This window comes from Pelodiscus sinensis, chromosome 1 (genome assembly GCF_052426305.1).
Source record: "Pelodiscus sinensis isolate ZL-2025 chromosome 1, ASM5242630v1, whole genome shotgun sequence".
Taxonomy (NCBI): Eukaryota; Metazoa; Chordata; order Testudines; family Trionychidae; genus Pelodiscus; species Pelodiscus sinensis.
Genome location: NC_143052.1, coordinates 98,372,911 through 98,494,531, shown reverse-complemented (window position 1 = coordinate 98,494,531; position 121,621 = coordinate 98,372,911). Strand labels below are relative to the sequence as shown.

Here is a 121,621-nt window from a genome sequence, read left to right as displayed (position 1 = left end):
TTTAATCTCTCACTGCTTCTTTTACATGGTTGTTAAGCCACAGTGTCTCTTTATTAGGTCTCTTACTATGTTTTTTAATTTGGGGTACACATTTAAATTGGGCCTCCATTATGGCTCTTTGAAAAGTTTCCATGCAGCTTGCAGGGATTTTACTCCAATTTTAATTTCTGTTTAACTAACCTCCTCATTTTTGCATAATTCCCTTTTTTGAAATTAAATGCTAGAGTGTTGGACTGCTGAGGTGTTCTTTCCACCACAGGAATGTTAAATGTTATTATATTATAGTCACAATTCCCAAGAGGTCCTGTAATAGTTACCTCCTGGACCAGGTCCTGCACTCCACTCAGTACTAAATCCTATTGTCATGTCAGTCATTTTTTCTCCTAAAGGCTGCTCAAGTGTGGCTCTGCCTCAGTTTCCCCTTCTCTCCAGGCTCTTAAAAATCCCCTGCTGGAGTTTTAGTTTAATATGACCAAATCAAATTGAAATAGTGTGTCACACCCAGAGGCAAAATAAAGTCTCTCCTGCCAATAGTATTTCCACTCAAGTTCAGATGGTTGCATAGCAATCCTTCTTGGGACTGTGCTCCTGGGCTCTCAGCAACTCCTCCAGCATCTTCCCTGAAGCTGCTTTCTTCAGGAATCTTTTCAGCAGCTCTCTATTATGGAGTTCCCTGGGGGAGTTATCTACCTGGGCTGAGCTCTATGGGTTGGACAGCAGCAAAGAGAGTCACCTGCTGACTTCAAAACTGAAGGCCCAACACTGAGGGCCAGAGAAGCCTGAAAGAGTGGAAGCAGTGGAGAAGCATACCTCTGTGACATCTCTGTGCTGGAGAGTTGGAGTGAGAGGGCTGAAGGGAGATGAGGATCAAATGAACAGTGCAGGGGTCTACCTCATGGCCTCTCGGAGGTAAGAGTGGTTAATAGAATAGGAGAAGTAATGGATGCTCTCCTGATTATGATGAATTTCCAGCAGAGAAGCTAGGGCAGTTTCTATTGGAAAGAGGTTGCACACCAGCTGGAAGGGACAGGATGGCTAATGAGGCAGAAAGACAGGAGAAGACTGACAAAGAGTCCAGGTATGGTGAGAGATGCTGGGGTGTGGTATATGGGGTGTTGAGGGACTAAATGTTGTGTTATTTTAAGGACTACATGCACTGGGGGAGATAAATGAACTGTTTGGGACTTTTGTTATGGAACATTTACATTATTTTTGTAATAAACTGCCCCCAAGAGGGAGAATTATTGAAGCAAGAGACCCTGATGTAGAGTTTCTGGAGATTCTGAAGGAGGGAAATTGAGGCCCATGTAACTGTTTGGTTGCAGTCTGCCAGGAGAGGGTGCTTTAAGTGACGTCACAATATCACCAAGGTGTATTTTGAAACATACAAAATGGCAATAAACTATTTTCCCCCACAAAATATGGTTTTTTGAGCTATTTCCCACCAGTCTTCCCTGGGGAGATAAATTAGGAAATGAATAGTCTTCTGAAATAGTATTGTTGAAATCCATATGTGCCAAACTTACTGATATGGATTAGCATGGGAGTGCTGAAGAAAATCTCCAAGACTTGTAATATATAGAAACTAGTCTGCTTAATACAGGATTGAGTACATTCCTCTAGTACACAGCTCATGGCTCTGATTCCATGTTCCTGATCCTAAAACCTTTCATGAAGCTCACCATAGTTATATATGAGAGTACTTTTCCCTTTGCACCAATGCAATGACCCATCTGTGGAGGGGCATGCCCTCACATGAACAGCGAAGAGACTAATGAGTTCCTCTGGGTCTGTTCAAAATCAACAAGGTGCACCTGTAAGTCTTGTGCTGCCTGGAGGGAAGAAGGCCTAAAAAGGAAGACCTACCACAGGCAAAGGTAGTACACAGGAAGAAGGCTGCACTGCCAAAGACAGGTTTGCAGAGAGGGAGGCTGTAACAAGCCTGATCACCCAGGGAGCTGTAAGTGTTATGTCGTGGGGAGTTTCAGAGTATAGGAAGAAATCAGTGGAAAGGCAGAGAGCTGGAGTAGGTGCAAGTGTCCATTTTATTGCATAGCACAGAACTCACCAGAACAAGCCCAGACTAGCTGGGCTGACCCCAGTGACCTACTCAGTTACCATAACAACAAGATCTATATCTACAACCCAATATACAACAGTAAGATTCAGCCTCAGAGCAATATGAGGAAGTGAACCCCATTTAGGTCCAATCAAAAGGCTGACCCTGGGTTCCACATGACCCCTACCTTTCTCTGTTTTGCCATAGGTTCTTCTCTTCCAGAAGAGAAGAAAGAAGGGAAAGGACTTTTGTTTCCTCCAAGAACTTTTTGGGGTGTCTGTCAAGGGGTAGAAAGAAAGACAGATAGAATATAAGGATCTCAAGAGGGTCTGGAGGGAACTACTGCATTTTAAAACAGCTACCCTCCTCTGAAAAAATGAAACTGCCAGCCAGACGCAGAAAGCTCAGAAGATCAGGAGAGGAATTTTCTCTATTTAGACCATTTATATAAGAGAGACGATCATCTGTAGCAAAGGCCTTGTCTCTTACTCAAAGTTTATACCAACCTGTGCAATGAAGCCCTGATCCTGACTGAAAAGCCCTGAGTGGTACTGTAATACAATTTTTTAAAAAAATCACAGAACTTACTGCTTAAAGAACTAATTCAAAATTTATTTCTTTGACCATAAGAACGGCCATACTGGGCCAGACCAAAGGTCCAGCTAGGCCAGTATCCTGTCTGCCAACAGTGGTCAATGCCAGATGCCCCAATGGAAGTGAACAGAACAGGGAATCTTCAAGCAATCCCTCTCCTGTCACCCATTCTCAGCCTCTGACAGAGGCTAGGGACACCATTCCTACCCATCCAGGCTAATAGCCATTGATAGACCTAATCTCCGTGAATTTATCTACTTCTTTCTTGAACTTAGTTAAAGTCCTGGTCTTCACAACCTCCTCTGGCAAGAAGTTCTGCAGGCTGTGTGCTGTGTGAAGAAAACCTTCCTTTTGCTTGTTTTAAACCTGCTACCTATTGATTTCATTTGGTGAATCCTACTTCTTATATTATGGGGAAATTTTTCCTTATTCACTTTTTCACATCAGTCATGATTTCATAGACCTTTATTATATCCTTCCTTAGTCTTTTCTTTTCTAAGCTGAAAAGTCCCAGTCTTTTAAATCTGTCTTCATATGGGACCTGCTCCAAACCTCTAATGATCTTTGTTGCCCTTTTCTGAACCTTTTCCAATGCCAAATGATCTTTTTAGAAATGAGGTGACCACATCTGCATGCAGTATTCAAGATGTGGGTGTACCATGGATTTATTTAGAGGCAATAAGATGTTCTCTTCCTTATTCTCTATCCCTTTTTTAATGATTCCTAACATTCTGTTTGCTTTTTTGACTGCTTCTGCACATTGAGTGGATGTTTTCAGAGAACTATTCACAAAGTCTCCAGGATCTCTCTCTTGAGTAGTTATAGCTAAATTAGTCCCCATCATTTTGTATATATATAGTTAGAGTTATTTTTTCCAATGTGCATTACTTTACATTTATCAACATTAAAGTTCATTTGCCATTTTGTTGTCCAATCACTTAGTTTTGTAAGATCTTTTTGAAGCTCTTTGCAATCTGCTTTGGTCTTAACTATCTTGAGCAGTTTAATATCATCCTCAAATTTTGCCAGATCACTGTTTACCCCTTTCTCCAGATCATTTATAAATAGGTTGAATAGGATTGGTCCCAGTATGGACCTTTGGAGGACACCACTAGTTACCTCTCTCTGTTCTGAAAACTTAACAGTTTATGCCTACCCTTTGTTTCCTGTCTTTTAACCAGTTATCGGTCCATGAGAGGACCCTTCCTCTTATCCCATGACAATTTACTTTACTTAAGAGCCTTTGGTGAGTGACCTTGTCAACGGCTTTCTGGAAATCTGAGTACGCTATACTTACTGGATCCCCCTTGTTGACATGTTTGTTGACCCACTCAAAGAACTCTAGTAGATTAGTAAGGTATGATTTCTCTTTACAGAAACCTTGTAGACTTTTCCCCAACAAATTCTATTAATCTATGTGTCTGGCAATTTTATTCTTTACTATAGTTTCAACTAATTTGCCTGATACTGATGTTAGACTTACCGGTCTGAAATTGCCTGGGTCACCTCCAGAGCCCTTTTTAAATATTTGCATCACATTAGCTATCTTCTAGTCATTAGGTACAGAAGCTGATTTAAAGGCTAGGTTACAAACCACAGTTTATAGTTCCAGTTTGACATCTGGGTTTTTTTCAGAACACTTGGGTGAATGCCATCTGGTCCCAGTGACTTCTTACTGCCAAGTTTATCAATTTGTTCCAAAACCTCCTCTAGTGACACCTCAATCTAGGACAATTCCTCAGATTTGTCACCTAAAAATAATGGCTCAGGTTTGGGAATCTCCCTAGCATCTGCAACTGTGAATACTGAAAAAAAGAATTCATTTAGTTTCTCCACAATGACTTTATCATCTTTGGCTTCAGCTACATATCATCTTTGGCTTCGGCTACACTGCAGCGTTTTTGTGCAAGAAGCTTTTTGTGGAAGAGATCTTCCGCAAAAACTTCTTACACAAAAGCACATCCACACATCAAAGCGCATCGCAAAAGCAATATGCTTTTGCGCAAGAGAGCATCCACGCTGCATGGACATTCTTGCACAAGAAAGCTCTGGTTGCCATTCACAGAATGGCCATCAGAGTACCCGTGCTTTTTCTGACAGGGGTTTCTTATGCAAAAACCCCTCCAGAGCATCTACACCTACCGCAAAAGCTGTAGCACAAAAAGGAGTTATTCGATGTGGGGAGAGGAATAACTCTAACAGCAAAAGCCCTCTGTCGATTTTCTTGCACAAAAACGTGCTTTAGGTGTGGACGCTCTGCTAGTTTTTGCACAAAAAGTGCAAATACCTTGTAGTGCAGCCGTAGCCTTTGAGTGCTCCTTTGGCATCTGAATCATCTGGGGGTCCCACTGGTTGTTTAGCAGGCTTCCTGCTTCTGATGTACTTAAAAAACATTTTGCTATTTTGTTTTGATTTTTTTGGCTAGCTGTTCTTCAAACTCCTTTTTGGCTTTTCTTATAATATTTTACACTTAATTTGACAGAGTTTATGTTCCTTTCTATTGTCCTCAATAGGATTTAACTTTCACTTTTTAAACAATACTTTTTATAGACTTAACTTTCCTTCATTTATTTCTTCATACACAAAATCAAATGACCTCTAAGCTAGTGCTATAACTCCTACATGCTTTCAAGGGGAAAAGAAAAGGAGTGTTGCTATTTTTAAATAATTAGCAAGGTGCTCAAATACTAATACAGTGATGGAAGGTCATGTAATTAGCACACAGATTAGAGAAATCTTTATTGAAGCTTTCATAGAGGAAGAAGTGTATGTTAAGGAGGCATTCAAAGGCTGGGAAGGAAGTAAATTAATGCATGAGAAAAGGGAGCTTGTTACAATAAGTGAAAATAAAATTCTATGTGTATGTTCACCCAAACTGAAACTTTTTGATGTGCAAAAAAAATTTGGCTCCCTTTTTAATTCCCCTCTCCTTTTAAAGTACTGCATACAAAGGTTAAAAGGGATAGTCAATTTATAAAAGCAGTGGCAGTTACTACACCTGTTTCTGAGGCCTTCCTGCCAACGTTTGTGGTTTTTAAAGCAGTTTTTTCTGTATGCAATGTGAAAAATAGAACTGATGAGTTTTTATACTGAAACTAAATGTTTAAAAAAACTGAAAAGGATATTTTCTGACCTTAAATTTATAGACTCCTTAAACGGTTATGTGTAACAATAGTAGGTAAAACATCTGCAGACAGCCCTTATTTTAAAGCCTATAGACAATAAAAGGTTTCAGTTACAACACACCTCTCATGGTGGCAGACTGATCATCTGAAGACACAACTCTCTCAGAACTTCAGGCTTCTCCATCAAAGAGAGGCTGAACAGTGTATCTAAAGAAGCGGTTATATTTGAATTTGAAAGTGGAAGGCAGCTTGAGTGAAAGTGATCATGAAATGATAGAGTTAGTGATTTTAAGGCATGGAAGGAGGGAAAACAGCAAAATAAAAGACAGTGGATTTCAAGAAGGCAGACTTTAGCAAACTCAGGATGTTGGTAGGTAAGGTCCCAAGGAAAGCAAGTCTCAGAGGAAAACCAGTTCAGGAGAGTTGGCAGTATTTTCAAAGAGACAGTACATAAAAGGTTGTTACAAGGAAGAGGGAGAAAACTTTCTTCTTAACCTCTGAGGATAGGAAAAGGAGCAATGAGCTTAAATTGCATCAAGGGAGATTTAGATTGGGCACTAGGAAAAACTTCCTGTCAGGGTGGTTAAGTACGGGAATCAATTGCCTAGGGAGGTTATAGAATCTCCATCATTGGAGATTTTTAAGAGCAGGTTAGACAAATACCTGTCAGGGATGGTCTAGACTCTAGATAATACTTAGTCTTGCCATGAGTGCAGGGGACTGGATTAGATGACCTCCTGAGGTCCCTTCCAGTCCTTTGATTCACCTCAATCTAAAGGCTCAGAATGAACAGAAAAAAATATTTATCTCAAATGAAGGGATTCACCAGTAAAGGATGCAACAGAGCAGTTGAAAGGATGAAAGGCAGATTCCTGAAAAACTAGAGTAGCAGTGGGTACAGCTCAGCAGTTTTTGGGGAGAGCTCCTTTGCTGATTGTGGTCAGAGAGGGACTTGATGAGGAAGGCTCTATGTTGAGAGAGCTCTTGTGCAGGTGGAGTGAGACAAGGGGCTTTTTCACAATTGCCATTATATGCTAACAGCCAAGAGAACTCCTGGTGTGTTTTGCTTTATGGAGAATGAAACTTCAGAATAGGAATCATGTGCATTTGGTATCTTTAAATAATAATACTGGTTGGACCTTCCTGGTTTCAGCACCGAGGACCTGAGCAGTCCCAGATGAGGGAATCTGCCAAACCAGGGAAGGTCCCCTCAGCTTGCAGCCCCTCCCTGCCACAAGCTCTTACAAACTTGCTGCTGGCTGGGTGACATGGCTGCCCCAATCCCACTGCTGGCATAGCAACCAAGTAGCCCCAGCCCCGCTGCTGTGGCTGCAGCTGCGCTGCTGGGCAGCAGGTGGGCCTGGCTGAGCTGCCCTGGTCCCACCTAAGTTGCCATGGCAGCACCAGCCCTGCTGCCAAACCAGCACACAGCCCCAATTGGGTTGCTGGCCTGCCTTGGCCCCAGCTGATGTTGCCAGATGAGAGATGTCACCGGACAAGACAGTCCTGGTTTAGGGGGAGACAACCTATAATTTGCATCTCTGATACCCTCTAAATCAGGGATGGGGAATCTTATGTGGGTCAAAGGATGCTGACCCACAGAAAAATAAGTCAGGTGGTAGGCAGCGAGGGCTGGAGTGCCAGGGCGGGCTTCCCAATGTTGGGGTGGAGGAGCCTGGAGCCCTAGAAGTCAGATCCAACCAAGCCAGGGACTGCATCTGGACCCTGGGCCTTAGGTTTCCCCTCCCTGCTCTAAATCCTAGAGGATTTTATAGTAATACAAACTAGGGGCCTTATTCTACCCTAACAGGGACTTTCCCATGCAAGGGCCAGGAAATGCTATGAGTTTCTGTCTCAAAACCAGCTAGAGGGACAGAGTTTATCTCCAAACAGGTAGTGGGCATGGATTTTAGCTCTTTAAGCCAGCAGTCCTCTTGACACCCTTGCCAAACCCATGCTTATGCACGGCTATCCTACTGACTCCCTCTGCAGCTAGACAATAGCAGCCATGGAGGGAAATCTTTGATTCTAGAAGTAGATTTTAGCAGCTGTCTAGTCTGACTGGATTTCATATAAAAAAAAATCTGAGGGACATGGAAAGGACCAACTTAACCCGCATCTGCACTATGCACCCCTTCGAATCTGGAGGTAAGCGAATGGGGCTGCAGTAGAGAAGCAACTGGAAGGCAGCCGTAAGCCAGGGGTGGGGAAATTTAAGGCCTGGATCCAACCATGGAGGCCCCACATTGGGGAGCCTGCCCCAGAAGCTCCTGCCGCAAAAAAGGTTCCCCACCCTTTGTTAAGCAGTAACTTCTGCACTCTTCCATCTGCTTTTTCTAGGAGCTACTGGTTTTGACTCACCTTTCTTTTCAGAAACAGAGGGAAGAAAATTGCCCTGCATACATAAAGCATAAATGAAATGCAACTCCTTTAGAGGGTAGGGTGACTGCCCGCACCATAGTGGGACTCCCCTTCTCCCGTAAACAATCAGAGCCCCGGGACTCAGCTCTTCACCTTTCGCCAGCATTCAGGACAGGAATTTCCTGCTGAAGGACGGGGCGGGGGAAGGTCTGGGTCAGTTGAACCCCATAGCAAGAGGCCTGACCTTTCCCCGAGCTGTAATCCAGCCGGGGTCACTTTGTAGGGTAGAGCAGCACTGAGGGCTCTGCCACGGGGATTGTGCTTCCTACACCAGGAACTACGGCCCATCATTTAGCGGACTGGGACATGTGAGGAGGGGCCCCGGCCCGTCACCCCAAGGAACAAGGGCAGGACCAGGCGAGCCCTGGAGGCAAGCGGAGAGACCGGCGCCTGCGCGCCCCACTGGGAAGGTGGGGGCCGGGCTGGGGCGGGGTCTGCGGGGCGGACGGGGCGGGCAGCGTAGGGCGCCACGTCGGCAGCAGAGCCGCGGCGCAGGAGAGTAAAGTCTGCGCCGGGCAGGGAGCGGGTTGCAGGCTGCGGGCGCGTCCCCCTTCCCCGCGGCGGGTGAGTAGCGCACCCCGCTGCCCACGGCTGGCGGGGCGGACTCCCGGGCTGGGAGGCGGGTCGCTAGAGGAGCTGCCTTCCCATTACCCCACCGGGCTCTGTCGCGACAGTGGGGAAGGGGTGTCCTTAGCGTCCCCTTCCCCCATCTGCTGGAGGCTCCCCGGGCCCCTGTGGAGGGAGGGGCAGAGCCGCGCGTTTGGAGCCCCCCCCCCCCCGAGCAAACATCCTGGTGGGGGTGGGTGGCTGAGAGCACAAAGGAAAGTCCTGCCCAGAGGCCCCTCCCTGTGTAACCTGCCCCTCGGCTCCTCTTGCCCTGCCTCTGCCTTCCTTGGGCCCCATTGTGCCTTGGGGGGGGAGCGCTGCTGCCCTCCGCGATGCAGAAGGGAAGGGGGTGCGCGTGCGGCTGGCTGTAGCACTCGCTCATCCCTCGCCAAGCCCCGGAGGGAAGTTAGTACCAGCGGCGTTGGCTGCATGTGACCCCGAAGCAGGGGCTCGCTCCCGTGTAAGAGAGCAGAGCCCGGCCTTCCGGGCGCCTGGCAGGGGAGCTGTACACAGTCACACTTTGTGTCAGGAGCTGGAGGTTATGTACAACGTGGAAGAGCAGAAGGGGGTGGGGGCAAAGAAGGAGCCCAGGCGCCCGGCTCCAGGTTAAATCACTGCCTCTCCTGCCACGTCACTCCTGCTGCCCAAGAAAGTTCTCTCTGTGGCTTCAGGGTCCCCACTGAAAGGAGCTGTGGTTAGGAAGGCAATGGTTAGAATGTCACTCAAGTTTGTTTTCAGGCCCCACCTGGCTGCATTGGGCCAGTCTGCCAGAAGTGCCCAGAGTTTACCCGAAATAGAGAGGAAACAATAACACTATCTCCTCTCAGAGTATGTGGAAGACTGCTTATATGTTCTTTGGCCTAACATCTGAGTTGGGAGATTTCCAAATATAAAATGGAAGGGGGGGGAAAAAACACTAGGGGATGGAGCAGGGTTTTGCTTCAGAACAATATGCTTTGGTTCAGTCCAGAGTCAGTTACATGTTAATGTGTATCTGAATGTCACAATGGACTGGAAAGCTGATGATATACTGCTACCTGTGTTTGCAAGGGCAAAGATATTGGACTGCATCACATCTTTGGATTCCTCCTCTAGTCCTCAGTGAATTTCAGGATGTCATTCAGAAGCGCTTGGGTTCTTAACTTCTCCATGGACTTCAGGCTAGCTGAAGGATGGTTTTTGTTTGTTTGTTTTTCCTCTTCCCTTTCAACTAGTCTGGTGCTGACCCTTTCACCACTCTTCCACTGAATCTTATTGCAACAGTTGGTGTGAAAGTCTTCTCTGTTGCGATTACTCTTTTCCTTCATCTTTCTGCTTCAGAGGGGTAGCCATGGTGGTCTGTAACTTTAAAAACAAATCATACTGTGACACCTTAAAAGTATCTAGAATCAAGAGCTTTCATGAGTGAAACCCACTTCATCAAGCTCCTACTATCTGAAGAAGTGGGTTTTTCCCACAAAAGCTCATGATTAGCTAAGGTGCAAAAGGACTACTCTCTGCGTCAATAATTCTGTTTCATGACTTTATCTGAAAATCTTTCCTCCATTGATCATTACTCTTAAATTCTTTCTCTCTCTCTCTGTCTGTCATTTATCAATTCATAACTGTTTTAGGATACAGTAGTAATATTAAAGTATTGAACGCTTGTCAGTTTTTTCCAGTGCTCCCCATAGTAAGTTGAATTGTCCCATAAATAGGCTGTTATGGCAAAACATGCAAATAATGTTCCACAAATTGCATGCAAATAATTCCTTATTTACACTCCATCATTGTTGACTTAATGACTACATGGTGTGGCCTGAAAACAAACTCATTATTTTATGAAACACGCAATTAGCTGTGATGGTTGCACTAGGCTAATAAACAAAATATGTGTGTGTTACTTGGCCAGTCTCTGCACTTGTGTGTTAAGCTCTCACTTGCAGCCCTATGAATCAAGATATAGCAGAATTCATATAGAAAACAACTGCAGAATGTGTATAGTAATGTAGAGTTACTACATGTTTTTTTTTATTTACCTTTAGCATTAAACTGAAATGCTTGCTATTGAAACAGTTCACTGAATCGAAATTGGTCTGAAAGAAGCAATATGTTTTCATAAATCTCCCCTTTTTGAAAGGTATGGAAGTACAGCAGAATTTTTAAGTGGACAGGCAATTTAAATATACATATTTGACATTAGCTTATATATAAGTGAATTTCTAATGCTACTGAGTAAATGCTTGTTTACTTGTCTGTCACAAGAACAAATTCATACTTAAAAAGCCAAAACCCTTTACTGCCATTAAATCAAGTTTGCAGGCACTCGACTCTATATTGGTATTGTGGTAGGGCCTAGGAACCTGAGTAATCAACATAGACTCCATATAGTCCTGCAGCACCTCAAAGACTAACAAAATAGATAGTTCCATGGGCAGGCTAACATGGCTACCTCTCTGAGACTTGTAGACTCTGTGTATTAGACCAGGATAGTGAGTGGGCCACGTGACTGTCCCTCCTTCACTTCAGGGGCTGCAAGATTGTTATAATCAAGATGGACTCCCAGGATAGAGTAACTTTGCTAAATGCACTTGCATATCTAGAACTCCCAGGGTGTGCCAGTTGAAGTGTAGCAGTGTTTGAATTGGATGCAGTGGGAGCGCATGGCTCTCACAGTCAATGTTATGTGCAATCACCATGCACCTGATTTCACATACCTTTGATTTACATTTGTGCCACTTGAATATTACTGGTAGAAAAAAACCTACATGGATGGAAACCAGAGGAATTTGGCAACCCCGCCGCATGAGCAAGGGTAAACAAAGTGTCTTGTGGGCCACAAATAGAACCCCACTGGGCAGGCCGCAGGTTGCCTACCACTGTACTAGACGCAGTACGGATTCTTAACCAAAAGACGACCTCTGTCCCCCAAAAGCCTGCAATCTGTGTAGAAAATAAGCAGAGTCAAGTTGTTGTTAGTTTTTAGACATCTTAGTAAAGACGAGTTAATGAGGAATTTGAAAGAGGACAAGGAGCTCCTACAAGGTATGTTTAATGTAAATTTATCAGCGAATTGAGTAGTTGATGGAATTTCCATCGACTACTCGATTAGTCGATAACGGGGTGCTCGCTATCCTGCTGCTCCTCTGCCTTTGAAATGTAGAAGAGCCGCCTGCGGCCCTTGTACATTTCAAAGGAAGAGGCGCAGTGGAGAACTCGCATGAGTGGGGACCGAAGCAGTCTCCACTTTGCAGGGTCTTGACTACTGAGTTTCTCCCTTTTGACATGTACAAGAGCCTCAGGTGTCTCTTCTCCCTTTGAATTGTACAGGTGCATCAGTCAGGTCCCCACACGTGTGGGTTCCCCGCTGAGCCTCTCCTTTCCCCCTCACCTCCACGAAGCCGATGTTGTGGGGAACCAGCTTTAGAGCCAGCTCCTACAGCACCAGCTCCTGCTCCTCGTTCTCCCCTCAACCCTCCCTGCCCCCATCCCCCACCTGGTGCCTCTGATACAGAGGTAGCAAGGGCGGAGGAAAACAACTAGTTAAGTAGTGACTTGACTAGTTGCTTATATCCCTAGCTTCTACCATGTATAAGAGACAGCACTGGAAAAAGCACGAAGGTGCTCATTTGGAAAACTTTAAAAAAGTAGGCAATGAAGGATGACTTCACTGGCAGAGGGGAGGTGAGAGGAAGAGTGGCCCTAGACTAGCTGCCAGCAACTGGCACCCTAGGTGAACCATGCAATCAGCGCCCCCACCTCCAAACCCCTCAACGATATTGCGCCACCATTTGGCGCCCCATTTTCACCGCATTTAACTTGGCGCCCTAGGCGGCCGCCTAGATCGCCTATATGGATGGGTCGCCCCTGGGTGAGGGTCAAACTCTTGATATTTTGAAAGATGTTATGTAGTGGGGGACAAGCTGCTTCCCTTGTCATGCGTTTAATTTGCAAAACACACATTGAAAAACAAAAAAATTTAAAGTGAGGGTCTCCTTGCAGATCACAGCTCTGTCCAATTTAATTCAGTACCTTGCACCTCCCTAAACATTTTTTTGCAGTGTGGTCTCTGACTACCAGCAGCAAGTATTCTCCAGAGTAGTGATGCTGCCCAGAGTAGGGATGTTAAATTTAGATTAATTGGCTAATCAAATAGTCAATGCAATTTTCATTGATTATTCAGTTAGTCGATAAGGGCTTCTCCGCCTTTAAGTGTAGCAACCAGCCCCAATTAACGGGTAGTCGACTAGTCATTCGTATCCCTAGCTCAGAGTGCATTGAGGGTCCATTAGAATACATAAGGAGTTTTGATTTCCAGTTGTTGTGTGTATAGAAAATGTTAGGTTCTATTAGGTTTACCTATTGCAATATTCACAATTGTTCTTGGCATTACTACAGGGTAGAGTTAAGGTTGCTGTTGTGTGGCAGAAATGTTACCTTGAACACTATACTTCAGACTTTTAACGTTTTATTTTTTTAATGTGATAGTGTTTGCTAACTGGCTTCTTCCTGCACACTTCCTCAGTGAGCCTGCTTTTAGTGGTACTATACTTTCTTCCATAGAAGTTTGATTTGCAGCTAGCACTTCTGTGCTTGAGCATTGATCCAGGAATGGCTCATCTCTAGACCCAAAAAAACATTCAGTATCTTTCTTCTTATACTCCTGGAGCCTGAGCCTGGGCACTAGATCAATAGAGCCCTGTGCCGATACCAATTTTTGTATCCACTTCCACATCTCTAGCTGCAAAAATGGATTCCCATGGGTATAAAGTGGATATCCATGGATATACAGGGCTCTGTAGATCACAAAAGAGGCAGAGAAGGGATCTAAGTGTTTTGCTGGTTACGCCTTCCTTTCTGCACCAAACATTTACTAAAGCTGGTTATATGGAGTCGGATCTGTATCTCAGGTATGCTTTGATAACTGACCTCAGATTTGCTCCGCAAACTGCACCTTGGCCTCAGAAATAGGATGTCAATTCTCAGGCTGATCTTGCCATCTGTATTAATTTTTAGAGAGGCTCAAAAACTGGGTTTTTTTTGTTTGTTTTACTTAAAATATTATGCAGGGAAAAGAATAGCTACACTGGGCACACTATTGTATCCTTACTGCACTTCTAGCTAAGTGTATGATGCTGCTGATGCATTTGCCAAGTTTCTGAAACAACCAACAACTCCAAACTAGTCGCCTAAAGTAACTGAAATAGATTTCTTCAGAGAAGCTGAAAACACAAGACATGCTTTTCTTCTGTAAAGTAACATGACCCACAGTGGGTCAGGGTAGATGTTGAACTAATACTACTTAGCTCCAGACCAGCCATAACATATAGCATTAATCCAGGGTTTAAAGAGGAATATAAGTAGTAGGGATGCGATGGTGTAAACAGTTAACCAATGAACCTGGGTTCATCGGTTAACCTTCAGTTACTGCAAGCCCTCGCTCCCTCGTGCTGTTATCTCTGTATCAGAGTCAGCAGAGTGAGAGGGAGGGCAGGCTGGAGACAGTGTTTGCAGGGAGCCAGCTTTTAAACAGAGTCCCTGTGAGCACCGGCTCCTAAGGAGCTGCTTTTGCTGCTGCTGCCTCTGATACAGAGGCAGCAGCATGGGAGGCAGGTGCGAGCTGGTACGCACTCTCCATATGTACTGGCTCCTGTAGAGCTGGCCCTCCCTCCCTCCCCCATGTGTAATCACTGAAAATTTCAATGGTTGCACATTTACGATAATAAATGTATTTTAAAATCTCTAATTAGTAGTCAGAGGTAATCAATGTGTCCTAGGAATAATACTCTGATAAGAACCTCAGTGGGAGGGCTTTCCTTTTAGTCTCCCTTTCTTATTCCACACTTATTTTATAGTAAAAAGTGTTAAGATTCTTTCCAAGGTGCTATTCTTTACATCTTATATTGGGGGCTGTATCTTTTGTATCAGCTGATGGCTAGTAGGTGTGGGATACATTTTGAAGTATTCTGTGTTTGCTGGAAGGTAAGAGGAATTCTTTTCCTCATGACCTCTGTCTCCAAGGCTTTGTCTACACTGCAGGGTTTTTGCGCAAGAAGCTTTTTGTGGAAGAGATTTTGCGCAAGAAGCTTTTTGCGGATAAGTGCATCCACACCTCAAAAATGCATCGCAAAGGCGCTTTTTCTGATACACTCTTTTTGCGCAAGAAACCCCTGCGGCGCATCCACACGTGCCTTTTTGCATAAGAGCTGTAGCGCAAAAAGGAGTTATTCCTCACGGGGATAGGAATAACTGTACCGGCAAAAGCCCTCTGTCCTGTCGATTTACTGTTTTGGAGGGGGAGGGGGTTTGTGCAAAAAGATGCTTGACATGTGGATGCTCCTCCAGTTATTGTGCAAAAACCTTGTAGTGTAGACATAGCCCAAGCGTCCTGACTGGGAACATCCAGTGGAAGGGTAGTTCTCCACCCCTTCCCATACCTGTCATGGTAATTGGTTGGTTTGGAGCACTTTCCCCGGGTAAATAGTTCTAGTGCTTGCTGCAGCTGCTTCTCATAGTCTTTGCAAGTAGCAGTAGCAAAGTAAAATCGACCTGATTTTTGTCAGTTTCACTCCTTTCCCTAGGGTTCTGAATAACAGCATTGAAACAAACCAGTCATGTAGATGTAGAATCAGCTGATTCCCAGCTCATGCCTGGTTCTCTTCTCCCCCCCCCCCCCCCCCCCCCCGCCAATACCTCTGCCTCCCCTGTCCCACTGGAGATGGTGCTGGGAGGGGGGCGGGGAACTGGCTTTGACAGATCTACCAGTCAGTAAATCCTAGCTTTAAAAATAGATGCTATCTTTCAGTACTCACAGGGTATAATTGCTTTTAAAGACTGATTTGCTAAATAGTGTTGTAACAAATTGCAATCACTTCATTCTTTAGTTTGTTTAGAAATCTTGGTTATATAATATCTGGACCAATTGACTTCTCTTTTGGATTCTGTGTGTTGCACCTTCTCTGTGGATGTTTTGAGTCTTCATATTACCTTTATGTTACCTAACAATACTAGATATAGGTCTTCCACAAAGTCTCTACAGGTTGTACCTCCCTGTATCAGGTCTTCCTGGTCCGGCAAAATCCATGGTCCACGGATGTTCCTGGACCACAGAGCCCAGGAAAAAGGAGGTCTGGTGGCGGAGCAGGAGCATGTTAGGGGGCACTAGCAACCCAGTGTGTGGGGGGGGGGATGGGTGGGTGAGATGGGAGGCACAGTGGGGAGCTCCGGCCCTGCCTGTGGAGCCAGGTGGCTGCGGAGCTCTTGCTGTGGCGCTCTGCCCTGGCAGCAGCAGGGCTGACAGCATTTAGAGGGGGGTGGGGCAGCAGTGGGGGCAGGCTGGAGCCCTAATCCCGTGGCAACACAGGCCAGGATGGGAGGGACCTTCCCTAGTCCATCAAATTCCCAGGGCCAGGTGAGGTGTTCCCAGGCTGCACGTGGCATTTTGAAGTGGCAGTGCCACAGGGAGCCAGGGGTCATGCTGCTTTGAAATGCCATAGGGAGCCCGGAGCCAGGTTCCATGCGGTGTTTCAAAGCGGCAGCATGCACGGAGCCTGGGGTCAGCAGGAGAGTCCCTAGCTGATTCTGGACTCCATGGGGTGCTGCCATTTTGAAATGTTGCGAGGACCTTGATGCCGGGCTCCCCGCAGCGTTTCAAAGTGGCAGCGCTGCATGGAGCCTGGGGTCAGTGGGGAGCTGCCCTGCTGGCCCTGTGCTCTTACAGTGTGTTCATCTTTGAAGGCGGAGGCGCCCTATTGACTAATCGAATAGTCAATGCAAATTGAATCGACTATTCAGTTAGTCAATCACTTGAAATTTAACATCCCATGTCAGGTCCCAAGGGTGCCAGACCAGCAAGGTCCAACTGTAGTGAAGATTCATGCAAAGAAATAACTTAGCTTTTCTCTGGTGTCCTTATGCTCCCCAGTTGCTTCCTACTGGCATAGCATCTCGCAGACTACATTCCTCTGAAAGTTATATTTCACTAAATTCCTTTTAGCCTTCCTATTTGCAGTCTTACATTTTATCTGCCATAGCTCATGCTCATTTCTATTGTTTTCCAGGTTTGGATTTCCACTTTTTGAAAGATACCTTTTTGGCTCAAAGAACGTCGTGATCCTTGTCATTTAGCCAGCCATACTGGTGGCTTTTTTTTTTCTTTCCTTCCTAATTCCTTTTCGTTTTAAAGGTATGTATGGATTGAGATTTATGCTTTCATTTGAGACTATCTAACTTAATTTATATTATGGTAGCTATAAGGGACTCAGTTGTGGTTGGTACTTGAACATAATCCTTGCTGAGGACTGAGAGGAGAGGTCTCTCCTCTTGTGTGCTCTAGAACTAGGTGTCCCAAGAAGCAATTGTAGCAAAGCAACTTGATGGGCCTCTATCAGCATGCTTAAAATACTCCATTATGGTATCACTGTTGCTGCCTCTCCCTAATTGGGAAACCAGTAATAGGACCTTACTGGGTGAATTATTATGACTTGAAACTTTTACCAATTCAAATTCTGCAGTATTTTCCCTATTGCTTAAATTGTCTCTCTAGATTCTGAAGACTCTCTTGGATACAGTACTGCTCTCCTGCACTACTGTCATTTAATCTGTTTTTCATTGATTTATTGCAGTATCCCATTGGCTTTTTCACAACCCCCTTTTAGTCTTCGAGAGCGAGATATTCCTGTGGGTGCACCACAGCAGTTGTTAGTGCTGTAGATGGGACTCTTCAAAGAGGTGCCTGGAGGGCCACACGTGTGGCAGCAGGGTGTGCGAGCGCCACACTGTGCAACCATGCATGCACAGCTACCCTTCCCTCAGTTCCTTCTTACTGTCCCTGATTTAAGAGGGAGTTCAGGAGTGCTCTTCGCTCAGCGTTGTTCTCTGTAGATAAGTAGTTCGTTTTCACTCATTCTCATTGTTCTTTCCTTCGTTGCTCATCCAAGTTTATCTTCCTATCAAAAAACCAGTTTTCCAAGTTGTTTTTACCCTGGTTGGATGGAAATGCCTGAATCACCAGGATTTAAAAGCTGCTCCACCTGTAATGATGTGATGCCTTTCTCCGATGGACCCGCCAAGTGCGTTAAATGTTTATGCAAGAGCCATGTGCAACAGGACTGCCACCATTGTGCCAACCTTAAGGTGCGTACACACAGGGCTAGAGAACTCCACCTTAAGATGCTAGTGCTTGGAAAAGCACAGCACCCTGCCTCTGGCCTGGGCATCCAATGGCCCAAAAGATAGAAATCTGATAAAGGGAAAAAATCCTCAGAGAAGCGTGCCACCTCTCTATCTCTTAAATCAGTCACCTAAGCAGTGTGTGACTGAGAAGTCGGCACCAAGAGTTGAGGCTGTGCCGGGCCTCACCACATATGACATGCTAGACACCTCCGGCACCCAGTGCAGTATATCCAGAGTGCGCAGAAACCATGCAGAGAGGCTACAGGCCACAATGTGGCTGCCTTGAGAAGCTCAGGGCCCATAGCGGCACCAGACAAACAAAAGGCAGAAACATCAGTACCGAAAATACATCACTCAACACCATACCCTACAGTGGCACCAGACTCCAGTACTGTGAGTGCAGCCACCGGTGCCACAACCAAAACTGCACCGCAACTGTCATCGGTACCGAAAGATTCACAGCCATTGGTTCCAAGGTACCATCATCATAAGAACCTTGCCTTTTCTTCCACCTGTAACTCCCCATTTCTCAGCACCAGTACATTGCCAGCCACCGCAGCACAGAGGCACGTTTCTCCTCCTGCACTACTATCTAGCGATGAGAATGATGGAGGGGAACTATCTCACCTCAACTCTCACCTGGCAGCAAGGTCTCAGTACTGTCTTCACATCCTAATTTCAAACACTCATTGGGGGCCACACCCCTGGATGCCATTGCCCATGCCATTATGGCAAACAGTGGCAGTACTGGAGCCGATTGTGATATGGTTACAAGAGAAAACACACTAAGAAGACAAACAAGCAACCCGTGCACTCCCTTTCATCCCAATCTCCATCGCCTCAGAGAGTCAGGAGATGCACCAGACCAGCAAAACTGTGAATCATGACCAGATACGTCTTCTGACACCAACTCATCATCCTCGCCAGACAAAGCAGCAATGTCATCACCTTTGATGGTGGTGAACGACTTCATGTTGTTTCAGGATCTTTTTAAAAGGGTAGCTGCGGATCTCAACATTGCCATGGAGGAAATCTCTTGAGATCCAACGTGAGTTTACCAACATACTGCAGGCCACCCCTACCGCCAAGATCACCTCCCCCATAAACCTTGCTATTATGGACCCCATGGAAATGATTTGGCAGACCCCTGCAACCATTTCGCCCACCTGCAAAAGGGCTAATAGAACATATTTGGGTCTTCTCCAAAATGCTAGCCATAGTTATCGCCTACCTAAGAAAATACAATTATGTCAATTTTCCTTATCTTGATGACTGCCTAATCAAATCCAGATCAGAGATGCAATCACCAGGCCTCTCTTTATTCCACTCACAATAAAAAATGAACTACTGTGGTGGACAAAGACACAGGATTTATGCACAGGAATCCCGTTTCAACCACCAGAATCCTCTGCCATCATTACAACAGACACCTCCCTCATGGGGGGCATACATGGGAGATTTAATAACACAGGGCCTTTGGAAACCAAAAGAAAGGGCTCTCCACATAAATGTACTGGAGATGAGAGCCGTAAGACTAGGCTGTCAACACTTTCTTCCAGCAGTAGCACACAAGCATGTCAAGAAATATACTGTCACTGTTGCCAGCATGTTTTACATAAACAGACAGTTCCGACGTCCTCTGTATAGAGACTGTTACCTTATGGAATTGGTGCCTTTCCCATGGCATCATTCTTAGTGCTTGTTATCTACTAGATGCACTGAACGCCACACCTGATGCATTAAGCCAATTACTACCTCAACAGCATAAGTGGCAGATAGACCAGGAGACACTAGACATGCTCTTCATGCATTGGGGTCATCCTCTAATACACCTTTACGCAACAAGCCCCAACAAAAAATGCCCCCTATACTGCTCCGGGTCGGGAATAGACAAAGGCTCCCTCAGAGATGCTCTCACCATGAAATGGAATAGTTGGCTCCTCTGTACCTTCCCTCATATTCCCCTCCTTCTCCACACAATACTCAAAATAAGGAGGGACAAGGCCAGAGTTATTCTAATAGCTTCATGTAATAGCTCCATGCTGGCCCAGACAGCCCTGGTTCCCTTTTCTCAGCAAAATGGCACTGTTTCTGCCAATTCCCTTGCCACAAAACCTCAGGCTGATATACCAACCCAGCATACAGACCCAACACCTGTGGTTCCTCGACTCCATCTAAAGGCTTAGTTCCTGGATGTCTCTGTTGTAGTGTTACAATGCTCTTACCAAGCACGCAACATACTTTTGCACAGTCATGCTGCCTTGACGTGGAAAACATACTCTGACAAATGGACACATTTTGCATACTGGGCCATCCCTCGTAACGTCTTTCCTGAGACTGCCCCATTCCCTGTCATCCTTGACTACCTCCTGCACTTAAAACAGTCCAACTTTTCTGTCAGCTCTATTAGGGTGTACTTAGCTGCAGTAATCATTCAAAAATAGACAATAGCACAGTCATTGCACATCTGACAAAGCACTTTGAGGGGCGTCCAGTCTTTATATACTGACGTAACTCCACCAAGGGAGCCATTGGTCCTTCATTTGGTTCTCAGTGCACTCACCAACCCTCCATTTGAGCCAATGGTCACTTGCACACTTCTTTATTTTTCTATGAAAACTGCATTTTTGGTTGCAGTTACATCCGCCAGGTGGGTGGAAGAAATAGCAGCCCTGATGGTGGATCCTCTCTACTCCACCCTTTTTAAGGATACAGTTACCCTACACACCCACCCCAAGTTCCTTCCCACGGTATGTTCTTTGTTCTACATAAACCAAACTATTCACTGGCCTGTATTTTTCCCTAAACCTCATGCCAATACTTTCGAAGCAAGTATGCATACACTAGATGTCTTCAGGACGACTCTCTCATTTTACATTCACAGAACGAGGCCTTTTAGGGCTTTGCCCAAACTTTTCATATCAATTGTGGAACGCAAAAAAGAACAACAGAGATCCTCCCAAGACTGTCTCACTGGATTTCCGACGGTGTAGCCTTACGCTATCAGCACAACCAGCTTATTCCACCAGGGCAATGGCCATGTTTATAGCTTACCTCCAAAAGATCCCTCTCAAGGACATATGCGCTGCAGCTAGATGGGCCCCTGATGAAATGTTTGCAAAGCACTATGGACCTCTTTCTTCAACAAGGGTTGCCAAGGCAGTGTTGTCTACAGCTTACCTGCTAGATCCGAAGTCCCTACCTTCCTTGGACATATTGCTTTGCCATCGCCTGCTGTGGAGCACCCACAGGGATGCTCCTCTTGAAGAACATCAGTTACTGCTAAAGGTGAGTAACATCTTCCAAAGAAAAAGAAGTTACTCACCTTTAGCAGTAACTGATGTTCTTTGAGAGGAGCTCTTTGGGTGCTCCACTACCTTCCTTTTCTCCCCTCTACTTTGGAGACCTCTTCCCCCTCTTCCCCCCCCCTCCCCCCCCCGCTCCTCTCCACAGGCCAGGTTTCTGGATGGAGAAGGAACTGAGGGGAGGGTGGCTGCACATGTCTGGTTGAACCACGCGGTGCTCACACGTGCCCTGCTGCTATGCATGTGCAACCCCTCTAGGCACTGCTTTGAAGAGTCCAGTCTACGGTGCTGGGATGTGACGACACCTGCTGTGGAGCACCCACAGGGATGCTCATCTCGAAGAACGTCAGTAACCTCCTCTTCTCCATCAACTCTTAAAAAGGCAATCCCTCCAAGGCAGGGTTAAGACATGCCAGTTAGGCAAGGAGGCTTGTAGTCTGTTGTGTGTTAAAGACTCCATTTTCCGAAACTGGGAAGATTAAATCTGAGTCCACAAACAGCCAGTGATTAAAAATGATAATGATTGTGCTGTTTTATCGCATACAGAAAAGAACATCCTTCTGAGGGAACTGTCACATACATGTATTTAAATTTGAAGCAAAAAAGTTTCATATTTTGCCAGAAATGATATATACTATAAATGTGAATTTCTTTTTTTAGGCAATAATGAATCAAACAGACAAAAATCAAGAGGAAATTCCTTCATACCTTAATGATGAACCACCAGAAGGTAATTACTAAGTTTCTGTAATCTTCTATTTGATAGTAAGAAAATGAGCTCAAGTGCAGTTACCCATTCTTTTCAGAAGTGATGTGAAAATAATTAATTCTTGCTACAAGGATCAAGCTAAGAACTCTGATTTTTTTTTTAATGTCATCCTTTTATTGTTGCTAGCCCTGAAAAGCTGACACATTTAAGATTGAATGAGATGGATCTGTTCTATCTGTGCAACAACAGAATTGTTTATTACATTACAATGTATTGCCAGTACAAACCCATTGAAGACAGTGAGGTTTCACAAGTATTAAAAGGCACAGTTTGAAGACTTGAGTTCGCCTTACTGTAACTGAGAGCACAGTTTGCCAGTTGAACCTTGATTACTTGGGTTAATATGTGAGATGGAAAGAGCCGGGTTTGACTTTCAGATCTCAGGCTGCATTTGAAGGGCTGGCGGTCTGAACAAAAAGATGTTACTAAAATGCATCTGATTCAGGAGTTGTTGAGACAAACATTGGATCTAATGACTGGTTTTGGAATCTGTCTTCAGACTGGAACCACGCTTACTTGAACTTGCTGGATTATATAACAGCATCTTAGCTAACAGAAACTGAATTTAAACCAACGGCAAATCTGTTCACTTTTCTGTTGAGCTTATGCTTCTGTTTAGTGCTGCAGAGGAAATATGGCTTTATGTGATTGAGCTAGATTCTTTTCCAGGTTATACATCAGTAGAATTAACTGAGTACAATTTATAGAATTGTGACTGGTATGTCATCTAATGAAACAAACACTCTGAGAAAATTGAGTAATGTTGTGGCCTTGTGCAAGAGGTCTTGGTGCCACTTAAATTTGGCTTACCTGTACCTCTGTCCTGATGTAGAGGCAGACAAGGAGGCAAATGAGATTGGTCCTGCTTTCTGGATTGGTTTTGTGCTGAATGCCATTGCTGGAACTAGCTTCACATTTTGCCTAGGTGCAGTTCTGCATCTGCCAGGTGGTGCAAGCTGGGCCTACCAACCAGCAGTGGTTCTTGTACAGGGGTGGGCAAGAGGTGGTTAGTGGGTTGGATCTGGCCTGAGGCTGCTTCGCCACCATCCTTACTACAGAGCAGCTGCAGCCACTTGAAACTAGGCGAAACTTTAAATTGGGGTATGTCTACACAGCAAAGTTACTTCGAAATAACAGCCATTATTTTGAAATAACTTTACTAGCATCTGCACAGCCAAACTGCTATTTCAAAATTAATTCAAAATAGCGGAGCGCTTATTTTGAATTTTGTAAACCTTATTCCATGAGGAATAACGTCAAATTCAAAATAGCTATTTTGAAATAAGTGCTGTGTAGACACTTATTTCGAAATAGGGGGCCTCCAGCCTTCCCAGGGTACCCTGGTGGCCACTCCAGCCTCAACCAAGAACACTTCTCTCCCTCCTTCCTCCCCAGAGTCCTTAAAGGGGTTGACTCTGACCACAGTGCCTGTACCAGCTCCAAGCCTGCCAGCCCAGAGCCAGCAGTCACTGCCCCGACCCAGTGGCCCCAAAACATGAGCCAGCAAGGCACTGGCAGCCAGCCCGCCACTGTTCCCCAGGAGCAGACTGCCAGCTCCCAGGAGCACTGCCAAGGCCTAGAGAAGGTGGGCGCCTTTCTGGTCCAGGGTGGATGAACCTTATTTTTTTGGGGGGATGCCCTCAACGTCCATGATCTCTGCACTAGATGGAGGAACGCAGCCGTCTATGGCAGGATAGCTGCCAGCCTGGCCACCAAAGGCCACATGCGAACCCAGGAGCAGGTTTGCATGAAAACCAGATTGGTCTGGTCTGGTGAGACGCCCAACCCTGAGCTTCCCTTTCTTCCCCTTGCTTCCCCCTTCCAGCTCCCTCCTTCCAGGCTTCCCCCTCCTCTCTCTTCCCCTCTCCTGCCTCCTTTCCCCAGTCTCACCAGAGTTTCATCCACCTCCCAGTTTTGTTAAATAAGAGAGTTTGTGTTCATGAAAATACATGTCTTTTGACATCAGAAAGGGGGGTTAGGGAGGGGTAAGTGGAAGGACGTGAGGGAGGAATGAGGCACAAGCCCCCAGTGGGGCAGACCAGGGAGGCTCTTAGGGCTCCTCAGGGTGGAAGCTCTCCCGCAGGGCCTCCTGGATACTGACAGTCCCCCAATGGACCTCCCGGATGGCAGCCTGCAGAAAGTGCAGCCAGGCTCACAGCAATGCATCCATGAGAAGCACCAGAGTGCCATGGGGCATCTCTGTCTCCATGTTGCAGAGTGCTGTGGTGTCCTGAGTGAAGGCAACCAGAGCGCACACACAAAATGCTTTGCTGTCCCTCATTGAGGTAGGCAAGCAAGCAGGGAAACCTGAGAAGTGGCTGTCCGGGGGAGAGGGAGGTCCCTTTAAGCACAGGCCTCAGGCAGCAGCCACACAAAGTAACTCCTGACCTGATGCCTTGCTGGACCTGGTTCCAGCCAGCCTTAAATGTGATTCAGTATCCACTCAGTGTGGAAGCACTATTTCGAAATAACAAAAAGCTATTTTGAAATGCATTTTGTGTGTAGACGCGTTATTTCAAAATAAGATATTGTACATATAGTAGCCCAGTGTCTGTGAGCCTGTAACACTGAAATACTGGCTGTTCCTTCTGGGCGGCCTGTGCTGCATGGGTAGTGCGGGGCTCAAACGGCCGCTTGCGCCGCTTTGTCCCCCGTGGCGGCCCGGCTGAGCAGAAGTCAACCGAGTGCCACGGCGCGAGGCAAAGGAGGGGCGGGGCAGTGACATGCGGTGTGACAGCGGCTCCAGGCCCCGCCCCCTGGCTGTGAACGTCACCACCCCGCCTCCCGCCGTGGCGCTCGGCTGACTTCTGCGCTGCTCAGCCAGGCCGCCACGTGGGAGCAAGTGGCGCAAGCGACCGTTTGGGCTCCGTACCCCCCCTATGTAGCATGGGAGGCAGGAAGGGGTGGAGAAGAGAAATAGAGAGACAGAGAGAGAGAGAGGCAGGAGGCGGAGGAGAGCTGGTGGGGCGGGGAGGCAGGAAGAGGAAGAGGAGAGGGAGAGACAGAGCGAGAGACTGGAGGCTCAGGAGAGAAGACCGACGTGGAGGAGAGACCTGAAAATCCCGTCTTATGACGGGCTAATTGGCTAGTTTAGAAATAACGCTGTAGCGTAGACATACCCTTAGATAGAAAGGAGAAAGCTTTTTCCTTATGGGGCACTGTCCCTGCCCCATAGCAAAATCCCCAAGCTAGTTTCTGGCCAATATGCGCCAAAAATTTTTGCTGAAGGCAAGGGCAGCAAATTAAGTCTCCTCCCTCTCCCCCAGTGCTGGAGCAGAGCCACATAGAGCAGTACTACCTCCCCTCCCCACCCCCCACCTCTCTCTTCCCCCCCCCCCCCACACACACACAGAAGCACGGAGTCTGTCTCAGGTGCTTGCAAAGGTGCTGGCTGGGATCCACTTAGGTAAGTGCTTCCCAGCCCACCTCCTCTCTTCCCCCAACTACCTGTCCCAAGCCACCACCCAAATCCTCTGTATCCCCTCTCCCCACCTCCTCCAGGTCACAACTGTCTCCCAGACCCTGCACCCCCTCCTACACTCTTCCCCCTCCCCCCTCAGCCCAGGCCAGAATCCTCTCCTGCACCCATACTCCCTCCCTGACCCTGCACCTCATTCCCTGCCCCACATCACCACACAAACCCTCTGCACCCACTTTCCCCCTTCTTCCAGATCACCGCTCCCTCTCAGACACTGCACCTCATCCTACACCCCTGCCCTAGGCCAGAATTCTCATCTGCACCCACAACTTTTTCTGGACCCTGCACTCCAAGCCCCTACCCCAGATCATAACACTCCTTCATCCAAACTCCCTCGCAGACCCCACACTCCCTCTTGCACCCCAGTTCTCTATCCCACGCTCCTTTCTACACCCCACCTGCCATCCGAAACCCTACAGTCCCTCCACAGAAGTGCAGCCCTTGACCACTTACCAAAATAATTAAAAATTATTGCCCACCCCTGTTCTTGTATCACCTGAAGGACTTGCCTTTCATGGCTGTCCAGCCTCACCAAGGGAGGAGCTTGGGGAGTCTCCAGTAAGTGGGGCCACGTAACAGCTAGGGATGTCAACACGAGTACACAATTGACTGATAAGCCTGGGTTTACCGGTTAATCCTGTCCACTACACACATTCCCTCCCCCACCTGCCTTGCTGCCTCTGTATCAGAGACAGCATGGGGATGAGAGGACTGGGAGCTGATACTGGTGCTGTGAGGAGCCAGCTTTTAAACTGACTCCCCAGAAGCACTGAATCCATGGAGCTGCCTGGCGCTCCCCTCCTCCCCCCATGCTGCTGCCTCTGATAGAGAGGCAGCAGTGAGGCGGGGGAAGGGAGGAGGGCAGGGCAGGTGGGAACTGGTACACATGGGAAGCTGGCCTTCAAGTCAACTCCCTGCATGTATCAGTGCATGTGAGCTGTTCACCCACCCACTGCACACTGCTGCCTCTCGATCAAAGGCCCAGTGTGGACAGAAACTGCTGCCACGCCGTATCAGAGGCAGTAACGTGGGGCAGCAGGCGAGAGCTGGTATGCACAAGGAACCAGTTTTTCCCTTGCAGACCGACTTCTGCCTGCAACCCTGAGCAGCTGCCTGTGATACAGAGGCAGCAATGTGGAGTGGCGGGGGCTCCCCGAGAATTGGGCTGGGAGCGCAGTGGCTACCCGCCCTGCCCTTGGGGACTATCAGATAGTCATGTAACCAATAATATTTTGTGAAGTGATAAGACAACTCATCGCTATCTAACATCCTTAGTAAGAGTTGGGGCTTGTGCCTCCACAGGGCTGGAGTGGGGTGTGCCAGTTTCCCCCTCCCCCACAGGGCTTCCAGGGCTCCGTGTGAGGCTGGCTCTGGGGTACAAGCATTTGGGGGCCCTCTACCTTAACCTGGGTGTTTTGGAGGAATGGGGGCCAGAGTATCAAGCCCCTTTTTCAGATGGTAAAGGACCTTGCTGCCAACTCAGCACCTAGGCAGTTAGGGTATGTCTACACTACAAAGTTAATTCGAACTAACGGATGTTAGTTCAAATTAACTTTGATAGGCACTACACAAGCGCTCCGCTAGTTCGAACTTCATTCGAACTAGCGGAGCACTTAGTTCGAACTAGGTAAACCTCATTTTACGAGGACTAAGCCTAGTTCAAACTTACTAGTTCGAATTAAGGGGTGTGTAGCCCCTTAATTCGAACTAGTGGGAGGCTAGCCCTCCCCAGGTTTCCCTGGTGGCCACTCTGGGCAACACCAGGGAAACTCTATTGCCCCCCCTCCCGGCCCCGGAGCCCTTAAAGGGGCACGGGCTGGCTACGGTGCCCGTGCCAGGTGCAAGCCTGCCAGCACCCAGCCAGCCAGCAGACCCTGCACCTGGCACGGCTCGAGCCAGCCACCCGATGCCCCCCAGCCCTCCCCCTCTTCCCGGGACCAGGCTGGCGGCTCCCGGGAGCTTGCCCGGGACCGCAAGAGGCGGGCGCCTGGTCTAGTGCGGACATCATGGACCTTGTCCACGACCTCCACATTAGGCACAGAAAAGTGGCTGTCTAGGGCAGGAGAGCTGCCAGCCTGGCCACCCAGGAGCAGGTGTGCATGAAAATCAAGGTGGTCCACTGAGACCCCCGACCCTGAGCCCTGAGCTTAGAATGGCCGTCCTGGGTCAGACCAAAGGTCCATCTAGCCCAGTAGCCTGTCTGCCGACAGCGGCCAACCCTAGGTGCCCTGGAGGGGATGGACCGAAGACGGTGACCAAGCCATTTGTCTCGTGCCATCCCTCTCCAGCCTTCCACAAACTTTGGGCAGGGACACCACTCCTACCCCCTGGCTAATACCACTCCATGGACCCAACCTCCATGACTTGATCTCACTTCTCTTTAAACTCTGTTCTAGTTCTAGCCTTCACAGCCTCCTGCAGCAAGGAGTTCCACAGGTTGACTCTTTGCTTTGTGAAGAACAACTTTCTGTTACTAGTTTGAAGCCTGCCACCCATTCCTTTCCTTTGGTGTCCTCTAGTCCTTCTTTATGGGAACTAATGAACTTTTCTTGATGCACCCTCTCCACCCCACTCATGCTTTTATAGACCTCTATCCTATCCCCCCTCAGTCTCCTCTTTTCTAAACTAAGAAGTCCCAGTCTCTTTAGCCTCTCTTCATATGGGACCTGTTCCAAACCCCTGATCATTGTAGTTGCTCTCCCCTCTCCCAGCCTCTCTCTTCCCCTCTCCCACCTCCTTTTTCCGGTCTCCCCCAGTTTTGCTCAATAAAGAGAGATTCTATTTTTGAACACAATTGTCCTTTATTTTGTACATCAGGAAGGGGGGCTAGGGAAGGGTAAGTGGAAGGAGGTGAGGGAGGAATGGGGTACGAGCCCCCGATGGGGAGGACTGGGCTGGCTCTGCGGGCTTCTGGGGGTGGAAGCTCTCCTGCAGCCCCCCAATTACCCTCTCTCCCCAGATGGCAGCCTGCGGCAAGTGCAGCCGGTCTGATGGCCGAGTGCTGTGATGTGCCCAGTGTGGGCACTCAGGGCACTCCAAGCCAGGACTGCTTTGCAAGCGGGGCACCCCTGAGAACTGTCTGTCCGGGGAGGGGGTCGGGTCCCTTTAAGCACAGCCCTCGGCTAGCCTGAGACAGCATCTCCACGCTCTAAATCCTACTCTGATGCCCTGCCAGCACTGCTTCCAGCCATCCTTAACCCCAGTTCAGGGTCCACTCAATGTGGACATGCTAGTTCGAATTAGCAAAACGCTAATTCGAACTAGTTTTTTAGTCTGGATGCGTTAGTTCGAATTAGCTTAGTTCGAATTAGTGCTGTAGTGTAGACATACCCTTAGAGATCAATAGTTCAGGTCTTGCACATACCTTAAATACGCAGCTTTAGCAAACTAGCTACAACTTTTGGACCAAAAAAAAATCTCACCACTTTCTTACAGCCTTATACATTTAAAATAAGTTGTTTACTATTTAGTAGTGCCTCCTTATGTGACTTAATGTAGCAATATCCTATTAGAGCACTTCAGCTGAGTAAAGAGGTGGAGGGGAACAGAGAAGAGGAGACTAAAGGACTGTCAAAGCTGGATAAGAGTAACGGGGAAAGAAAAGATGATGAACTGACACAACAGAGAGAAGGAAGGGGATTAAAAAAACTATATAGGGGCTACTGTTCATTTTGTTAACAAAAAGCTGGCTAAGGAGGATTGCACAGAGGAATGTTAACTTTTTTTCCCCAAATGGAGTATGCAAGGGTAAGATACTCAAACTGAATGTTAGAAACTCCCTCCCCCTGCACACAGGTGTTTATTCTCTATGTAACATTTATATTTGGGTTGACAGAACTGATAGCGGAGCAAATGTTATGCAACAGTAAATACAAATCTTGCAGCTATTTTAGGGAATTTTTTCATCAAATGTCTGACTTGAAAATAGTCAGTTTCAGCTAGGTATAAACACCCAATTAGTTGAGTAAAATATTTATCTCACATTGTTTAACTGTCAAATAAATCCTGTCTTAATAATGAAGGCATGATTATTACTTAATCTCTCCTCTATTACAGTAAAACTCCATTGGTCCAGCATCCAATGCTCCGGCACTCCTGATGGTCCGGCACCATCAGGAACCTGGAAGTGCTCTGGCTACCGGACAATTGGAGCTGCTGTGCGCCCGGCTTCCCCAATTCAGCCGCTGCTGAAACTGACCAGCAGCTGAATCGGAGAAGCTAGAGGCAGAGCAGCTGGGGTGCTGCCGGGTTGGTCCCGTAGCGCCGCTCCTCAACGCTGCGGTGCCAACCCGGCAGCACCCCAGCTGCTGTGCCCCAGGCGTCCCCCAAGAGCAGCTGGGATGCTGCCGGGTTGGTCCCGCAGCGCTGAAGGGCGGCACTACTGGACCTACCTGGCAGCACCCCAGCTGCTCTGCCCCAGGCGTCCCAGATTCAGCCACTGCTGAAACTGACCAGCAGCGGCTGAATCGGGGACACCTGGGGCAGAGCCGGACTATTGGAAGGGAGGCTATGAGCGGTCTGGGGTGGCACCCCCCTCACCTCACCCCAGACTCTTCATAGCTCCCCCTTCCGATAGTCCGGCATATTTGATAATCAGGAACCTCCTGGGTCATAAAGGTGTCGGATTATCAGAAGTTTACTGTATTATGAAAGTGAAATCCATTGGATTCAGTAGGCTTTTGTTTTTTCATATTCTGATTTGTTTCTTAATTTCAATGATCTATGTTCTGATACTCTTATTAGTTTGGGAAGCATCTTGTTCTGTGTTACTATTGACTTCAGTGGGGCTATCTGGGTACATCTACACAGCAGTGTTATTTCAGAATAACTGATGTTATTCTGAAACAGCAAAGTCTGCGTCTATGCTATAAGCAGTTATTTTGAGATAATGTCAAAATAATGTTGAGCTGGAAGACTTCTTACTCTGACTTCTGTAACTCTCATTTTATGAGAAGTAAGGGAAGTCAGAGGAAGAGTGTTGTTCCTTAGATTTCCTGTTATGTAGACAGTGCCAAAAGTTGAAATAAGCTATTTTGACTCAAGCTACGCAATTGACGTAGCTCAAATTGTGTAGCTTATTTCAGCTTTAGCCCTGCTGTGTAGACATGCCCCTTGTGAGGAAAGGAATTTCTTAATCTGTGTATGAGCATCAGAACTGGTCCCTAAATTAGTTGTCACGCAGTGACATAAATTGGACTAGGGGAGGAAATGAAATAAAACTCCTTAAGGAGAGCAAAAGTTCTGAGGATGACCCTTGTTTCCAGTACAGTCTTCCTATTTTATATTAAATTGTCCTGAAGAACTTTTCTTGCCTTCGATGTCATATGGAACCTTCATATCTTATGCAATTCTAAACATTCATCACTTGAAAGAAATGACCAAACATGGATGCCTGCCCGTTTCAGTCTTAGCATGAAATTCTCTTAAGAATTTCTTGGCAGGCTTCTCTTTTGAGGAAAGGCTTAGTTCTAAGGTCACTTGACCAGTCTTTTGTGAAGTCATGGCATAAATAACTTCTAAATTCTACAGCTGACACACCTGGCAAGTCCCAGGATATTTAACAAAGAAGGCTGGTTATGATATTTCTGGATGAAAAGTACTATAGATTTGTATTACATAAGTATTCTTTTTTTATGTAGAGCAGTATTGGTTCTAATGTGTTTAGCGCTCTCTGCAAGCTGGAAAATATAAATAACCTTGGCAGACTGCAGTCATTTTCACACCACATTCACTGTAAGTCTTTGTTCTCCAAAAAAGCCTTAGTTTTGTAACTGATTGTTCTGCATGATTGGTAGAGCCAGCATCATGAACAGGTGCTATGTATTTACACATTTTCTGCTTAAATAAGCAGAATATTCCTAAATTCATTATAGTGATCAGAAACTGGGGGCCAGTTAGCGAACAGCAAGCTTCATGGAACAGATCTAGAAAATGCCAGTAGCTGGGAAGAATATTCTTAGTCCTGGGTGCATATTTGAAATACTGTTTCCACTATGTGGCTGTACTAATACACATACTCAAGTCAAATTGTCAATAGGCTTTTGACTAATGATTTGCCACCTAACGCATCTGGAGGAAAGTGGGATACCAACTTCTTTGCTGTTCAAATCTATTTAATAGCATCTTTCTGGCTTGTTGTAACCCGAGTGTGGTCCTTCCTTCCGATGTTAATCTGTAATGGGTATGAGTTAATATTAAATTTCAGTAACTAACTTCAGTATGGCAGGCTTCTTTTTCCTACTCAACATGTTGAGAATGAGAATCAGTCAAGCTACCTTTTTGACTGAGCTTGTAACAAGATCTAGAACTCCTTCTGTCATAAGAATTGTTTCTATTATAGTAGCGTACCAACAGACTTGCAATCAAAATGTTTAGCAAATTCTGTGAAAAATCGACTATTCTTTCAATCAAGGAAACGTAAAGGATCTTATTAATTTGTTTTCAATATGTATTACCCTTGTATTAAGTAATTATGACTCTTGGATATTTCTTGAACAGATTGACCAGGTTTTGTGATCTTGAGTCTGTCAAAATGTGATAAGGACTAGTGGGTTTTTTAAAGTTTGATTTTTGTCCCTCTTTACTACTTGTAAACTTCTTACAACTATGAGCAAATCCCCCAACCCTGCAAGAAAGGCTAATGCAAGCTGGCAGCATTTTACTTCCCAAACTAAGGCTACCATGCCCTCTGCTCTTTTTTCTTTTACTCCCATTGTTTCCAATACTGAGATGGTACTGCTTGTCTGAAGCGTTCTTGGGGCATTTGTAATGGACACAGAGCTTTTATACCGGCACAGTGGTATTGATACAACTGTGCCGCTGTAAGATCTGTCATGTAACCACTTTAATTATGTTGGTGGTAGCAGCTTTCCTCTTGACAGAACGCTGTGGTCATTACCACTTATGCCAGGGTGTTTTTTCATAAGTTTTGCTGACATTAGTGTAGATGTGGCCTAATACACTGGTTTTGTCTCTGGCCCAAGTCAGTACTGATCTAAAAGCATTATCACTGACTATTCTGTGCCTATACATAACACAAGTTGTAGATCTTGGTTCATTCCCTAGAACATGAATGTCCACATCATATAATTTGAAAACTGAACTGTATTATAACAACTATTCCATGTTGGATTGAGTTATTTTGGTGGAACAGTAGGAGAGTGACTGCATGCCTAGGGATATATTTTTTGAGATGCTCAATGTTCTTGCTGCCCTTCTCCTCATTCACTTGTTTTCCTGTTGTCTCCTTGATTGTTCCCATTCCTTTCTACTCCACTTACAATTTATCCCCTCTTTGCATCTCTCTCTCTCTCTCTGTTAGTTCCACTCACCATCATTCACTTGCTCTTTTCTTGGCTCTGTGTGTTGCTTCTTTCCCAACAAACAGGTTAACCTGCTGTTTCTTCACATACCTATTATTATAAGAGCTATGTAGCTCCTGAACTACTTCATTGCTACAGCCCTTTGTTGGTACCTGCTGTCCCCTGAAACATCTTTCAGAGAAAGAAGAGCAAAAGACTTGGTGAAAACTATTCACCTCCTGCAGTGCTCAAACATTGGCACCGTAGAATGCTGCTTTGGAACACAATGGCTACATCTAGACTGCAGGCTTTTTGCGCAAGAAGTTTTTGTCGGAAGAGATCTTCCACAAAAACTTCTTGCACAAGAGCACGTCCACACTGAAAAAGCGCATTGGAAAAAGCAATGGGCTTTTGCGAAAGAGTGTCCAGACTGCATGGACCTCTCTCAAAAGTAAGCACTGATTGATATGCACAAAATGGCCACCAGGGCACTTGTGCGTTTTCTTCTTTTCTCTTTTTGCGCAAAACCCTATCCTTCTCTGTCCACACGTGCCTTTTTGCAAAAGAACTCTTTCACAAAAAGGCTTCTTCCTCGTAGAAAGAGGAATGCCAATTGTGCAAAATCTCCTCTGTTCTTTCGATTTACTGTTGAAAGAACGCGCTTACAGCATGGATGCTCTGAGTTTTTGCGGAAAAACAGCCATCTTTCTGCAAAACCTCTGTAGTGTAGACATAGCCTATGACAGTAATGGAATAAATTCCAGAAATTGAAATACAATACAAACAAATGTTTCAGTGCTTCTCTGTATGGTGAGACTTGGATAGTTTGTCAGCTGTATGCGTGGAAGCTTTTCTAATCTAGCATCTAATAGCATTAAAATTAAAAACTGTTTAAAAATACTCTGTTTATAAAAGAGAAATATTTCTATAGTAAGGTTGTGTTAGCATTTCCACTGCAAGTTTATTCAGTGCATTTTTTCTCTCTCCATCTTGAAGCTTACATTTAGAAACTCGGAATATTAAAGTGTGGGAGGATAATGGGATGGATTTCCAATGTTAAAAGCTTATAGAAAAACAGTCAATGTAGCATGTTTTCCTTTTAGTTTAAGAATATTTAATTGTACCATAGATATAGAAAATGGACTTATTATACAACATCTAAAACATGTAAGGAGCTCTGTAAAACACATAGTTCATTTATTCTTTGTGCAGAACCTAGTACCAGTGGTGCTGAAATTAGAGGTGCTGGGGTATGGCCATAACTCCTGGTTTGAAGTAGCAATAACAGACACTAAACACATGGTTTCCATCATCCACATCCTCACAATAAAAATTGTTCAAGCTCCCCTGACTAGTGCAATGGTATCCTGATCCATAACTGCAACTTCTAGGGGCCATGATAATACTAACAAATAATGCTACCCCTTTGGGCACTTTAGGGAAGTGTTGCGTTTTCTTAAAATGTCTTTAAATATGTTGTGAATTCCCACAAAAATAAAATAAGGGCCCAGTGTAGGTCCTTTGTGCGTATGGTGGCAGGGAGGAGGTGGATGAAACACAGAACTGGCCTGAGCTTCTATTTTTCTCATCCTCCTTTCTTCCTAATGGGTGTTCTTTCCTCCACCCATGCAAAATACATTTTTTTTGAGAGAGGAAAAAGAAACCAATTTTTTTTTTCTTTTTCTTTTTTCCTCTCTCTCTCTCTCTCTCTCTCTCTCTCTCTCTCTCTCTCTCTCTCTCTCTCTCTCTTTATTTATTTATTTATTTATTTATTTATTTATTTTATTTTTTAAATAAGCTGGGATACCTTTCCTGCAACCACTTCCCAACATAACTTTAGTTCAGCTTTTTCTGTAGATCTTTCCTTAGGCCTAGTAGGTACAGTAAAACTCCAGTTGTCTGGCATCCAGTGGTCCGGCACTCCCAATAGTCCGGCACCAACTGGAACCCAGAAGTGCTCCGGCCAGCTGGACAATTGGAGCTGCTCTGCACCGCTTCCCCAAGTCCGCTGCTGCCGCTGCTGAAACTGACCAGTGGTGGACTTGGGGAAGAAGCACAGAGCAGAGCAGCTGGGATGCTACCGGGTTGGTCCCACAGCGCCGCCCCTCACCCCCCTGCTCGGTGCCCGGCAGCACCCCAGCTGCTCTGCTCCGTGCCACTGCCACTGCTGAAACTGATGAGTGGGGGACTTGGGGAAGCTGCGGAGCAGAGCAGCTGGGGTGCTGCTGGGCGCCGAGCAAGGGGGGTGAGAGGTGGCGCTGCGGGACCAACCCAGCAGCACCCCAGCTGCTCTGCCCGCGGCTTCCCCAAGTCCGCTGCTCATCAGTTTCAGCAGCGACAGACTTGGGGAAGCGGCGGGGCAGAGCAGCTGGGGTGCTGCCAGGTTGGTCCCACAGCACCGCTCAGGTGAGGGGCAACGCTGTGGAACCAACCCGGCAGCACCCCAGCTGCTCTGCCCTGCCGCTTCCCCAAGTCGCCGCCGGCAACTGCGCAGGGCTTTCCCTGCATAATGGCAGAGGGTTTGCCCCACGCCATGCCGTTTCCCCCCCGTATCCCCCAGACCCGTCACAGCCTTCCTTCCGGAGTACCTCCTGATATTCAGGCATATCAGATAATCCAGCACCCCCTGAGTCCCAAATGTGCCGGATTATCAGAAGTTTACTGTACCATGCTCTGGTACTAAATTGAAGTTCTGTCACTTGGGGAGACAGCTCCACAACAAAAAATTCAGCGGTTTTCCGCTCCCCTACCCCCCCCCCCCCCCCCCCCGATAGCCAAAGCCCAGTGGAAAGGTACATGGAGGTAGTCAGGTCTTCAGGGGCGAAAATGGAACTGATCTATGAGGCAGGGGATTAGGAAGGGAAAGAGATGGAGATTTGCTATAGGGTGGTGTAAGGCATTTGGGTATTATTCAAAGCTGATCTAAACTTTGAAGAGTTACTGTCCATTAATCAGTATTGTGGAAAAAATGGCATCAAGGCACTCTTAGGCTTAGCTCTCACTTCTCAGTGAGAACCAACCCCCGGGAAACCTAGTGTTTTCCAGGAAGGTAGCCAAGACTCTGTGTAAGAGATGCACCTTACATTGTGTCATGTCATTAAAAGGAGCAATACTTATGAATAAACTGTATACTTTTAGAACTCTTAATTAGTGTCACTGACTTGAATGTTTACACTTTTTCTTTCAGGTTCATTGAAAGAGCATCCACAGCAGCAGCCTGGCATGCTTTCTCGTGTGACTGGTGGCATTTTCAGTGTAACAAAGGGAGCAGTTGGTGCCACGATCGGTGGTGTAGCCTGGATTGGAGGAAAAAGTTTGGAAATGACCAAAACAGCTGTTACAGCAGTGCCTTCCATGGGAGTGGGTCTAGTTAAAGGAAGTGTTTCTGCTGTGGCGGGGGGTATTACAGCTGTAGGATCTGCTGTCACAAGTAAAGTGCCTTTAACGGGGAAGAAAAAGGATAAGTCTGACTAAAAGAGGACGGAGTCCTAGTTGAGTTCCATAATACTACATCAGTGGCATTGGAATCTGCTAAGATTTGGACTACAACAAAGCCACATGTCTTAGACACTTATCTTCTAAAGAGCTGTGGGAAAAGTTTTGCTTTCCTCTGAAGGGACAGCACTGTGTATGAAGATTCATTTAAAACCTAGATTCAAGCTTTATATCTGGTGAAATGTTACACTTGATAAATTTAGAACCAAGCACATGTATGAGAGGGGATAGTACATGGCTGAATATTCGTTTACTGTAAATCTTATGCAGTATGGGACTAAAATGTGAAAGTAAAAAAAGATTGTTGGCCATTTTTGCAGTACTAGCTGTATATGATGTGCCGGCTGCCATTCTTAGTGGTTTCTGCATCCTCTTGATAAGGAATTCTTGAACTGTGTAAAAGGCATCTTCTGATATGCTTAATAGTTTCATATATTTTGTTTTTTGCTTTTTGAAACTATTTTTATACAGATTATAAATTCTCAATGAGTGTATTCTACTAGTGATGGCTGGCAAGAGACAGAACTGGAGATGTTTAGAAGTGTGGGTGGGGGAAAAGTATGCTTAAAATGGCTGAGAGAGAGAAGGCAGCTTAAAGGTTTATTTTTGAAGTATACTGCTTTTAATGATTCATGCCTAATGGTTGGAAAAACTCATTTTCACTTAATGAAGCTGTGTAAAGAGTTTTCTAATGTCTATCATTTCAACACTGTTCATAGAATAAGCTTTGGACACTTTTTAAAAAAATACGTGCTGATATCTGAAACTTTGTCATCTTTTACTAAAGACGATACTGCTATATCTCAGATGTGTTTTAAAGGTATCCCTCTATCACCTGCAAATGAAACCTTACTGCTTGTGACTTTTTTTAGCTCAAAAACAATAGAAGAAAATGGCTTGATTTCAATTGAGCCAAGGTTCATGATCCATTGTAGTTATCTTGAGAGAAATACCTTTGCTGTGATGTTAGAAACCACCAAAGAGTGATCTAATTAAAGCCGTTGTCTGACTGCATGATTTACTAGTTTAGTTTGTTGCTTTTAACCATTCACATCTCCTATAGCCAAGATATAAAGACTTTCACTACATTTGTATTTTAAGTTCACTTTTACTTAAAACACAGCACTGTACTCTTTAAACTAATGAACAAGACTGACTATGTTAAAAGTGAAAATGAGAAATGTAATCTCAGTGAATTGAATGGGGACAGATATCCTTACTTTGGCACATTTTGAATTGGGTACATCTCCCACATCTTCAAGGATGTTCATGGGCAGGATCTAAATGCATGACACAAGCTCAGTTATTCAAGATCTGCTGACTCTGCAGATAACCTTTTGGCAGCCTGTAAAAGATGGTGGAAGTTTCATGTGAATGTTTGGTAATGCAGTATTTTGTAAAATTGTATATCTCTGCAGAGAATTTCTAAATGTGAGCTTTTAAGTGGCTATGGCTGTACAAGGAAGATATAAATCTTTTTATAGAAATTAAAGGTCAAAGGGTATCACTTGTCTTAACATTTTTATTCCTGTTTAGCTGATGTTGGTAAATGGTAAACTATTTGATATAGTCAGCTAGTGAGACTGAACCATTGGGACTTCAGCTGTGATCTGAAGCAGCTTTCCTTATTAGACAGCATTACCATTAAATATGTTTATCTGACAGTTTTCTAGGTATGCTGTAGCAGTGGAAATGAAATGTTAAAATATATAGGCTTGTTTTAGAAGATTCCAACAAAAGGAATTATTTACTCATCTTATTTGAGTAAAACATTTTGCATTGCTATGGTAATCTGTCATACACCATTTTTGGGGATTGAAGAGGACCATGTCATCAATGTAAGTTTATCAGCTAACAGTTAAGAGGCTTTAACACAGAGTGGTATGACAGTCAACTACACATTTGTTGACAAACTTTACTGCATTAACTGTTCAACTAAATCCTTTTACTAATCTTTATGGAAATTGGGAATTTTAAAGGGTTAAATTTTAAATCACAAACTCCTTACCCTTTCTGATAAGCCATTTTTTAAAGTAACAGACACTATGAAAATTGCAGCAAATTAAGTGTAGTCTTGAAGTTTCTTGCTATAAGCTATACAATTGTTCTACCATCTTGCAGCGTGTCTTAGGAGCAAAATGTATTATTCAGTGATTCTAAATTCTTGTAACTAAATGCTTTAAAGTAGTATAGGGTTGCAGTTTAGAGCTTGGTCCTGTGCTGTCTGCATTTTTATTTTCCACTTTATGTATGACTGTGACCCTTTTTTAAAAACTTGTTCTAATTCTGTCCTGCTTGGAACCTGTGAAATATTAAATTGTTGCAGTTTGACTACTTCTGACAGCTTCCTTTCTAGATGTGGGGAAGGTAAAACTACAGAGGAGATTAATATTCCTATGAGTTGAAGAATGTGGTGAGGTGTATTGCGGAGTATCTCCCTAAACATTATTGCACTCAAAAGTGTCATTTAAAATACTATTTTAATCAAAGATCCCAGCCAAGACTACATGTCCATTGAGCTTTCTGCTTTATTTACAGATGAGATGAGCAAGGACTTTCTTTCTATTTTTCTTGTATAAAACAGTGGAAGAAAGAACTTATTTCTATTTGAACAGATGGGAGAACTGAAGCAGAGAGAAAATGAATTTCCCCAAAGTCCAATGAATAATAATGGCACAGGAAACTGAACACTGATCTCTAGAGTCAAATCCAATGTGTTAATCAAAAGTCTGTCCCAAATGGGTTGCACCAGGGAGTAAGCTTGTCTCTTGTGACTCACCATGTGTGGGAAATTCTTGAGCTGTGAAACACTCTCAGTTCTAAGAGGGAGATGTCCATGGCAGCTAGAATATGGACAGCTTTATTCCTTTGGTGAGCAGAGTTCTATGCTGCTTACTCTGGGTTTTTTTTTTCCTGAAAAGATCTTACAGATGAAAAACTTGATATTAAGTTATGTGGGTTACAACAATTGAGAACCTCTTAATCATATTCAGATGGAAGGTGAAAGCATAATCCCAGCATAAATTAACATGGATGAGTCTGAGATTATTCCCTAAGTATTTTTATGTGATCCTTTATAAAATGACTAACATTTTAATGAAGATCTGAACTCTTTTTTTTAGCATTTTGGGGGGGCGGGTTGAGGGGAGGAGTATCCTTTCTCCTGAATCCTGCATATTAGTGGTAAAAGGAAACAACCTGGTTGTTGCAGATGCCTCTGTATAAGGCAGTGAATAGTTCAATTTGCTAGAATATCTCATGCTCTCATTGAAGGATTTTTTTTTAAGAAACTAGATTTGTATTAAACTCTAGTTTCTTCATGCTAAGGCCTGTAGATCTGTTATACAGGCCACTTCAATCTGCTTGCAGCTGGGAGGAGTTTGAGAGATGCCAGCTAGGGAATATCCTACCTCCTGAAGTTCTTTCAGTCTTTTTCTGTCTCCACAGTGGCAGGCAGCTTTATCTACCTCTACTGCAAAGATTTGTTTCGGAGAGATTCCAAACTCTGATCTGCTAGTAGCCCATGGGTTATCCTGGGGCAAGTAATTTCATTTTGCCTTGTTTTCCATTCTGCAAAACTATGTATAATGATAATAGCTTTGTAAAGTGCTTTTAAGAGCTAAAGTTTCAAATATTGAGACTAATAATTTGGGCCTTTGAACCTTGGCATCAGATGCTCAGGTAAATCAGTTCCCAACTATCCTGGTGCTATAATCAAACTATGAAAAGCTGAGGGGATTCAGCCATCAGAAAAATCTACTTACAATCCTGGTTCCTGCCAGATAAAATGGCAGGGAAAATTGGATATTTGGCAAGTTGAAACAGTCCCTGAAATATAATAGGAGAAGATTCAGTTCTGCAACTAGCTGCTAGGAAAAAATGCAGAGTTAGTAACTACTCTATCTGTTGTCTTAAACCCTCAGTTGGTGTCAGCTCTCTCTCAACTGAGGAGCAAATGAAGTCACAGCATGCTGAGACATACTGCAAGTATTAGAGGAACAACTTTGCCCCATTCTCAGCCTCCGTGGAAAGGCCATGTTATGAATAAAATTTGCCATCTACTTCAAATCAGAGCATTGCAATTCACTCTCCATACTACTTCCAGCCTCAAAGAATCAGGGACAAATACAGCAGGGCCCAGCCTAAAACATGAAATTCCTAAAGGAGGCTTGTCTTCCACATATGCCTACCTTGCCATCCTGAGATTAACATTTTACAGAAGAATGGCAACTTTTTCCTCTTTTCCCAGTTTGATCTTAATATATTCTCGGAGTCTTATCTCCAGCATCATGGTGGCAATAATGTTGGCATCAGGGAAGAAGAAGAAGAAAATTCTTCTCTCTCTTCATGAACAATCTTTCGGAGCAGAGTTCTATACAGAGAGAAAACTGAAGCGCACACACAATAATACAACTTCAGGAGTGTCTTAAATTCTAGACAAAAAATGAGGTCAGGGAAGTCACTCAGTGGCATGAACTGAAGACATATACTATCAAGTAGAATGTCTTATTTCAGATGAAATGTTAACAAGATGGTAATAATGGAAAACAAGTGCTTTCACAGAAACAAAGTTCAGAATTCTCAGTATACTCCAAGAGTAATTGATCTCCCATCCTGGCATGCTTCAGTGATCCAGAGTTCATATATCACAATGGTACTCAGTAATATTAGGTATCCACTCCTCAGCCTATCCTATCTCCTCCATTTCCAGAGAACTATTTCCAACTGTATTCTCTGCTTTCACAACTGGTGAAGGCAGAGAAACAGATTTACTTGTAAAAGGGATCTTCCTGAGTCAGTTCAGGGAAGGGGTACCAAAAAAAGAGTACGGATCCACCAGTTGGAACAGTGTCTCCTGGAGATCTCAGTGCACTGCTCCTTTCATGGATAACAAGCTGATTCTTAAGCATCTAACAGAAGTTGGTCCAACAAAAGATATTACCTCACTCATCTTGTCTAATATCCTGAGACTGACAACTACACTGCATACTGTTCTGGTTGTGATCATCATATTTCAGATGGGGTCACCAGTCGGAAGACTATCATCAGTCGTGCTCTAGAGAAATTTTTCTGTCCTGGGAAGAGTAGTTTCCTATCTCTATATATACACTGCCTACCAACAGGGAGTAGAACACTAATGCTACGTCTAAACTACAGGGTTTTTGTGCAAAAACGGCTATTTTTGTGCAAAAACCTGCAGAATGTCCACACCTCAAGTGTGTTTTTGCATGAGTAAATTTACAGTAAATCAAAAGAACAGAGGGATTTTTGTGATGTAGGTATTCCTCTTTCTACGAGAAATAACTCCTTTTTGCACAAGAGCTCTTGTGCAAGAAGCCTGCAGTGTAGATGTAGCCTTAGATTTACATAGTGGAAGTCTGATTAGCAAATTGGCTCCTATATGCAGAAATATGTAGTATAAGTCAATGTGATGGGCTGCTGATCAACATTTTGCATCCAAAAACAATACACCTATATACCATATGGTACATGAGGTGGTAAATGACCACTAGCAAAGTCCTAACTATATGTCTTCCCACCAACAATACAGAAGATAGCAATAAGAGAACAATAGTGAATCAATTTCTTTCTTTCTGGCAGAAGTGGCTTTGGATTTCAAATCTGATTAATTTAGCACGAGGGATCAGACATTTAAAGGAAACATTTGGCAGAAGTGACTATTGTTCTCATGGACCCCAAAAGCGAAGTCATCAAATAGAATGTATGCTACTGGCTGGTGCAAAGTCTACAGTTTTAACTATCATGTTAAACCAGTGAAATATAGCCGTAAGCTCCAACAGAAGGACTTCATTATGAGTGGCTAGGAGCATCCAAGCTAAAAGATCAAGCAATCTGATGATGTTCCGAGCATGTTCAAGAAAAAGATGTATTGTACCATGTCTTAAAATTCAATGTTTCCTGAGGGCTACAACCCTTATTCCAAGCCTGCAGGATCACAAAGCATGACCTTGAAACTGCATTCTGCTCCTTACAGCACTATGCAGATATCTCCAATCAGATGAGTTCCTGGAAGGTGGGTGCTTTCTATAGTGAGAACTGCTGTTGTATTTTGCATTCAGACAGAGTCCTTACAAATGTCATAGCACTAATTCCCTAAGTAAATTCAATAAATATTCCTCCTTTGGGTAAGCATCAACATCCAGACCTCCAAAGCTATGACAATGTCAGAGCAGAGTAGTCATAACTCCTGTGTTCACATCTGCTAAATACCCCTTTAGCTGTCAACACAAGTTAGTAAAACTCTGGATATTAGTCATCCAGTCTTAGCCAATGGCATTCTCTTTCTTTGGGCACATGTCCTCTCTCTTTCTGAGATGGAAAACATACAGATTATAATTGACCTAATTTTGAATGTTCCATTTAAAGGAAGATCCTACTTCTCATCCTGGAGGCTTTGAAAATCCCACTGTGATGACCTGTGGATCTTACCATAAAGAAAAATTATTCGTGCTTACCTGAAAACTAAATTCCTTTGAACAATAAGGTGCACCAATCCAGCCCCCTTTGGAGACAAATGGATCATTCAGAAGATGGCCATTTACATCCAATTTGGTTTGTTTTTGTTAGGTTGAATTTACTACGTGCTGTAGTAGGAAATGTTGTGCTTTTTCCCCCCTCAAAGTACAGAACACAAGTTATAATTTAGGAAAGTAGAAACAATGCGAAGTCCTATGGCTCATTAAAGACTAACAGATTTATTTGGGCATAAGCTTTTGTGGATAATAGGGATGGTAAACTGTGTGTAATTAAGTAACCGTGTAACCGCTTACTTCAGTGGTTACACGAGGGGCAGCAGTTTAAGCCCGCTCCTCACATGTACCAGCTCCTGCCTACTGCCCCACACATAGTTGGAGCCTGTGGCTATGCCTAGACTGCAGGCTTCTTTCCAAAGAAACTTTTCCAGAAGAGTTCTTCTGAAAGAGAGTGTCCACACAGCAAAAGCGCATTGAAAAAACTATCTGCTTTTTCGAAAGATAGCATCCATTCAGTGTGGACGCTATCTCGCAATTAAGCTGTGATTACTATGGACAGAGTGGCCACCAGGACACCTGCACTTTTTCCTCTTTCCGCTTCTTTCAAAAGAACTCCCTCTTCCCCTTCCTCACACACCTTTTTCCAAAAGAGAGCTCTTTCGGAAAAAGGCTTCTTCTTTGTAGAAAGAGATTTACCAATGTCGGAAAAAACCCTCTGTTCTTTCAATTCCCCCCCCCCCCCCGAAAGAATGCAATTGCAGTGTGGACATAAGTGAAGGTTTTTTTGAAAAATTGCCATTTTTCAAAAAAAAACCTCTGCAGCATAGAGTTTAACTCTGCATGTTACGCTTTTCTCATCTCTAGTGGATACCATTTCGTCAGATGCATTCAGTCCCCATGCATATGACAACATAGTTTTTACCCATGAATGCTTATGCCGAAGTAAATCTGTTAGGGTACGTCTACACAGCAACATTATTTTGAAATAACTAGTGTTATTTCAAAATAACTCCGTCCATGTCTACACAGCAGGCAGTTATTTCGAAATAATGTCAAAATACTGTCAAGCTGAAGGTCTTCTTATTCCGACTCGGTAACCCTCATTGTGCGAGGAGTAAGGGAAGTCGGAGGAAGAGTGCTCTGTTTTTAAATAAGTGCTGTGTAGACGCTTCCAATTTCGAAATAAGCTATTTCTAAATAAGCTACGCAATTGACGTAGCTCAATTTGTGTAGCTTATTTTGAGTTAAGCCCTGCTGTGTAGACAGACTGGCTGTGTCTAGACTGGCCAGTTTTTCCAGAAAATCAGCCGCTTTTCCGGAAAAACTTGCCAGCTGTCTACACTGGCAGCTTGAATTTCCGCAAAAGTACTGACTTCCTACTGTAAGAAATCAGTGCTTCTTGCAGAAATCTATTCTGCTCCCGTTTGGGCAAAAGTCCCTTTTGCGCAAAGCTTTTGCGCAAAAGGGCTAGTGTAGACAGCTCAGATTTGTTTTCCTCAAAAAAGCCCCGATCGTGAAAACGGCGATCAGGGCTTTTTTGCGGAAAAGCGCGTCTAGATTGGCACGGACGCTCTTCTGCAAAAAGTGCTTTTGCAGAAAAGCGTCCGTGCCAATCTAGACGCTCTGTTCCAAAAATGTTTTTAATGGAAAACTTTTCCGTTAAAAGCATTTGCGGAAAATCATGCCAGTCTAGACGTAGCCACTTAGTCTTTAACATGCCACAGGACTCCTCATTGATTTTACAGACACCCCTCTGAGACTAAGAAAAGTGGATTTGATTTATCTTGTCTTTGAAAGCTCTCAACTGAAGGGGACTTCAAGAGGTGGAGCAGTTCCTTGCTTCCAGTGGCTGGCAGATCTGGTTCTGTCCGAAACTGTGAGCAAGCTGAAATACCCATTGTACTATATCCGAAAGAAAGGAAATTTTCAGGTAAGCACAGATACATTTTCCTAGTACTGGACTGTGCAGAGTTTTGTAAATAAAACTACCCTCTGTTCCCTCACACGCCCACACTTTTAAACAGGAAAGAATAAGAATAGAATCTCTCTCTTCACACCCCCCGGATACAGAATACATCAATTTAATATGAGAATGTTTTTAAAGAAACCCAAATTGAATAGTTAAGTCCTCTTGCAAGGAAATGCCAAAATAGATGCTAAATCAACACTGTTTTGCATATGCATCACAATACTCAATTACATGAACAATGACAGAATTCCTACCTGTTGAAGTTGTTCTCCTGTTGGTGTTTAACCCACCTTCTCTAATCTTGTCACTTTAAGAAACCTAAGATAAGAAATTAATGCTCTTCATTTGATATATACAGTTTGGATAAAATATATTATTACAGTCTCATAGTTGAGTTGTGACATGCTAAATGATAGAGAACTATTATGAATATACTTGTTGCCATGCAAAAACATTCTCTCACAGCAGGCTATAACCAGAAGCAGCTATCAAGGGACATAAGAAATGGAGCTTGCTCCCACTTTTCTTGGTCTTCAGTGCCATGATTTTTAATTAAAAATGGACTCCATAGATGACTGTAACCACTTGAGGAAAATAAATAAATTATGCCGCTAGGTAAGATTTATTATGGACAGTAAAAGCTGTATTATCCAGCCAGGTACCAGTTGCAGAGTTATATAATCTGGCATTTCTGATCTTCACTGAAAGTCCAGTTTATAGTCTGGCTGGTGTGGGAAATCCCTACCTAGCTCTGTGTGACTTCCCTGAGGCAGCAACATGTCTCTACTGCTCCTAGGAGGAGGAATGGCCACAAGGACTCTGTGCACTCCCCCTGCACTGCCCCACTCGGAACACTGCTCCGTTGCTCCCATTGGCCAGAAACCATCTAGGTGCGCCTCTGCCTAGGAGCAGCAAGGATGTGTTGTTTCCAGGGAAGAGCCCGAGATGAGCAATTGCCCAGATCTGGTACTCTGAAACCTCTCCTGTGCCCCAATTCCCTGCCCCAAGCCCCCTCCTTCATCCAAATTCTCTCTCCACACCCAAACCCCATACCCATTCCAGTTCAAAGCCTTGAGATCCCTCCCACACCCAAACTCTCTCCCCAAGCTCAAACCCCTTCCCACACACTGAACTCTTAGTTAACCAGAATATTTGACTAACTGGCACCCCCTAGTCCCTCAATATGCTGGGATACAAAGGTTTTACTGTACTAAAATACAGTAGTAAAACTTGATTAATACTCTTTTTATCAGACCAGACATAGCAGTTCACTACTTCAGCTTTTGGGGAAGGAGGTTTGTTGTGTCTAGATTGATCTAATTAATAGAAAAGTACTATGTTGATTCATCCAACTATGAGAAAGGAACTGTTTCTCTCCTTATTTTTCCTATTATCACTGAGATCCCATCAAAAGTATCTATTTTTAAAAACCAAACAAGGTCTGCATAGTGGTGGCTGTCCTAACCTTGCTAAAAAGTAGGCTTCAGCCCAACTTTAAAGAATAAGTTTATTGTAAAAGTGTTGACAATGTACAATGGGAAAGTTTGACTGGCAGTAGTCATAACAAACCAATTTCATGCTGATTGAAGAGTGTATATGGCATTAAATTAAGCAATCTGAAAGACAAACTCAAGTAAGTTACTAACTTACCCAAATTTCTTAAGGAAAATACATTCCCCAGAGGCACCATCAAATGCTTTTCCATCAGTAAGAGATGCCAGTCATATTCAGTTACCTCAAAGTCATCTCAAATTAGTTGCAGTATGTTTCTGAAGAACTGAATGAGCCCAGTGTGGCAGGCTGAGCATAATGGGCTCAAGGCAACTGGCAAAAACTCTTACATCAGTATATGAATAAGAATCAAATACATCTTGATTTAACTTCCAGTAGGAAATTCCCTTCCTCCTCTGAGCCACTATTTTCATCAAAAGGCATAACAGGCCAGCTGTCTATTTAGTGCTACAGTGGTTCAACGTTACTAATTATATTGCCAATTATAGTCACCGTTTTGTATATCTGAAGTGTCTCCTTGTATCTGGGGGAAAAGGCATTACTGAGACACAAAATCACAGATAACGTTGCATATAGGATGCATCTTCCTGTCTCTTGAGTTCTGAAAGATAGGACTAAAACATAACACTGACTAATTCTCAGCATTCTCAAGCCTCATTGATGGATCAGCAAATGAAGGGTATATGCTGAGGGTGTTATTTGCAAGGAGAAAAAAATATCTTAAACAATTAAAGCAAAAGTTTCCTCTGTAGTTGTAAACATTGAGAAAGTAAAGAAAAATATAGATGTATTGCCAATCTGTCCTTAACTGTGTATATGTATCTGAAATGTATACTCATGACAAGCAGAATAACAGTTCACTTTACAGTTGAGGTACTCTAAGGCTACGTCTAGACTGGCATGATTTTCCGGAAATGCTTTTAATGGAAAAGTTTTCCATTAAAAGCATTTTCGGAAAAGAGCATCTAGATTGGCACAGACGCTTTTCCGCAAAAACACTTTTGCCAATCTAGACGCGCTTTTCTGCAAAAAAGCCCCGATCGCCATTTTCGTGATTGGGGCTTTCTTGCGGAAAACAAATCTCAGCTGTCTACATTGGCCCTTTTGCGCAAAATGGACTTTTGCCCGAATGGGAGCAGCATAGTATTTCCGCAAAAAGCACTGATTTCTTACAGTAGGAAATCAGTGCTTTTGCGTAAATTCAAGTGGCCAGTGTAGACAGCTGGCAAGTTTTTCCGGAAAAACTGGCCAGTCTAGATACAGCCTAAGATAACAGGCTTGATCCTTTGTTTGCCAAAATTGTCCATTGTAGTCAATTTTAGTTCATCATTGAGCCTCAAGAATATAAGTTTTTCCCCTGGAAATTTGATACCAAATCAATTTAGTTTGATATGTGTGATCACTCCTAATTTGTTTGAATATAATGTTTGAGTTTTTCCAGACATTTTAAATGTGGAACATGTCCCCTGGTAGTTGGTCACCTTACTACTCTTTCATGCATGTCTATCTCCTGCATGCCAAGGAGCAATATACCCAGACCACTTGCTCATAAAAGCTTATCAAGAAACCCCTGACAACTTTAATTTCAGCCAGGTGACCTCTGATGATTGTTTTTGTTATGTACCACTTCATTCACACCCTGAAAAGGAAAATATTACACAAAGACTAATGGCTATTTATAGTAGCTGATATTAAAAGGTCAGCATTTGTCAACAGCTACCACATCATGGTATCAAAGGTATCAGTTTTTCCATATGCTTAGGAAATAATTGCAGTGGCTGTTTGCATATCTTGTCCATTTTTAATGTTCACCAGATTTAGAGCAAAGGCTTGTTCCTGAGCCACAGCTACTTTAAAAGGCATAAGGCCCCATGTTCCCCCTCAGATGTCTTTGCCTTCCTTCTGGAAGCACAGTCTTTACTTCAACTAATTCCCTTTCTAATTGTTCTCTTTCTAGCCCAAGGTAAAGGAGGGGGAAATTATGGGGAGAAGCCCAGGCAAAATAAATAAAATGAGTGTTCCTGCAAGAAGAGCCAGCTTCAGGTTTCATAATCTTGAAGGAGACCCTCTAGATGCAGTTTATTTATTTGCATTATATTAGCATCCAGAGATTGCAACCAGATGGTGTATAATAAGGTATACAAACCTCAGGCTACATCTACACTGGCATGATTTTCCAGTAATGCTTTTAATGGAAAAGCTTTCAGTTAAAAGCATTTCCGGAAAAGCGCATCTAGATTGGCAAGACGCTTTTCCGCAAAAGCACTTTTTGCAGAAAAGCATCCGTGGCCAATCTAGACACGCTTTTCCGCAAAAAAGCCCCGATCGCCATTTTCGTGATTGGGGCTTTTTTGCGGAAAACAACTTTCTGCTGTCTACACTGGCCCTTTTGCGCAAAAGTTTTTCAGAAAAAGACTTTTGCCCGAATGGGAGCAGCATAGTATTTCCGCAAAAGCACTGACAATCTTACATGAGATCGTCAGTGCTTTTGCGGAAATTCAAGCGGCCAGTGTAGAAAGCTGGCAAGTTTTTCCGCAAAAGCAGATGATTTGGTGGAAAAACTTGCCAGTCTAGACACAGCCTCAGAGTGAAGGGGAGGAGAGCCTTTTCTGTTTATAAGCAAGCAGCTGGATTACAACCACAGGTGGGTGCTAGAGCTGCCAATCATGGAAGCAGGCAGCCACAGTTGCATCCAATACAGAGAGAAGGAAAAAAAAAGGGGGGGGGGTACAGGGAAGAAAAAGGAGGCAGAAAGGCCTGGAATGATACCAGGCTATTACCAAGAAAACAGCCAAGAGCCTGAAAACACAAAATGCTCAAGGAGTTAATTGGAGGTAAAGGTGCAAGAACGGGCCTGAGAGACAACTAGAAAGGTCAGTCAAGAAAAGATGAGATCTCTGAGAGATCACATTTTAAGATGGTGATAGGGCCCTCTTATAGTAATGACTATATATAAAAAGTTCTTGCACATCTTCAGTGGAAACTCTAGCTATGTAATCTCCTTCTGCCGGCTTCAATTTGGGCTCAACTTCCAGTGGCCTCTTTGATGCAGTGGCAGCTATCTAAAGGCCTTTTTGAACACTTTTATTTATCTGCTACCCAATGAACAGTATTGAAAATTCATGCAGCTAACTCTCCTGGCTGGTTAATATAATCGCTCTAAATATTATCAGACTGGCCAGTGCAACAACAATCACTAAAGATCCAGGTAAGTTGGTGACCAGTTAGAATGGGGAAACATCTTTAAAAAAATGTGTGTGCGCTTAATATGCACTTTATGTAAATGACACCAATGATAGTGCTAACCTTTTTATTGTGGTCACTTTTTGTAATACAATAACATTTTTTAAAGTACTGGTGATATTTTATTTCAGTCCTTAAGGAAGGATGGATAAAATACCTTTCTGGAATAAACTAAAGATGTTCAAATTAATCTAAAGGAGCAACAGGATTAAACATTGGTCTCTCTCTCTTTGCTTGTATTTTGCAATAAGTGGCTTCAAAATCTCTCTTTGTTCCATTCAAATCTTCTAGATTTCCATTTTTTATATTGTATCCTAAAGCAGCTAACTTTTTAATTCTGTACTGTACAATTTGAGTTGTCAGCTCCAGCACCATTGGTGTCTTTTTAATCTGATCTATAGAAATTCCTTCCTTCAACAGTCCCCTGAATCTTTCTTCCAGAATTGGAACAGAATTGTAGAGTAGAGCAGGGCATTTCAACACTAGCTCTTTTAATTCTTCTTCATTGCACTTAAAAACATCTTTGGAAAAAAACATGCTCTTCTGCATCGTGCTAGGGCTAATCTGAAAAATAAAACCTTTAAGCTTGGACAGCAGTTGTAGAACTTCAGAATCAGTGAAATCTTGCTTCTGGAGAAACTCCAAGTTCTCTAGAACCTCTGTGGAGGTATTTAACAAAATAAAAGGGTTCTGACTTAATAATTTCAGAAGCCAAACCTTCATATTGGCATCAGAACCTCCTAAATTTAGATACGTTCTCTGTAATGTCTCTACTATATGTTTGTTTTTTTCAACAGGCTTGTGAAAAATATCAGGTGCACTTGTGAAGAATCTGCTGATAATATTATTTTTCAGACCTAATTCTTGAAAAAACCGAACATTAGATTTCTGGTTCTCGTGGTGTTCAACAGTAAAAAAAGACTCTGGAAATAGTTCTATTAACTTGACCAGTTGTTTTTCATTTTGGCATACTGACTGCCACAACTCCCTTTGAGAGTTTATCTCTGCTGGGGTACGGAGGATTGCCTCTGGGCAACGTTCCAAAATGTTCACTATGGCAGTCTTATCAGCTCCCATTTCTCGTAAAGTATTAGCAGTTTCTTTAACATAGGCTGTATCCTGAAAGAGGACCCACTGCTTTAGCCTCCGAATTTTTTTAATATCAATGGATAACTTGTAGAGATTCTCCACAGTTCTTTTGTTCTCCACTTTTGATTTTGTATCAGTTGTATAACTCCAATGCTGTACAAAGCTTCCATCCTTCACTTGATTCGGTGGGGATGAGACACTCAGCAATCGCTTGCAGGGTTGACATCTAGCCAATAGAAGTGTAAACATCTGGGTTGCACTATTAGCAATTCCTCTCAATGTTCTGGAGTGCTGCACTATACACAAAATGGATTTAAAAACAAAAATGTGAATTTGTGTTACATTGACATTTTCAAAAGACTTTCATCTCTTCTGCTACATTATTGTTATCCTGTTTCCATCATTAAAGAAAAAACTATAGTCTGAGAAGGGAGGATTTCGCACCTCTCAGGGATAGGAGCTGAGTAGCAGTCTATAAACAGGTAATGCTCACCTCCAACACGTGAGCTTTGTTTCTGTTTTAAATCCCTTTAATCCAGGGTTTCCCAGCCTAGGGGCAGGGACCCAAATAGGAGTTGCCATTACATTTCAAAAGGATTGCCAAGCGTCTCCCCAGGTGGCTCTGCTTCCCCTCTTCCCCGTTTTTGAATTGCCTTGGGTCCCCAAGTCTTCCTGAATTGTCAAAAGGGGTCCCCATCTGGAAAAGGTTGGGAACCGCAGCTAATCTCTTCAAGATGTTCAAATGTCTTCACTTATCTAGGAAAACAAACGCCGCTTACAGCGATTCTCCCCTTCCCCCCAACACACACTCTGGCTATGCCGGGCCGGGCGCTGCGAGGCTCCGGGCGCGCGGAGCAGGCAGTGACCCGGCACCGCGCACCCCACTGGACCCGGAGGGGAGGCGGCGGGGCCCGCTGTGGTGCCAGCCGGGGACGGGTCCAGCCACGCCCGCGCGCCCCAGTTACCTGAGTCAGCGCGGGCCTGTGGCTGGGCCTCGGCTCCCGCGTGTCCCCTTGGGCCGAGCCGGGCCTCCCGCACTCGCTTTGGAAGGGCGCTGAGCTCAAGCGGCCTGGTCCATCCCCCTGGCCCGGCGGGGGGAAGCGAGGCGGACTCGGAAGCTGCTGGCGGCGCTGGCGAGAGGGCCACGTCCCCGTCGGAGCAGCCGAGCGCCCCCTGCTGGGAACACCCCTGGCCTGCCTGAGCTGCACACGTGGGGCCTTTCGCCAGCGACTCCCGTAAGGCGGGGCTCCAGGAACTGGCCCTTAAAGATGAGATTTCAGCTCCTACATCGGCAATGGGTTCTGTAAAGTGAATGCAAGGCACCGGGTCTCAGCACAAGGGTCTGCGGCTAAGTAATGTAAGGATGGAGGGAGAGATGTATGTCTGAGGGAAGGGGACAATAGGGAGCCACCTTTAGACCCCACTGAAATGCGTTGCACACATCACAGTACAATGACAAGTGTTTTATTATGGGAGCAGTGGGTGGCAAAAGACCAAATCCAAGGTAGCAGCTGTTTTCTGCGGGAGAGTTTAATCTGCTCTCTAGGAATTGAGCTTTGCTTGGTATCCCCATATAATGTCCTCCTGGTCAACAATAAAGTGCAGCTGTTGCTAAGACTATGGAACACCCAAGGGCTGCATCTAGAGTGGCAAGTTTTTCTGCAAAAGCAAATGCTTTTGCAAAAAAACTTGCCAGCGGTCTACACTGGCCACTTGAATTTCCGCAAGAACACTGACGATCTCATGTAAGAAATCAGTGCTTCTTGCGGAAATACTATGCTGCTCCCGTTCAGGCAAAAGTCCTTTTGCGCAAAGCTTTTGCACAAAAGGGCCAGTGTAGACAGCTCAGATTTTGTTTTGCGAAAATGGCGATCAGGACTTTTTTGCGCAAAAGCACGTCTAGATTGGCACGGATGCTTTTCCACAAAAAGTGCTTTTGCGGAAAAGCGTCTGTGCCAATCTAGACGCTCTTTTCCGCAAATGCTTTTAACGGAAACTTTTCCGTTAAAAGCATTTGCAGAAAATCATGCCAGTCTAGACGTAGCCAAGAGGTATAAGAAACCACCTTAGATTTGACTGAGCTTTTGTCTATGCGATGGGTTTGGGGGAATTTAGGCAGCTGTATCTGGATACCCTGCTGGCAGTGCAAATGGGCTTCTCTCACTTTCACCTCTTGTATTTTGATGTAGTATTTTGACTTTGATGGAGTAAGTCTTGATTTCCATCAGTACAAGGAGGAAAAGAATCCTCTGTCAGTCTGTCTCATAGTTGGCAGGGGGTACAGTTGTTAATCAATTAAAAATCAGTGCTTCAATTTACCAAGCTGGTAGTGACCTAGAACATAGCACCCTACAATAGATGTGAGTATGCTATAACTCATACTGATGAATCTTCTTCCTTAATTAGAGTGCTAAGCACTACCACATCTTTCTCTCTGAGAATCACTTATATTCATATTTTCCCATTTGATACAAGTATTGTTGCCATTTTTAAATATAAATGTTCCAATTTAGGGCACTGAGGCATGTTTGGATTTAATAAAATTCCCAGACTTGAAAGTGGAATTAAGATTTTAAATAAAGTAACTTCCTTTATTTAAAAAATTAGAATGTAATTATTAAATAAACAAACATTTGAAAGGTATGCTACTTAAAAGTTCCAAAAAATAAAATCTTACCTAAATATAGCTTACAGCTCCTAGTCCACTTCACCTAACATATTAGCTTAAGGCCAATATCTCTCTCAGTCTCCCAAACTGAACAAAATCTCACGTCCTGATTTCCTTCTATGGCCAAGAAACCTCAATATATCACATTTTATGTAGATGTGGGTAAATGCTGATTTTAAATTGAGTTGGGATATTACTAGAGGCCCAAAAACTGTGACAAAAAATAATGAGATCATGAGAAAAGGTTGTTTAGTGAATTTGTTACCATTGAACTTTTGGTGTTATCTTATTTAAGTAGTCCTGTGGCACCTTAGAGACTAACAAAAATATAGAGCATCAAGAGCTTTCATCAATAAGACCCACTTCACCAGATGAAAATATGTCCAGAGCTTGTACAAAGAAGATGGTTATCAATTGTTCTCCAGGCCCACTGATGACAGGACAAGAAATTATCTGCTTAATTTACAGAGAAGGAGATAGGTTAACAGAAAGAAAACTATTTCAGGGCTTAATTACCCTTTTAGGTTAAGCGAAGATGTGGAACCACCATCCTTTGTCAGGAATGGTCTAGGCTAGGTGTACTTGGCCCTGTCCCAGTGTACGTGGATGGACTAAGTGACCTCTCAAACTCCCTTTCAGTACTATATTTCTATGATTCACTGAATGTACAACGAGACATGAACAAAACTCCTGGTATTCCTTTCTCTAACACTTATTTTATATCTATCTCTGTGCTTTTACTAGGAGAGACCAGTTTCTGACTCAGTAAGACAGGGTGATAGAGTGCCTCAAAGGGCAGGTAGGCAAGTTCAGCCGTATGGTCGGCCCACCAGATTACAGCCTTAAGGGGATATGTGTCCCAACCCAGCAGTCCTTTCTTAGTTGCGTTTGGAACTGTGCACATAATACAATCTGATTCAAGATTTTCAAACAGCTACAAAAACTTTCTTAGGTTTTGTGGGGTTTTTAAATTTATTATTTTGAACATGCTTAGCTGTATCTCCGGATTATCTGGGACTTGTATTAATTCTACCTGTATCTCTATTATAAACAAGATAAACATTTTAACCTACTACATTCAAAAAGGCCTCCCTATTGTGAAAGTGGGTCAATAGAATACTGCCTTAAATGCAACTTACAAAGCTCATCTTATAGAGGATACTTTTAAAAAAGTGACCTATTTCAATTCATGAATTATCTTCATCTGTGGTTAGAATTTTATTCAGTTTAAGGTCTCCTTTATAACAACGATGGCTGAGATTTGAGGGGAAAATGTAGTGCCTAGCCTTATACTGCTCTTAAACATACTGGCTACATCTAGACTGCTTCCTCTTGTGCAAGAAAATATGCAAATGAGGTGAAGCAATGAATATTGCCATGTCTCATTTGCATACTTAATGAGCTACCTTTTTGCACAAGGGGCTTTTGCGCAAGAGCCATTCTGCCGCTTTTTTTCAGGCAGAACAGCTCTTGTGCAAGAGGCAGCTTTTGCGCAAGAGTTGTATAGATGGCTCCTTTATGCGCAAAAGCCCATTGCGCAAATATGGTGGCTCATTAAGTATGCAAATGAGGCGCAGCGATATTCACTGCTTCACCTCATTTTCATATTTTCTTGCACAAAAGAGCGCAGTATAGACGTAGCCGAAAGCTCTTGAGAACGAAACAGCCAAAGTATAGAAAGTAATTACAAGAGTACATAGAAATATATATAAAAGCAAATTTGATAAGTGTCTTGGGGTTAGGGAAAATTGTGTTAAAGGTGCATTTAAAGGAACATGGTTTTGTGTTCATAGTTATGCTTTAGTATTAGAGCTGATCATAGCATTTACTTTACCTTTGCTGGGTTTTTAATCTTTCAGTGAATCATTTACTGAGTAATGAACCTGAGTTGGCTTAGGCTGGGCCTATGTCAATCTAAATTTTAAGCAATGTTGCTCAAAGGTGAGAAAAATGTGCACATAATGTTATCGTTATGCTGAATTAATTCCTAGTGTAGTTCTGGCTAGATTAAGGGAAGATATTCAGCTGCAGCACAGCCATGCCCTAGTTTTACCTAGACTTCTAATCATTTCATTTCACTGTCACACAGGGCTAGCACATAACCAAGGGATGGATTATAAACTGGCTGAAGGAAAGGTGATTTATTTTTCTAAAGTGACCACACATCCTGTTTTAGCTGGAACTTTAAAAATTATTATGAAGTTCTGACCCTGCCCTCCCAACTTTTTTTTGGCAAAAGTGAGCACTTGTCCCCTTTTCTCTTGCCAATTTAATCCAAGGGGTGGGGTGTGGAAGAGGAAGAGGCAAAGCAGAAGTAAGCCCTGTGCAGGGAGCAGACAGTGGTGGAAAGAAGGGTTTTTAAACCAGCTCTGTGAGCAGTGGGCACTCAGGCTATGTCTACACTGTTGGGTTCTTGCACAAGAACATCTTGTGCAAGGGTTTTTTTGTGCAAGAGCATCCATGGCAGCGTGGACGCTCTCTTGCGCAAGAAAGTTCTGATGGCGATTTTAGCCATAGGGCTTTCTTACGCAAGAAATCCCTGCCGCTCGTCCACACTGCCCTCTTGCGCAAGAGCTCTTGTGCAAGAGGCCTTACATGTGTTAGAAAAGAGCATAGCTCTTGCACAAGTTGCCCTGTCTTCCGAGGCCGTACTATAAATCTTGCACAAGGGCAGGGAGGCAGTGTGGACATTCTGCGGGTTCTTGCGCAAAAACCCACTAGTGTAGACAGCCTCAGGGAGCCACCTCTTCCCTCCCCCCATTAGAGGCGACAGTGGGTGGGGCACAGGCTGGGGCAGCCCATGGCTATAGGCGGTGGGCCCAAGGATGATGTCATGGGGGCACCTGCCCATGACATCAGGCCATTGACGGCCCTACCAACAGGGGCACCGATCACGTATGCCCGCTGGGGCGCCAGCTGCTGCAGCTGGTCTCTGGCTGCTCCTGGGCACAGGCAGGAGCCAGTGCACATGGGGAGCTGGCTTTTCTGCACTGCTGTCACTGATACAGATTTTCAGCAGTTATATAATTTCACCTAAACACATTTTACCATCCCTAAGCCTCGCCCTGTGCTGAGGCACCGCCCCAAGGGGGGTTGCAATAAGACAGTCCTGTAAGAACTTTTAAGTTACTTTCACCCCTAAGGGTGAGCGAGCATAAGGGGAAGGGAGGGCAGAGGAAGGACACCGAGGAGTTGCTCTCCTGAGCCATCAGCACAGCTCAGCACGAGCCTGACTGCCCTGGGGTGGGGCTCCCGCCTCTCCGGCCCGGGGCCCGCACTGCCTGGGGCTGGCAGCGCCCCGACACGCAGAGGCGGGCCCGGGCAGGTGCGCAGAGCGGTGGGGGCGCTGCGGCTTTAACGGCACTTCGCGCAGCTTCGTTATGCAAGCGCCAGCCCGTGTCCCTGCCGGCTCCTCCCGCCCCCGCAGCCGCCCAGCGCCCCTCCCGCGCGCCCGCCACGTGAGCCTCCTGCAGCCGGGCCAACGCGCGCCCGTGACACGCCTGCTGACGAACGTCCCTCTGACGTACGCAGGATTCTCTGCATAACTGCCCGTTTACGGCCTGCCGTGCGCAGGGGAGCATGCGCACTAAGAGGCGCGCCCGGAGCCTCCTCGCCGCCCCGTGCTCATCCGGGCTTCTCCGCCCTCACTACGGAGTAGGCGGGGTTCGCAGTGACGGAGGTGCCGTCCCGCAGTTGGGCTCCCGAGCCGCGCAGGCAGGCGGGTGTGTCCAGCGGAACGGGATCGGTGGTCGGCCCCTAGCGCAGCGGTTGCGCTCGGTTCTGTCCTCGAGGCCCCAGCCCGCGCGCCCCGCGGCCCCTCCCGGCCGGCTTACTAAACACACTTCGGGAACGTGAGGGCGGCGAGTCAGGTGGGGCGGCGGCAGCCAATAAGAAGGCGGGAGGCGGGGCTTAACGACTGTCGGCTTCGGAGTCCGGCACCGAGTCACAGGGCGAGCGGCGAGGAAGCCACGGGCTCGTGGCAAGAGGCGGCCCGCGCGCGCGCGGGGGATTTCGGAAGGGGAGGGGATGTGCCCCCCTGAGGCGGCCGGCCCCGCTGTCGCCTCCGCGGGGTCCTAAAGCCAACGGACGTTCGCCGAGCGGAGGCAGCGACCCCGGCAGCAGCTTCGCGTCTCAGTGTCGCCACGGCGGGGGCGGCGTCCGCCCCGCTCTAGGGCTGCCCCGCAGAGACCCACCCGGGTCCGGCATGAGCCGCGGCGGCTCTTCCTGAATCCCCCCTCCCACCGCTGCGGACGGGACCGCGCCCGGGCCATGGGGGTGAACGCGGTGCACTGGTTCCGCAAGGGGCTGCGGCTGCACGACAACCCGGCGCTGCGGGAGTGCATCCAGGGCGCCGACAGCGTCCGCTGCGTCTACATCCTCGACCCCTGGTTCGCCGGCTCCTCCAACGTGGGCATCAACAGGTGGCGGTGAGTGAGCGGGCCCGGTCGGCCGCGCGTTATCGCCGGGTTACGTATGCGCCCCTCCCGCTCCCCGCCCGCCGCTCTCATTGGCCTTGCCTGACCCAGCAGCGGTGCCAGTCTCCGCCACGGGCCCGCTGCCCCGCATCCAAAGCACAGGGCCGAACGGCCTCCTACGAAAGAAAATGTGACCCTGCCCCCCAAATAAGGGAGTTCTCCCACGGGGGCCGCTCACTCTAGTCCCCTGGTTTTTAATCCGCTGTGTTGTATAACCATGACTCAAGGAGAGCTAATGACTAGTGGCTGCAGCCCCTCTGATTTCCATTAGGGGAGCATTGCTAGTAGCAGTGGCTGGAAACTTTAGGGAAAGATACTAGTGTATGCAAGTCAAAAGAGCTTAGCTTCAAAATCATAGAAATGTAGGTCTGGAAGGGCCCTCAAGAGCTCTTATAGTTCAGCCCTATGGCATGGCAGGACCAAGTAAACCTAAATCCCGGGTTGATATTTGTGCAACCTGTTCTTAAAAAAACTCTCCAGTAATGTGGGTTTTTATAGTCTACTTTGGAAGCTTATTCCAGAGTGTAACTATCCTTGTTGAAAGAAAGATTTTCTTAGTGTGTAACCTTAATTTCCCTTGATGAAGATAAAATTGTCTTGTTTTCAGAGCACAAAGAACAGTTGATTATCTTTTTTTATATAACAGCCTTCAAATAGGGTTAGGGCTATCCGGTCCTCATCAGTCTTTCTCCCTCTCTTCTCTCCCCTCCTCCCCCCCCTTAAGACTAAATATGAACTGATTTTTGATAGGTAGGAATAGGCCACCCTTACTTTTGTGTTGCTCCTGATGGGGTGCTGCTCTCAGATGCTAGACACCCAAGCAACAACTGTTGCTTTCTGACAGCTCAGCTCTGCACTCAGTGCAGAAGTAAGGATGACAATACCATAATCCACTAAAATAATATTGTGACTCTTCCCTCCTCCCCTGCAACTCCCTTTTGAGTCAGAGCCCTCCAATTTGAAAAACATTGATCTCTCCAGTGGAATCTGTATAGTATAAGGTAAAAGCACGCAAAGATCAGATTTCCTGGACTGTGAAATCTGATTTGCTTCCATGATCCATTTTTCATATCTGTGAATTTGATAGGGCCCCTAGATATTAGGAAAGAAAAGGTTTAGAAAACCTTTTGTTCTGTGCTCTTTCCAGTTTGTTCATAAATTTGACTCCCAGACCTGGATGCAGTGCTTCAGCTGAGACCTCATTAGGTGCTGAGTAGATTAGGCCAGTTACCTCCCCTAAATATCTGAGCTATGATTATTTTATGACCAAAAATGCACCACTACCAGGTGCTGAATTCATGAAAGGTCTTTTTAATATTTTTGGCACATGGCTTAACAGATCTAAATGTAAATTCTCTGGAAAAAATCCTGTCAATCCTGAACAGTATAAGTGGTGATGTTTTTAAGGAAGATGCAAGTTTAACCAACTTCATACTTGAAATGTAAAATCCTGTAAATCAGATTTAACCAGTTAATTGATGAAGTGGGTTGTCCCTGCTGGCCCCCCTATAGGTGGGGTTTGCAGCTGACACTGCCATCCCCCTCTCTCTAGTGAGCAGGAGCTAGCAGTTATCTGCAGGGGGAGGGGGACAGATTCTGCCCCAGCCCACACTGGTTAACCAGAACTGGTGAGAGACTTAACAGTTAACTGTTCACATCCCTACCAAAAATAGTGTACAGGTTGAAACTTCCTGGTCCAGCACCCTCGAGACTGGAGTGGTCCCAAACAAGGAAATTTGCTGGATATGTGGAAGTCAGGTGTTTGGGCTCTCCTGGGGTTCCCCTCCTGCCTGCTGTCCCTTGAGAACCCAGAGGCTCGGGGGCAGCCCATGATTACGTCACAGCCATTGACAACCGTGCAGGTGGGGGCGCCGATCACGCCTTCTTCCTGGGGTACCAGCTGCCGCAGCTGGCCTCAGGCTGCTCCTGCAGAGGCTTGACTGCCTCTGACCCACCTGCCTGGCTCTGCTGTCATCATTCTGCTCCAGAAGCTCTCTCCTGTAGTTCCCTGGCCCTGCACAGGGCCGTAGCTGCTCCCAGGGCTCCCTGCTGCCAGGTGATTGGCCCTGCAGGCTGCAGCTAACCAAACCAGCTCCACTCCCAGATGCTCTCAACCTTTGCAGCCAGCACTCTCTAGTCTAGCAACATCCGTGGTCTGGCAGGACCACAGGTGTTGTCAGACCAGAGAGTCCAGATGAGAGAGGTTTAACCTGTAGTGGATTCAGATGAGAGCTAGTGCGATTATGGGTATTTGAGCTGGGAATCACACGTCTACTTTATAGCCAGAGGTTGAATCCTGCTTTGAATTTCGCACTTAACTTTAACTGTGGAGCTATGGTAGAAAGCCTCTGTAATAAAGAGATGACGTAACAAGAGAAGAGATAGGGGAGAGGGGTAGTTGGGCTAAAAAATGCATACAGAAAAATTAGCTAATTTGAAATGTTAGCAGTTGTCTGAAATAGGGATGTTAATATGTGTTTAATTGTGTAACCGTTTTCCATGACATTTTCCATGGTTACACATGGGGGGGCATACAACTCTTTGGGAGCAGGTGCATGTGGGGAGCCAGCTTTTAAGTTGCCTCCTACATGTACCGGCTCCTGCTTCTGCTCCCACCTGCCCCTGGGAGCAGGCTGGGAGCTTGTATGTAATTGTGAACATCGTTGGTTAACTGTGTACAGGGTTACAGTTTAACATCCCTAGTGTGAAACCTTTTTTTTTCCCCCCTCCAAATACACTGATTAAAATCTTGAAATTCATGTACCGTGGTCCATCCAAGGATTACAGGTGCTTTGCAGAATGCTAACTGAGTCTTCTCTGGACTGTAGCATTGAGAAGTGGTAACTTCACTTTACAGGGATGAAACTGAGATGCAGAAAGACTTAATGCCATTCATTCCTTGAATAACTTTGGGTAAGTCAGTTAAAAGGAGAATTTGAACTTGCTAGGCAACTAGTTTAGAGCCTTTTCTACAATATCTTCTATTTTATATAATCTTTTATATCCAAGGATATCAGAATAGTTTATGGACAAGCTCACTTCTTTATATTTGGAAATTGCCAACTTCTGCACATGGTAGTCCTATTTATAGTCTTGAGAAGGTGGAAGTACCAGAGTACTTTTCCTATGATATTCCATATAATGGCTAATGCATGCTTGTCAACAAAACTTAGAATTATGCAGTTTAAAAACAGTAGTTGCTGGACGTTTTGGATGGAATGATTGAAAATTGTCTTTAAAAGTTGTATTCATAAGGTTCTTTTGACTGAAAAACATGTTGTAGCTCAATAAACAATTCAGAGATTTTTGCTTTTATGGTTGAGTGTATATACAAGCCACTACAAACTGTGAAATTATATTTCCTAATCATCTTCTGTGGTGGAGACTGAAGCCAGCCTAAAGTAAAAGACAAACCTGATATTTTTAAAATACTTTGCAAGTTTCTAAATTTTTTTTTTTAGTGGCATATCAATTAAGAACACTAAACATCCTGAAATATGTAATATTATTGAGAAACAAATAAAGACATGCTTTGGATTCCTGTGGTCTTTAGTCTCTAAAAGGTCAGCAGGCAGCATGGACGCTATTGATCTGTGAGCAGATATGAACTTCGTAGCACCTACTGAAGAAAAATGAACTTATTAATGTTCTCTGGGTTTCTGGCAACTATTCAATTTACAATTATGTATCTATTATATATATTACTCAGATCTAGCACGTGTTAACAAGGGATGTAAGCAACTACTCAAATAGTTGACTACCAGATTGGGGGGGGGGGTAAAAGGGGAAGCAGGAGCTGGTGCTGGGGTGGAGTTGGCTTAAAAGCCGGTTCTCTTCCCCCTCCTCCCCCCCACACTGTCTCTGGTGCAGGGGGAGGGAGGTAGAGCAGCAGTGTTGCCTGATAAGGATGTAATAGTATAGTTGATTAACCTATAAGCATTTGCTTATTGGTTAATGCTATAAACTACATGCATTTCCCCACCTCCTCCGTCAGTACATTTTGTAGCAGGTTGGCCAGTTGCAGAGCTCAGTCCCAGCTTGCACTGTGTCCTGGGCCTACCTCCGCTGCAGCTCTGCATTTAAAGTGTATTAAGAGCCAGGTGGGCAGGCAATCTGGCTCAGGCCAGGTCCAGGAGCTCAGACCCCCTCCTGCACAGGGGCTGCTGCCAACCTGCTCTGCTGCTTCTTTCAGAGGCAACAGTGCAAGGCAACAGGCAGCCAGTCTATGAGGGGAGCTGGTTTTTAAATTGGCTTCCTTCACTAGCAAGCTCCCATCTGGCACCCCACGCTGCTGCCTCTGATAGAAAGGCAGCAGCACGGAGTGGGAAGGGACGTCTTGGAAGTGGGACTGGAGCACACTGGCTGCCAGCCCCACCCCCCAGGTACTGTAGAATAGTTGAGTAATTGATAAGATTTCACACGGTTAATAGACTATTCAACTACAGGCAGTCCCCGACTTATGCGGATCCGACTTATGTCGGATCCGCACTTACGAACGGGGCTTTTCTCGCCCCGGAGCTCATGGGCGGCGGATCACCACCCGTGTCCTCCGGGGCGAGAAAAGCTTCTCCCGGTCTCCCTGGTCTGCTGGGGGGGTCCAGCAAAGCTGCTGGACCACCCCAGCAGACCAGGGGGACAGGAGCAAAGCCGCGGAGCACGCCCGCAGCGGGACAGCCCAGGCGCGCTTGGGCTGTCCTGCTGCGGGAGTGCTCCAAGGCTTTGCTCTCCGTCTCCCTGGTCTGCGGGGGGGGGGGAGGTGTGGTGCAGCTAGTGCCCCCTTCCCCCCCCCCCCCCCCCAGCAGACCAGGCTTTTCTTGCCTACCCCTGGGGTAGAGCAGCTGGGGGCTGCCGGGTTGGTCCCGCAGCGCCGCTCCGGACCAACCTGGCAGCACCCCAGCTGCTCTGCCCCAGGAGTCCCCAAGTCAGCCGCTGCTGAAACTGACCAGCGCTGACTACAGGAAGCCCAAGGCAGAGTTGCTCTGCCCCAGGCTTCCTGGAATCAGCCGCTGATCAGTTTCAGCAGCGGCTGACGCCAGTTCCGACTTACATACAGATTCAACTTAAGAACAAACCTACAGTCCCTATCTTGTACGTAACCCGGGGACTGCCTATATTCAATTAACTGATATTCATTATCCTTAGTCCCGGAGCTGGTGTGAGCTTCCAGGAACGAACCTTGCTGCAACTCTGCATGTTAAATTGTAGAGCCGGAGCAAGCCGGAAATGCTTAGTCCCAGCTCGTGCCGCCCCCAGGAGCTAACCCAGCTGCAGCTCCACAGTTTAAATGTAGTAAGAGCCTGGCTGCCAGAGTCTCAGCAGCAGTAGCAAGCGCCTTTCAAACCCTCCCTTGCCCCCAGACTAATCAATAGAAATTCCATGAACTACTTAATTAACTTAATTAACTACTATATAACACCTAGGGCTTGTCTACACTGGCCCCTTTTCCGGAAGGGGCATGGTAATTTTTGAGATCGTAATAGGGAAATCCGCGGGGGATTTAAATATCCCCCGCGGCATTTAAATAAAAATGTCCGCCGCTTTTTTCCGGCTTTTAGAAAAGCTGGAAAAGAGCGTCTACACTGGCCCCGATCCTCCGGAAAAAGCGCCCTTTTCCGGAGGATCTTATTCCTACTTCAAAGTAGGAGTAAGATCCTCCGGAAAAGGGCGCTTTTTCCGGAGGATCGGGGCCAGTGTAGACGCTCTTTTCCAGCTTTTCTAAAAGCCGGAAAAAAGCGGCGGACATTTTTATTTAAATGCCGCGGGGGATATTTAAATCCCCCGCGGATTTCCCTATTACGATCTCAAAAATTACCATGCCCCTTCCGGAAAACGGGCCAGTGTAGACGTAGCCCTAGTGTTAACTTGCTTACTCTAAAAATATTCTTGGTGCTGTACAAAAGACACACTCATTCCCTACTCTAAAGAATTTAAAATTCCAAAAGAAAAACATAGGGTATTGGAGTTTTTTTGAGGAAGAATGCCTGCTCTGCACTAACACTTCACCTGTCCAAGACCAGAGATCTCCTGGGACTAGTTCCAGGAGATACTATAACATCCTGTCCTAAGATTATTTGAATTGCTTCATATTTCAGTGTGTGTATGGCTCTTGCTGTATACACAGTTTGTGCCTCAGACACTGCCCGCTCTTTCATAGCTTTATATTATGTGGTTTATTAAAGATTTTTCAAGTAAAACTTAACAACCACTATTACCTGTCTCAAAAATGATTTGCTAGAATGAGTTTACGCATATAAAAGCAAAATATAATTTTGTTACTAACTAAATGGTTTTTTAAATAACTTTCACTTTTTTAGCCACTGTAGTGTGTGCACACGAGGTCCGTAAAATGACCCTTTCAATTTGGAGTTATCATTCAGCAGCTGAAATTGACAGCCAAATAGCTTATCTTCTCAGATTTTGGCTATTTGCACTTCCTTTTTATAAAAAAGGGCATTGTAGTGGCAAAACAACTGTGTGAATAGGAGCAGACGCTCATTCAGAAGATGAAAATATTTTTAAAAAATCTTGTCAGTCTTCTTTTTTTCTGCTGCTAATTTACAGTGCCTTTTTTTAGTTTAGCATAGGGTTGAAGGAGGGTTTTAAACTGAGGAAACATCTTGCAAAGGGTTGAACCAGTGACCCAGATTCTGTTCCAGACCTGTCACCTTTTGTTCAAAATACTCCAGGTGCACCAAGTGACTACCATTGTCAGTTTCTCATCTGTTTTGAAGTTAAAACATAGTTAATAGCCATTAGAAATGGTACTGTAATAAACTGGAAGAGAAATGAAAAGACACTGGGTTATGTTTTCTCCTTGAAATAACATTATGTTATGATAGCTGTCTTTACATTGTTGAAGATTCCTCCATTCATATTATAAGTTGTGCAAAATAAAGAGACATGTGCAGTATTTCTGGTTTTCAGGATATTTTAACTAGGGAAATTGAGAGCATGCTTCATTATATTGATGTTGTATGGGAAATTCTTCTTTTAACCGTACATGTAACTCCAGTATTTTTGTATAATTGTCATTGAGCAAGTACAATTACTAACCAGTGACATGGCCTCACTGATCTTCTTTCTCTTGGCGTCTTGCCTACTCCCTCTAAAACATAATAATAGCATGCTTTATTATTTTGCCTCTCAAGTTGTTGAATTGGCACTAAGTAAATCTCGCTGTTGATCATTGTTTATCTGGTTCTAGATAATGAATTTTCCATTTCAATTCCCAAATGGAAGATTCTGCCCTAACAAAAAATTGATTACATAAATGTAAACACTGGTGTTACATGGGGCAGAAAGATGCAAAATGAAGCTTTTCCTATAACATGATTTTGATGTCTTGCTTGCTACTTGGCCTTAATTCCTTGATATTAGCATTATGACATCTCTCATTTCTAGAAATGGCATGTATCCGGGTGGCCAAACTTACTGACTGTCCAAGCTGCCTATGACAATCTTCAGAAGTTTAAGAAGTGGGACCTTCAGCCCCACTCTTGCTGAAGCCTCTGGCAGGTGTGCCCTGTGGGCCTATAGTCCGGCAGACACCCCGACCTCACCTCCCATTGCAGGCAAAGACCTGGTTAGGGATGTGAATATATATGAGCTCATCGGTTAACCTTCATGGTTACACAGCCCCCTTCCCCCATTCTGCTGCTTCTCATACAGGGGCAGCATCAGGGAGTGGGGGAGAAGCAGGAGCTACCCACCCCATGCGTTGCTGCTGCTTAAAATCTGGCTCCCTGGGAGCATCACCTCTCCCTATGTCCCCGTTCCCCCCCCCCCCCCCACACGTGTAACTTTTGAAATTTTCAGTGGTTACACATTTACAAAAATAAACTCATTTTAGCATCCCTAGTCCTGAGCTCCTTCCCTAGTCTGGTAGGTAGACAACTAGTGGTAAGGGATGTTCCTCAAACTACACATTAACTCTAAAAGAGCCACGTGCAGCCCACAAGCCGTGGTTTGGCCTCCCCTCAAAAAAAAAAATATCTAACTAGCTGCTCAGTTATTTTTACTTGCTGCAAAAAAACCTTTACATGGTTTAAATTTTGCCCTTAAAAATGATGTAGATCTCATTTTACAGTGGAACTGTAGTTTAAGAAAAAAGTGAATGGTTCCTGACTTTCTCCTCAAAATACACAAGTTATAGGCACAATTTTTTTAAGCTGAGGTTATAGAGGGTTTTGCATAACGGTCTTAAGATTGACTGGTTTTTAACATCTTTGCCTGCTGTTATGAGCGAAGAGTACAAATCCTGTTTTATATCAAGTTTGTCTTCAGGATGAAAGAAAGTACTTGTACTCTTCTTATGTGATAAATAAAAATATGTGGAAATATTTATTTACTGTCTTGCCATGCAAGGATTTAGTTTCTGATTAATTACACTTTTTTTTTCTATTTTTCTTGATCCTGTTGGTTGGGAAGGGTGTAGGCATGGGGGAATAGTTATAGAAAACCTTAAGGATCCTCTTACTTTCATGTGGTAGAATCAATTTCTTCTTTTGTTTTCTAAACGACTAGTATTTGGTTTTTTTGAAATTAGGAAATATTAACTCTGCATACAGTTAATGTATTTATATGTTGAATTGTTCTTTTTCTGTGGGAATACCTTGGCGTGTGCAGTAGATCTGTAAATAGGGTCCTACCAAATTCAGGGCCATGAAAACTATCTTAGACTGTGAAATCTTATCTCCCCTCTCTTCCATGCTGTGAAATCTGGTCTTTTGTGTGCTTCTGCCTTGTACTATACAGATTTCATGGGGGGAGATTTGTGTTTCTTTAACTAGGAGCCCTGACCCAAAAGAGACTTGCAGAGGGGTTATAGGTTTATTTGGGGGGTGGGTCACCTCTTACTTCTGCACTATCCTCAGAGTTGAGTGTCTGGAGAAGGACACCTGGCTGACAGTCAATCTCTGAAGGAAGCATCTCTCCTCTCCCCCTCCCCACCCTGATATAAGGGTGCCACACTTATCTCTGTGCTGCTGCTGCCTTCAGGGATGGTTGGCCAGAGAATGATTGTTGCTGACTAAGGATGTTAAAATACGGTTAGTTGACTAGTCGATGGAAATTCCATCGACTAGTCGATAGGCACTTCCGCATTCCTCTTCTGAAATGTTCAAGAGCCTGTTGGGGGTCCCGCTGACTCTGGGTTACACACATGTGCCTGATTTGAAATGCACAAGAGTCCCCAGTGGGGGCTTTTGTGCATTTCAAAGCCATGGAGCCTGGGGTGAGCGGGAGAATCAGTCTCCCGCTGACCTCAGGCTCCATGCTATTCTGCTAGCAGCCCGGGGTCAGCTGGGGAGTCTGCAGCTGATCATGGGTTCTAAGGAAATGCCACAGGGAGCCCGGGGTCAGTTGAGAGTACCCAGCTGACCCCAGGCTCCATGACAACTACCCCTTTGAAATGCGCAGAGGCAGCATTTTAAAGAGACAGCCCACCGCACAGCAGCAGTTTTGGGGTTTCAAAATGGCCCTTAATCCCTCCTCCCTCCCCTTGCTGCCTCTTTCTATAATTGGGAGGGGGGAGGGAAAATATCGACTAGTCAAAATACTACCCATTAAGCAAATGCTTATCGGATAGTCAACTAGTCTTTAACAGCCCTACTGCTGACTGAAGGCCAGCTGTGCAGGCAGCAGCACACCATGCTATTCTTCTGAGGTGCTACTAGTGGCAGCTCTACCTTCAGAGCTGGGCTCCCAGTCAGCAGTCAGTGCTCTCCAGCTGCCCACCTATGGAGGCAGTGCCACCAAGAAGTAAGGGTAGAAGTACTGCAACCCTTCTCCACACAATAACCTTGTGACCTCCTCCCACACAACTCCTTTTTGGGTTAGGACTCTTACAATTACCACACTGAAATTTCAGATTTAAATAGGTAAAATTATGACTTTTAAAATCCTATGAATGTAAAAACCTACATGGGAGAGGGATGGGCAAATAAGCTCTATGATAGAAGCTACTCGCTTATTCATTTTTATGGCTTTATGTCCAGCATACTTTCCAAAGCAGCCACCTGTAAATCTGTGCAAGCCACAGCATTTTTATTCTGTATGGAAGTTTGTAATGCTGTTGTAAAACTTATGAACCTGAGTCTTCAATTCCATGCAGTATTGTGGCAACAGAGGAACATCAGTCAATCTAAAACTTTATTTGGGGGACAAATAGCTATCATTAGTATTTGTAAGTTAACTTTAAGGATTAAGTTTCTTCCTGTTCTGGTTTGATTGAAGTTGAGTGGAGTAAATGGTAAGTTTTCTGAGAGAGGTAACTAGTGGGGTCCCCCAAGGGTCTGTCCTGGGACCCATCCTATTCAACTTATTTATAGATGATCTTGAGAAAGGGGTAAACAGTGAGGTGTCAAAATTTGCAGATGATACCAAACTGCTCAAGATAGTTAAGACCAAAGCAGACTGCGAAGAGCTTCAAAAAGATCTCACCAAATAAAGTGATTGGGCAACAAAATGGCAAATGAAATTAAATTTCGATAAATATAAAGTAATGCATATTGGAAAAAATAATCCCAACTGTATATACAATATGATGACTAATTTGGCTACCCTCCCAGGGCTCACCCTCCATGGTACACAGGCTGCCAGGCCTCACCCGGCACTCGACTGGACTCAACCTCCCTCGGTGCTGGGACCTCTCCTGGAACCGGTCTTAGCTGTGCCAGTGCCGTACTACTCAGGCCTCGTGGCACCGTCAGCAGTACTGGCACCGGGCCTCTTGCCTGGGGTGCTGGTACAGTCATCAGCACTGGCTTCTTCAGCACCGCTGCAAGTACTGGCACCGATTCAAGTACTGGCATCGGCCCCGTGGGCCATGCTGGTACCACCATTGCTGGTGACACCAATCCCTTCTAGGGCGGCCATCACGGCTCCGGCGACTTCAGTCCTACCCACCATGGCGCCCACGGCGGCACTGATAGAGGCACCATCTCCGTGGCAGCTGGACTCCGCAGTTCCGTGCTCACAACCGGCACTGACTTCGGCACCGCAGTCCACGTGCACCGTGTCAGCACCACAGTCAGGCCCAAAGCCTGTCTTTCTGGTACCGGTACGACCTCACCGCACGCATGCGGGCAAGCCAGAATCCATGGCCAGGTTCGGGTGTGCCCCCCCCCCCCGCACTCCGCCCCGATGGTGACAGGGTACTCGTTATCGGCGCCACCCTGGCCCGACTGATTACTCTTCAGATTTGGATGTGGGCTCTTTCAGATTGGGGTCCTCGAGGGCTTTGTGACAGCATAGATCCCGTTCCCGGCACCGCCGTGATCGTTCGCATGTGCAACAGACTTGGCTGCCTCAGCCACACTGGCCTTTTTGGACACCGTGGGCATACCATCAGTGGCAAGGGCCTATGCCCCCGTCCACAGTGTCCAGTGTCTCCGGGCACCAAGCGCCCCCGTCAGCGTCGCTGTCTCGACCCCTTCCCTCGCCCCAGAGGACTGCTACCATAGATACTGCTAGAGACCTGCAGGCTTTGGTGCCAGAGCCACTTCCGCACATGGCGGTGCCTGTCCAGCCAGCTCCTCAACCAGGCCCTATGCTGGATCCTGTGCTGATTCAGGAGTCGTCGTCATCGTCTCCTCCTGATAAGGCCTTAGTGGATCCCGCATTGGCAATGCCGACCATGGTTGCTCGGTCGCATCAGGATTTGCTCCGGCATTTGGCCTCCAACCTGGGTGTTCCAGTGGAGCCAGTAGTAGAGGACACGGATCCGATGATAGACATCCTGTTCGATGCGCCCGCCCGTTTGGCTTTGCCACTCAACAAAACTGTGGCTAAGATCACTAACGCCCTGTGGCAGACCCCGGCTTCCTTAACCCCTACCTTAAAGGGAGTCGAGAGGCGCTATTCTGTCCCACAGTAGGGGTACAAGCACCTATATTCCTAGCCTGTCCCGGGGCCGTCCCCGAAGGCTAGGGAGCCCAAACGCCTCGATTTAATGGGGCGTAAGATGTATGCCACCGGTGGGGTGCAACTCTGCATTGCTAACCAGCAGGCAGTGCTGAGTCGATATGCCTATAACACATGGCAAGCGATGGATAAGTTCAAAGATGAAACTCCCCGCCGAGGTGCATCAAGAGTTTGGGGCTATGACCACAGAGGGCAGAACTATCACCCGCACGGCTCTTCAGGCTTCCCTGGATGCTGTTGATTCTGCAGCCCGTACCATGGCGTCGGGTGTAGTTATGTATCGTGGTGCCTGGCTGCAGGTGTCTGGAATACCTCCTGATGTGCAGACTACTGTTCAGGACCTGCCCTTTGACGGCAAAGCGTTGTTCTCCAAGCATACTGACTCAAGGCTCCATATGCTCAAGGACACGAGGTCCACTCTCCAGTCCTTGGGGATCCACGTGCCGGCTCCTCAGCGACGTCAGCTTCCCTACAGACAACAGGGGAGAATGCAATCTCGGGTCCCCCGTGAGGATTACTAGAGACACCATCCTCGTGCTCCCAGTGGGTGTGCGGGGGCGGCTGCGGCCCCACCTTCGCCCAGAGCTCCTCGTCGCCGACTGAGAGGGGACAACCATGGGGTTGGTCAGGGCCCCCCTCAACAGTCCAAGCACCCGTTATGACAGTCCTCTAGAGCATTACGCACCAGTTTCCCGCCCGGGCCCCCTGTTTGGGGCTAGGTTATCCCAATTTGCCCATGCCTGGGCAGAAATCACCACCGACGCTTGGGTTCTGAGAATAGTCAGGGATGGCTATACTATCCTTTTCCTGGGTTCACCCTTTTCCAACCCGCCTGCCCTGTCTCTTTTCAGGGACACCTCTCACGAAGGTATTCTCCACCAGGAGGTTTTAGCGCTCCTCCAAAAGGGAGCAGTAGAGAGGGTCCCTTCACACTTAAGGGATAAGGGGTTTTATTCCCGGTATTTTATTGTCCCAAAACCCAAGGGCGGGGTTCGTCCCATTCTAGATCTCAGGGACCTCAACAAGATGGTAGTGAAATCTAAATTCAGAATGGTAACCCTGGCCTCTGTTATCCCGGTATTACAGTTAGGAGGCTGGTATGCAACTCTCGATCTCAAGGACACTTACTTCCATTTGGCAGTAAGACCCAGCCACAGGAGGTTTCTCCGCTTTATAGTGTCCCGCTGTCACTTCCAGTTTACGGTGCTCCCTTTTGGAATTTCGACAGCACCCAGGGTCTTCACAAAATGCATGTCGGTCGTAGCGGCGTTCCTCTGCAAAAAGGGGGTACACGTCTTTCCGTACCTAGACTGGCTAATTTGTGGTCGAGCCTACGAACAAGTGGTGGCTCACGTTTCCCTTACCAAGGACTCTCTTCTTAAGACACAGTCTCATGCTGAATGAGGAAAAGTTATTGTTGACTCCCTCTCAGTGCCTAGAATTTGTGGGGGCTCTCTTGGACGCCAGGGTGGCAAGAGCATTTCTCCCCAGGAACAGAGTTCTGGCCATAGTGGAGCTGATCTCCGAGTTAACCAATTACGACTGCCTGAGTCTGCTTGAGACTGCTAGGACACAGGGAAGCATGCACTTATGTGGTACTCCATGCTCGAATGAGGCTCAGATCGCTGCAGGCCTGGTTAGTGAAGGTGTTCAACTAGTCCAGGGGTCTCTGGGACATGGTTCTCACGGTGCCTCCAGCGGTAATTGCCTCCTTACAGTGGTGGACTCAGGAGGCTGTTGTGTGCAGCAGGGTTCCATTTACCGTACTTCCCCTTCCCCTCCCCTTGGTGACACTGGTCACAGACGCTTCAGACCTGGGTTAGGGAGCGCACCTGGGGCGTCACAGGACCCAGGGCTTGTGGTCCCCTGTAGAGCAGGCCCTACATATAAATGTCTGGGAGCTCAGGGTAGTGAGGAGAGCTTGCAAGACCTTCTTGACAAAGCTGTCGTGCCGCTCCGTCCTGGTGCGCCTGGACAACATGGCGGCTGTGTTCTACATCAACAGGCAGGGGGGAGCCTGGTCGCCTCCCCTCTGTCGCAAGGCTTTGTGGCTGTGGGACCTGTGTGTAGCACACAATATATTTTTGCAGGCAGAATACCTGCCACGGTGCAAAAATTTGCTGGCTGATGCTCTGAGCAGGTCCTTTAGAGCCCACGAATGGTTCCTCTAGGACTCGGCCCTTCATCATCAGGTCTTCCACAGGTGGGGTTGTCCCTTAGACCTGTTTGCCTAAGCACACAACACCAAGTGCCAGAGTAACTGCTCCCTGTTGAGCCTGGGGGCCCACTCCAGGGGAGATGCCATGACCATGCTGTGGCCTGCGGGCATCCTCTATGGTTTCTTAAGGGTTTGGATAAGTTGTACCCCTCGGTTAGACCCCCTCTCCCCGCTTGTGACCTTAACCTTGTGTTGTCTAGAGGGCGTGTTGTTTAGACTTGTGTCGCCCTCCTTTGAGCCACTGGCCACATGCTCTTTAAAGCACCTCTCTATGAAGGTTGCGTTCATTGTAGCCATTATGTCGGCTCGCAGGGCATCTGAGCTTAGGGCACTAACTGTAAACCCGCCCTACCTAGTGTTCTTGGAGAATAATGTGAGGCTCCGTCCTCACCCGGCTTTTCTCCCCAAGGTGGTGTCACCGTTCCATTTGTCCCAAGAAATTTACTCCCCCCCCCCCCCCCCCCGGTTTTCTTTCCAAAGCCCCATGCCTCTCCTAGGGAGCAAGTGCTCCACTCCCTAGATGCTAGGCAGGCATTGGCCTTCTATGTCGATAGAACGAAACCCTTTCGTAAGTCCACACAACTGTTGGTTGCTTTCGCGGACAGAATGAAAGAGCTCCCTATCTCTACCCAGAGGTTGTCCGTTTGGGTCGCGGGGTGTATCAGGGAGTGTTATGTCCTGGCCGGGAAGGTCCCGCCCCGGGTTACAGCACATTCACCAGGGAGCAGGCGTCCTCTGTAGCTTTTGGGGCGCAGGTTCCAATTACTGAAATCTGCAGGGCGGCCACGTTGTCAGTGCATACCTTTACGGCGTACTATGCGCTGACACAGCAGGCCAGGGAGGACGCAGGGTTGGGTTCTGCGGTCCTCAGCTCCGTGTTGTAAATGTGTTTGTTTCTCTATACCACATTGCACTTTTTTCAACAGTTCTGTGTTCTGTTACTTGAATAAATATGTTTGGGTTGTTCAACTTTTGTGGACTTCTCTTTCTGGGTGCTCTGACCCCTCCTCCGTGAAGTGGGGTTGGCTTGGAAGTCACCTGATTTGAATGGACATGAGCAACCACTAGAAGAAAAGAACGGTTACTTACCTGTAACTGTTGTTCTTCGAGATGTGTTGCTCATGTCCATTCGATTTTCCCCACTTTCCCCCCACCTTCCCTTCGTCCGGAGCATCCGGCAAGTAGGAACTGAGGTAGGGGAGCACCAGCAGGGGGTACTTATGCTCCGCCATAGTGGCGCCACTCCAGGGGGCGTCCTGCCGGCACTACGAGTACTGCTAGGGAAAACGCTCCGGAGACGCGGTGCGCACAACTGATTCGAATGGACGTGAGTAACACATCTCGAAGAACAACAGTTACAGGTAAGTAACCGTTCTTTTCTCCAGTTCATTTATGAATATGTTGAATAGGATTGATTCCAGTATGGACCATTGTGAAACACAATTAGTTACCTCTCTCCATTCTGAAAAATGACCCTTTGTTTCTAATTTTTTAACCAGTTATCAGTCCATGAGAGGACCTTTCTTGCTTTGCTTAAGAGCCTTTGGCGAGGGACCTTGTCAAAGGCTTTCTGGAAATCTAAGTACACAATATTCACTGGATCCCCCTTGTCTACATTAGGGATGTGAAGGTTTAGCCTGTTACTGATTAAGGTTATCTGGTGGGATAGAGGGTGGGGGCAGGAGGCAGGGGCCCTTCCAGCCCGGCTCAAGTGCTCTTTCCCCCCCCGCACACACTTGCCCCCTCTAATTGGTTAAACAATATGTTTATCCGGTTAGCCAGTTAAATGGAATTTTACATCCCTAGTCCTTTTGTTGACCGCCTCAATGAATTCTAGTAGATTGGTGAGGCATGATTTCCCTTTACAGAAACCATGTTGACTTCCCCCAACAAATTATGTTGGGTTGTGTTTGGCAGTTCTGCTCATGACCAGTGTTCCCTCTAAGGTTTTCCATCCATGAGCGGAGTGAGTTTTGTCTTGTGCATCAATACTGATAAATACATGTGCTTGTTTGGGTATGTGCTACCATGGCATCCATCAATTATTAACAGTATATACATTTAAAAAAAAAGCAAAAAATAAAACATGTAGATGGTATCATGAGCTTTTGTGGGCACATGTTTTGTTAGTCTTTAAAGTCCTACTAGACTACTACTTAAGTTTTTCCTGCTACAGACTAACTTGGCTACCCCTCTGAAACTTTTAGATAGATATTGTTAGTGTGTAACAGGGCAGAAGATGGGGCAGGTGCTAATACATCGGCACAGCAAGTGGGACTTTCTTCCATAACAATTTAAAACACATACATCTTCTGCCCTGTTATACAGCTAGCGCCCCTCTCTCCCCTTCCACTCCCCCTTCCCAACTCCTTGCAGAAGCAGCTGCCCTCCAGCCCCATGGCCCCAATCCCTGGCAGCAGCTGCCTCCCAACATAGCTTCAGTCCTGGCGGCAGCCAGAGCAGCCACCTCCCTCTGCAACCCTATCCCCGTCTCTGCCCCACCATATGGCCCTGGCCAAGGGAGCAGCCACCTCACTAATCCAGGAAGGTGAGTGCTGCTCCTCAGCTCTGCAAAAGGGTGGGCGGGCTCCGAATTTCTTGTGCGCAGCCACGCAAGTGAGCATCTTACAGAGAACACTGCTCTTACCTATGGTTTCAACTAATTTGCAATATATACCTATTTTTTGTTTTTTATGTTGGGTTTGCTCTGTTAGTGTTTATTGGTTTAAAACAAAACCAGAAACCCAGAGTATACTGTGTAGTAACAGATATGCATCTGCAGCGCACTCTTATTTTGGGGTGTGACTTTTCTCACTTATAAAATTTCCTTGCCCATGCCTTTTTAAATATGAACAAAATTGAACTATGAGGGCTTAATGTAAAAGGTTGGGAACTCAGATGGTCAAATAGACATGTTATTTTACAGATTAAATATTGCTGACTTTTCAGTTTTATCTATCTTCAAAATTCTGGTGAAATTTTCATAAACTTCTGAGTGAACGTGTATTAAACTTATTTCTTTCTCTTGGAAATTTTATCAAAAAGCTTTTGGCAAACAATAGATAAGTAACTGTCAATGCTGTTTCCTAAATTTGTGTTTCCACCCTCATCACCATCTCTTTACACAGGGTTAAATGCAAAGTATTTAACTTTCTCATTCCTGAGGGGTTTTTTTTCACTCTTAATTTCAAGTCTGTAATTGAGGAATATCTGTCCGCTTCTCTCTCTCAGGCTACATCTACACTGAGGGTGTTTTGTGGAAGAAGAAATGCAAATTGAGTGCTCATTTGCATATTGTGCATTTTATTTGCATATCTTCAGATCCTTTTTGCGGAAGAAGTTTTTGCAATAAAAAGTCCTGTGAAGACGGGGCCATTTGTCGGAAGAAAACCCTTTTGTGCGAGAGCCTGTATTTTATTCCTCTTTTTTTTTTTTTTTTTTTTTTGAGGAATAAGGGCTGTTGAACAAAAGGGGGTTTTCCCAACAAATGGCCACATCTACCCAGGGCTTTTTATCGCAAAAATGTCTTCTGCAAAAAGGATCTGAAGATATGCAAATGAGCACTCAATTTGCATTTCCTCTTCCACAAAACACCCACAGTATAGACATAGCCTTAGTGATGTACTGAAACAGGCTGTTTACAATGAAGATTGCTGGCAGAGAGCAGCACTGCTTTTGGAGATGTTCATTCTAGCAGCTGCTTGTGCTATTTGCTTTTAGCATTTTTTAACTTTAATAATTGACTTTCTTAAATGCTTTTTGAAGTCTGAATATGTCCTGAATAGCTTTGTTTCTGTGTCCAGTCAATGTAGAGCAACATATTGATCTGGTATCCGAATGTTCTGGGAGTCTTTATTTTTGTTTCCAGGAAATAGAGACTTTGGAAGCTGCAGATTAGCCTTCTCTCTTCAGAATGTTTCAGATGTGAACATGAAATTCTAGTTACGTGATGCTGTCCTAGGAGGAGCTGAAAAGTAGGTCATTATGGCAGGGAGTTGTCTAAACACACTACTGGTTGCTAGAGCAACGACCTACTTTAAGAGGCTAATTCAGTTGATTCATATTGAAATGATCTTTTGGAAATCATTTTAAAAAATAGACAGATTTGTAGCTAACTTTATTCCTCTTTATGAAAATTTGTCATTTCTCTTTCCCCAGTTCCTCCCTTGCTGGGGTCTTTGGGAGTGTGGGATTTAAATCAAAGCCTCATTTTTAGTCTTCAGAGGCTTTATTTCATCTTTTCTTTAGTGGCAAGTTTCTCTTGCCCCTTAGAAGTGACACACAACAGTTGTGTTCCTTGGGGAAATGAGGTTAGATCTAGTTTCCAATTCAGAGACCATAAATGCCCCTTTTTGATATAGAAATGGTTACAGAGTTACAGTAAAATCTCCGGAATGGGAGGTGGTTTTAAACTCTGAACAAAACTTTATGGCTGTTCTTTCAAAAGTTTACATCTGAACATTGACTTAATACAGCATTGAAAAATGATGCTTTTAATAATTGTAATTTAAATGAAACAATCACAGAAACAATTTCCTTATCTTATCAATCTTTTTTTAATCCTTGCCTTATTTTTTTTAGCAGTTTACATTTAACATAGTACGGTACTTACAAATGAAATGTGTGGTCGAAAGGTCAGCTCATATCTCTGGTTTTTGTTACTGAGGTTCTGTATATGTGAGACTGCTTTTTCCTCAGAAGTTGAACTCTAGAGAAGAGTGGTCACAGTTTCTGCCTGCTCACAATCACATGAAAGTGGGGATCTTACTGGTCAGCTGTCCACAAGCTAGTTTTTACTAAAGGGATAAAGAGTGGAAGTTGATGACAAAATGGCTTTAAAATGTACAAACAACCTCTTAAGAACAGGATGTTTCTTTTATAATCAGCCCTCTGCACCCCTCCAAATAAACAAATCTTCAACACTAAAATATCCTCCTCAGTGCTTGATTATACTAGCATTGGCAAATTGGAAGTACAGCCTGTGTGACCATCTTCATGATATTCATGAAGGGTATGTATAAAACACGCTGTTTCTCAGCTCAGTCTGTTTGCTTTTATTCTTAACACTTATTTTTTAGAAGGATTCCTGTAAACTTCCAACCCCTTACTATAGTTTTAATTCCTGCCTGCTCAGGAGAAAAGAATGCACATATAAAATCATGGCAGTGTGAAAGACACACGCATTCCAAAAACAGTTTGACTGTTTCTAAATAACTTGTCTTTGAAAAACTGATGCAAAATGCTATGCGAACTTCCCTTTTAAAATATACTTCTAGCTAGAAGATAACTTTATGTAATGTGATATGGAATTGCACATTCAAATGAATGTATTACACTCATTAATCTGGGTTGTTTAGGGCTTATCTGTAATGTGGTAGATATTCCTGCATCATGCTATGTGGATGCTCTTATTCTGGAATAAGAATGCCTGGATCTGATTTAACTGTATCCACTTTACAGTACTGCATGTTCTATTAGAACAAAGTGATCTTATTCTAGAATAACAACATCCATGCATAGTTAATCTGAAATTGCTGTCCCTGAGTAAGTGGAGTTGTAAACAGGTCCTTAGAGCAATTTGCTGCACATTCCAACAGGCAAAGGTGCCAGGTCCATGAGAGTACAGATTGAGTTTAGGATATTTTGTTGTTTTGTTTTGTACAATGTCCCTTCACACTAGCTCACCCTTTCCTTGTGGATCAACTGTGTTTAAGCAAAAAAGTCTCCCTTGCCAGCCCTGAAGCTGTTGCTATACAGGCAGTCCCTGGGTTACGTACAAGATAGGGACTGTAGGTTTGTTCTTAAGTTGAATCTGTATGTAAGTCGGAACTGGCGTCCAGATTCAGCCGCTGCTGAAACAGATCAGTTTCAACAGCGGCTGAATCTGGACGCCAGTTCTGACTTACATACAGATTTAACTTAAGAACCCCAGGCATCCCCAAGTCAGCTGCTGCTGAAACTGATCAGTGGCTGATTCCAGGAAGCCCGGGGCAGGGGCTTCCTGTAGTCAGCCACTGGTCAGTTTCAGCAGCGGCTGACTTGGGGACGCCTGGGGCAGACAGCTAGGGTGCTGCTGGGTTGGTCCAGTAGCGCCGCCGCTCCTCGGCGCTACTGGACCAACCCAGCAGCACCCAAGCTGCTCTGCCCCAGGCATCCTGATTCAGCCGCTGCTGAATCTGACCAGCAGTGGCTGAATCAGGACGCCTGGGGCAGAACAGCTGGGGTGCTGCCCGGTTGGTCCAGTAGCGCCCAGAGCGGCGCTACGGAACCAACTGGCAGCGCCCCAGCTGCTGTACCACAGGTGTCTGGAGCAAAGCCACAGAGCACGGGGGCAGCGGGACAGCCCAGACGCGCCGTGGCTGTCCGCTGCCCGCGTGCTCCGCGGCTTTGCTCTGCTTTGCGCCCCCCCCCCCCTCCTCCTGGTCTGCTGGAAACCAGGGAAAGGAACCCCGTTCGTAACTGTGGATCCGACATAAGTCGGATCCGCGTAACTCGGGGACTGCCTGTACTTCAAAGGCGGAAGTGTAATTGACTAATTGAATAGTTGATGGAAATTGCATCAGCTATTCGATTAGCCAAATCAAAATTTTACATCCCTAGTATGTTACTCCCATATCAATAAGCAGAAAAAATCCCGCCATACATACTAACCTAGTGCCAAGATAACTGCAGCTTCCCAAAGTAGGAGTTTGTATCAGAGTGGATTTATGAAAAGTGTTAGGGTTTATGCTTGTGACAGAGGCTCCTTAGCAAAGGGTCCTCTGGTTGTTGGGTTTTTTTTAAAACACTTTCATCTTAGACCTGAAAAACTCACTACATCAAACACACCTTCCAAGTTATTCATTTTGGCTATATAGCCAGTATCTACAGAAAACTCCTAACTTATCAAGATTCATGTATTGTGAGATGTACATATCGGTAATACTTGAGGAAGAACATGTTTACATGAATACACTTTTATGGACTTGAGCAAAAATTAATCACTAGACAATAATGTCTTGGTAGCCCATTCAGTCAGGAGGAAGTTGTCACCCCCACGCTACTTATCTGATGATGCAATGCAAGGGTTAATTATATGGATTTGTACTGAAAGTCTTACAGGACAAGGCTATCGGAACTCCAAACAATCAAAGCTATCTGAAGATAAAAAGGGAACATTACAGCAAGACAGGGCTTCTTCCTATCTGAGTAGAAACAAAAGTGTTTCATTTATGTAGGGTAGGGTAGGGATAGGTCCTTTGAATTAGTTCACTTTGGAAACCTTGCGTGGAATGGAGGTGTCTAGTTAAATCTTTACTCTGGTTCTTGGGGGTAGAGTAGCTGGGATTTGAGTGCTAAGGGCTAGATATCACAGGAATGATTTCAAAAGGAGTCAGGACTTGAAGTGCACAAATTGTTAATCTGCAAGGTGAAGTCAGGGCTGGTATAGCCCAGTGGAGAGTACTTGAGGCCAGGTCTATATTAAAAAATTAGGGTGACCAAGCTATGTCACTCAGGGTGTGTAAAATCCACACCCCGAATGACACAAGCTGACCTAGCCCCTGATGTAGACAGCACTAGGTCAAGGGAAGAATTCTTCCACTAACCTAATTACCACCTCAGAAAGGTGATTTAACTAAGTGGATAGGAGAACCCATCCCTTTTCTGTACTGAGCATTTACAATGTACTGTTGCAGCTGTGCCACTAAAATGTTGCAAGTGTAGAGAAGCCCGGAGTGGCTGATAGGCTGGTGATATTAAAAAGAGCTGACACCGTGTCAGGCATAGGTAGACCCCTACCTCTAGAATTAAGGGAGTGACAAGGTAACTCAGATCTGAGGGTACCCAGAACTGAAACAGTGTTCAGAGAAAGGATGTTAAAATACGGTTAATTGACTAGTTGACCAGTGGATAGAATTTCCGTCGACTATTTGATAGGTACTTCTGCATTCCTCCTCTGAAATGTACAAGAGCCCTTGCTGGAGGAATGTGGAACTCCGAATACAGCCCGAGGCCAACAGGAAGTTCTGCTGATTCTGGGTTGCACACGATTTGTGCATTTCAAAGCAGGCACGAGTCCCCAGTGGGGGCTCTCGTGCATTTCAAAGCCCTGGAGCCTGGGGTCAGCGAGGGACTCTGAGTCCCTCGCTGGCACTGGGCTCCATACTACGCTGCATGCTGCTAGGAGCCTGGGGTCAGCTGGGGAGTCCCCAGCAGACCACAGGCACCAGGATTGAAGCCGCAGCCGCGGCGGGGTCCCTCGCCTCTGAGGCTTTGCCAGAGCAAAGCCTCAGAGGCGCGGCACCCCGCTGCCGCTGCGGCTCTGCTCCCCGTGTCCCTGGTCTGCTGGGGGAGGGGGGGGCGCAGCTAGTGTGCTCCCCCGCCCCCCCCAGCAGACCAGGCTTTTGTTTTGGACTCTGGGGCAGAGCAGCTGGGGCGCTGCCAATTGGTCCTGCAGCGCCCGCTCTGGGCACTACTGGACCAACCCGGCAGCACCCCAGCTGCTCTGCCCCAGGTCCTGATTCAGCCGCTGCTGGTCAGTTTCAGGCTCCTGGACTGAAGCCGCAGCCGCGGGGGGGGCCCCGCGCCTCTGAGGCTTTGCCAGAGCAAAGCCTCAGAGGCACGGGGAGCCGCCGCTGCTGCCGCTTCAGTCTGGGTGCCTGTGGTCTGCTGGGGACCGTCCCCAGCAGACCACAGGCACCCAGACTGAAGCGGCAGCAGCGGCGGTTCCCCGCGCCTCTGAGGCTTTGCTCTGGCAAAGCCTCAGAAGCACGGGACCCGCCCGGTGCCCCTGGTCTGCTGGAGACGGTCTCCAGCAGACCAGGGGCACCGGAGCAGCTTACGAATGGGGCTTTCTCGCTCCAACCTCCGGGGCGAGAAAGCCCCGTTCGTAAGTGCGGATCCCACATAAGTCGGATCCGCGTAAGTCGGGGACTGCCTGTACTATATAACTTTGTAAGCATCTTGAATAGGATTTGTGAAAATGTAGGGGGGTTATGTTGACAGTACACACAAGATCAAGGATGCTCACTTCCACATAATATCCCAAGTGTGTTTCATTTTTTCAGCAGCTTACCAATTCAAAACCCTCTTATGAAACACTTCAGTATGATGCAGTTACACTTCTTCTTATGAAGACGGCTAACTAGATCTAAAATGCATATACAGAAGTGGTATCAAGAACATACTACATTGAATTTGATATCTATCTTTGAGATATCAGGATCATACCAGGAACCTGAGTGTAACCATGAAGAGACTCATCGGTTAACCATCTATATCGTTGCTTTCGCATTCCCAAAATTCTTGGTGCTCAAAATGACAGTAGTTGTGCTGGAGCAGTGTTGTCTGTGTGGCCATTAGAAGATTTGCAACTTGTCACGGCCATAAGGGTTACATCTAACCTATATCCATACTGAATGAATGCTGCAAGAGCAAGGATTCCTTGCTGCTGACTCAGCTTCAGCTACATTCAAGAAAGATTAAAATACAATTAGTAGTCTTCTTTTGCCCTTTCAGAAAGAGAAGAGCGAGATGATGGCAGCTGCTGAAACCCCAGATGGGGGACAGCTCAGTCTTTATACTAGGTACCTCAGAACAAATGAGTCAACTGTGAAGAGAAGGTAACTGTGGAGAACCTTCTTAGGACAAGACTGGATATTGGCAAGGCAGCCCCAAGGGTTCCCAGCTTCAAGTCCTTTGATTGCAAGAAACTTTGCCCTATCATGAATGAGGTGACGGGTAGCAGGTTCCTATGTGATAATTACAGAAGAGCATCTCTTAGTGTTGGGGCAGAGCAGAGGGAACTAGCTCTTGGTGCTGAAGGATCTGTCCCTAAACCAAAGGAATATAACAGCACTCTGGAATGTAAACTTCACTCTTCAACACAGGGGAGTTTTGCTGTCAAGGTCTGCCATCCACATGTTTAAGGCAGTTCCAGGAATCAGAAGTCTCCAAAGTTATTGAAGGTGTATTTGTGTGCTTGCTGTTGATACAAAACATAAAAAAAAGTAGAGCTGTCAAGCGATTAAAAAAAATTAATTGTGCACGCTGCCCCTTTGAAATGCTGCAGCATTCAAGGGAGAAGATTTCCTACACTGCCCCTGCCCCCAGCAAAAAATTCTTGGCTCCTATTGGCTGGAAACTGAGAGATTGGCCCGTGGCAGCTAAGAGATTTTGCTGGTGGGCAGGAACAGCATGAGAAGTCTCCCCCCTCAGCAGCCCGCCAGAGCGGAGGACAGCTGGCTTTCTAAAATGTGAACTGATTTCTGCCTAAGGGTTCCAGCAAGGGGGGCCGCAGGCTGGATCTGGTGGCTTAGCGGGCCGGATTTGACCCATTGGCAGCTTTTTGCCTACCCCTGTCCTTATCTAACAGTGTTTTCCAAAAGGTTCTGGATCTTGCTATAGGGAGCAAACATACCCATAGTGTGTGTGGATTTTTGATACTGAAAAAAGCTTTAAAAAAAACATGTTTACTCAACATTGAGCACTGTCAATGTATGTAGGATCTTGCAAAATGCATATAAAATCTAATTTCAAGGCTTCAGGGAAATGAATATCCATGGGAAAACTGGTCCTGCTTCTTGAAAACTTCTTGATGGCAAGGTTCTCCTCCGCCCCCTCTGAAAGGGCAGAATATATTGTGAAATACACAGTGGGGTTTGGGATGTGTGGGGGGTGGGTTTGTTTTATTATTTCAGACTCTAGCAGAAATGCCAGTACTTTGTAGTACTTCTATGCTAGCTCAGGCAGTGAGAATGTAGCCTGCCTTCCAGCAGATGCGGACAAGAAAACATAGACAACTTAGTGATGTATTATTCCTATACAAAGGCCTTACTCCCTGCTTTGCCTTTATTGGTTGGTTGTTCCTCTCTAGTTGCCGTTATGTTCATATAGGTCAATTCACAAATAAGTACTTTCAAAGAAGTTTTGCACAAATTGCCCTGTGACATAACTTTGCATGGTTGTTTGTTGGCAGGTATTTTCTGTATAGAAAAATCATTTGTTTCCTTAATGAAATTTAAATAGTTTAGACAACTAATATACACTATTTTTGAATTTAGGTGAATTGGTTTTGGTTCCACTTGAAAATCTCTAACTCATTGCTGACATGAATCTTGACGCTTCTTGATCCTTTCAGTGAGCAGACAATTGTCATGTGTTACTTTTTTCCACTTTCTGTCCTGCCAAATGTTCAAGACATTTGGCTGAAGTTCTCTGTGTGAAAGTTTGGGCTGAATGTAACAGGCCAGTCTTCCCTATGAGCCGGAAAAAAAAAATTCTCATTCCCTGTGACACTTTAGGTACCTAAGAATATTTTTGCTGTGATGAGTCAGTAAATGACTTTAGGCTTGCCCAGTAGTTGCAGAATGTGCCTTTGACAAGTTTCAGTGGCCACTTGATGATCAAACCCATATATTTTTGCTTTGGCCTGTCTAACACACACAAAAACTTTGACTGGTTTCTTTCCACCATTCCACTTTTTGCCAGAATGCTTCTCCTCTATAGAGGAATGTGTGCCTGGGGCAGTTCAGTGGCCTGAGACTTTATTCCAGATATTTCTATCTTTAATTTCTTTGATATCTAGCTAGATATTTCTGTGAAAATTAGCAGCAGTAAAATAGTTTGCAACCACAGTCACTAGTAATTATTTTTAAATGAGAGCTAAAGTTCTGTAAAAGTTGATGGGCTTTCTAGCAGATCACTGTAAAGAACTTCAAAAATCCCCTTTAAAACTCACAAGCCAAACATGCAGTGCAGATTGTACACCACAATTCTAGAGGCCTAGAGTGTTGCATAAAACTGCTGATCTATATCCTAAACTGTCTGGTATGATTCATATTCCAAATATTTCAAATTCTATGACACCAGTACACATCCAAAAACTATTGCAAGGTCCTTCTGTTTAAGGATCTGTGGTACTAGAATCCAGGATGGCAGAAACTGGGACAGCTGACATTGCACTGGCTCCTGGTGGTGACATGAGAGAGCCAAGGAATGCTGTGGAGATTTGGTGCTGCAAGAATTGCAATCCAGAAGGTCCAAAATGACTGCACTCTGTGGCCTTCTGATTGGCATTGTTCACTAAGGGTACATCTACATTGCAAAACTATTTCAAAATAACTAGCGAGATTTCAAAATAACTTAGTCTGCATCTACACAGCAGGCAGTTATTTCAAAATAGTGTCAAAATACTGTCATGCTGGAGGACATCTTACTTCAACTCCTGTAACCCTCATTGTATGAAGAGTCAGGAAAGTCAGAGGAAGAGTGCTATATCTGGAAATAAGTGCTGTGTAGACACTCCCTACTTTCAAATGAGCTATTTTGAAATAGTGGTAGAAATGTAGCTGTGTTAGTCTGGTGCAGCTGAAACAAAAAACAGGATATCCTTTGGTATATATGGTTGTGACAATTTTCTTCCACTATTTGATCTGAGGAAGAGGGTCAGGCCCACGAAAGCTCATCACCTATTAAACCATCTTGTTAGTCTTTAAAGTTCTATACAGTCCTATTTTGAAATAAGCTGTGCAATTGATGTAGCACAATTTGCATATAGAATCATAGAATAATAGGACTGGAAGGGACCTCGAGAGGTCATCGAGTCCAGCCCCCCGCCCTCAAGGCAGGATCAAGCTCCGTCTACACCATCCCTGACAGATGTCTATCTAACCTGTTCTTAAATATCTCCAGAGAGGGAGATTCCACCACCTCCCTTGGCAATTTATTCCAATATTTGACCACCCTGACAGTTAGCAATTTTTTCCTAATGTCCAATCTAAACCTCCCCTGCTGCACTTTAAGCCCATTACTCCTTGTCCTGTTCGCAGAAACCAAGAGGAACAAATTTTCGCCTTCCTCCTTGTGACACCCTTTTAGATATTTGAAAACCGCTATCATGTCCCCCCTTAATCTTCTTTTTTCCAAACTAAACAAGCCCAGTTCATGAAGCCTGGCTTCATAGGTCATGTTCTCTAAACCTTTAATCATTCTTGTCGCTCTTCTCTGTACCCTTTCCAATTTCTCCACATCTTTCTTGAAATGTCGTGCCCAGAACTGGACACAGTACTCCAGCTGAGGCCTAACTAGTGCAGAGTAGAGCGGCAGAATGACTTCACGAGTTTTGCTTACAACACACCTGTTGATACAACCTAGAATCATATTTGCTTTTTTTGCAACAGCATCACACTGTTGACTCATATTCAACTTGTGGTCCACTATGACCCCTAGATCCCTTTCCGCCATGCTCCTTCCTAGACAGTCGCTTCCCATCTTGTATGTATGGAACTGATTGTTCCTTCCTAAGTGGAGCACTTTGCATTTCTCTTTATTAAACCTCATCCTGTTTACCTCTGACCATTTCTCTAACTTGCTAAGGTCATTTTGAATTATGTCCCTATCCTCCAAAGAAGTCGCAACCCCACACAGTTTGGTATCATCTGCAAACTTAATAAGCGTACTCTCTATCCCAATATCTACATCATTGATGAAGATATTGAACAGTACGGGTCCCAAAACAGACCCTTGAGGAACTCCACTTGTTATCCCTTTCCAGCAGGATTTAGAACCGTTAACAACAACTCTCTGATTACGGTTATCCAGCCAATTATGCACCCACCTTATCGTGGCCCTATCTAAGTTATATTTGCCTAGTTTATCAATAAGAATATCATGCGAGACCGTATCAAATGCCTTACTAAAGTCTAGGTATATGACATCCACCGCTTCTCCCTTATCCACAAGGCTCGTTATCCTATCAAAGAAAGCTATCAGATTAGTTTGGCATGACTTGTTCTTCAGAAACCCATGTTGGCTATTCCCTATCACTTTATTACCTTCCAAGTGTTTGCATATGATTTCCTTAATTACCTGCTCCATTATCTTCCCTGGGACAGACGTTAAACTGACCGGTCTGTAGTTTCCTGGGTTGTTCTTATTCCCCTTTTTATAGATGGGCACAATATTTGCCCTTTTCCAGTCTTCTGGAATCTCCCCTGTCTGCCATGATTTTTCAAAGATCATAGCTAAAGGCTCAGATACCTCCTCTATCAGCTCCTTGAGTATCCTGGGATGCATTTCATCAGGACCTGGTGACTTGCTGACATCTAACTTTCCTAAGTGGTTTTTAACTTGTTCTTTGTGTATTCTATCTTCTAAACTTACCCTCTCTCTGCTTGTATTCACTACGTTAGGCACACCTCCAGACTTCTCGGTGAAGACCGAAACAAAGAAGTCATTGAGCATCTCCGCCATTTCCAAGTTCCCTGTTACTGCTTCTCCCTCCTCACTAAGCAGTGGGCCTACGCTGTCCTTGGTCTTCCTCTTGCTTTTAATGTATTTATAAAAGGTCTTCTTGTTTCCCTTTATGCCTGTAGCTAGTTTGATCTCATTTTGTGCCTTTGCCTTTCTAATCTTGCCCCTGCATTCCCGTGTTGCTTGCCTATATTCCTCCTTTGTTAGTTGTCCTAGTTTCCATTTTTTATATGACTCCTTTTTTATTTTGAGATCGTGCAAGATCTCCTTGTTAAGCCAAGCTGGTCTTTTGCCATATTTTCTATCTTTCCTACACAGCTGAATTGTTTGCTTTTGTTTGCTATAGAATGAGAAGATTTTACATTTGCCCAAATATCAACTGACCTACCAGTAACTGGATCAGATATATCATTATTGTTACATAAGAAATAAAAAAAAAATCTCTAAATCTTTAATTTTTTTTAATTTGTTGGGCTTGCCACTTAGTTCTAAAGCTCAAAAGAACAATTCACAGGGCTTTCACTTTCCAACAAGTAAGAAGTTACTCCCAGTCAAACCACATATCTACTATGAAAACACTAAATATAAAGATCGCACCCCCACAGTTTCAGTGTTGTGAATAGTAAGTACAACAGTTAAGAAGGAAGGGAGAAAATGGTGTGATAGAGATTTTATACATCTTTTAGAGGTAAGGTACACTAATATTTAGTGTTTAGATTACAGAACTTTACAGGTGCTAATATATCAATAGACAACATAGCTTTATTTTGTCTAATTTAACTATTGTCATTGTGTATGTTGCCCATGAAGTGTAAAACAGGTACAGGGTACTATTTTTGAGAAGCACTTGCGAGCTTGTAGCACACAGAGAAATATTTTATTGCATACTTCACATCCCAGAGAACAATAATCTAAAGATACAGAAAAGTGGTTAGAAAAGATCATAGTAGGCGACGGAGCATAAGGAAACAACTTTCTGTAGTTCACCAAACAAGTTGGGGACAGATTCATATACTTATTTGCTTCTACCTAAAATCTACCATTGTAATTGATTTTTAATGTGACAGGAAAACCCACAGTTCAGGCAGTCTTCAAAGGTCTCAAATGGACAGATCTCTTGTTGCATGATCTACAAGTGACCCAGTTTGGTCTAGCTTCAAGACCTGTGGCAGGTGGCTCATAACATGGTATTACTCATTGAATTCTTTATTTTCCAAAACTGCACCACCCTTCATCCTTTGCCTTTTCATATATTATTAGTATGAGTCTCTTAGAATTTGGTAATGAAACTCTACAACAGCTCTGGCTTATACAAAGCTATATCTTGTAGTAATTTTTCCTCCTTCCATCACTACTTGACATAGTGGCAGTGAAGTGAATAAGAATTTATTATTGATAACATAGTTGAACAGTCTTCTTGTTGTCTCATTCACTTTTCTTTTTTTGTATCAGATTTAATTTGTACTAACACATTAAAACTATGTTGTCAGTGTAAAGCATGGAAAGTAATGCAAAATATCAACTTTCTTTATTGAATACTTTGTCAGCCTTTGAAAGTCACAGTAACTTGTATATTGTATTGTAACAATATAAAACTTAATATGTAATTAAATGAATCAATAAAACAGGCATCTTTCTAAACAGAAGGACCTTGATCTGGTGATAAGAAAGTAGCATTCCATCCCAATGCCCAGTGATGCTGTGGAGTGTACATAATGTTTAAATCCTGTCTGAGCTTAATCTGTTTACAAGGACATACTGGCCCTACTACATAATGTCTGATTGTGACAAATCAGTAGAATAAGAAAATATGCTGGCATATCATTCAATTTGCTAAAAATCTCTGATAGTGCTATACTGTAGTACTGTATGTTGGCAGTCTGGTAGATTTTTATCTAACATGATCATGCATCATCTGCCTCATATGTTAATGCGATAAACTGTACTTGAATTAAAAAGTTCTTTACATATGATCAAACATTCTAACTGGATAAATGACAAAATAGCAGATCTTAGTAATAAGTGCGGTAGTCTGGGATAGTGTTCCCTCTAATTTTTCCCACACCTGAGTGGAATGAATTTTGTGTGCACCAATATGGAAGTGATGTACGAAAATCACCTTCATATTAGTGCACATAGCAAAATTCATGTGGTGGGGGGTAAGCTAAGGGGTTATGAGTGTGGGAGGGGGGCTCAGGCCTGAGGCAGACTGTTGGAGTGCAGGGGTGTGAGGGCTATGGCTAAGGGTGCAGAATCTGGGGTGGGACAGGGGATAAGGGCCTTGCGGCTTTGACAGAGGCTTTGGGTGCAATGGCTCTGACTGGGTTGTGGGCTCTGGATTGGGGCTGGGGTAGAGTGGGGTGAAGTGGGCCTCTGGAGCCGCTGCTGTGTTCAGGCCAGGGGAGAGGCGCTGGATTCGGACTGTCCCTTCCTCATCCACAGCGGACTGGAGGTCACGTTAAGTTGGAGGTGGGGCAGCCCTCTTCCCTTCCTTAGGTGGTGAGGGTTGAAGGCCGGACCAGTTAAAAAGAAAATGCTCCTGTGGCGGGGAGAGGAGGGAGGGAGTAGAAGCAGCGCCCTCCCTCCCCACCTCTGCTCCTCAGCACAGAGGTGGGTCCGGGGTGGGAAGAGGGGGCCTAGAGTCTCACTGTAAACATAATTTTTACAGTTAACATTTTTACTGTAGCCTTAGTTTTAAAAACTATCACCTTATTTGACAGTCTTCTATTTAGGCTTGGCAGAATTTTATTGTAATTTTGACAATTTTTCTCCCTCCTCCTCGTAACACTCTTTTAGGTACTTGAAAACCTCTATCATGTCCTCTCTGTCTTCTCTCTCCTAAACTAAACAAGCCCAATTCTTTCAGTCTTCCCTCATAGCTCATGTTCCCTAGATCTTTAATCATTCTTGTTGCTCTTCTCTAGACCACCTCCAATTTCTCCACAATTTCTTCATTATCAGTTCTTTTCTGTGTGTTTGTCCTTTAAAAACAAACCAACCAACCTAGTCCTCTTCTTAAATGTAATGTAATGTAATTATTTTTGGTACTAATCAGAACAAATTGCAGCACGGATGTCCTCATGCAGGAGATGCAGGCAAAAAAGAAATATGGGATTGGAAATTCTGTTGCCAGCTGACTGAGAGGTTACCCATCATTCTGCATTTGTTGAATTGCCGTGTACCATAAAGAATTTCTGTGCATATGGAGACTAGCAGCAGACGAACTGTACAGGCAGTCCCCGGGTTACGTACAAGATAGGGACTATAGGTTTGTTCTTAAGTTGAATTTGTATGTAAGTCGGAACTGGCTCCAGATTCAGCTGCTGCCACTGAAACTGACCAGGGGCTGACTACAGGAAGCCAGAGGCAGAGTTGCTCCTGAAATCAGCCTGATCAGTTTCAACAGCTGCTGAATCTGGAGCCTGGGACAGAACAGCTGGGGCGCTGCCTGGTAGGTTCCCACAGGACCAACCCGGCAGCACCCCAGCTGCTCTACCCGAGGCGTCGCGCAACAAAAGCCTGGTCTGCTGGGGGGGGGGGGGGGGCGCACTAGCTGCGCCCCCCCCCCCCCCCCCCCCCCAGCAGACCAGGGAGACCCGAGCAAAGCTGCCCAGGCGGCGGCTTTGCTCGGGTGTCCCTGGACTGTTGGGAGGGGGGTCCAGCGGCTTTGCTGGACCCCCCCCCCCCCCCAGCAGACCAGGGGGACAGGAGCAAAGCCGCCCAGGTGGCGGGGGTTCCGCTGCCTGGGCAGCTTTGCTCCCAGGCAAACAAGCAAAGCCGCCCAGGCAGCGGCTTTGCTCGGGTGTCCCTGGTCTGCTGGGGGGGTCTAGCGGCTTTGCTGGACCCCCCCCAGTAGACCAGGAAGACCGGGAGAAGCTTTTCTCGCCCCGGAGGACACGGGTGGCGACCCGCCGCCCGTGAGCTCCGGGCGAGAAAAGCCCCGTTCGTAAGTGCGGATCCGACATAAGTCGGATCCGCGTAAGTCGGGGACTGCCTGTATTGTTAGTTGAATGTCACTTATAAATGATCCTGCTGTGTTTAGCAATGTTAGGGTATGCAAACATCTTCCTTAATTTTCATTTTTTTAACCTTTCCTGGCGGTGGAGGGTGGTTAAAGAAACTAAAATACAGTTAAGTGCAGCTAACCACAAGTAGTTTATTATTGTACTTCTTATACTCCAAAAGTATTTCTTTCCAACCTATGCTTCATTATTCTTGCTACATCTTGTCCATAGTCAGCTTTGTGTTTGTGTTGGATGGGTGGGGAAGTACTGATGTGTCTCAGCTTGCAACATTTGAATACTTCAGATTTGCATAATATTTCACAGAGTAGTTTATAAACCTCAACTAATCCTTCATAATCTTTGTTAAACATAATATAACTGTTCTTAACATTTGCATAGACTAACTTCAGCATGTCAAATTATACTGCCAATTCATAATAAATAATTGTTCTTGTAATGAGTTTAATATTAAAATGTATGGATTTGGAGTGATTTGCTAAAATAATCTCTCTCTGTTTGGAAAACTTGTAGACCATTTTTGGTTGATTTATGGTTTCGTTATCTTCTTTGCTCTGTTAAAATAATTCTACTGTAGGTGGATATCCAAGACAGTGAAATTGTATGGCTTCCAGAGAAAACCATAAATCAGTGGACACAAGTTGTTTTATAGATTTTTTTTTTTTTTTTTTTTTTTAAATTCCAAAGGAACTGATGGGTCATTTAGTGTGACTTTTAGCTACACTACTTCTCAGACACGTTTTAGGTTACTCTAAACGTGTGTAAAGCCTTACTACACAAAGTTTTTATTCTCCTAGTAACTATCTCCTGTTCCTTACTCTCCTCTGCCCTTCTACTTTTAAATAACTGAATTCCAAATTATAACTAGCATTCATTTTGGTACATTACAAAGCTAAAATGTATGAGGCAGAATGCAGTTAGATTTCTTCAGCTCCATATAGAACAATAAATGTTATGAATGTAAACAACTGCAGTCAAAGTAAGCATGTATAGTTTGAACCTTGACCAGAACATGCATGTGTGAACACATGTCTTCTGTAAAATCCTGGAAACATAGCAATTTCTATTTGATGATCTACTTGTAGTTGCTTTTTTATCCCCCCCCCCCCCCCTTTCCTAACTGAAGATGCTTGATTGAACTATTTCAGGAAAATAAATGTTGGTTTGTTCTTTCTCCTACACAGGTTTCTGCTTCAGTGTCTTGAGGATCTAGATGCCAATCTACGAAAACTAAATTCTCGTTTGTTTGTGATTCGTGGACAGCCAGCAGATGTGTTTCCCAGGCTCTTTAAGGTGAGTTATAGGCAAAGGTGTGTTTTTAATGCAAATGCTTTGTTTCCCGGAAAAACTCTGCATTCTAGACATAGCCTTAATGGTATGTCTGTACAAGAATATAAGCCCAGCCTTAAGAAAACTCACTTTGCAGACACAGGGTTTGTTAATCTAGGCTTGAGCATCTACACTCATTTGTGACCTCAGGCTAGGAATCATTGAACCCAGGGTCCAGTGTTTACTCTGAATTGTGTGGGCCTGATACCTACTCAAAACCCAGACTTCCTAGCACCCTCCCAAAAAGTGATCACTCTAGCCCTAGTTTTGTGGTGCAGTGTGGGAAAACAGGCCCAGAAGATGATGAAAGACAGCTAGTAGGATTGTGGGGTATCCTGGGAGTTCACCAAAAGTATGTCTGCTGCACAATAGAACAACTGCAACTAGCCCATGTCAGGTTATCCAGGCTGTGGGGCTATACAACTTAATCTTGGTTTTCTCTTTCCTTTGAGGTAATTTTTTTTTTAAAAGTCACTGTAATCATTTTTGGATTAATTCTGTCTGGGAATTTAGCTTTCCATGAAATTAAAACTGACAGCAATGTTTAATAGGCAAAAAAATTTTTTTTTTTTCCCTGAGGAAGAAGTTTAGACTAATGGCTGCAGGGAATCCTCACTTTTTTAGTTTCCTTTTACTACTGCTGTTAATAAGGTTTTAGGCTTGCTGATGTGCAAGACTGCATTTTTATCTAATTAGGAGTGGGAAAGTAAATGTCTTCTCCACCCCCCGGTAACTGGTGCTTCTAATGTAACACTTGTTTTTCTGAATTTCAGGAATGGAACATTGCAAAACTCTCTATTGAATATGATTCTGAGCCATTTGGAAAGGAGAGGGATGCAGCAATTAAGAAACTGGCTAGTGAAGCTGGAGTGGAGGTCATTGTACGAATTTCACATACATTATATGACTTAGACAAGTAAGTTATTACTGTCTGAAGTTTAACATGTAGTAATGTGTGTGGATTTTATGCAATATTCAGTCCTTGTTTTGCCGCAAAACCACAGTGCACAGTTTGCAGTCTTTACTGTATGCTTAATCAGTTTTTATTCCTGCTTCTTCCACCCCCTAGTTAAATAACAACCTCTTATTTCAATGCGAAGTAGAGTTTTGAACTCTAAAATTGGCTGAGAGCCAAAATATCAGTCCCTTTTAATAAACTGTGCCATAATTGGTCTATAAAAATGGCCATATACTTTCTTTGTGGGAATATGATGCATATATGCCTATAATTCACTTTAAATAGGATTTATTGTGGAGTTGTAAGATTTTGTATGTAGTTCAGTATATACCAATTTGAACAGTTGCATTCTATCATTCCATACCATCAGGGTGATAAAGAACTTGGTATGAATAAAGGTCAAGATTGATACCATTGCTTCAGTTATTGCTGTTTTCAGCATGCAAATATGTCAAGAAGTTTTAAAGTTTGTTTCTAGTGCGCTAGTTCTCAATTGAACGTTTTTCAGACATTCCCTTTCTATCATGTGTACCTAGAAAGTTATTTGGAGATTGTTTGAAATCACCATATTGCCTTGGTGTTTACGTTTTTCTACAAATTAATGGTTTTAGTGGATTAATACTAGCCCCATCTTATCTCTCTGTATATAAAAGCTTTTCCTGCCGGGCGACAGAATGACATCATCATGCTGTCTGGCCACAAAAGCTGCCAGAGGGAGGGGGGGAAGGTTGGTGAATATAGTGAGCAGCGGGCGCAGCCCCCTAGTACGTACATAATTGACAACATATAAAGTATTGGTCCCATTGAAATTTTGATTTATTAATTCTGTTGTGGTGTCCAGTCTTATATTAGCTAAATTAAGAGAACTTTATTTCAAATCTCTCCAGTATCATCTGTCACTTCTATTTTTGTTTCATTGTTTGGAATGCAGGGGTTGATCTTTCCTCAATACTAGGAAGAAACCCCAAATGAACAAAGTAGTTAAACAAAAAATACTACTCCCTATGCACAACACAGGTTTACCATTCATTGCCATAATATACAGATTTGTTGTTTAAATTCTGCTTCATTGCTTTTTGGAGTTCAAGTTGTATCTGAAGCATATCAAATTACTCTTTAGCAGCATTCCCTCTAATTTTTGTATGTTCATGTTCAGAATTAATATTATGTGCACCAATATGGAGATGATGATGTGTGCCCCACATCTATGGGGATGCGGGCTTTAGGGTGGAGCCTGGGGAAGGAGGCATTTGGGATTTAGTAAGGGGCTTCAGGCTGGAGCCAAGGTGTTTGGACTGTGGGAGCAAACTTAGGTCAGGAGGTCGAAGTGCAGGGTCTGGACAGGAGAGAGAGTTCAGGGTTGGGGTGTGAGGTCTAGGAGGGAGTTAGATTGGTGGAGGGGGGCTCTGGGCTGGGGCAGTGGTTTAGGGTGGAGGGGGCCTATCTGGGGCAGCTCCTGTGTGGTGGCAATAGGAGGTTTTGTGTTGCTGGCACTCACCTATAGCTGCCACATTAGTCATGATTCCTAGCCTGTGGGATTTGCAAGGACAGAGCTTCCTAGTGCTCATGATAATGTGGTTCCAGCTGGTGGGGGAGTGTGGGAGAGGAAGGAATGTTGCGCGTGGAGCCCCCCTCTTACCCCTACCAACCTCTCCTCCTGCCGGGAAGGGCTGGTCCAGAACACAGAGGCTTTAAGGACTGCAGCCCCTAAAGCCCGTTCCTTAATTGGGGCCAGAGGAGCACTCCTGTTCCCCAGCTATGGCAGTTCTCTGGGGCCTCTCCCCGATGGTGGTAGCTTCCTGCACAGCAACCCTGAGCCCCTGTGTGGGGCTTACTATACACCTGTGCAATCCCACAGTTTAGAGGGAACCTTACTCTTGTGGGAGAAGTGAAGTATAGAAGAGAGGTGAAGGGTGTGCATGCACATGTAAATGGCTGCCATTAAAATCATTATATGTTCATCTTTTGCCTAATTGATGTTACCATAGTTTTCCATTGGAATACTGCCATAGTATTTCCTTCCAAATCACAGTTGTAATGCTTTAAATTGGTGGTTTGTATGTATGTATGTCTCTGCAATAATTTTATTTTTACTGCTGTCTGTAACCTGTTTGAGGGTGTATATGTTATGGTTTACCTTATTTTTTTTATTTATTATTCATTTACTGCTGAGAGAGGTTTTCAACTTAGAAAGCAAAAGTAATAAATTTGTGTAATTAATGGAATGATATAATTAAGATTTAACTGTCTGGCTTAGTGTGGGTATACAAAAACAGAATTCAAACTGCAGGTCAGAACAGATTTTCTATATTCATCTGTGTATACGTATATACATTTCTAATGTGCAATTATATGAAATGCATGCATTTGGTTTTTTTTTTTAAACACAGGATTATAGAATTAAATGGAGGACAGCCACCTCTTACCTATAAAAGATTTCAGACGTTAATCAGTAGAATGGAACCACTGGAGATGCCAGTGGAAACCATCACTGCAGAAGTAATGGAAAAGTGTACTACTCCAGTTTCTGATGATCATGATGAGAAATATGGTGTTCCATCATTAGAAGAATTGGGTATGTTATAAGACTTATATTCATGCATTTCCTGATATAACACACATTTTGAAGTATTACTTCCAAAATGTCCTACAGCAAAGGTGGAAAAGCCTAACCAAGTGACTTGAAGATTTCCCAGACTTTTTGTAATAACAGACTACACTCCGAGCACATTTGTTTTGAACCATTGTACTTAGCTCTTCTTTTGCAGTGAATGCTTCCCTGTATTTGTGCTCCATACAAAACCAGTGCTAAAACTCTGTTTCTCCAAAGCTGAAAAGACATTATTATAAAGTAAACAAAGTTAAATAATAATAGAGTCATGGATTTAGTCTTCAGTCACTTATGTTAAACACAAGCAGAAGTGATTTTGACTCCAGGCTGTCCCCACAGGTGTCTGGAAAAATCTTGTCAGATCTCCACTGCTCTGTCTTGTCTAGTTCAATTCCAATAGCCCAATTACAGAAAGTTACATGTATTTGACCAATTTATCATAAAATTAAACATGAACAACTTTGCACATGAATTTTAAAATATTGTTTACAGTAATAATCTAATTATTATTGTCACTGTAATCTTGCAAATGCCAGTGCACATATGAAAACCTTTCAGGTCAAACCATAAGCATGATGAATCAAAGGGATACTGACAAATTGAACTTTTTGACAGTCACCATCAGTTACTCTGTGAACACCCTTAAAATATATCCAGACACCTATAAACCATTTAAAAACATTTTATAAGGATTTTTCTGCTCTTTCAACAAATGTTTTTGATCTGTGGGGGAAAAGTTACTAGTGTCTTTTTACAGTAATCTTGAGTGTAACTTGTCACTCTAGCAAGTACAGAATTCTCAGACACACTTTCATGTTAACTTCATCCCTTTCAAAAATTGCAATTTTAAGGCCCAATGCAATAAAACTCTTAAACATCTACTTCAGTGACACTACTGTACTGATTAGAGTCTGTGTTGTGCAGCATATCATACTGACTTCTCCTTGTGATGGTGGAGCATGTCCACATTAATAGGTCTTGCAGTGCCACAGAGCAATGCATTGTGGTAGCTATTTCAGAATGCAACTGGCTGCAGGGTGTTTTGGGAAGAGCTTGCAATGTCATATGGAGCAGTCAGCATCACATGATGCAAGTTTCCAAATCCCATTGCTTCATGGTCATCCTGCTATATATCGTAGGGATGTTAGTGTATAGTCATTTAAATGATTAACCAATACTCCTAGGTTTATTGGTTAATCCAAATGAATACACGCGCACACACACTACCTTGCTGCCTCTGTATAAGATTACCTTCATTGGACATAGAGAATATAAAGACTCATCTATGTACATTTTGGTTCTAAATTTAAAATTTGTCAAAACAAGTTGTTAACATTTTGGCTGTCCTTAATTTTTTGTTATACAGTCCTCATATTCTAATGGAAAATTATGTCTCATTAAAAATCTCTGTAGTTCTTATATCCCAAACATTACAGAATTGAGACCACAGAAATGAATAGTGTGGAAGGATGTTTTTAATTGACTGCATCAAAGGAAATGTAAAAAGGAATTTAAGATCTGTCTATCCTTGCCTTTTATAATAGAACATAAACATTGTATTTAAGCTTGTTGCAGGCAAATGGCTTTTTAATGTGGCTTGGTAGGACTTGTCCATTTGGCAAACTTTGCTTCAAAAGCTGCATTCTACTATCTAGTGATGTATCATGGTTTGAGAACAGTTATTCTTTGAGAATTGGGATAACTGCTGTTTGTTTGATACAGTATTTAAAAAAAAAATTTCTTTTACTTTGCTTATCAGGTTTTGATACAGATGGTTTGCCTTCGGCAGTGTGGCCGGGTGGAGAAACAGAAGCTCTCACACGACTGGAAAGGCATTTGGAACGAAAGGTATGTTGCATATCATTGAAACAAGCAAAAGTTTACATCTTTAAAACCATGGTTAATTATTATTACTACAAATAAGCATGTTGGGGAGGAGGGAGCAGAATTTCCAATGAACTTCAATCCAAGACCTGTATCTAGCTACAGACTGAATAGCTATTTTGTTTTTTATAATGACTTTTGGAAAAAAAATTTACACCTTCAACTTTTATAAAAATGGAACTAGAAGAAGATTTGATATCTCACTTAACTTAGAACATAAGCATTTTCTAGTGGAGATATCTTCCATATAGTGCAATGTTAGTCACAAAAATAGCTTCTTAATGAGCAGGTATGTTTCAGTTGTATATTAAACTTTATAATTTTTCACTCTGCCTGTGAATCATCTAATACATATTTTAACAATTTGATTTTTCTGAGGCTTGGGTAGCAAACTTTGAAAGACCACGAATGAATGCAAATTCTCTTCTTGCAAGTCCCACCGGGCTTAGTCCCTATCTACGATTTGGCTGTCTGTCATGTCGCCTTTTTTATTTCAAGTTAACAGACCTATACAAAAAGGTATGAACTCCACTTTGTAAGCTACTCATCTATATATTTATTTTAGAAAGTTTGTGTGTTCATGTGTCGGTCTATCCGTGAGTCTGTTTGTTCAAGAACTCCTCCTAAACAGTAAGAGTTAGGACCACCAAATTTGATATGCAGCTTCCTTTATCCTAACTTAAAGCAAGGTCAGGGTTTGGTTGTACCAGGAAAACAGGATGTGCCTGGAATTCTGTTTTCCATAACATTGAAAGGGAGGGGGCTGGTAGGAGGGATAGTTATACTGCAGAGTGACCACAAGGGAGGTGGCTGCACCAGACAGAGTGGCTAGCTGGGGCTAGGGATCTCCATATTGGTAGCCAATGGCCTACTTGTGATTGGCCCCCTGTTCCCATATGCTTTCCGCCCCCTCCCTTTCCCCCAAGCCCTTGGCCACAGTGCATACCACTGAGGAGCCCTGCCGATTAACAGACCTGGGACCCCTTGTGCCCCCCCAGGAGCCACTGGCCAGCAGCCTCTTCACCCCTACCTCCCGTAAGGAGCCCCTTTCTGTCCCCCACAAGGACCCAGTGCTGGCTGGGGCCCCCATGAGGAACTGCCATCAGAGCAGTGCCACCCTTGCCATCACGGGTGGCCCTGGCAAGACTACATCCACCCACCCATCCACCCTCCTAGCCCCTTTGCACTGAATCCTGTGTCCCACCACCTCCCCGGAGCCCCTACCCTGACTCCTGCAGCCCCACCACCTCTCCTGAGCTCTCTACATCCCAAAGCCCCTGCCTTGACTCCTGGAATTACCCCCACCCACAGCCTCCTATCCTAAGACACAAGCAATGCTGGGTAAATCTTCTAGTGTTTATGTATAATAAAAAATTGAGAGTTTTTTTTCGTGATGCCTTTCAGGTAAAGAAGAACAGTTCCCCTCCCCTCTCCCTTTATGGCCAGCTCTTGTGGCGTGAGTTTTTCTACACAGCAGCTACTAATAATCCACGCTTTGATAAAATGGAGGGAAATCCCATCTGTGTTCAGATTCCATGGGATAGGAATCCTGAGGCTTTGGCCAAGTGGGCAGAAGGCAGGACAGGATTTCCTTGGATTGATGCAATTATGACACAGCTCCGTCAGGAAGGTTGGATTCATCATTTAGCCAGACATGCTGTGGCATGCTTCTTGACTCGAGGTGACCTGTGGATTAGTTGGGAAGAAGGAATGAAGGTACAGTTTTTCATTAATGAATAAACTATGGTCAGAACATTTAAATTGTCGTTCTTGTAGGAGTGATGGCGTCTAAGTTTCAGGTGCAGAACATGCTTTTTTTAAATAGATGTCTAGTAATGGCCATTGGTGCTTAATTTTAGATAACCCAGTTTGAAAATTAGGACCAGCAATTATTAAATCCATGAGTTCTTTTAAAATCAAAATAGAATATGAAGGAATAGAGCAGCTAATTTCTTGAGGGCCTTTTCAGCCCCATATATCTATGGTAAGAATAAATAACATTCATCATTCAGCTGATAGAAATTCTTTCCCATTCATACCGTCCATCCCGCTGCCATAAAAGAAACCACCAACCTTTTCTTTTCAGGTTAGTGAAAGCAAAGTGGGAATGAAAGGGCGGGACGGGGGGTGGGAGGAGACTCAACACCTTGCTGTATCAGACCCATACATGTTGGACAACATGATTCATTAGTGATCTCAGCCCAACTAACTTGTACCAAATTATCCTAAAACTGGAGCCATGGATATTCAGAGTATAAAGATGTGTTAGTCTCATTGCTATTATTTACAGCATTCTTCAGTCTTTGATTTTGATTGTTTCAGAAAATAAAAAACAAATCTCTAAATACAGTCACAGGTTTTTTTAACTTACTACATTATAAACAGTTCCTCCTGTTCGAACTTGAAGATTAATACATTTGCTGTCTGAGTTATGTTCACTTCCTTCCTGTTTCACATGTAAACAGCACTTTTGGTTATGCAAGTAATTGCATGAAAAATCTAAAGACAGGTTGCCTTATGTGATTTATACATGTGTAAATTTGAATGTCTGTATTCCTATAATGTACAACTTCATGCATTTGATTGTTCACATTACAAATATTACTTGGCCTACCCTTGGAGTTAAGCGAAGATAACAAAGGAACATATTTGTATAGTACAAGGATCTATAAATTGTACTTCCATTTGCTAGAGAGAGAGTCTCCCACTAATTCTAGTAGGATGTTATACAATCTTAGCAAGTGTGCTTGAAGGGGAGCATCTAGTGGGGCAATTGTGTACTGACATTTTATCTCTCACCAGCACAAGTTAGTGCATTAAAGGATACTACCTCATCCACCTTGTATTTTAACTAAATATTTTCAGAAAATAGATAAGTGAACTATTTTAATAAAAAGGCATAGTTGCAGGTATTCACAATGATTTTTATAGGGTTTTTTTTTTGAGTAACTTGTTTAAGTAGCTCTTTTGTTAACTGATGCTGATTACAGAAGTCTAACAAGTAGAATTTAATGTTCTAATAGTAGATTTGGAATGATAGGAGAAAAAAACTTTTATTTTCTACTGCTGTAATAATCCCTCCCCTCCCATGCAGATTTTGCTGTGTATTAACATGTTCTGCTAGACATCAATAAAATTGTAAAGTTTAATGTGACCCAGAATTAGAATTAATATTTGTGGTTTTGTATTGTCCTGGAAAGGAAATGAGATCGTTATAGAACATCTTGATTAGGTAAACTTTTAAAGAAAAACTTGCTGAATATTTTTAATATGTGTGTTAAATAAGAATATATATATTGAATAAGACCTTTTAAAGCAGTTTCAGAAAACTTACACTATTTAATATTTTTCTTCAGGGAACAAGATTCTCTTTCTTGTTTGTTGGTTGGTTTGTTCCCCTTCAGGGAACAATTTTCACGATGTTTCTAAGCAGAAAGAACTTGTTTTATGCAAGTTAGGGCTGATCCAGGGAAAGCACTGCAAACTTAATATTCTTCAAATGTCCCAGTCTCTTGGGACTAGCACTACAGGACAGTGCCCAGACTCCCCCTGCACACCACTTCTTTGTACCCAACTGTGTTTTGAGGGTGAGAGTTTAAAGAGGTTGTGACACTGTTACCACCTCTGTTCCCTCCAGCTGCAGCAGTAAAAGAAAATGAATAATTAGTAGTCTATAGGTTAGACTCATTTTAGATTGGAGGATTTAAGGAAAAGCTTTTTTTCTGTACCGATGATCCCAGTAAGAAGAAATGCAGGTACAAGGGATGGGTGGAGTGGGTGGCATTGCTCAGAGGTCTTCCCAGCATCTGACATGCAGGTTCCATATTTTAAAATGTTTTGGGGGGAGCCATTACCCATTTTTAGCACAGTCACATCTTAAGATGGCAAAGAAAGACCAAACAGATTTCAGATGCTTTTGTTCTTGGTGGTGTGGTTAATGGAACTTCTAGTATACAAGAACTCTAAAGGATCAGAAAATAAGAATGGGGGGAAGGGCTGAATCAGCTCTGAGTAGGGATATCAGCATGTAGACAACTACCATGGTTAACCAAAACCTGGGCTTATCGGTTAATCCTGTCAACTACATGCACTTCCCCCCTAGGGAGGCAGGAGCTGGTTTGTCTCTCTTTTCCCCCCCTCCCCCCACCCCTCCCATGCTGCTTCCTCTGATTGATAGGCAGCAGCATGGAGCGTTTAGAAAACGAAGTCTTGTTTAAAATAAAGTATTCTCACACCATAACATTGATGTAATTTCCCTGCTCCATACAAAAAGGATTATTTCATCTGTCAGAGAAGATGGTTTATTTATTAATTCTGTTGGGTCTGATGGCATCCGCAACATAATGACTCTGTGTGCCGGGCTTAGAATGAGACCTCTTCAGCACTGGTTACTAAAGAATTTCAGACCAATTACAGACAGCATGCAAATATTACTCGCTATTCCAAAGAATATTTCTCTCTTGCTAAAGTTGGTGGTTGGAACAGCAGAATGCCCTTAAAGGATTTTTGGTTCAGCCTTCCTCTCTTAGTAACAACCATAGATGAGCCAAAGACAGGGTGGAAGTGCATCTTTGCTGTCTGTTTTTGAGATCTTATGAATGACAGAGAAATCCCTGTTACACATAAATGTATTGGAACTGAGGGCAATTCAGTTAGATGCCAGGGCATCTCTCTTGCAAGTGCCAAAAGGCACTATTCAAGTGGCTGTGGACAACGTGTCAGCAGTGTATTATGCAAATAGACAAGGAGGAACTTGAACATCTTAAATTTACAAAAGCAATAAAATGTTGGCATTAATGTATCCAGCATAACATATACTCAGTTTTCTGGCAAGAAGCGAGTGAATGCAGTATGATTGCAGATCGACTGAGCAGAGATTCTCTGCAGACAGATGAATGGTCTCTCAAATATGACAATTTAGGATATTTTCAGTCTTTGTGGGTTTCTGAACAGAAATCTGTTTGGAATCGGATTCAGTATGAAATGTCCTTAGTTCTTCTCAGAAGTGGGCTCAGACAGCATACCATTGACCTGTGTATTCCTTCTAAATTGGAAAAAAGGGTTTAATACAGGGGTCAGAAACCCCTGGCACATAAGCCACAAGGGCCAAGTGAGCTAACTTTTTTTTTTATTATTTTTTTTTTCCCCACTGGCACGTGGGGCAGGAGCTCAGCCCTGCCTCTCCCCTCCACGGAGCAGGGAGCTCATGCTATGGCTCCAGCCTCAGCCGCGCAGCTGCATGCTGGGCGGGAGAGGCGCGCGTCCCTGGGGCTGCCCCTGCTCAGCCGTGCGTGCAGCTCCCAGGAGCTAAGGGCTTAACTCCTTCCCCTCCCTCTCGACTACAGGCTCTGCTTCCTACTTCAGGAGGGAGTGGGGGGAGGGGTGGGGGAAGGAGTATGGCTGGTCTGCAGAGCTGGGGCTGGTTGGCCGATCACTGGGCTGCACCGCACTGCTCTGCACGGGCGGGGAAGCCCTTCCCCAGTGCCTCACTGTACCTGGTCAGACTGGAGCCAGCCCTGGGCTCTGCCAGCCCCAGAGCTTCAGGCAAATGGCTGGGCCGGGCAGGAGGGAGACTATTACCTCTGTCCCGGTGAGCTACCAGGGGGCTGAGAGTCCCAGCACTGCTGGCCTACTGGTGAGGGTGCTGGAGGCATAAGGATGTGTGGAGGTGGGGGTTGGAGAAGGATGTGGGAGCAGGATGGGAGGGGCAGGGGTTGCCCTGGGCGACATGGAGCAATGCAGGGGATCGGGCGGGGGGGGGGGGGGGGAGGAGATCATAGGGCTGAGGAAAGATGTGGGGTGGGTACAGTTTTACTTTGTAGAAGCTGTACTTTCCTTTACTCTCCACTCCTTTGGCTCCCTTCCCAACTATCTATTTGGCTGCATTCTCACCCTCTCACCTTTTCTGCGTTACTCCCCCAACTCCTTCCTGGCCCCCCTGCTGCCAAACTCCCTTCCAGATCCTGCATCCCTATCCCATTCACTGACAGCCCTGCACATTGAATCCCCCCTTTTTTGTTCCCACACCAGAGCCTATGGGGGGGTCCACAAAATCCTCTAACTCTAGAACCCCAGAAAAATAAATTTGGCCTGTGAGAAGCTCTGAACTTCAGTCCTACCAGTCCCTTCCCCTCATCCCATGGGGGCTGGAGCTCCACAGGAGTAAGGTGTTTCAGTTGGGGGCCATGTCAGTGAGGGTTGGGGATTTTTGGAGGGTTTTTTTCTCTCACTTGTGTGGTCCCCGACTAATTTTTTTTTTCTGTGGGTCAGTGATCCAAAAAAGGTTCCCACTCCTCCCATAAATAAAGAAAAAATTACATGTTTTACTTCATTTTCAATAAAGTTTGATAAACTAACATGGGAAAGTTAAAATACTTAGGCTACATCTACGCTGCAGGCTTTTTGCGCAAGAACAGCTGTTCTTGCGCAAAAACTTGCCCGGTGTCTATACTGCATGCACGTTCTTGGGCAAGTAAATTTACAGTAAAGCATCAGAAAACAGGGCTTCTTGCGGAAGAGTTATTCCTCTCCCCACGAGGAATAAGCCCTCTTGTGCAAGAAGTCTTCCACAAGAAGCCAGTGTAGACAGGCAACATGATTTTCTTGCGCAAGAAACCCCTATGGCTAAAATGGCCATCAGAGCTTTCTTGCGCAAGAGAGCATCCATACTGCCATGGTCGCTCTTGAGCCAAAGCACAGCTCTTGCGCAAAAACACATGGCAGCGTGGACGTGCCCTTGTGGAACGTGCCTTTTGTGCAAAACAGTTCTGGCACAAAAAGCCTACAGTGTAGACATAGCCCCTATCTGTTTAATAATTTAAATTAAATCATTCTCCCCAGTTGCAAAATGGCTGGGCTGTAATTGTGTAATTAACGGTGAGTTTCCATTATCAACTTAGTCTGCTGAAATGTTTGCATTGACCCAGGTGGTCTAGGGGGCACGCGGCAGAAAGAGAGCCCTTTCTCCCCTCCCAGGAAAGCAGCACAGCCCTGGGCAAGAGAATTAAATCTTGGCACACCATTTCAGAAATGTTGCTGACCCTTGGTTTAATATATACATTTTTCCCCATTTCTCCTCATTCCCATAGTAATAAAAAAGGTAAGGCAAGCCAGCCTGATTCTTATTGCTGCAGAGTAGACAAGATCATAATGGTACACTGAGGGCATGTCTAGACTACATCCCTCTTTCGAAAGAGGGATATAAATTAGATCAAAATTGCAAATGAAGCCAGGATTTGAATTTCCCATGCTTCATTTGCATAATGGTGTCTGTGTGTTCTTTCGAAAAAGTGAAACCACTGTCTAGACACGATTCTTTTGAAAAAAGGGAAAAAAACCTTTTCAACAGATCCTGTACTCCTCAAAAAATGAGGATCTTTCGAAAAAGGGTTTTGGCTTTTTTTTAAAGAACCACATCTAGATGGCGGTTTCACTTCTGTAAGCCCTTTTTCAAAAGAACGCATGGCTGCCATTATGCAAAGGAAGTGTGGGAAATTCAAATCTCAGCTTCATTTGCAATTTCAATCTGTGTAATTTATATCCCTCTTTCGAAAGAGGGATGTAGTCTAGACATAGCCAGAGAATTTGGTGGAAGGAACTGAAGGAGCAGTCCGTCTTTAACCTCTCACCCTCAGAAGGGACTCAAGTGTTAGACAGGAAAGGCCAGGGCTCTAAAAAGGGGTGCCTATTAAGTTCTGCCATACCTGATCAGCATGAGTCCAAAATGTAACTATACAGCATCCATCTTGATGCGTTTCAGTGATAAGGAATTAATTTTCTTAGATCAAAGTTGTTAAATTTTAGAAATTTTTTTAGACCAATTAATTATTAAATGTTAACTGCCCACTTTACATTGAATGATCCCTTACAAGATTTGTTACCTCATGTATAACAATCTGTTTACCTTGTATTTAGCTGTGATGCTGACTATCTTTCCCAGACCTGAAGAAGAGCTCTGTATAAACTCAAAAGCTTCTTTCACTAAGGCGTGATCAAATAAACAGTGTTACCTCATCTGCTTTTTCTCTAATTATTAAATTAACTGTTAATTGAAACATCTACCAAAAAGCTATAAAAGCATTAGTAAGTTAATGTAGCTTTTTAGTACAGTCCATATGGAGCAAATTGGGAAAGAAAATTCCACCCCGGGGAAGATAATGTGAGGCCTAGTGGATAGAGCACAGTGCAGGAATTTAGGAAACCTAGGTTCTATTCTTAGCTTTGCTACTGGCTTACCTAAGTGACTTCGAGCAAATTATTTCACCACTCTGTCTGTTTCCCATCTGTAAAATGCATTTTTGCAAAAGTATGTCCAACTTCTGTGCTGCAGAATCCACTGAAAGCCCAGAAGACTGGTATCTGCAGTGCAGAAGCCAGACATACCTCTTTTCCACCATCATACATGAATGGACTTTAAAGAAGAACTTTAAGTATTTATTGAGCATTCTTTAGATGTTACCAAGTCTGGGCAAGTATCAGAAAAGATAGGATTTCAGCATTTAAGAACACAGTTTTCTGTACTGACATTTTGATAGCTGAGCAATGCTTAGGAATGTTTGTGGAAATTTTTAACTCATTTAGAATAACTTGCCACTGTTATTTCTCAAGGTATTTGAAGAATTGCTGCTTGATGCGGATTGGAGTGTTAATGCTGGAAGCTGGATGTGGCTCTCCTGTAGTTCGTTTTTTCAGCAGTTTTTTCATTGCTACTGTCCTGTGGGTTTTGGTAGAAGAACGGATCCTAATGGGGACTACATCAGGTAATCTGACATAAATATTGTAAAGCCATCATTGAAGTTGCCTTGAGCTTTAAACAGCTGTTTAAAACTATACCTTTTGTCTTTAAAGGCGTTATTTGCCTATACTGAGAGGTTTCCCTGCAAAATACATATACGACCCTTGGAATGCCCCAGAGAGCATCCAGAAGGTTGCAAAATGTGTAATAGGAGTTAATTATCCTAAACCAATGGTAAATCATGCAGAGGCAAGCCGCCTGAATATTGAGAGGATGAAACAGATCTACCAGCAACTTTCACGGTACAGAGGATTAGGTATGACTGTAATCTACTTCATGTATTTATTTGGAAGTTTTTCTTCCCTTTGAGCTGTGATAATCCATTCTTCAGCCATGAGGCCTAGTTACCAAGTAAAGATAAGAGCAGTGTACCCCACGGTAACACTTGTATTTTCCCTCTCACCTTTTCAGCACTTTACAATGCTTCTAGTCTCCACCTGCCTAGGGAGTTAGTCCTGCAGTTTGTTTTAAATTCTTGTAATTTCTAGTGCATCAGATAAGTTTTGTATAGGTTAATTTTACTATTAGATATAACTTCTGCATGGAAAAAGTTAGTGGAAAAAGTCTTGCAACCTTAACTGTACAATCCACTGTTTACAAACACCGTGGTTTATCGTGCAAAATTAATTTTAATCCTTGGTTTACATTCTTCCATGTGCATTTGTTGACTTTTGCCTGTTTAAATAATGGCTATATTCCATTAGGTATGAAGTAACTTCTGATGTGTTTTGCACTAAAATGTACCATATATAATCTATGCATTTAAAGTTTCTTGCAAAAATAATACTGATTTTTTTTATAGTAATGTAATTATAATATAAAATTATTTGGGCAGATATTCCAATTTACAGTAGAGGCTAAAAATTCATTCTTCACACTGGTAAACTACCGAGAAAATACAATTTCAAGCCAACAGAAAGTGTATAGAAAACAAAAATATATTTGCTTGCCTCAATTATGTTGACACTGATTTTTTTTCTTTTTCTTTGATTAGGTCTTCTTGCAACAGTGCCTTCTAACACAAATGGAAATGGAAATGGTGGCCTAATGGGATATTCACCAGGAGAAAACATCTCTGGTTGTAGTACCACAGGTGGTAAGTAAAATCTCCTGTTCTGACAAATATTGGAACTGGGAAGTAGGGATGTTAAAATGCATTTATTCAGGTAAATGTGTAACTCCTGAAACTCATTTACACGCAGTGGTGAGAGGACGGCTCCCTGGGAGCTGGAGAGCACAGGGAGCCAGCTTTTAAGCCGGTTCCCCATGCACAGCAGTTCCAGTTAAGCTGCTTGGTGTGTGTCATTTTCTCCCCCTCCCCCCTGGCGGGATCACAGGTCCCCATATTCTCCTAGTAGCTATGCAGGAGTCAGCTTCCCACATGTACCCACCCCCTCTGTGATTGCCATGGGGCAAGAGGCTCCTCGTGAGCTAGTGCTCCCAGGGAACCAGCTTTTAAACCTGCTCCCCGTGCATACCAGCTCCCACGGGGCTGCCTGCCTTTACCACTCCCCACGTTACTGCCTCGGTCTCAGAAGAAACAACGCGGGGGGAAGGGGGGAAACCAGGATCATGTTAGGGGGGCAAGCAGTTTCACGGGAGCTGCTACATGTGAGGAACCAGCTTTAAAAGCTGGTGCAGAGGCAGTAGCCCAGGGAGTGTCAGGGTGGGCAGCTCTGTGGGAGCTGGTACACATGCAGCTCCCTGTGTGCACTCCTCCCTCCCTCCCTCCCTCCCTCCCCCCCCCCCCGCTACCTCTGATACAGAAGCAGCAGTGGACAGGAGGGGGCGAGAAGCATGTGACTTTGCATTCTAACCCAGGAGCCTAGGTTTATTGGTTAACTGTTACACATTTACACTTTCACATTCCTACTGAGAAGTTGCACAAATTCCTTAAGTTAACTCCCTAGCTATCTTCACAAAACCAGTTTTGTGAAAACTGCTCTTAAGAATATTTTCACATCCTCTCTTCTACCATTACTCATTTTTGCATGGTTATATAACACTGATAGCTGCTCATCTGAAGAATAGATATATTCAGCATAAATAAGTAAAACTTTTCAGGACTGTTTTAACCCTTGTAAAAGTATTAATGCATGTTGAGCAATTTTCAAACATGTTTGTGCATCTGTTCACCTCCTTTATGTCATTTGATGGTAGTGACGTAATAGATTGTAGTCTGATTTAATCTATTTGAGGCAAGGCACATTTTTGCCATATTTGTATTGTGCCTAGTACTTTGGAACTGAATAGTCTAAGCACCACCAGAGTACACATAATGATGGTAAAATACCCCAAATATGTCTACGATACCTATTGTAGAATTTTTCCATTAGGTTTTAATGAAAAATATTTTAGCCTACAAACATTCTTTAGATTATGTACAGATGTTAGTGTTTTATATACATAATATAGGGAGTATAAGATGTTTTTAAAAATGCTCTGAAACTTAAACATCAAAAGCAAAACTTTAAAAGGGGCTTCAATCCAGCATACAAAATTGATGGGTACAATTTTCAGTTACCAATTTTTTGTGTACGTAAACTGCATTTCTAATTTTCATATTAGGAATTTAAGTCTTAGTTCCCTGGTTTATGAATAAAGATCTGAATTTGAGCAAAACCTTGGACATATAAACATTTTCCCATAACTTTACAGGCTATGGTGGGGGGGAAATAAAAAAAAATTGACCTCGCTTTATAGTTTTAGGGTGCAGTATTCAGTAATTCCCATTGTAAGTATGTATTTAGCAATTATAGACTTTCAGACATTATAGTTATTTATTAAATGTCCAATCTGGGCTGTATTCTATGCTAAATTTTAAAAAATGTCCTTTTTTTCAGGAGCTCAAATGGGAAGCAATGATGGTCATACAGGGGGCATTCAAACATGTGCCCTCGGAGACTCACATGCAGGATCAAGTGGAATTCAGCAGCACGGTATTATTCAGCAAATAAAAAATGTGTTCAAAGAGGTTCTCGCTATTCTTGAAATTGTTAAAATCCCTAAAAACATCTCCCCCTCTGGGTGACAGCAGAATTCTAAATTTGAGCTTGGCTCATTTTTCTTTGTTGAAACGTAAACATGTAATGATCATTATTTAACATGATCTTAACTTGTGCTTCAAATAAGTCATGGACAATAGTGTAGCTTTGTTTATTTAGGGGTTTGACAAAAGGGTATTTTACAATAGCTTTTGGAAGGACACCCACATAGAAATCAGAGATCTGTTCTTGTCTTCTCTTACAAATGACACCTAAGATAATTATAACTGAAAGAGCTTGCAGGAATTAAAATTTCCATTTGTTTGCTTTGTGCATTTGATAGCAGTTTGTGTAGAGTCATTTTTCTTTCCAATATAGACAGTCAATTTCTACAGTTTGTATGCGAAAATAGGAGAAATATATTTTTCTTCTTCGAGTGCTTGCTCATGTCCATTCTGATTAGGTGTACGCGCGCCACGTGCACGGATTCCGGAGCTTTTTTTCCTTAGCAGTATCCATAGGGCCAGCAGGGAGCCCCCTGGAGTGGCGCCGGTATACCGGTGCATATATACCCCTGCTGGCCCTCCCACCCCTCAGTTCCTTCTTACCGCCCATGAAGGTAGCTGGAGCATGCCTCAGGCTGATAGCCTATCTCTTAGCAGCTTATTTCTTATCTGTTGTATTATAGTTCTGGTTGAAGTTTTTATCTAGTTAAGTAGTTGTTAAGTGCTCTAAATATTTAGTTAGTTAAGGGAGCAGTGGAACCCTTCAGTGAGGGGAGGGCATGCCAGGGCCCCAGGGCTTTAAACCCTGTGCTTCCTGCTCCAAACCTATGCTCTGCGGAGATCCCCACTCCGACTGCTTAAAGTGTCTGGGTGAGGCCCATCAAGCTGAAAGCTGCTCTATCTGTAAGAGCTTTAAGCCCCGGACCAAGAAGGAGAGGGACTCCTGGCTGAAACTCCTGCTAATGGAGTTGGCACTGCAGCCTCAGAGCGAGGAGCGGCCTCACTCTGCCCGCAGCGCACCGTCGGCAGCACCCCCATTGGACAACAAGGCACCGAGGCACAGATCGCAGTCACCGGTGCCGAGGGCCTCCAAGAGCTCGAGGGGATGCTCGGTAGAGAGGAGTGCCCAGACGGTGCGCCCTAAGGAGGGGCACCTGTCTTCTAAGTCCTCCAAAAAGAGGCGCAGCCCGGATAAGGGCAAGAGCCCGGGGCAGCCCGTGGGGCTAGGAGAGGTCCGTTGGCCCTCCATCCCAGAAACTTTTGAGGCGGCCCGGGGCCTCATTCACATGGCTGTGGATGAAGGGGAGGGCCCGGTGCCGCAGGAGCGGACCGCGCCGGCACCGGCCTCAAGTGCCCCCCAGCAGGCTATGGCCAGGTCGTGGGACCCTCTGGGCGAAGGGCGGGCCTCGGCCCAGCAGCAGTTTTTCTCGGAGCCGGGATGAACACCGGCACCGACCCCGGGCCCCTTCCCGACGGCACCGGGAGCGAGTGTGCTTGCGGTGCCGACGGTACCGGTGCAGGGTCCGGTGCCGCAGACAGCCCCCTGGGCGGTGCAGGGCCGCGCACCGTACTATGCGCCACCTGCGGTGCCACAGCAGGCGCCCCGCATGGCACCGACGCTGATGCCTGTCCCGGCACCGATCCCTGCTTACTCCTTGGGAGCGCAGCAGCAGAGCGCAGCGCCGCTGCACATGACGGCACCGGAGGGTTATGTACCGGCCTATCAGATGCAGCAAAGGCCTCCACCCATGCCCCCACCGGCACCGCGTGCGGTGCACAGGGGCAAGCCATCAGCCATGGCAGCCCAGTGAAGGGTGCAGGCTTCATCGGCCCCTCCCTGGTCAGCATCAGAGTACTCTTCGGAGGCCGAGTCAGTGGCTTCGTCCAGGTCTTCATATAGGTCACGGCCCCGTGATAGGTCCCGCTCATCGGTCAGATCATCTCACTGGGAGCCGGTGGACCAGCAGCAGTGGCAGGGGCAACCCCAGTGGGCTTTCTGGACGCCCTGGGCATACCACCAGGCCCAGAGCCTCCCCCTACGGGGCTGGCAGCGGGGTCATCCCGAAGGAGTAGCACTCCGTCCGCCACCCCCTTGACAGCGCCCCCACCTGGAGGCAGCTCGTCTATGGTGGCGATGCCAAGACCCCCGGTTATTGGTCAGGGGCAGGGGGCTATGTCCCAGCCGGGCGCAACCTATGTGGACATCTCTGCCCAGGGGGAACCAGGGGCACAGAGAGCTGAGGAGGAGGCAATCCCCTCAAGGGAGTTCTCGTCGTCTTCACCAGACGAGGCCCTGGCCGACCCCCGCGCCCCAGCACCCGTCTATGGACTCCAGGGCGCACCAGGAGCTGCTCCGAAGGCTGGCGGTCAATCTTGCGGTCCAGCATGTGGAGGTTCATGAGGACTTAGATCCTATGGTGGACATCATAGTGGCAGCGGGCCCTGGTCGAGTGGCGCTCCCACTGAATAAAATGGTGGACAAGCTGTCTAAAACTCTGTGGCAGACGCCGGCTTCCATTGCACTGACCCAGAAGGGGGTCGAGAGAAGGTACTATGTACTCCAGGAGGGGCACGAGCATCTTTTTACCCACCCGGCTCCGGGATCCATAGTGGTTCAGGCCGCTGGGCAGAAGGAGCACCAAGGGCCTCCAGGTCCTACTCCGAAGGTGAAGGAGCCTAGGAGATTGGACCTACTTGGCCGGAAGGCCTATGCCACGGGGGGCCTCCAGCTACGTATAGCTAATCAGCAACTGATGCCGGGGCGTTATGCTTTTAATACATGGGCGTCTATGCAGAAATTTGCCAGCCAGCTTCCTCCCGAATCCCGCCAGGAATTCGGGGCCCTGAAGGAAGAGGGACAAGCTGTGGCGCGTACCTCTCTCCAGGCGGCCTTGGACGCAGCTGATTCGGCAGCCCACACTGTGGCCACAGGGGTTGTTATGAGGCGTAGTGCCTGGCTGCAGGTGTCTGGCATCCCACCCGAGGTGCAGACCACCATTCAGGACCTGCCCTTTGAGGGGCCGGCCTTGTTTTCAGAGCAGACTGATTCCAAGCTGCATGGCTTGAAGCACTCAAGGGCAACCCTGAAGTCGCTAGGGATACATACCCCGGCGCCTCAGAGGCGCTTTTTCCAGACTAGACCCTACCCTAGAAGGGGGCAAAACAATGATAGGGGTCGCAGGAGAGGCCGCAACAATAGCCGCCCTGACCTCTTCAGAGGCAGGCGTAGGGGCCCTCGGTCAGACTCCGAGAGAGGCTCCGGTCCGTCACCCGGTCACCAAACTCAGCCCTCATTTTGAAGGTACGCCAGAGAGCAGAGTACCAGTAGCACCTATCTGTCCGCCCTTTGGAGACCGTCTTTCCCTTTTTTACCAGGAATGGTTAAAGATCACGTCGGATCGTTGGGTCCTAGACCTGGTGAAGCAGGGATATACTATCCCCTTCCTTTCCTACCCTGCCTCCCATCCCCCTGCCCCTTCCCTTTTCAGGGACCCCTCTCACGAGACACTCCTTCGGCAGGAGGTGTCCAACCTGTTGATGCTAGGGACCATAGAAAGGGTGCCCCCAGACGTAAGGGGAAAGGGTTTCTACTCCCGCTACTTCCTAGTACCCAAGGCGAAAGGGGGCATGTGTCCCATACTAGACCTCTGAAACCTGAACACCTTTATAAGGAAGACAAAGTTCAGGATGGTGATGCTAGCCTGCATCATCCCATCGCTCAGAAAGGGGGTCTGGTATGCTGCTCTCGATTTAAAGGATGCGTACTTCCACATTTCAATTTTTCCAAGTCACAGAAAATTCCTTCAGTTCACGGTGGGACAGGACCACTTCCAGTTTATGGTCTTCCCTTTTGGACTGTGTACAGCCCCGAGAGTTTTTACCAAAAGTATGACGGTGGTAGCCGCGTTTCTGCGGCGGCACAGGGTCCAAGTGTTCCCATACCTGGACGACTGGCTCATAAGGGGCAAGTCTCGAGAACAAGTGTTGGGTCATGTCTCAAGGGCCAGGGTTTTGTTTGAGGGTCTCGGCCTCCTCATAAACAAGGCCAAATCACTGCTAGAGCCCATGCAAGTCATAGACTTTGTGGGGGCCCATCTGGACTCGCCTTTGGGCAAGGCGTCCCTACCGAGAGACAGATTTATGACCATTCGCTGTCTGGTAGTAGGTCTGCAGGAGTTCCCGACTACGACGGCGAGGACCTGCATGAGGCTCCTAGGCCACATGGCGGCGGGCACTTACATGGTCCAACACGCCAGGCTACGCATGCGCCCATTGCAGTGGTGGCTCAAGGTAGCGCACAACCCCTTGAGGTCGCCGCTAGATGCAGTAGTGATTATCCCTCAGGACATTCTTTGTTCCCTGCACTGGTGGAAGGACGAGGGCACGGTGTGTGCGGGGGTCCGATTCACCAAGCCGTCCCCGTCAGTGCAGCTGGTCACGGACGCTTCGGACGTGGGATAGGGCGCTCACCTGGGCAACCTCAGGACGCAAGGTACGTGGTCAACAGAGGAGGCTCACCTCCATATAAATATCAAGGAGCTGTGGGCGGTCAGGTTGGCCTACAGGGCGTTCCTTCCCCACTTACAGAACAGAGTGGTGGCGGTGCTGACAGACAACACTACGGCTCTGTTCTATATAAACAAGCAGGGTGGGGTGCGTTCCTCTCCCCTGTGCCGGGAAGCCCTAGATCTATGGGAACTGTGTATAGCCCACGGTATTTTCCTGGAGGCATCTCACCTTCCGGGAACCAGGAATGGGCTAGAGGACAGGCTCAGCTGTTCGATCCAGGCGCACGAGTGGGTGCTAAGGTGGGATGTACTTCACGAGGTCTTCCAAAGGTGGGGGTTTCCCTGCCTGGACCTGTTTGCAACTCTGAGCAACGCCAAGTGCGGGGAGTTCTGTTCGTACATGGGGCACGGTCTGGGCTCTCGGGGAGATGCGCTGCAGGTCAGCTGGCTCAGGGGCCTACTCTATGCCTTCCCCCCGTTCCCTCTGATCCATGACACACTCCTCAGAGTGCAGAGGTTCAGGGCTCGGATCATCCTGATAGCACCAGTATGGCCTCGGCAGTACTGGTTCACCACCTTGCTGGATCTGGCTGTGGAGGGCCTGCTCAGGCTACCCCTAGTGCCAGATCTAATCACTCAGAGCTGCGAGGCTGGGGTGGCACTCCACCTGAGCCTTCCATCTCTCCACCTAGCAGCGTGGCTCCTCAGTGGCTCTCAGTGATGGAGCAAGCCTGCTCCAGAGCAGTCCAGGAGGTCCTCTTAGAAAGCAGAAAGCCGTCCACTAGAGCCCTTTACGAGGCTAAGTGGAAGAGGTTTACTTCCTGGCTGGAGGGCAGGACGCTCGCTCCAGGTGAAGGAGCGGTTCCAAAACAGGGCCTGGCCACAGCCTCCCTAAGGGTGTACCTGGCGGCCATAGCGGCCTTCCACGCCGGGGGGGGGGGGGGCAAAGGTCTATCTTTGCCAATCCCTTGGTTAAAAGGTTTCTAAAGGGAGTTGACAGGTTGATGCCATATGAGAGGCCTCCGGTACCGGCTTGGGACCTTAACCTGGTCCTGACAGTCCTTATGAAGCCCGCGTTCGAGCCCCTGGCTTCATGCTCTTTAATACATCTGTCCTATAAGGTAGCTTTCCTCGTGGCCATTACCTCGGCCAGGCGGGTGTCAGAGCTTAGGGCTCTCACCTCAGAACCACCTTACACAGTGTTTTTTAAAGATAAGGTGAAGTTGCGTCCACACCTGGGGTTTCTTCCCAAGGTGGTCTCTCACTTCCACATGTCCCAAGATATTTACCTGCCAGTGTTTTACCCCAAGCCACACGCGTCGCCCAGGGAACAGGCTCTGCACTGCCTGGACGTTAGGAGGGCGTTGGCTTTTTATATAGATAGGACACGAGAGTTTCGTAAGTCAACTCAATTGTTTATTTCAGTGGCGGAAAGGATGTGTGGTCAGCCAGTCTCGGCGCAGCGTATATCCTCGTGGATTACTTCCTGCATTCGACTGTGCTACGAGGTCGCGGGTAGACCACCGCCGCGCATAACAGCACATTCCACTAGAGACCAGGCAACGTCGGCGGCGTTCCTGGCCTGCGTGCCGATCTTGGAGATCTGCAGGGCAGCAACCTGGCCATCGGTGCACACCTTTGCAGAACATTATGCAATCACGCAGCCGGCCAGGGAGGATGCTGCCGTCGGGACGGCAGTTCTGTGTTCTGCAGAATAATAAAATAATAGTCAGTCACCTTCCGACCCCGCCTCCGGAGGGGGGACACGGCTGGGGATTCACCTAATCAGAATGGACATGAGCAAGCACTCGAAGAAGAGGTTACTTACCTCGTAACTGTAGTTCTTCAAGATGTGTTGCTCATGTCCATTCTGCATCCCACCCACCTCCCCGTGTCGGAAGGAGCCAGCAAGAAGGAACTGAGGGGTGGGAGGGCCAGCAGGGGTATATATGCACCGGTATACCGGTGCCACTCCAGGGGGCTCCCTGTTGGCCCTATGGATACTGCTAAGGGAAAAAAGCTCTGGAATCAGTGCATGCGGCATGCGTACACCTAATCAGAATGGACATGAGCAACACATCTTGAAGAACTACAGTTACGAGGTAAGTAACCTCTTCTTCTAAAGAACAAGAAGTCTTGGGACACTTTTTGTCAAACAGGTGTCCACATGACACAATTCTTACCCTCGTTGGCCTTCCATTTCAGTCTCAGTAGAGGTTAAGGGTTGGCAGAAGAGATTCAGAGACAGGACTTCACTCTCATTCCATATGAAGCACATGTTTGGGCAGAATAGGAAAACTTACTCTTGCTTTGGCTGTTCATGATCTGTTGATTAAAGATTCCAGCCTTGAGGGCTATCAAGCAGTTGAAATGAAACAAAAGCTTCTGGTTCAGAACTGAGGCTCCTAGGTAGTTTGATAATATAAATAATAATAGAAGATGATGATGAAACAATTTCTTGAAATTTACTTTCATATTTTCCCAGTTCAATTGTGCTGTTGACTGTTATTTTAATTAAATAGTAAAGAAGATGACGTGAATGAGTATTAACAAAATTATAGTTTGTAGTAATTCACGAAGGGAAGACTGTGTGTGTGGGAAGGGGGGGGGGGCGCGAATAACTGGTCTTTATCTTGAGAGAACTTTTGAAGATTTTTCTGCAAACAAGAATGTTTTCTTTCCAGGCATCTGTGTTCGGGAATTCAGAGTTTTGGGTTCCATTGTTGATCCAAAAGCTCTGTGGATACAAACATATAATTGTAATAAATAAAAGAGAAACACAAGAATGATTGAAGTAAATGTGTATTGTATTTTAACAGGTTACTCTCAAGGGAGCAGTATTTTACATTATGCCCATGGAGACAATCAGCAATCACATTTACTGCAACAAGGTGACTTGCATTCTAAAAGATGCCATTTGGATACATACAAAGCAAAGTAGTTTCTCAAGTTAGATATTGATTTCATTTTACAGGAAGAACAGGAAGCACTGGCATCAGCACTGGGAAACGCCCAAATCCAGAAAAGGAAACTCAGAGCACTGGGTTGAAAGTCCAGCGCCAGAGCACTAATTAGATTGGTAAGAAATGAGAACTCTAAAACATCTTGTTAATGAGCTAAATTACTACATAGTAATTTGCACCCATTAATGTACAGCATGTATGCCATTGCATGGTGTAAAGCAGTGGTTTTCAAAGTAGGTGTTGCAGCCCACTATTGGGTCGTGGAATGTCATGCACTGGGTCATCTTGCTGCACAGTAACCAGGCGACCTGCAGGGGTGCTAAGGCATGCCTCTTGCCTGTCCTGGCCAATAGGAGCCAGGGAGTGGTGCCTGCAGGTGAGAGCAGCACGCAGAGCTACTTGCGTACCTTTGCCTAGGAGCCAGATCTTCTGGCTGCTTTTGGGGTGCAGCACAGTCCACGGTGCCAGGACAGGCGTGGAGTCTGCCTTAGCACCCCTGCTGTGTTCTTGACCAGGAGCTGCTGGAGGTAAGCCTGCACCCCAGTCTCCTGCCCTGAGCCCTCCCCAGCCCGGAGTCGCCTTCTGCACTCCAAATCTCTCATCCCCAGCTCCACCTTGGAGCTTGCATTCTAGTCAGAAGGTATAAATATGTTAGGTTGTGGGCCTCAATCATTTTCTTCAGCTGGGTCACAGGGGAAAAAAGTTTGAAAACCCGGGAAGCAATTTTATGTAGCTACTGATTGAAGGTGGCTGAAAGGGAACAGGAGCTGTGCTCTGCTTTCTCATGCACACGGATGTGGTGGGAGTAGGAAAGCCAAAAAAGAAGTTCTTTGAATGCTGGTCCCTCTCTGTATTCTGCTGTGGATGTTCATGTGCCTTAGACTAGTGAATTTTTTGCAAGCAGTGTTTATAATTCAGTGCCTGTGCCCCTACACTTCTTATAAGTACATAAGGGGGTGGGGAGGACTGACTGCCTCTTCAGCTCCTTACTGCCACATGGCCTATGTCTGAACCACCAGTGTTCAGAGCTGCTTCTTTCTCTTCAGCCTGATCCTTCAAACCTGTAAATATTCATGTTTATCGGTTTTATCTTTAGTGTAGCTTATACCAATACAACTATTAAAAACATTAACGAATAGTTAAAATCTGTCTCTCTGGGGACTTATGTGTAGAGCCATGCACGGTTGCAAAATTTGTATCCGCTATCTGTATCTGCAAAAACAAGCTGCAGCTGTCCACGTCTGTGGATGCAGATACCCATGGATATAAAACTTGTGGATTTGTAGGGCTCTATTTATGTGCATTCTGATGTGGAAATTAGATTATGCCGAGATTAACTGTCTTTAAAAGGTTGCCTTTCTGGACAGTGATGACCACCTGTACTGCCTTGGGAAAGTGCCTGTGACCCTTCCATCAAATGCAACAAACATGTATCTGTCAAATTACAAAATATATTACGGACTTCATGAAAAATATTTTCCCTCAGTTGATTATTTAATTTTTTTTCCTACAGCAATGTTGGAAGAGAGGATGCTGCACAGAATGTATTGAGAGCAAAATATTGTTGCGCTGTATTGGAGCTGAAGAATTGTGAGAATGCGTGTATTAAAGTAACACACTTTTCATAAATTTGTTTCAAATGTTCTGAATTGTTGTAAACAAGTTCAGTTTTTGGAATGTTTTTATTTCTAATTGGCATTTGTATGGTTTTTAACTTTTTAATGACTTTCATAAAGGGTAAATTGAGATTTGTATATAAAGCATTTGGTGAGGAATTTAACTTGAATGTAAATACAAACATTCATGGTTAGTGATAGACTCATCAATATATTTTTGATATTTCATGTACCGTAACAGTAAAGACAGGAAGGTGTAATGGCTGTTCTGTAAAATAGAAACTTTGTGGGCAGAATTTGAGAGGTATGGAGGTTTTTAGACTACTAGACCTCTGTATGATCCAACTTCTGCATATTTTCATAATGTTTTCATAATGTAAGAGCTTAGGACTGTGTTAAATTAAAATACAGTAGAGTTGTAACCTGTATTACATGCAGCTGTATATAAGTCACCTGCCATTTATTTCTGTCAAGATGTTGTAAGTTGTCATGTATATGCCCCAGTCCTTGTATTTCCCACTGCCTTGTTCAGTTAAGCTAAAATTACCTTGTTTAATAAAAGTGTATATACAGATGTATTGGTTTTAATTTATTTTGAGTGTGTGTCGCGTGCAAGTGCACATGTGCTATTTGTTGCTGCTGTGGTGATTATTACCCAAAAAAACTGTATGGGGGCAGGAGAAAGATGATCTTCAGATTTAGAATAATTGACTGCATGGCTTCCTTTTTATTATTTCCACAGCTTTTCATAGTAGCAGAGCTAAAATTGTATGCAGGTTACTTATCTATTGAAGTAGATATATTAAAATCTAATTATGAAAAGACCACGTGACTAGAATGTAAGGCTGCAAAGTCTAGGTCTCTAAAGATTAGGAAATGCTAGAATTAAGATTTCCAGTTCAACCTTAATTCAACAACCTTTTTCAACCCTCCCTTAATGTAGCCCCGTTGCATACTATTTTTTTCCACATGACTTCAGTCCCACCTCATCTACTGGATGCTTTATATAGAATTAGATGCCTTGCTATGCTGCTATCTGTGCTACACCTAAAGGTGTCATTCAGCAGCCTTGCAGACAGCCTTTTGCTTACTACAACTAGTTTGCTCTTCTGCAGCAGTAGAGATTTCTGCAAATCTGCTCATAGTTTGCCTCAGTCTGAAATTTTCAGGTCAGTTGCAAAGATTAGAAATTTTCCAAGAATATAAGGACCCCAGAAGGAACAACCTGAATTGTTACATATTATAGACAGCAAGGCCAATTTACGGTGTTGGTGGATAAACTAATAAATTCTCATTTAAGTTGCTGAGATTTATTCTTATCAGCATCTTTTCAGATGCTATATTAACGTTGTGTGTTGGCAATTTGTGCAGGACCAAATACTGCTCTGCACAACATGATGCACTTCCCGTCTAGAATGATAGTTTTAGATCCACTTCTGTTCAGTGACAATGTTTTGGGCAGAGAGAAATTTTAATTAAAAATACTATTAAATAAACACCCCTTGTTTTTCATATTGTATGTTCTTTGTCTGTGGAATCCCCTATTGTTTGAAGTGAAGAGTGCTTGAGACTCTTCCTGCAAAAATTGCTGAGCACTAAAGCAGAGAGCCAGATGTGAAGCAGTTTTCCTAAATTAGATCAAATAGTTTCTAGATAACATACAAAACCACTGTTTTAGGGCTCTAAAAACTTGAAGCACATGGAATAAAAGTGTGAAATGTTTTTGAAAACAACTGTTCATGTTGTCAAAACAGACATATTGAAAGTGCTGTACTAGTCCCCGTTGACAACAAACATACCATCCAAGCATTTTGCTGCACGTCAGTGTCAATGTCTCTCATAATTTTGGATATCTGGGCTGCTCTCCTATCTCTACCGCTCATGGAAGTGGGTCAGCATTTAGGTGCTGCATGGGGTGTCCCTGCCCCCTTTACTTTTGGTTGCTGCCAGTTTCTTTGCCTCCACAGAAGCAGCAGATGGTGGTTTCTTCTGCCCTTACACCTTCTGTTTTCCCTTTTCTGTCCATTTGGGGGAGGGCAAGGGAGGAGCAGTGCTTCTCCCTAAGTCATTTAAGCCTCCACTGCATGGTCTCCCTACTAGCTCTTCTTCTTACTGGCTGGCAGGGCAGCTAAAAAAACACTGGGTTAAATCCAGGCAATGCTCTATATGTAAAGCCTCCCCTCCAACTGGGCACTGTTCTATAGACACTGGAAGTGAAGCACCCACAGGAACAGCACATGAAGTAGTAGTTACTTTGTGCAGTTACAATGGATCTTCAAGATGGGTGTCCCTGTGCGTGCTCCACTACTCGCCCTTCTACTTAGAAATCCAAATCCTTGATTTCACAGTAGAGAAGGAACGGGGGCTGCATCGTGCACGCAATCAGTAGCACCGTGAGGTGGCTGCTGTGGATGGGCTGCACAACCAGACACGGCTAAAAAAATTCTCAGATCGCCAGCATGAGGATGCACCAACAGCTGAAGTGATGCACCCACAAGGACACATCTCAAAGAACCATTATTTCTGCACAAAGTGAGGAATTTCTTCTCTAGCAGAGAACAGCCAGCTAGTAGTCTGGATATTCAAGATGGCCACTAGATCTCCTTTTCCCTACTGCACTTGTACTGAGAACCCTAACACACTATCCCTTCAAGCCACTGATGTCAATGTTGGATTTGCATAAAAACGTGTTCTGACAGGGACAAGTATTGGAGCCATCAGCATTCTTTGCAAGAACCTTAGTGCATATTTCATAAGGACAGGGTGGTGCTCGGAACTCCAGAATCCTTTATTCTGAAGGTGTGAACTCTTCTTTCCATGCTTCCTAAGAGAGAACTTTACCTCCATTCTCTCCACAGCCACGTCATACCACCAAAAAGAGGTGTCACTTTCTAGATATCAGAAGGGCTCTGAAAATTTATCTCAAATATACAGTGTGCACAAGGAGATCGGATGCCCTGTTTGTATCCTTACATCTGAAATGCCAAGGATTCAGTTTCCAGGTGCTTTATTGCTAGGTGCATTGGACTATGCTTTGTGAAAGTGTAAAAGGCATCAGAGATTCCAGTTCCAGAAAGTCAGGGCACATTTCATGTGATCCCTGGCGACCTCCTGGGCAGAGAGCTAATCCATACAAGGAGAAATTTGTGAGGTATCTGCCTGATCAAATATTACCCTCCTTATTAAGTGCTACAAGGTAGACTACATGTCTTCTCCATTGGCCTCCTGTGGCGGCAAGCTGCTGTAGGCAGTGGTACAGAAATGATTTAGCCCTTTGAGCAAATACAAATAGGGAGGGATACTATCGCATGTTCTTACTAATAATTTTGTTTTTTCTAGTTACGTCTTCCACAATTCTACCCACCAAAGTTGGCTCGTGAGTCAAGGATCAGATATGAAGTGGTATCAGTAGCATGTGATCATCTTCCTTAGTCTGTGTGCGGTTATTAACAAATATTCCAGAGAGATTGAAATAACATTCTGCTAGTTTTACAGCCTGGGAATAACTCATCTGATGAGCAAAGGAGGCATGGCCAGACTGTGCAGTGTTAGAAAACTGATTCTCCTCTGTGATATGTAGAGAGAGGAGAGCAGCCCTGATGCCCACAGCTGTGAGAGATGATAGCAAGAATGAAATTATCAGCAAGAAATTTTCTGAAAAAATTAGAACGGCTCTTGTGCAAGGGGGGGGGGGCTTGTGCAAAAAGGAGCTATCTACACAGGGGTGTTGAACACCCATCAGTAACCATTGTCTTGCACGGCTACTGCAATGCAGTGATTTTCTTGCACAAGGCCACACTAAGGAAATTGCTCAGCCTT

The 121,621-nt window shown here is 44.9% G+C and overlaps 4 protein-coding genes across 7 annotated transcripts; 3 read left to right on the top strand and 1 right to left on the bottom strand.

Annotated features, from left to right (window-relative positions):
• Window positions 1-8,635: 8,635 nt before the first annotated feature.
• Window positions 8,636-38,637, top strand: TMEM263 (transmembrane protein 263). Of its 2 annotated transcripts, XM_075938385.2 has the most exons (5): window positions 8,636-8,763; window positions 16,845-16,969; window positions 17,748-17,919; window positions 21,924-21,993; window positions 35,999-38,637. In XM_075938385.2, exons 3-5 carry the CDS (start codon window positions 17,776-17,778, stop codon window positions 36,283-36,285), a joined length of 501 nt encoding a protein of 166 aa, XP_075794500.1. In that variant the 5' UTR covers window positions 8,636-8,763; window positions 16,845-16,969; window positions 17,748-17,775; the 3' UTR covers window positions 36,286-38,637. The 2 variants fall into 2 exon arrangements, with proteins under 2 accessions (XP_075794500.1, XP_006138045.1); XM_006137983.5 differs by lacking the exon at window positions 17,748-17,919.
• Window positions 38,638-49,576: 10,939 nt separating this feature from the next.
• MTERF2 (mitochondrial transcription termination factor 2) lies at window positions 49,577-56,942 on the bottom strand. 2 transcript variants are annotated; one of them, XM_075938384.2, is made up of 3 exons: window positions 51,579-51,715; window positions 51,107-51,369; window positions 49,577-50,909 (listed from the first exon to the last, which is right to left on the bottom strand). In XM_075938384.2, the coding sequence occupies exon 3, from the start codon at window positions 50,860-50,862 to the stop codon at window positions 49,711-49,713; it is 1,152 nt and encodes a 383-aa protein (XP_075794499.2). In that variant the 5' UTR covers window positions 50,863-50,909; window positions 51,107-51,369; window positions 51,579-51,715; the 3' UTR covers window positions 49,577-49,710. The 2 variants fall into 2 exon arrangements, with proteins under 2 accessions (XP_075794499.2, XP_075794495.2); XM_075938380.2 differs by lacking the exons at window positions 51,107-51,369; window positions 51,579-51,715 and adding an exon at window positions 56,809-56,942.
• Window positions 56,943-56,991: 49 nt separating this feature from the next.
• Window positions 56,992-118,376, top strand: CRY1 (cryptochrome circadian regulator 1). 2 transcript variants are annotated; one of them, XM_075938376.2, is made up of 14 exons: window positions 56,994-57,708; window positions 91,335-91,443; window positions 92,253-92,395; window positions 94,828-95,012; window positions 96,808-96,896; window positions 97,311-97,451; window positions 98,337-98,648; window positions 105,540-105,691; window positions 105,780-105,982; window positions 106,721-106,822; window positions 108,570-108,665; window positions 116,043-116,114; window positions 116,198-116,302; window positions 117,700-118,376. In XM_075938376.2, exons 1-13 carry the CDS (start codon window positions 57,551-57,553, stop codon window positions 116,296-116,298), a joined length of 1,863 nt encoding a protein of 620 aa, XP_075794491.1. In that variant the 5' UTR covers window positions 56,994-57,550; the 3' UTR covers window positions 116,299-116,302; window positions 117,700-118,376. The 2 variants fall into 2 exon arrangements, with proteins under 2 accessions (XP_075794492.1, XP_075794491.1); XM_075938377.2 differs by lacking the exon at window positions 116,043-116,114 and having other exon boundaries at window positions 56,992-57,708.
• On the top strand, window positions 112,091-114,073 carry LOC149525608 (uncharacterized). Its single transcript, XM_089781618.1, is given in 2 exon segments — window positions 112,091-112,386; window positions 112,388-114,073. Coding segments are annotated over 2 exon segments (1,083 nt in total). The 5' UTR covers window positions 112,091-112,092; the 3' UTR covers window positions 113,177-114,073.
• Window positions 118,377-121,621: the final 3,245 nt, after the last annotated feature.

Excerpts from the sequence above, each read along its gene's own strand:
- TMEM263 (XM_075938385.2), top strand. The coding sequence starts at position 17,776 with ATGGAAATGCCTGAATCACCAGGATTTAAAAGCTGCTCCACCTGTAAT. Across the intron at positions 17,920-21,923 it reads ACCATTGTGCCAACCTTAAG|GCAATAATGAATCAAACAGA; the intron begins GTGCGTACACAC and ends TTCTTTTTTTAG. Across the intron at positions 21,994-35,998 it reads TAATGATGAACCACCAGAAG|GTTCATTGAAAGAGCATCCA; the intron begins GTAATTACTAAG and ends TTTTTCTTTCAG.
- CRY1 (XM_075938376.2), top strand. The coding sequence starts at position 57,551 with ATGGGGGTGAACGCGGTGCACTGGTTCCGCAAGGGGCTGCGGCTGCAC. Across the intron at positions 57,709-91,334 it reads GTGGGCATCAACAGGTGGCG|GTTTCTGCTTCAGTGTCTTG; the intron begins GTGAGTGAGCGG and ends TCTCCTACACAG. Across the intron at positions 95,013-96,807 it reads TCCATCATTAGAAGAATTGG|GTTTTGATACAGATGGTTTG; the intron begins GTATGTTATAAG and ends TTTGCTTATCAG.